The sequence below is a fragment of the Ambystoma mexicanum genome, chromosome 5q (assembly GCF_040938575.1).
Source record: "Ambystoma mexicanum isolate Mex_15411 chromosome 5q, UKY_AmexF1_1, whole genome shotgun sequence".
Taxonomy (NCBI): domain Eukaryota; kingdom Metazoa; phylum Chordata; class Amphibia; order Caudata; family Ambystomatidae; genus Ambystoma; species Ambystoma mexicanum.
The window spans coordinates 1,342,758,794-1,342,902,972 of NC_090933.1; the positions used below are offsets into that span (position 1 = coordinate 1,342,758,794).

General features: G+C 48.5%; 2 protein-coding genes across 2 annotated transcripts; one reads left to right on the forward strand and one right to left on the reverse strand.

Annotated features, from left to right (window-relative positions):
* Window positions 1-751: 751 nt before the first annotated feature.
* Window positions 752-117,445, forward strand: LOC138498115 (uncharacterized). Its single transcript, XM_069621973.1, has 2 exons — window positions 752-827; window positions 114,575-117,445. Exon 2 carries the CDS (start codon window positions 114,585-114,587, stop codon window positions 116,274-116,276), a length of 1,692 nt encoding a protein of 563 aa, XP_069478074.1. The 5' UTR covers window positions 752-827; window positions 114,575-114,584; the 3' UTR covers window positions 116,277-117,445.
* Window positions 24,582-26,164, reverse strand: LOC138498715 (uncharacterized). The gene is made up of 2 exons (XM_069622357.1): window positions 25,792-26,164; window positions 24,582-25,467 (listed from the first exon to the last, which is right to left on the reverse strand). Exons 1-2 carry the CDS (start codon window positions 25,937-25,939, stop codon window positions 24,626-24,628), a joined length of 990 nt encoding a protein of 329 aa, XP_069478458.1. The 5' UTR covers window positions 25,940-26,164; the 3' UTR covers window positions 24,582-24,625.
* Window positions 117,446-144,179: the final 26,734 nt, after the last annotated feature.

The following is a 144,179-nucleotide window of genomic DNA, read 5'->3' on the forward strand; positions in this document are numbered from 1 at the left end:
TGGACACACCCTGGAAGGTCGATGCCAAGACAAGGCTTGACGCCATAAGACCACCCGGCTGGTGCTGGGCTCCCATAACCAACACACTGTGGTCTGGACACACCCTGGAAGGTCAATGCCAAGACAAGGCTTGACGCCATAAGACCACCAGGCTGGTGCTGGGCTCCCATAACCAACACACTGTGGTCTGGACACACCCTGGAAGGTCGATGCCAAGACAAGGCTCGGCGCCATAAGACCACCAGGCTGGTGCTGGGCTCCCATAACCAACACACTGTGGTCTGGACACAGCCTGGAAGGTCGCTAGCAAGACAAGGCTCGACGCCATAAGACCACCAGGCTGGTGCTGGGCTCCCATAACCAACACACTGTGGTCTGGACACACCCTGGAAGCTTGATGCCAAGACAAGGCTCGACGCCATAAGACCACCAGGCTGGTGCTGGGCTCCCATAACCAACACACTGTGGTCTGGACACACCCTGGAAGGTCGCTAGCAAGACAAGGCCTGACGCCATAAGACCACCCGGCTGGTGCTGGGCACCCAAAACCAACTCATGAGGCTGGTGCGACTGCGCAGCTGGCACAGAACACGGCCAGGCCTCGTGGCTTTCGCAACGTGTTTATACAGTGGTCATGGGCTGTGCTGGGCGGTCACCTGAGGTGGGGGGGAGAGGAAGTGGTGCAGGACGTTGCTATCTGATGGCCGTCAAATAGCAGAAGCTGTCTCTGGAGCTTATAAGGAGAAGTGCTGTGTGCTCTCTCACAAGCTGCTCGCAGAGACGGAGGCCCAGGCGCACCTGTAGAGACTCCTGTCCAAGGAACGCAGGTAAATACCTCTAAGGGGTCACTCTGTGAAATGTGGTGCTGCCTACACTGCAGGGAGTGACCTCAGCTTCTGCTCCCATGATGCACCACGCGCTGCTGGTGGGGGCCTGCAATATTTAAGAAATACTGCACAAGTTATTCCTCAAACACTACAGGCCCGAGCTGGAAAGACATTTCCAAACCTGTTTCACGCGCCAAAGAAATGGATCTCCGCCAATCAGCGAAGGTAAAAGTGGGGGGATCCCCTCTGATCTGCCATCCCCTGATCTAGTGGTATTTAGTGTATGGGGGTGCGCGGGGAGGCATGTTTATTATAGCATAGCGTGAAACAATGTGCAAAATCCAGGTGTAAAACAGCTACGCATGTTTTTTTATAGCCCAACACATTTTCATTCATGTATATGGTGGAGGGTGGCGGGGGGCGTGGAACGGAAGTGCCGCTTCCACCACCGGCTTCCTCTACGCCAGCGTCGAAATCCGCCAGCGTCGTATGGAAACCACCAGCCTTTTACTCCAGCTAAAGGCAGGCGGATTCCGCAGGAGTCCATTGTAAATACTGGTGTTTGCCCTGTGTGCATCGCACACAGCCCGAGAGGCCTCTGGGCGCTGCACTGTGCAGGACCCTTCTTATCAGTAATACACTTTGCTCTGCTGTAGGGTGTTGACACTGCTGCGCTCTGCTGTAGGGTGTTGACACTTTGCTATGCTCTACTCTAGGGTGTTGACACTTTGCTATGCTCTGCTGTAGGGTGTTCACACTTTGCTATGCCATACTCTATGGTGTTGACACTTTGCTATGCTCTGCTGTAGGGTGTTGACACTTTGCTATGCTCTACTCTAGAGTGTTGACACTTTGCTATGCTCTGCTGTAGGGTGTTGACACTTTGCTATGCTCTGCTGTAGCGTGTTGACACTTTGCTATGCTCTACTCTAGGGTGTTGACACTTTGCTAAGTTCTGCTGTAGGGTGTTGACACTTTGCTATGCTCTGCTGTAGGGTGTTGACACTTTGCTATGCTCTGCTGTAGCGTGTTGACACTTTGCTATGCTCTACTCTAGGGTGTTGACACTTTGCTATGCTCTGCTGTAGGGTGTTGACACTTTGCTATGCTCTGCTGTAGGGTGTTGACACTTTGCTATGCTCTACTCTAGGGTGTTGACACTTTGCTATTCTCTGCTGTAGGGTTTTGACACTTTGCTATGTTCTACTCTAGGGTGTTGACACTTTGCTATGCTCTGCTGTAGGGTGTTGACACTTTGTTATGCTCTACTCTAGCGTGTTGACACTTTGCTATGCTCTGCTGTAGGGTGTTGACACTTTGCTATGCTCTACTCTAGGGTGTTGACACTTTGCTATGCTCTGCTGTAGGGTGTTGACACTTTGCTATGCTCTGCTGTAGGGTGTTGACACTTTGCTATGCTCTACTCTAGTGTGTTGACACTTTTCTATGCTCTGCTGTAGGGTGTTGACACTTTGCTATGCTCTACTCTACGGTGTTGACACTTTGCTATGCTCTGCTGTAGGGTGTTGACACTTGCTATACCCTACTCTAGGGTGTTGAGGCAAGACAAGAGCCCTCCACAAGATTTCTGCCGCCCTGGTCGGCACACAAGATTTTGGCCGCCAGCCAAAAAGGCTTGCTCTAAAAACCACCAGACACACTGGCCCACCCCCACTGCATCTAGATTGGCAAGTTTAGGCCAGTCTACAATTGTTTAATCACAAACTGCGGGTGCCTTTAAAGGCTCAGGGTTCGCCTACATCGGCAAAGCCGCCAAGGTGGCTCTGCCCCATGGCCTTCTACATAGTGAAAATGAGAGCCCAACGTGAAATAGCCAGAAGCAGGGCTTAAACAACGCGTCAGGGCCCCTGTGGCTCCCATACTGGCGCATTGCCCTTGTTACCGAGGGCCTACTATGGACATCAGCACTCTGGAGGCCCAGTGCCTGTGTGGGGTTGGGGCCTACTATGGACATGAAGTAGGCCCCAGTGCTGCTATGGACACCAGCACTCTGGAGGCCCAGTGCCTGTGGGGGGTTGGGGCCTGCTATGAACATGAAGTAGGCCCCAGTGGTGCTATGGACACCAGCACTCTGGAGGCCCAGTGCCTGTGGGGGGTTGGGGCCTGCTATGAACATCCAGCAGGCCCCAGTGGTGCTATGGACATCAGCACTCTGGAGGCCCAGTGCCTGTGTGGGGTTGGGGCCTACTATGGACATGAAGTAGGCCCCAGTGGTGCTATGGACATCAGCACTCTGGAGGCCCAGTGCCTGTGGGGGGTTGGGGCCTGCTATGAACATGAAGTAGGCCCCAGTGGTGCTATGGACACCAGCACTCTGGAGGCCCAGTGCCTGTGGGGGGTTGGGGCCTGCTATGAACATCCAGCAGGCCCCAGTGGTGCTATGGACATCAGCACTCTGGAGGCCCAGTGCCTGTGTGGGGTTGGGGCCTACTATGGACATGAAGTAGGCCCCAGTGGTGCTATGGACACCAGCACTCTGGAGGCCCAGTGCCTGTGGGGGGTTGGGGCCTGCTATGAACATCCAGCAGGCCCCAGTGGTGCTATGGACATCAGCACTCTGGAGGCCCAGTGCCTGTGTGGGGTTGGGGCCTACTATGGACATGAAGCAGGCCCCAGTGGTGCTATGGACATCAGCACTCTGGAGGCCCAGTGCCTGTGGGGGGTTGGGGCCTGCTATGAACATCCAGCAGGCCCCAGTGGTGCTATGGACATCAGCACTCTGGAGGCCCAGTGCCTGTGTGGGGTTGGGGCCTACTATGGACATGAAGTAGGCCCCAGTGGTGCTATGGACACCAGCACTCTGGAGGCCCAGTGCCTGTGGGGGGTTGGGGCCTGCTATGAACATCCAGCAGGCCCCAGTGGTGCTATGGACATCAGCACTCTGGAGGCCCAGTGCCTGTGTGGGGTTGGGGCCTACAATGGACATGAAGCAGGCCCCAGTGGTGCTATGGACATCAGCACTCTGGAGGCCCAGTGCCTGTGGGGGGTTGGGGCCTGCTATGAACATCCAGCAGGCCCCAGTGGTGCTATGGACATCAGCACTCTGGAGGCCCAGTGCCTGTGTGGGGTTGGGGCCTACTATGGACATGAAGCAGGCCCCAGTGGTGCTATGGACATCAGCACTCTGGAGGCCCAGTGCCTGTGGGGGGTTGGGGCCTACTATGGACATGAAGTAGGCCCCAGTGGTGCTATGGACATCAGCACTCTGGAGGCCCAGTGCCTGTGGGGGGTTGGGGCCTGCTATGAACATCCAGCAGGCCCCATGGTGCTATGGGACACCAGCACCATCTGGAGGGGGCAGAGCGAGCCATGCCCCTGTCCATGTGGTCCTCTGCCACCGTGCTAGCACGAGGGTCCCACGACTTCGGGGCATGCAGGCCTGTGCTTCCACGTATGGGCCTGCAGGCCTCCATAAATGAGACATGGACTCAGTCGTTCCTCTTGGGAGTCTGCAGCAGTTCTGGTGCACGTCTGCAGAGGGTCCTTTTATTGGCTTGGGTCCATGTGAAAAGGGCAAGACACAGGGGAGGGCCTCATTCCCCTTAAAGGAGCAATACATTTGGGAGTGTCACCCACCACAGGCCTCAAATGCGATAGGTTTGGCTACGCCCCTGCTGAACTCAAATCACGGCTGCCCCAGGCCTGCTCCACAACACACTTTCATTGCAACAGAATTCCCCCGTGGACCACTTCCCTGGGAGCCACATGGGCTCCTGAGGGCCACACACCAGAAACAGCGCCGCTGTGGCAGTGGCCTTCAGCTGAAGTCCCTCCGGCGACATAAAAAAACAAGGGATCCTACAGAAGGTTTGGGGACCCATGAACGTAGGGCGCCAGATCCCTGAACATGGCATTCTGCCCCGAAGGATGGCAGGAGAATGCCTTGCCATTCCTGGAGGGAATGTTATCCTGGCCCTGCCCAGCAGGATCCTACTCCCTAAAAGGACACGGTTTGCTATTAGTGGTAGAAACACTGCACATGTCTCTGTTTTACATATGACTCGAAGATAACGGCACACGTGTGATCCCATTATTCAAAAGTGGGAGCCGGTCTGGCCGCCTATTCATGACCTGTGCAGTCTCTAAGGCAGGAAAGCCAGTAGAATGCTTCATACCAAAAAAACATAGTGGGTTGTTCTGGAACTAGTGGATTCTGGGACGTACAGCAGCATGTCTTCTCCAGTGGAGGCAGAGCCTTGGCCATCGCTAAAAAGTGCTCCTGAACTGGGTCATCGACGCCCCCCCCCCACCCCACCCTACTCCTTGATGAGCCAGCTCCCCCAGGCTGCCCTAGGACTCCACAGAACCGCATTGTTAAAGGGCTGCCTGTGAGGGGCGGCACTTCTGCCAAGAATCAAGAGAAGAATAGTGTCCTACGTGTTGGGCACTCCCGTCCCCTGCACACCCAAAACACTGAGATATGCTTTAAGTGTTCAGGGGTGAATATATGTACACCAAGGTTTCTTTGTTTTATTCTGACAAGAAACCTTGGTGTGAATATATTCACGTCTGAACACTTAAAAGGGGACGGGTGTGTCCAACTCTTAGGACACTACTCTTCTCTTGATTCACAGTAGAAATTTTTTGTGCCTGAGCTGCCTTTTCTCCCCTGCACCCATAACTCATCTTTACCTAACAAGTATCAGACCCTCGGGTGTTCATCAATTTCTGTCGCTAAGAGGTGGGCGTAACACTACATTTCGACTTCTGCTAAGAAAGCAGGAAACACGGGAGCACCATAAGTAATATAACAGTGCCTCTGCATCTCATTTTGTTTCCCAATCAGAGGTGCCGACCTGCAGACAGCCCTTTAACTACTCTGCTATGAGGAGTTAAAAAGCTGCCTGAGGGAATTGGTGTCTCTTATGAAGAAACACAAGGAGAGACGAGTACACTGTTGTCATTGCTTTTGGTGTGCCCTCCTCTCCCTTGGTTTATTAATCACAGGGTTCAAACCCTGCATGCAGCCTACCAGTGCGGATTACAGCCTGTGCCGTTGCATAGCACAACATTTGGGGCCACCCTACGAGCCATGCTGAGGTGCTCCCCCCCCCAAGGCTTGCAACTAATCACAGGTTACGCCGCACTCTGGGCCGGCCTATACTACCACGCTTGCACAAAATCCAAAACATGCAAGTCACCAACAGTGCTCAGGAACATTAATGCTTTAATTAATTTAATACTTTGATATTAAAAATGCCATGGCACAATGAAATCATAGTGTATAGGATAAGGCAGGGAACCCTCTTTTTTTTCTAAGGGGGCTTGACTCCAGAGGGTAAGGCAACAATTATGAAAGGAATTGGAGTCAACAGCTACCCTAGTCATTGACGCTTTCAGTAGGATGCTTTTTAAGAGGACACAGTGGAGCTAATTTAGCACATATCGATTAGCTCATAACATAAACACGAAAGGATATATATATCTCTTTTAAACATTGAAAAAATTAGATTTATTAGGTTTACACAAGTAAAAGACCTTTACAAGAGTCGAAAGGTAAAGTATGCCATCCTTGGCACAAGAAAAACAATTTGTATGTACACAATTATGCAGTAATTGTATGCATAGGTGGGTTAGTACAACAATAGTGATTATGATTACATATACTGCTAATGTTATAGCAGTATGAAAAACTTGTCGACACACACAGAGTTCAGGTGTTTCTGGTACGGTGAGTAGATGGAAAAAACCAGCGGATGAAAGGTGTGGGACCTGCTGGTGATTGCACCGGACTGTCTTCAGGACTGGGGGATTTTTGATGAGGTTGGTAAAGTGCCAGGCACCTAGGGTAGTTGAAGCGTCATGGCTAACGTGGTTATTTTCTCTGAGGCCAGAATCTGGGTGAGTCGCTGGCAGGTGGTTTTGTCCAATATTAGGACAGGAGGTCTCTGGTCTGGTTAGCAGATTGAGTCCCAGGTTGTGTAAGATGAGAACGAGTTTCTATCTAAGATGCGGGGTGGCCGCGGTTCCTTCAACGATGACCCCCTCTGTAGAAAAAAAAGAGGGTTCCCTGCCTTATCCTATACACTATGATTTCATTGTGCTATGGCATTTTTAATATCAAAGTATTAAATTAATTAAAGCATTAATGTTCCTGAGCACTGTTGGTGACTTGCATGTTTTGGATTTTGTGCAAGCGTGGTAGTATAGGCCGGCCGGAGAAATCATATCCAACTGGCTAAACAATGTCTTAATGTGGCATGGCATGTTTTATTTTGATAAACATATTACAGTAACACATGCCATGCCACATAAAGACATACACACCCAGACTGGTTGCACCAAAATGCCAGTTGAAGCAAAAACAATTATCATGGTTATGTTATCACATATGCCCAGAAAGATATACAATGCCACAGTAAGAAAAAGCAGTGGGGGCTGGTGAATTTAAGTGGAGGGTGTTAGGGAGAATTCTCTCTTTAGGCTGAATTTCCTAACCTAGTGAGTCCCCCAGCAGCTTTGCTGGATTTCTGGAGTTTGTTATTTCTCCTGCCAAGAGTGAGACTCTTTTTCTCCCACTCTTGGACATGATTGATGGTGTTCCTTTGACTGTTAATGTGTTTTATGGGCTATGGGGTCCTTTACTCCACAGGGTCTCATGTGTTTTTACTATGTGTGTTACACAGCACCCTCCGTGCAGTAACACAAGGGTGTCATAGCGACACCCCACCATAGACTCCATAACCTGGGACTGACTACTGTCTCCCAGGGCATGTAAAGTCACCATTGGCTTTACTAGTCCCAAATTATTAACAGAAACCGGTACAAACCATCATATTGTGGACGTACTGGTCGGGGCAATTCGATTGCCCCGGGGTCTGTTAGTTGAGGGGGCACGTCTCCATCCCTCCTGATCGAGTTTTGGCTGGTGGCAGTGGATACTACTTTTTATATTCGACGGCGAATATATCCCTATGGGATGTTCCCATTGTTCGAGGCTACCAACTTTAATTATTTAATTCTCATAGCCTCGAACATACCGCCTGTTTATTTATTTAATATTAGTTCACCGGTTGGTATTTGTTGCCAGAACTCGATTCTAAAATGGCGTTTGTGTTCTCTTCTGTGACTCCAACCCAAGTCGAGCCCTTTGTTCCACTTTTTGGCGGGCTTCTCCACAGAAGACTCCAAAAGTGGTGCCACTCTGTCAGGGTACCACAGGGGGTGTGGGAGGGGGTTTAGGCACCCTGGACTGAGTTACCTTGGTAACTCAAGTCGCACTCTTGTGTGATTGGCCCAAGTGGTGAGCCGGCCGGCTCACCACTTAGCATGTTTGATTGACAGCTAGGCTGAGTGAATGGGGGTGTGCTGCATAAAAGCAGGGCTTTGGGGACTGCAACTTCAGAAGTCCCCACAGGACCTGGGAATCCGACGAGGGAGAAGCTGAGCCGACCTACCACCACGACACCACCGGTGGAGCCCTGCGGAACCGACTCACCATTTCCCGATGACAGAGAAGATCTCCCGGCTGGAGAGGCTTCTTGCCCTGACTGGTGGGCACAACCAGTTTACCTTCTTTTCCTCGCATCCCAGGACGTCTTGTGGTCGAATTGCCCGTGCCAAGCACCCCGGCAACTGGATAGCCACTTACCACTGGACCGCAAATAAAAGGACCGCTCCTTTTACCTGAGAACTCCGCGGCTGGTTTCTTCCCTGGCAGTGCAACGGACTCCTGTCTTCCTCCCGGACGAGATCCTCTCTTCCCCCGGACGAAGCGCCAACTTGCATCCGCTGCCAGGAACAACTGCCCCCGCTGGAGTATTCTCACCACTTTAAGGTACCGTGTCCGCCAGGCCTCCCTTTCTAAAGATTGCTACAAGGTAATAATAATCCCTTAACCTTCTGGACTGGGCTGGCCGCCTTGACCATCTAACTGGTCCCTTTCTTTTGGTCCAACTCTTTCTGAACCTTTTCAAGACTTTTGTGCACTTCAACCGTGTGACCTTGGACACATTTCGTTCTGATCCTCTTAAAGTGGATCCGGCCTTCTGAACTCTAACTTCACGGTTTTACTTTGCCTTCCTCTCTTGTTGTGTTCTTGTGAAAGTGTTGGGATCTGTTTCAAATTATACTCTGCTTTTCTCTCACTTTTTAAAACAAATTATTAGAGTGCCATCTGCAGTAAGCGCTCACCGCTGTCTGAAAATAAGTGGGGCTTGTCTAATATTCTTTTAAGGGAGTATAAATCTTTTAGTGACCGTGTTTTTGAACTGCTTAACATTAGTGCCTGTGTGTTTTACTAGATGTGGTTTTAAATAAATAATGAGATCTCTTTTACACCAAGCTCTGGTCAGTGTTTACTTGTTCTACTATGTTCTTTTGACCTATTGTGAATACTCTGTATACTGCCTAACTCTTCTTGAGGGAAGTCTGACTGCTCAGCCACAGCTACCAAGTGAATCTGTGTGATCCAGACTGCTACCAAGTTTGTTTACTGCCAAACACCTGTAGTCTTAAATCTTTTGCAGTGGTCCCAGAGGGAACTGCACAGGTTTCTGCCTAACAGAGGGGCATACATATTTTCCCCAAATATGGCATAGCAAGGGAGCCTGAACCAATAAAGGGGGGAGGGAGTCACAAGGGGTCTCCCCCCACACATTAAAAAAAAAAGAAATTGGTTAATATTGTGCATTTTACAGCACACTTTTATTTTCTCCAAAACGTTGGGTAAAAAGGCAAACAGTTTGCTGTTGGTTTTGTAGGGTAACCCATGCAAAGAAATCAAAAAGATGCAAGTTACCAACGTGTACAGGAGCATTTCTTCAACATATTTTTATGATGCCTTTTCTCACAATATGTGCAAGTATATTAACATTTTCACTCTGGCTGTGCCCATACATTTCCATACTAGCTGCACAAATATATGCCAGTATTACCACATAAAAACATACTGATGCTTGCTTTGCACATAATCATACATGCCAACATTCTGTGACCAAAAATCTGTAGGAATCTTAAAGTTTCAAAAATAGTCAGGCGAGGAGGTAATGATAGGAATAGGGCGCGTCAGCAGCCCATTGTCATTGAATGAGCTCGCCGCCGCGGGTGCATTCAATGACAATGAGGCGCCTGCCACGCCTTCTGCCATCACGCCAGCTCGGGGGAGCCCTTGAAAGACTCACCGGAGTTGACGTGGTGGGGGGCTAATGGCGCCTTTTGTGAAAGGCACTCGCGGCGGAGGGGCGCCCTTAGCCCACCGCCGTGGGCGCCTTTTACATCAAAGGCCTGCATGCTGCGCCTTCTCCCGCTACGCCAGCTCGGGGAAGTCCTTGAAAGACTCCCCCGAGCTGGCGTGGTGGGGGGCTAATGGAGCCTTTGGCCAAAAGGCACCCGCGGTGGAGGGGCGCTTTTAGCCCACCGCCGTGGGTGCCTTCGACATTAAAAGCCTGCATGCTGCACCTTCTCCCGCTACGCCAGCTCAGGGAAGTACTTGAAAGACTCCCCCGAGTTGGCGTGGTGGGGGGCTAATGGCGCCTTTTGCCAAAAGCACCCGCGGCGGAGGGGCGCTTTTAGCCCACCGCCGTGGGTGACTTTGACATTAACAGCCTGCATGCCGCGCCTTCTCCCGCTACGCCAGCTCGGGGAAGTCCTTGAAAGACTCCCCCGAGTTGGCGTGGTGGGGGGCTAATGGTGCCTTTTGCCAAAGGCACCCGCGGTGGAGGGGCGCTTTTAGCCCACCGCCGTGGGTGCCTTTGACATTAACAGCCTGCATGCCGCACCTTCTCCCGCTACACCAGCTCGGGGAAGTCCTTGAAAGACTCCCCCGAGTTGGCGTGGTGGGGGGCTAATGGCGCCTTTTGCCAAAGGCACCTGCAGCGGAGGGGCGCTTTTAGCCCACTGCCGTGGGTGCCTTTGACATTAACAGCCTGCATGCCACGCCTTCTCCCGCTACGCCAGCTCGGGGAAGTCCTTGAAAGACTCCACCAAGCTGGCGTGGTGGGGGACTAATGGCGCCTTTTGCCAAAGGCACCCGCGGCGGAGGGGCGCTTTAGCCCACCGCCGTGGGTGCCTATGACATTAAAAGCCTGCATGCCGGGCATTCTCCTGGAACGCCAGCTCGGCGGAGCCCTTGAAAGACTCCGCCGAGCTGGCGTGGGCAAAAAAAAAAAATGTAAAAAAAAAAAAAAATGTTTACCAAAAAAATCGGTATTTGGTGTAAAAAAATCGGTAGGCGGTAGGACTGCTTAAAAAGCGGTATCCTACCGCCTAAATCGGTAGGGTTGGCAAGTATGCATAATACCAGTAATGATAATATAAGAAAATATGTCCACGCTGGATCTGCCAATATATACCAGTACCCCCACAGCATACTCTTGTTGGCTTTATCAAAATGCATGCCACCGTTTGAAAATATAGCCATACTGGCTGCACCAAAATACCAGTCTAACTGCATAGTAACACTTATCATGCTTGCTTTATCAAAGATGCTCAATTCAATGTCATACCACAATAAGAAATGGCTAGACTACCTGCATTAAAATGCCAGTCTAACTACATAATACACGTATCATGTTTGCGTTATGGAAGATGTCAATACAAATGTCATGCTACAGTAAGAAATCGCTAGACCAGCTGCACCAAAATGACATTCCAGCCACATAATAAAACTTATCATGCTTGCTTTATCAAAGTTAGCCAATACAAAATGTCATTCCACAGTAACACATGGCTAGACTGGCTGCACCAAAACGACATTCCAGCCATATAATAACACTTATCATGCTTGCTTTATCAAAGATACCCAATAGAACATGTCATGCAACATTAAGAAATCGCTAGACCAGCTGCACCAAAATGACATTCCAGCCACATAATAAAACTCATCATGCTTGCTTTATCAAAGTTAGCCAATACAAAATGTCATGCCACAGTAACACATGGCTAGACTGGCTGCACCAAAATGACATTCCAGCCACATAATAACACTTATCATGCTTACGTTATCAAAGATTGCCAATAAAAAATGCCCATGCCTGCCCCCTGGGCCCCACAGCACCTAAAACATGCACACAATCAATTTGATTATGTGTGTCTTCGAGGTGCTGGGAGGCCCAGGGGTTAGGCATACCATCCCTTTCGCCTGGGACCCCTTGCACCTAACACAAGCACATAATCAACGTGATTATGTGTGTATGCGAGATGCTGGGGGGCCCAGGGGTTAGGCATGGTATCTTTGTCTAGACATCTATCATAGATGCCCAGTAACAACAACAACAAAAATAACATCCCCTATCCCTTGGGCCCCACAGCATCTGTGGAGCTGATTCAATTGGGGAGGGTGTATTGTGCAACAAAAGCATTTTTAAATTGCCTTTGTTGTAGAGCCCGTCCCCCCCCCACTCACCAAAATCAGCTCCACAGACCAGCACAAACACACACATGCATGCACTCACTCATTCACACGGGCAACCATCATCATACACCCACTCATAACACAAGCATACACATATTTAAACAATAAATAAATGAATACATAAATGGGCCCCATCACCCATTATGGAATTACCCAGTAAAAGGAAAGTCAAGCCACAGTAAGAAGTGACTACACTGATGCACCAAAATGCCACTCTAGCTACTAATAACACATATTATGCCTGCATAGCCTGTACATGGATGACCATTATGATTTAGTGCACAACTCCCGCACCACCCCACCCATTACATGTCGCCTCTCCTTCCCACCATCTACCCCAAAATCAGCTCTTCGGCTCAGAATTACCTCCACGTCCGTCTTCCTCATCCCAGTACTTAGGTTTGTGGCACCTGACCTTGTAGATACATATTCGGACGAGGAAGAGTCAGACTAGGAATTATGAAGATTTCATGTAACTAAGCTAGGCGGTTTATAGTGATAAATTCGAATGACATTATGTCAAAAGTCATAATGTTGAGAAAAAAAAGTAAAAAGAAAAAATGGGTCTATTTTTAATTGCTTTTTGTCCGAAATGGGGGGTTCCCCCTAACCCCCCTTTTAAAATTTTTGTTTTTGTTTTACCCCTTTTTTTTACTCGCGGAACCCAAAAAAAACATGTAAATAAAAAAAATAAAACATTAGTTATGTTTTTTTTCAACATCTTTTTTTTTTACATTATCTTTCGACATAATGTTTTCGACTTTTTCACTGCCTACCAAGCTAGGCATTACCGCCACATCCCTTTACCTCATCCCAGTACGTGTGTGTGTCTCATACACAAGTACTGGACAAGGAAGAGAAGGGCTAGAAGTAATAAAGCTTACCAATAAGTAATCCAGACATTAAACACAAGCACGCACACATTCATACACCATTAACCACACACATGCACACCCATACATTTACATGTGCACTCTTTCACCACACACTTGCACACGTACACTTAGACAGCCATTCATACATCATGCACTCATTCATTCACATACATTACATTATATACAAGTACACACGCACATACACACATTTACACAAAATACCTTTTCATGCCTTTTGAATCCTTGGTGCAGGGAATGAGGTCTCCAGCTCCTTGCAGAAGGAACACTTGTTCCTGTCATGCCAGAGGATCTGGAGGCCTCCATGTCATAGGGTGGGGGGAAATAGTTTCTTTTTGAGGTCACCCAGCCTTCAGGAAAGAAATTATTTCATTTATGGGACCCCTACATGCAATTAATACTACACGTGTCAGTACAATTTCACCTTTGGTACAAGCCTGTACTACACAGTAATGTGGTAGCGATGGCTGAGCAGGCAGACTTATCTCAAGAGTTCAGTGAGCAGTAGAACAAGTTACACAAAGGACCAACTAATACAGTGATTCAAATACACTCAGATTCAAGGTTTCTTGGTAAAAGAATATACATTTATTTACACAGTTGGAAAATATTCCACTAGTAAGAGCAGCTCAATATCACACACTAATACACTACAATAACACCACCAAGATGTTACTGAACAAGTTCAGCTCCCCTAAAGTGGCAGCAAATGGCACTTCAGTTACTTGAAAAGGGGGTAAAAATACAAGCTTATAAGAAAAGCAGACCCAAATACATTCATAGGCAGGGCAAATGATTTCAGTTAACTACAACCAGCAATTCTTCTCAATAGGCCGGGCCCAAAGTCAATGGTTCAGAGTCTTTGTATAGGATAGCACAGTTCTGGTAGATAATGGTTAAGTCTTTGCCACAGATTTTTCAGGCGAAAAGTTTGACAAATGTTTAGGGAAGGACAAGCCTTCGAAGTTGAGCGAAGGTTCCGCAAAATTTCGCGATGGCCGTATAGATTTCCTGACCGCGTTTGCACAGTACCTTTTCAATGAAGAAGAGCTGTAGCTGAGGCAGTTGTTCCTGGCAATTCGAGCAGATCTCGCTGTTCCTGAGCTTCAGTCATGGGGACAAGGAGGAGGATGTCGGGAAATTCCTGCACTGCCCAGGGAAGAGGCCACAAGCTTGGCTCAAACGTCGGTTTAAGGTGTGGGTGCCTTAAAGACCACAAACTGGTATCCTTCCAACTAGCTATCTGGTTTTCCACAGCAATCTGCAGAAAATTCGACCAGGAGGGGACGATTTTCAGGCAGCTTGTGAGTTGGTTGGTCCCACCAAAATCAAGGGAAGAAGTTAACCTTGAAGGGCTTCTCTGTCGATGGAGTTTCAGGCAATTCAGACCTACAGCAGGGCTTCACTGGTCGTACTGGAGTTGCAGCAGTCCTCTTCCTTCAGCTCGTCTTCGGTTCTTTCGTTCCAGTGGTCGACTCTGCTTTACAAGTCCCAGAGACCTGCTTTTAGACCGTTTTCCCCCATTCATTCCAGCCTGGCTGTCACTCACACAGCAGGGTGGCTGTCCTTGTCGGACAGCCAGCCGGCCAATCACGCCAGAGTGCATTCAGGTCTCCTAGGAGACTAAGCACAGGGAGTTTCGGCACCTCACCCACATCCTGTACACCCCAGACACCCTGACGCCAGAGGAGGGCTTCAGCACTGAAGCCCACCAAAGGTCAACGAACAAAGGGACCAAAACTGGTTTGGCGCGCAGAGTTAAACACAAGAAGGTCCTTTCATAAAAGAAATGGTGAAAAAAGTAGACCGTAGTCTGTTTTTACAGATAGCGAGGTAAAGGATAAATTAAAGATCAAGCCTCTGTGCAGCCTTCCTGCATGTGTATAGGTGTAGGGTATATTAGAGTCAAAGCCCCTGCATATGTGATACATTAAAGTCCAAGCCCATGCACATGCTTCCGCAATACAGAGAGGTGGGGGGTATCCCCCACATTCGAGCCAAAGCCACTGCACGAGCTCCCTGCATGCAGAGGGGCAGAGGATACTTTAAAACCCAAGCCTCTTCACATGTTTCCTGCATGCAAAGGTATGAGGGATACATTAAAACGGAAGCCTCTGCACTTGCTTCATGCATACAGAGAGGTGTGGGATACATTAGAGACCAAGTGTGGAATATATTAAAGATCCAACCTCTGCACAGGCTTCCTGCATGCAGACAGGTGTGGAATACATTAGAGACCAAGTGTGGAATATATTAAAGATCCAACCTCTGCACAGGCTTCCTGCATGCAGACAGGTGTGGAATACATTATAAGTCTCTGCACATGCTTCCTGCATGCAGAGAAGTGCAGGATATATTAAAGTCCAAGTCCTTGCACATGCTTCCTGCATGCAGAGAGGTGTGGGATACATCAGAGCCCCCAGGCCTCTGCACATGTATCCTGCATGCAGAGAAGTGTAGGATGCATTAAAGATCAAGCCTCTGTGCAGGCTTCCTGCATGTATATACGTGCAGGATAAATTAGAGTCATAGCCCCTGCATATGCTTCCTGCATGCAGAGAGGTGTGGAATACATTAAAGATCAAGCATCTGCACCTGGTACCTGCATGCAAAGAGGTGTGGGATACATTAGAGCTCAAGCTATGCACAAACCTTCTGCATGCTGAGAGGTGTCAAAAAAGATCAAGCCTCTGGACATGCTTCCTGCATGCAGAGGGTTGGGGGATACATTCGAACCAAAGCCACAGCACAAGCTGCCTGCTTGCAGATTGGTAGAGGATACATTAAAACCCAAACCTCTGAACATGCTACCTGCATGCAAGAGAGGTGTGGGATCCATTAGAGCCCAAGCCTGTGCACATGCTTCCTGCATGCAGACAGGTGTGGGATACATTAAAGTCTAAGCCTCTGAACATGCTACCTGCATGCAGAGAGGTGTTGGATACATTGAAGCCTAAGCCTCTGCACAGGCTTCCTGCATGCAGACAGGTGTGGGATACATTAAAGTCTAAGCCTCTGAACATGCTACCTGCATGCAGAGAGGTGTTGGATACATTAAAGATCAAGCCTCTGCACATGCTTCCTGCAAGCAGACAGGTGTGGAATACATTGGAGCCCACGCCCCTTCACATGCTTCCTGCATGTAGAGAGGTGTGGGCTACATTAAAGATCAAGCCTCTGCACAGGATACCTGCATGCAGACTGGTGTTGGATAGATTAGAGCCCAGGCCTCTGCACAAGCTTCCTGCATGCAGAGAAGTGGGGAATACATTAAGGATCAAACCTCTGCACATGCTACCTGCATGCATAGAGGTGTGGGATACATTAGAGCACAGGCCTCTGCTCAGGCTTCTTCCTGAATGCTGAGTGTTTTGGACACATTAATGCCCACACCTCTGCACATGCTCCCTGCATGCAGAGAGGTGTTGGACATATTAAAGATCAAGCCTCCACACACGCTTCCTGAATGTACATAGGTGTGGGATACATTGGAGCCCACACCCCTTCACATGCTTCCTGCATGCAGAGACGTGTGGGATACATTAAAGCCAAAGCCTGAGCACATGCTACCTGCATGCAGACAAGTGTGGGATACATTAAATCCCAAGCCTCTACACATGCTTCCGGCATGCATACCGGTGTGGAATACATTAAAGATCAAGCCTCTGCACAGGCTTCCTGCATGCAGACAGTTGTGAAATACATTAAAGATCACGCCTCTGCACATGCTTCCTGCATGAAGACAGGTGTGGGATATATTAGAGCCCAGGCCCCTGCACATGCTTCCTGCATGCAGAGAGGTGGGAAACACATTAAAGATCAAGCCTCTGCACATGCTATGGGCAAGTGCAGAGGTGTGGGATACATTAGATCCAAGACTGTGCACATGCTTCCTGCATGCAGAGAAGTGTAGGATGCATTAAGGTCAGGTCTCTGCACATGCTACCTTCATGTAAAAAGGTGTGGGATACATTATAGCCAAGCCTCCTGTACTTGCATCCTGCATACAGAGAGGCGTGGGCTATATTTAATCAAAAGCCTCTGCACATGCTTCCTGCATGCAGAGAAGTGTGGGAAACATTAGAGCCCAAGCCTCTGCACATGCTTCCTGCATGCAGAGAGGGGTGGGATACATTAGAGCCCAAGCCTCTGCACATGCTTCCTGCATGCAGAAAGGGGTGGGATACATTAGAGCCCAAGCCTCTGTACATGATACCTGCATTCAGAGAGGTGTGGGGTACATTAGAGCCCAAGCCTCTGCACAGGCTTCCTGTATGCAGACAGGGGTGGGATACATTAAAGCCCAAGCCTGTCCAATTGCTACCTGCATGTGCATAGGTGCGTGATACCTTAGAGCCCAAGCCTCTTCAAATGCTTCCTGCATGCAGAGAGGTCTGTGCTCCATTAAATATCAAGCTTCTGCTCATGCTTCCGGCATGCAGAGAGTTGTAGGATAAATTGAAGACCAAGCATTTGTGCCTGCTAACTGCATGTTCATAGGTGTGGGATACAGTAGAGCCCAAGCCTCTGCACTTGCTTCCTGAATGCAAAAAGACATGAGATACATTAAAGCATATGCCTCTGCACATGCTACCTGCATGCAGAGAGGGGTGGGATACATTAGAGCCCAAGCCTGTGCACATGCTTCCTGCATGCAGAGAGGGGTGGGCTACATTAGAGCCCAAGTCTCTGTACATGATACCTGCATGCAGAGAGGTGTGGGGTACATTAGAGCCCAAGCCTCTGCACAGGCTTCCTGCATGCAGGCTGGTGTGGGATACATAAAAGTAAAAGCCTGTGCAATTGCTACCTGCGTGTGCATAGGTGTGTAATACCTTAGAGCCCAAGCTTCTTCACATGCTTCCCGCATGCACAGAAGTCTGTGTTACATTAAAGATCCAGCCTCTGCACATGCTTCCTTCATGCAGAGAGATGTCATTAAAGATGAAGCCTTTGCACATGCTTCTTGCATGCAGAGAGGTGGGGAAAACTTTAAAGGTCAAGATTCTTCACATGCTTCCTAGATGCAGACAGTTGTGGGATACATTAGAGGTCAAGCCTCTGCACATGTGTCCTGCCTGCAGAGAGGTGGGGAATACATTAAAGGTCAAGCTCATGCACATGCTTCCTGCATGCAGGCAGTAATACATTAAAGTCAAATGGGGTCATTACGACCCAGGCGGTAAGTACGCCAACTTTACCACCATGGTGTAAACTACGTTTACACCTTGGTGGATGGCGGATTTACCGCCCCATTCCAAGGTGAGTGGGGCGGTAAATCCCCATTTCCCATTTTACCCTTCCCCATTCCCATTTTTGCCCCATAGGGCATAATGGGAGTGGGGGTGGCGTAATTAGCACCAATGCGGTTTAGCGCCATGGATTTTAACGGCTGCTAGAAGCAGCCGTTAAAATCGGAATCAGGTGTTAAGGGTTAACGACGGCGTTAACCCTTAACGCCTGAGTTGTAAAGCCTCTGCACATGCTTCCTGCATGCAGACAGGTGTGGGATACTTTAAAGGTGAAGCCTCTGCACATGCTTCCTGCATGTAGATGAGACGGGTGGGGGATACATTAAGAGTACGTCCCTGCACATGCTTCCTGCATGAAGATAGGTGTGGGATACATTAAAAGCCAAGCCTCTACACATGTTACCTGCATGCAGACATGTGTGGGATACATTAGAGCGCAAGCCTCTCCACAGCCTTCCTGCATGCAGACAGGTGTTAAATACATTAAAGATCAATCCTCTGCACATGCTACCTGCATGCAGAGAAGCAGGGAATACATTAAAGCTCAAGCCTCTGCACAGGCTTCCTGCATGCAGAGGGGTGTCGGATGCATTAGAGCCCAAGCCTCTGCACAGGCTTCCTACATGCCGAGAGGTGTAGGATACATTAAAGATCAAGTCTCTGCCTAATGTTAGACAGAATTACATGCAGTACCCTTTGGGAACTCTACACACAATTAAGACTACAGGTATAAGCACAATCTGTAGCCTGTACTACACAGTTATGTGGTAGCAGAGGCTGAACATCCAGACTTATCTCAAGAGGGATGTGTGCAGTACAAGATGTTACACAAAGGACTAACAATCATAGTAGTTCAAACAAACACTTAATCAAGATTTCTTGGTAAAAGAATATACATTTATTTACACATTTAGTTAGAAAACATTCAACTAGTAATAAGCAGCTTAATATCACACACCAATACACTACAATACTAAACCAATACGTTTCTGAACTAGTTATGCTCCCCTGAAGTGGGAGCAAAATGGCACTCCAGTAACTTTCAAAAGGGGTAGAAAGACAAAGGTTATAAGAATCAAAACACAGTTACTTTCATAGGCAGGGCAAATAGTTTCGGTTCACTACAACGAGCAATTCAATTCAATAGGCCTGGGCCAAAGTCAATGGTTTAGTGTCTTGGATAGGGTAGCACAGTTCTGGTAGTAAACGGTTAAGTCTTTGCCAATGTTCTTGGAAATAGTTTGCACGAAAAAGAGTTATAGGTCGGTTTAGGAGCGAACAAGACTCCAAAGTACCTTATGGATGAAGAAAATCTGTAGCTGAGGCAGTTGTTTCTGGCAGTTCATGCAGATCTCATAGGTCCCAAGCTTCTGTCGTGGGAGCAAGAAGGAGGACGTCGGGAGGTTACTGCACTGCCCAGGAAAGAAGCCACAAGCTTGGCTAAACATCGGTTTTAAGGTGTGAGTGCCTTAAAGTCCACAAACTGGTATCCTTCTCACTGGCTATCTGGTTTTCAACAGCACTCTGATGACAATTTGACCAGTATGGAGACGGTTTCCAGGTGGCTTGCGAGTTGGTTGTTCCCACCAGCTCAAGGGAAGAAGTCCTCCTTGAAGGGCTTCTCTGTCGAGGGAGTTTCAGGCAATTCGGACCTAAAGCAGGGCCACACCGGGAAAACCAACAGTTCAGGAGTTGCAGCTGTCGTCTACTTTCAGCTCGTCTTCTGTTCCTTCGTTCCAGTGGTCGACACCTGCGTTCCAAGTCCCAGAGATCTGCTTTTAAACAGTTTTCCCCCATTCATTCCAACGTAGCTGTTACTCACCCAGCAGGGTGGCTGTCCTTGCTGGACAGTCAGCCAGCCAATCAGGCCAGAGTGCATCTGGGTCTCCTAGGAGACTAAGCACAGGGAATTTTGTTTGGGCACTTACCTCACATCCAGTCCACCCCAGACACTCACGTGCCAGAGGAGAGCTTTAGCACTGAAGCCCACCAAAGGCCAACAAACAACAGGACCAAACCTGGTTTGGCGTGCAGAGGCAAATACTAGAAGGACCTTTCCTAAAAGAAACGGCAACAAAAAGATGTCCGGAGTCTGTTTTCATAAAGGGGTCTTGGGCGCCATATTGAAAAATATTGCTGACCTGATTTTTAGCTACTAGTGTTCGCGGTCTGGAAAAATCATGGTAGTTTGTTCAAAAACCACTTTTACCAGCCATTTCAAGAGGAAAGGGTAACATTTGACAGTTGCGTGAGTGTTTAGACATAGGGGATACTAGGCAACCCCTCCAGCACTCTATAGCAAGATTGTTTGTGCTGGGTCTATGAATTTAAAAAGAATAGCAAAGTCAATTTAACTTTAATGCACTGGGAGACAGTAGTCAGTCCCAGAGAAGGTATTTCAACCTTGGGAAGTCTGAAAGACATCCCTGTTCCACTGCACTGAAGGTGCTGTGTGACACACAAGAAAAAGATTATGCCTATGGAGTTTGTCTAAAAACTCCATATCCAAAGAACACAAAAAGTAAAACACACATCAAAATACATGAAAAAGTGAGAAAAAAGGCTCACACTCTTTCCAGGTGAAAATTAAAGTCCTAGAAATCCAGCAAAGTTGCTGGGGGTCTCAAAAGGTAAGGGAAATTAGCAGATTTCTGTGAATGCTCCCTAACACTCATCCCCCCGCAAGCTGAGGGACAGGAGGATTTAATCCACTCCTGGATGAATCTCCTTACTCCAGTCGGTCTGGAGAGACCATCAGTATTTTGGTGGTGACACCCAGACCTTTGTTCAATGGTAAAATCAAAACCTTGCAGGCTAATTGACCATCTCAATAGTTTAGGGTTTTCACCTTTCATTTGCATCAACCATCTCAAGGGTTGGTGGTCAGTCTGAAGTAGATCCATACTAGTATGGCCTAAACTTCTTCAGTGACCACACAATAGCAGAACATACTCTTTCAATGGTTGCCCACATTGTTTCAGGTTCCTTCAGCTTCCTGATGATGAAGCAAATGGGGTTCTCCTTACCTTTCTCATCCAGCTGACTCAGAACTGTACCTATACCTGTATTGGAAGCATCTGTTTGCACAATGAAGGGTTGGTGGTAGTCAGCAGCTCTTAAGACTAGAGATTGACGAAGGGCTTTCTCAAGACCTTCAAATGCTTGAGTGCACTCCTCATTCCATCTGACCTTTTTGGGAAATTTGGGTAAGGAGATTACATTCAAGGGAGAAGCTATGGTCCCATAGTTCTCTATGAAGTTCCTATAGTAACCAGTGAGGCCTAGGAAGGCTCTCACTTGGATTTGAGTACTAGGGGTGGCCCAGTTTTGTCCAACTTGTACTTTGTTAGGTGATTTCACCCCTCCTACCTCATGTCCAAGGTACCACTTTACTCTGACCAATTTGACACTTACTTGCCTTTATGGTCAGATGGGCCTGCTCCAGAGCCTGCAAAACATATCCTAAGTGGTCAACATTTTCTTTCCAAGTATGGCTGAACACTGCAATGTCATCGGCATCAGTCTTTGTGACTGCATTAAGAGCTCTTTCGTCTACAAATAATCTCAACTCCTTGGATCGTGCCTTTGGCACAAGTACTATTGGACTAGACCATGGACTGGTAGATGGCTCTATTACCCCGAGATAAAGCATCTTGTTGACCTCTTTCTTTATGTAAGTTCTTACATAATCTGACAGTGTCAGATTAGAAGAGAGATTTGGCCTCATTACGACCCTGGCGCTAAGCGAAAAACGATGGCGGTAAATGCTTACCGCCATCGTTTTCCGCCAGGTCCGATCATGACCCGTGACCGTTAACTACGATGCCAATAGCGGCATCGTAGTTAACGCTGCCGCAAACTGCGCTAAGGGTGCGCGCACGCGACCGCCCACACCGTACTTATCGCCATGGCGGAAAGGCACGCAAATGCCGACCCAAGCGGACATGCACCTAACGCCATCATTGAGGCCGCTAAGTACCTTACCGCCATGGTGCAAATAACGCCATCGCGAACCAACCGTAAAGGGCCAATTCAAGTGAATGCAGCTGCCACAGGTGCACAGAAACAGCACAGGTGAAGGCAATACAGACTCAGGGGAGTATAAAAAGAGCACACCCCACCCCTACCCACACCCAGTCACACTCCACAATGATGCCAATACGACTAGCAATGTTGGGGCTGGAGGACCTGATAGCAATGCATGTGCTACTACAACAGCAACAGCAACAACAACAACAACAGGCAGCACAGAGGAGACGCAGGAGGAGAAGGAGGGCAAGGCAGGCCCAGCAAGCCCCACCAGCACAGCCAGTGCCACCACGCAGGCAGCCCCCAATCCCACGCATCAGAGCCAATCCAAACAACCTCACTGCTGAGCAGATCCACACCCTGTACCGTTTGGACAGGGACACCATCACCGCCATCGTAGACATGACACACAACGACATCGTCAGCATGATAGAAAGTCCAACCGCCATCCCCCCCCTACTGAAGGTAGTGGCTGTACTCCACTTCCTGGCCACAGGCACCTACCAGCACACAGTGGGGCACCTGCATGGCATTTCACAACCATTATTCTCACGAACACTCATCCAAGTGCTCGATGCCCTCCTCAAGCACACAGACGACCACATCTCATTACCACGGACTGCCCAGGAGATTGCAAACACCAAAGTGGGTTTCCATGCACTAGCCAGCATACCCGGTTGCATTGGTGCCATCGACTGCACCCATGTGGAATTGGTGGTTCCACGTGCCATGGAGGTACCGTACCGCAACCGGAAACAGTTCCACTCTATCAACGTGCAAATGGTCTGTGACTCCAACAAGATCATCACACATTGTTGTGCCCGATTCCCCGGATCAACCCATGATTCCATGATCCTGAGGAACTCCACAATACCACGCTACATGGAGCGACATGCAGGCCCAAGATCCTGGCTACTCGGTGAGTGCTATGTCATGGAAGTGGGCATGGGAATGACGTACCAGTGCATACTCCACCTGGCAGAAAGGGGGGGGGGGATGATGCATACTCCACCTGGCTGAAAGGGGGGGGGGGATGATGCATACTCCACCTGGCTGAAAGGGGGGGGGGGATGATGCATACTCCACCTGGCTGAAAGGGGGGGGGGGGATGATGCATACTCCACCTGGCTGTGAGTAACACAGAGAACGGATACAGAGGAAGGCCACTCACAATGCACTAAACCCCTCTGCATACATAGGGTGATGGCATGCTAAACAGGCCATGGCAGCAATGGGCATATACTGGTTGCATAGTGTGAATCAATTAGTGCATGTAGAAGTGAGCCAAGGTAACAGTTCCATGCCAGCCATGGTGGGACATCATGTTCCTGGACAGACAACATGACTGACACATACATTCTCGCCTACATACAGGTGATGCAGCCTACCCCCTGAAGAGGTGGCTCCTCACGCCAGTCCGGAACCCGCAGAACCAGCACGAGGAGGACTACAACCGTGCACATACACGTACTCGTGTGGTCATAGAGCAGACATTCGGCCTCCTGAAGGCACGGTTCCGAAGCCTCAGCAGGTCTGGTGGGGCACTCCTGTATGGCCATGAGAAGGTGGCAAAGATCGTCATGGCATGTGTCATGCTGCACAATATGTGCGTCAGACGGAATGTGCCCCTGCCCCCTGACGCAGAACTGCAACCACCTGACGATGAGGATGAGGATGAGGAGGGTGCAGAAGGGGCGCCACCACATGGAGGAGGCGATGCACAGGAGGGGCGTGCCATGCGCCAAAGTATCATCAACCACTGCTTCTAGCACACACGGCTGGTGTTCATCGCATGGAGACAGCACTTGGGGCACTGTGTGACTCTGGGGCATGCACACTGAGGACTGGACACCAATAAAGCACACATACGCAATGAAAATGTCCACACGTTTCCTTTTGTAAAACGAATAAATTGTATTTGAACTATGTACTGTCGTGTCACACCCCCTCCCACCTCCCACCTCCCCCCTGCACACCCCCCCCCCCAAACTCCCCCCTTAACTCCCCAACACACCACCCCGCCACCCCCCTGCACACCCCAACACACCCCCTCCCACCTCCCACCTCCCCCCTGCACACACCCCCCCCAAACTCCCCCCTTAACTCCCCAACACACCACCCCGCCACCCCCCTGCACACCCCAACACACCCACTCCCCCCTCCACCCTCCCCCCCCCCTGGAATCCCAACAAAGGTGTGAGTTGGTCTGTGCAGCAGTGTCAGTAGTAGGATTCCTACACTGTCCGGCCACTATTGGCAGCCCCCTCCACTGGCCCCCGGGGCACCCCTGCCTGTGCTGCGGAGGTTCCTCCCCGATCGGCGGATGGGGCTGCTCGGTGTCGAGCTGGCAACCGAGGAGGATCCTGCCTGCTCATTTGGACGCATGGCCCGTATTGTCTGCACAAGGTCAGTGATGGCGTGCCGCACAGCAGCTAGTTCCGCGCAGATGTCCTTTGTGGACGACTCTATAGCTGCCTTCACAGTCTCAGCACATTTATCCATTGCTGCACTTGACCCCCCACATTCAGCAACATGTTCTTCGAGCAGCGAGGAAAGTTGCTGCTGCCGGGTGGCAATCGCCTCCAGAGAATGGTTGGGATTCTGGGCCATGGCTAATGGCAGTGGCATTCCCATTGGGCTGATCTGCCCCTGCAGCGGGGATGGAGTGGCTGGCCAATCGTCATCCTCTGGCTGACCCTGTGTGGCATCCACATGCGGGCTGCTTAGGGACAGGTAGGGGGAATGAGGGTGGCCTGTGGGGCTCCTGACATCACTCTCCTCAAAGGTCCCTGCTTCACTATCGGAGGAGGCAGCAATGGCAGCAGTCTCCCCAAGTGTGCTGCTTGCAGCAGAGGCTGTGGCTTCTGTGGGCATGATTGGTGTGATGTCTGCTGCTGCTGCTGCTGCTGCTGTACTGCCTGCTGGGGTGGCTGTCTGTGCCCTGTCCTGTTTCCCTTGCATGGATTTTGCCTGCTGTGGTGTTTTCCTCGGGACGACAGAGGTGGAGGGTTGTGGCGTTGGCACAGTTGGCCTGGCCCTCTTGGTGGGTGTGGAGGCTGTGGTGTCCTCTTCCTCAAGGTCGGAATTTGAGCCTGTGGTGGGACAGAGGAGGGAGAGTGTTATTGATGGGTCTGCGGACATTGGCCGGGCATTGTGGCGACTGGCATCTCATCAGTTAGTACATGTGGCACATTTCATGCAGGGGAAAAAAGTTGACTCCCTTTTGTGTGGAAGTAGCATGGAGGTATGTGGGTGCCTGCAGTTAGGGTGTGCATGCTGCATGTGTACAGGGTGCAGATCGGATGTATCTGTGGGCAGTCTCCTGCTGATGTGTTGCATTCACACTATGGGCCAACATTGTACTTCACATGAATGGACTTAGGTGAGATTTGCATGCCTTGATTTGAGCCACCTACCTGCATCGCCCGATGTCGGGGCTCCTCTCTCCATTCCTCCTACTCCTTCAATGCTCTGCATTCCGATTGTGGAGGCACAGATTTCCTCCCATGGCTGCAATTTTATAGGGGACTCCGATCCTCCCCCAGTTGCCATTGCCAGGTTCATGTTGGCTGATAGTATGCTCCTGACTCTGAGCCGGAGATCGTCCCACCGCTTGCGGCACTGTTTGACATTGCGGGGTGTCGTTCCCACGGCACTGACCCGCTGAGCTACCAGTGCCCATATGGCCTTCTTCTTGGTTATGGCCGGTCTTGTCAGTTGGTTGGAGAATACCACTGCAGCGTTCTCCTGTAGGGTCTCCGCTAGAATGGTGAGCTCCTCTCTGGAGAAGCGGTCTTGCCGCTGGTGGTCACAGGCTTTTTTCAAAACTTTAGGCATCTTCCTGCAGGTAGAAGGTTGAAGCCGGTATTGGCGGGGTCTCAGGCTCGGATGTCCAGTGGTTTCGGAGGATGGCAATGGATTGTGTTTTTAAAGATGGCCGCCGTGCTCTTTCCCGTTCCGCCGCGGTGACGCTACTTCCGGTTCCGCTTATCTACGGTCAACGCTAATTGCGGTGACCGCTAACTACGGTCACCGCTATGTACGGCGGTGGCGGTGGTGCACCTTGCGCCGCATACGATGCCGGTAGGTGCCGTTTTGGGGGCATTACCGCCATGGCGCTGTTTACATTACCGCCATGGCGTAATGCTCGTGCGCGATGGGTCGTAATGTGGCGCACTTTACGCCATCGTCCCACGGCGTTAACGTTCATTACGCCATGGCGGTAATGACGGCGGATTACCGCCAGGGTCGTAATGAGGCCCATTGACTCCTTCTATCTTCACATTTAAAGGCTGTCCTCTAAGTAGGTCAGGTAGAGGTTCACTCTCCCCTTCTTGAGCTGACCCTAAAAGCAAAGCTCCTACTTCTGGCCTTGAGACATAAGCTTTTAGACGGTTGGTGTGAAAGACTCTGGAAGCCTCCTTAGTATTGCGTAAGTCCACAAGATAGTTGACCTCTCCAAGTTTACCCACAACCTTGAAGGGTAGTATCCATTTGTCCTGTAAGGCCCTCTGCCTTGTAGGAACCATAACTAAAACTTGCTGGTCTTGAATAAACTTAACCATGTTGGCCTTCTGGTCATGCATATGCTTCACCAGAGCCTGACCTACTTTTAATTTATCTGATACTTCTGCCATCATGTGTGACATTCTCGTCCGTAGACCTATCACATAGTCAGTGACTCACTCACTCACTCGCTCGCTCGCTCGCTCACTCACTCACTCACTCACTCTCACTCTCACAGGGCACTCTCCAACCCCTCCTTAATTCGGGCCAATGGACCTCTAACTGGATGGCCACAGAGAAGCTCAAAGGGACTAAATCCAACTCCCTCCTGAGGGACATCTCTATAAGCAAATGGAAGGCATGGCAGTAGAAGGTCCCACTTTCTTCCAAGAGGTTCTTCTAAAATACCTATCATGCTCTTCATTGCGCGGGTTAAACCTCTCTACCAATCCATTTGTCTGTGGATGGTAGGCAGTTGAGAACTTGTAAGTCACTCCACAGTTCTTCCACATTGCCTGCATGTAGTGGGACATAAAATTGGATCCCCTGTCAGAATTGACGTCCTTAGGAAAGCCTATCCTGGTAAAAAATACCAAGTAGGGCCTTAGCAACAGCCTGAGCTGTAACAGTCCTCATAGGTATTGCTTCAGGATACCTAGTAACATGGTCTACTGCAATCAGGATAAACCTGTTGCCTGAGGGGCTGTAGGGTCTAAGGGACCGACAATGTTGATTCCTACCCTCTCAAAAGGGTCTCTCACCACTGGGAGAGGCACCAATGGTGCCACATTCTTGGCTCCACTCTTGCCAGATGTCTGACAAGTGTGACAGCTCCTATATAATTTATCTACATCAGACCCCAACTCAAGTGACCAGCCAAAGGAATCTCATGGGCTAACTGTTGGAACTGGTGTCTGTTTTCCAGAGGCACTTCAAGTTTTCTGTAGTCTCCTGGAATAGACTCAGTAGGTTCACTGTAGAAGAGGCCATCTTTCCAGTATAACCTATGCTTCCCTGCCTCTTGCCCTTCCAGCTGGGAAACTGCCTGTTGGCGAAGATCGTCAAGAGTAGGACCCTCTCTTTGACCTCTGCTGAAGTCTCCCCTACAGGGACCACCTTCTGCCAGTAAAGACTGCAGCTCAGGATGGTCTGCAGGATCCAGATCTCCAACAGGGACAAGGTCTTCTTCCAGTTCTGATTCCTCAGCAGCTGATTCAACCGTTCCAGGTTGTTCCTCACACTCACCCTCAGCTGGTGGAGGAGTCACAGGTGTGACTTTGATCAGTCTTTTCGTGGATGCCCTTGTAGGTAGCACAGGAGTGCTTGCTGGCTTCTTCCTTGAGGTTTTAGGTTTCCCTTTTTCCTCCTTTTTCTTAGAAATTGCAGTCAGTAAGTCCTGTGGACCGGGGGTTATAGTTTCCTCTATAATTTCCCCTTGAGAGCCTCTTAAGGTACTCTCTCTGGCCTTCCTTGTTTGCTCCTGTTTCCTTTTGCTGGGAGGCCTGGGGTGCTGTCACGGCCACAGGCCCCAGAACACAAAAACCACACCATCTAGTGATGGGGGCAATGTTTCACTTGACTCACTCATGCCCCTTTGGGACTCAAACACAGGGGCCCTGGCTGGATGCAGTCCTGGCACCTTTGGCTCCAGGCTCATATAGTAATGTGAGCAGGAACACTTCATTTCAGTGCAGGAGTGCTTTTATTTTACTTCAATGCACACTTAATTTCAGTTCAGGAGTGCTTTTATTTTACTTGAGTGCAGGAGTGCTTTTATTTTACAAGAACTTTCCAAGTGCTGAAAGTCTTTATTCCAGAGAACATCCCCATGTGCTGACTCATCGGGCGTGGCTCCCTAGGCCTGGTCTTCAGGTGCTGACTCATCTGGTGTGGCAGGCAGGCTGAACCTGGTGGGCGTGGCTTCAGAAGCTCAGCTATATAAGCTGCTCCATCTTTAAGGCCGGTGCTTCGCGTCACTGTGCACTCTCATGAAACGTGACGCTCACCACCGCTTGGACCAGTTTACTTACCTTTGAAACCAGGCTTTTTCCTCCATACTCATCTCCAGGAACCTGGTGCTTCAATGCTTCATCTGCAGACTTATCTCCTGACATCCAGTGATCTTGATCCCGACGGCGCAGCAGTGCGTTCCGCATCCACAAACTCGGACCTTGTGAAGAAGAAGAAACACAAAGTTAGAACATCTGTCCTAGGGCCGCGCCGCATTTGAACCCGTGCGCCCCCTAGTTAACAATTTACCAGCTACTGTACCGCTGCAGCTTTATTCTTCTTTCCCTCTGGCTTCCGCCTCGAGCTCTGCAGCTTCTGCCGGGCCGGCAACATCACCTGCAAGGGCAAATATCAAACGTGGAACGGACAGCACATTTTACAATTCAACAAAAACAGATGAGGAAAGATAAAGGCAAACAGGATCACTTACTTCTTACCTGAAGTATAGTGGTTTAGTCACAGCTGGCCAGGACTACCACGTGCAAGGGACCATTGAAGGAACTTGGTCCAGATCATACAAGCGCCCCTACCAGAAGTAGCAGCATGGAGTGCTCGCCAAAGATAATCAACAGGTGAGATTTCCAGAGGCAGCGCATCCCACGGGTACCACAGTTTGGGAGAAGGGGTCTGGGAGAGGATCAGGCTCACAACCTGGCATACTCACGTCCCCTATTCTCCACGCAGGAGCAGTATCGAGCAGCCTCACCTATTACTGCCAGTCACCACATAAGCGCAGAAGGTGAACTCGGACCCATGCGGCCTCACCGCCGGGAGGGCTGCAACCATGCCCCAATGTCTCTGCAGAGACCAGGTGAGCGTAACAGGTGCTTAATACAACTCCAAGAGTTTTTAAATCATTCCCCAACAGGACTCTCCCAGGTACTTCACTCTGCACACTAACAGGTATCGTGACAGTCATGTCATTGAACTGGATGAGAGCTGGTAACTGGAAGCATTTGGACAGGTCCTCCAGCAAGCTTAGTGAGGTATTTGGGTACCTTAGCAACATCCTCTACCGTGAAAAAAGATTCATCCACAACAGTCATGCTGGCCCCAGTGTCTCTGATGGCAGGGGTCTCCTGACCATTCACAAGAACACTGTCTTTGTAATACTCTTTAGTATTGTCTGGGATGGAATTATAGACATCTAAGTTCTGTTGTTCCCACAGACCAGGGGACACTAAAGAAATACTGGCTGGCACTTTCATGGGTTTCTCAGCCAGTAAGTGAAAGTTTCCACTTGCCATTGGTACTTCTTCCTCCGGGGAGAAGGCTAAGGAGACAGTGTGGATCCATGAAGGTTTACCCTTACATCTGGGATCCCGTTCACATGGTCAGTTGACCCACAAGCATAACATTTTCCAAATGTCTTTATGAATGGGGGTTTGGTCTGACCTCCTTCTGTTTTAGCACCAGGAGGTACACTAGCCTGATTCGGTTTCCCATGTGACTTACCCTTGTTATGTTTGTGACCCTCTTTTGGAGTGGAGGTATTGGAATTCTCTTTGTTATCTTTCTTGTGCTGTTTTCCCTCATCCTTCTTCTGAGTAGCCCAAAAATCCTTGTGAGTAGCCCTGTTGGCAACCCACAAGTCAGCAGCCCTGTGGATCAATTTCCTTAGAGTCATCCAAGTGTTGTCTCAGTTCAGGAGAGCAGGCATCATATATAGACTCCAACATGAACAGATTTCTCATACCTTCATAAGTGTTAACTCTCTAACCCTTAACCCAACCATCCAAGTTTTTCAAACATTCACACAGCCAGGTAGCCCAAGGGGTACCATTGTTAGGCAGAATCACATGCAGTACCCTTTAGTTGGAACACTAAATGCAATTAAGACAAGTGTCAGTACAATGTCACCTTTGATACAAGCCTCGACTACACAGTAATGTGATAGCAGTGGCTGAGCAGCCAGACTTATCTCAAGAGTTGAGTGAGCAGTAGAAAAAGTTACACAAAGGACCAACAAACACAGCGGTGCAAATATACACTTACTCAAGGTTTCTTTCTAAAAGAATCTACACATATTTACACAGTTGGAAAACATTCCACTAGCAAGAACAGCTCAATATCATATACTAATATTCTACAAATACACAACCAATAAGTTAATGAACAAGTTCATTAACTTATTGGTTGTGTAAGTGGGAGCAAAATGACACTTCAGTTCCTTTAAAAAGGGGTATATAGACAAGGTTATAAAATCAATAGTACAAATACTTTCATAGGCAGGGCAAAGGGTTTTGGTTAATTACCACCAGCAATTCTGGGTGTCCAGTTAAAGTACCTAATACAAAAGGATCGAATGCCAAAGGGTCGACTCAATTTGATCTAAAGTGTCAAATTCTTTTTTTTTAATATAGATTTTTTTGTGTTTCCGTTTTTTTAAAAGTGGGTTTACCACAATAAAAGGGGATTTGCGGGGGGAACCCTAAAAAAAAAAAATAAATAAAAAATAAATGAAATTAAAAATTCGACCCTTTGGTTTTAGGTCCTTTTGATTCGACCCTTTTGGCATTCGATCCTATGCATTCGAAACTGTTACCTATAACCACAATTCAGTTCATAGGCCTGGGCCAAAGTCAATGGTTCAGAGTCTTTATATAGGATAGCACAGTTCTGGTAGTAAACGGTTAATTCTTTGCCACGGATCTTAGAAGAATTTGGTCAGACGAAAAGTTAGACGAATGTTTAGGGAAGCACAAGCCTTCAAAGTCGGGAAAGTTTCACAGACTTTCACTATGGCAGAAAATATTTCTGGACCGTGTTTGCACAGTACCTTTAAAGTGAAGAAGAGCTGTAGCTTAGGCAGTTGTTCCTGGCATTTCGAGGAGATCTTGCTGTTCTTGAGCTTCAGTCGTGGGGACTAGAAGGAGGATGTTGGGAGGTTCCTGCACTTCCCAGGGAAGAGGCCACAAACTTGGCAAAATGTCGGTTTAAGGTGTGAGTGCCTTAAAGACCACAAACTGGTATCCTTCCTACTGGCTCTCCGGTTTTCCACAGCACTCTGCAGAAAATTCGACCAGGAGGGGACGGTGTCCAGGCAGTTTACGAGTTAATTGTTCCCACCAAACTCAAGGGAAGAAGTTAACCTTGAAGGGCTTCTCTGTCGATGGAGTTTCAGGAAATTCGGACCTGCAGCAGGGCTTAACCAGTCGTCCAGGAGTTGCAGCAGTCCTCTTCCTTCAGCCCGTCTTCGGTTCTTTCGTTCCAGTGGTCGGCTCTGCTTTCCAAGTCCCAGAGACCTGCTTTTAAACAGTTTTCCCCCCCTTCATTCCAGCCTGGCTGTCACTCACACAGCAGGGTGGCTGTCCTTGCCGGACAGCCAGCCGGCCAATCACGTCAGAGTGCATTCAAGTCTCATAGGAGACTAAGCACAGGGAGTTTCGGGCACCTCCCCCACATCCTGTCCACCCCAGACACTCATGCGCCAGAGGAGGGCTTCTGAACACTGAAGCCCGCCAAAGAGCCAACGAACAAAGCGGACAAACCTGGTTTGGCGTGCAGAGACAAACACAAGAAGGAACTTTGCTAAAAGAAATGCCAAAAAAAAGTTGACCGGGGACTGTTTTTACAGATAGGTCTTGGGCGCCATATTGAAAAACATGGCTGACCCGATTTTTAGCTACTGTTGTTCGCGGTCGGGAAAAATCATGATGGGTTGATCTAAACCACTGCCACCAGCCATTTAAAGTACGAAAGAGTAACATTTGACTGTTACATGAGGGTTTTGACTCGGGAGAAGCTAGGCAACCCCTCCAGCACTCTATCGGAAGATAGTTTGCATTGGGTCTATGAATTTTAAAAAACTAGCAAAGTCAATTTAAATTTACATGCGGAGCTAGAGGCGAGGTAGAGGCAGTCATCGGCAGTCATCGGCAGTCTCTCTACCCTTTCTACAGTGGGAGGACCCACTAAATACCTGTACCAAGAGCAGAGCGGCGAGCGGAGCTAGAGGCGAGGTAGAGGCAGTCATCGGCAGTCTCTCTACCCTTTCTACAGTGGGAGGACCCACTAAATACCTGTTCCAAGAGCGGAGCTCGAGGCGAGGTAGAGGCAGTCATCGGCAGTCTCTCTACCCTTTCTACAGTGGGAGGACCCACTAAATACCTGTTCCAAGAGCGGAGCGGCGAGCGGAGCTGGAGGCGAGGTAGAGGCAGTCATCGGCAGTCTCTCTACCCTTTCTACAGTGGGAGGACCCACTAAATACCTGTTCCAAGAGCGGAGCGGCGAGCGGAGCTAGAGGCGAGGTAGAGGCAGTCATCGGCAGTCTCTCTACCCTTTCTACAGTGGGAGGACCCACTAAATACCTGTTCCAAGAGCGGAGTGGCGAGCGGAGCTAGAGGCGAGGTAGAGGCAGTCATCGGCAGTCTCTCTACCCTTTCTACAGTGGGAGGACCCACTAAATACCTGTTCCAAGAGCGGAGCGGCGAGCGGAGCTAGAGGCGAGGTAGAGGCAGTCATCGGCAGTCTCTCTACCCTTTCTACAGTGGGAGGACCCACTAAATACCTGTTCCAAGAGCGGAGCGGCGAGCGGAGCTAGAGGCGAGGTAGAGGCAGTCATCGGCAGTCCGCGGCATGTCCGCGCCCCGCGACCTTTCGAAAATGAAGCCTCGCGTTACACGTGAAGCCCCTTCACAGGTAAGCTTAACGATCTCTACATGTCCACAAGAAGACTGCTCAGTGGAGCAAAGACTTCTAAGAAGTAACTTTAAATGTGTCGATGGTTCGTCAATGAAACATCCGGCTACAAAACCGAAGGCCTCAAGGATCATCGCTCTGACACCTTCGGTCAGTGAATTTTCTGGTAGTACCCTGTCATCCCCGAAAACTTGTTTTGATTTCGAAAATCCTTTCAGTGGGGGTCACCGTTCTCCTCATGTATCATGCCAGACGCCAATGGAGCTGTTATCAAGTGCTGCAAAACATACAGAATCTATAGAAGCGGAGGCAGCTCACTCCCCGCATCCTTCAATTAACCAACACGTGCCTCCTTCGGACTCTTTCGTTTCTTCAGTTGGGAGGGGACGCTGTGTTGGTGACCTTTCGGTTTCACCGTGCTTCCAGGGCGTGGCGCTTTCCTCAACTCCTCCGCCGTCTGCCTTGCGGATGTCTCCGCCCTCCTCCCCTTCCTGTACCGGGGTCCATCCTGCCCAGCCTTTCCGCCAGGTTCCAACGATGGCGAGAGGTGTGGACGATTCGGCGGTCGGAGGACCGCCGGCGTCTACCCCTGTGCTCGCAGCCTGGGCAGACGGTCTTGAGGGGGAGAGGCCACAGGATGATGGAGGCATTGGATGAGCCTGCAACTGATTTACCAGAGCCCATCAGCAATCACGAAAAAACTCCGCAGGTACCGGTCAGAATCCTGGCCCAAATTCATGCAACCAACGAACATTTACTTTCAATAAGTCCACAAAGGGAAAAAAACCCCGGAAACCATTCAAGTCCCAAAAATCTTTCTAAGCCTAGAACAACTAAACCCTCCAACGTCAATACATCGAATGAACATATTGAGGAAATTGTTGAAGAACCGGCTTCAGAATCTGCCACAGCCCAAATAGCCGCTAAGAACCTAAAGCGAGAGGTTCAATACAAAACAAAACACAAAACCCTAAAAAGAAATATAAGAAAAAAGACACAGAGAAAAAAATTCTACCCTGCCCATTGCTATCATCAGCGTTAAAAGATTTCTTTAAAAAACAATGCAAAAGAAAACTAGATGAGGCCAATGAACTCTCGGATGCAGAAATCCTGGAAGCAATTCAGGTCCTCTCCCCTGTCAACAAGGCAAGAAAAACAACCCTGCATGCCAAAAAGTAATGGATTCTCCAAGTGCCAACAAAAATGATTCTAATTTAAACAATGTCCAGAATAGGGAAAATTCTATTATGAAAATCCAAGCGGAAAAAACCAAACAGAATCTAAAAGAACCCATCCTAGACTCTATGTCCGATACCCTGAAACCAGTGCAATCGCCAACACCGAACATGACTAGTTCGGGTATAACGGAGGCTGCAAACAACATAATACCTTTCACACCTCCAAAAGGGAAACGGCGAACTGGCGTACTGCTACCCCTAATCGCTGAACTTCCACTAAAAAATAAACCAGTCAGCGAAAATGCTCATTTGTCTCCTTTAGTTCCAAATAACCAGCAATCTCTGGTGACACAACTAGAGCTGCAATTGTCGTTGGAACAACAAATGCAAAAACCAAAAAAACATGACCAGCTTACCCAAAAAGATGAAAATCTACTCTCTCTAGAGCTATTGCCACACTCTTCACCACGTCCACGTTCGCCGCCAAGGAACAGGAGACTTAGTGAAATAACCCCCCCAAATTCAAAAGACTCCCCTTTAAAAAAAATGACTTAGCAGCCATCATGTCAGCTATTAGAATATCCTTAGCTCCTTTTGGGAAGCTTTATGAAAATATTAACGACTCATTAAAGGACAGCATCACAGTTTCAGCAATGATGCATACAAAGCTGATATTTGTAGAAGGATTTATCACTGCCTTGGAGCAAACTAATAAGAAACAAAGAGAAACCTGGGACCAGAAATTATCGATTTTGGAAGAAAAACTAAGACTGTTACAAACTACAAATCCGGAAAAAAGCTCCCTGGATGAGAAAGAACCCCAGATTTCACCACAAACACAACCCACGAAAATAGCACCGCTTTTTCTCAACGAAAAAGTAAATTACCCCCACAGAAAAACGGCGCCACCGAAAATGGGACCTACAAAGGCCAATTCCAAAAAAATATTACCCTCAACGTCAAATCAACCACTTTTGAAGTTAACAAAAAGTCCTCAACTAGATTCGTCTAAGAGATATAATGAACCCACAATAGAGCCACCATCTTCTCTCAAGGTAATCTCTAAAGGGAGCAGAACTTACTCTACAGATGAAGTGACGGCATACGAAAATGGTTCACCCGGCACCTACCATCCCATCCAATCGCCTCGATCTGCCGAGGACTTCATCTGCCAAAGTTCACTGATAGATGTATCTCAATATGAGGACCCAGCAGAAATTATTGATCTTGATACTGTGACGGGAGACAGCGACAGAAATCCTCATGAAACGCAATCGCCCCTACAAAAAGAAGGAATAAACAAATTTGCACCAACCCACGTCGGCAAAGGTGAGACAGATCCTAACCAGGCGGGTGACTTGAGCATCGACCAACTGTATGAAAAATTACAATCCACTAAATCTACCATCTCAAGTAAATTGTCTCCTTATAAGGAAAAAGTGGCAAAAAACCAAATACCAACATGAATCCTCAGTAAGAACCAATGGCAAGATCCGTGATTCAGTGCGCCTTTTCAAGATCGAACAAAAATCGGCAGAAGACCACTACATGATCTTGAATAGAAGAACTGTTCTCAAAATTCTCAAACAGGTTGACATACTTAACACACTAAAATCTGACGACTTCACGCTCATAGAGCCGTATCATAGAAATAAGCAAGCGAGAGCATATCTCCATATTAAGAATTCAGCGCTTCAAGCAATCCCCCAAGAAGCCTATGCAAAAGTGGCCCAAGAGGGCTTCACCCTGACTGAGATCTCGTCTCAAAAAACCACCAAGATCCAGACGGAAAGCAATAAATCCCCGGCACTAAGAAAATATAGATATAAATCACAGACTGAAGATTTGTATAGATCAAGAAGACGAGGAAGAACTCCGCCACGTTGGGATAAACCAGTCTATCATGGAACTAGAACGTCGGGGATAGTCCCATCTAGAACTGCTCATTTGAGACACTGCCGCTATGCTAATGAAAGAAAGGAAGACAGGAATGATTCAAGAAATCGGAAAGATCATAGAAGATCAGCTTCGCCATCGCATACATTGCCAGCGCGCCGAATCGAACAAAGACCACCATCTCCAGCACATTATCTACGACCTAAACAAGACGTAGACCAGTCCACGACATACCGACATCCTACATCAACAAAGGATACGTGGTCCTGGCTCCGAAATGCCTTTACCTCGGGTCTAAAGAAATAGCAGCAAACAAGGGGAGCCAATTCACCACGCCGGCGACCCGAATTCAGAAATGAAGTCCAAATGAACGCTACTTTATCCATAGCATCATGGAATACTAGAGGCCACATGCATCTAACTGAAATTGGCAGCTATAACCTGGGAATCCATGACATTATATGCCTCCAAGAAACGTGGCTATTGAATAAACCGGCACTTGATGGATATAACATCGTGATCTCGCAGGCGCTAAAGGGGCCTTTTGGCAGACCATCTTCTGGCCTCCTGATAGCCATCCGGACTGGGTCTAATCTACAAATCATCAAAACAATCGTTGCCACCTACGCTTTCTTGGTAGTGCTTGTAAGAACGAACAGCGAAAATGACTCCGAAATCTGGGCAATAATTAATACCTACTGGAATCCTCAAAGAATGTCATCCGCTAAATTTTGTGATGAAGCTGCCAGCACCATCGACGAAATAATGATTGAATACGAAACCTCTAATATTCTTGTCTGTGGAGATTTGAACTGCAATTGCCTAAAAGCGACTGATTCAACGCCAGCATCAGAAAGAGGAACTCTGTGGCTTTCGCTAATGAACTCAAAAACCTTCGCAATGCCGCAAATGTCAATAATCAACCCACTATTCCGACATGGGAGCGAGAACAATCTATAGCAACTCTCGATTACATCTTCGTTGCAGAAAATCTTTACTCAAGCATTGCGTCTTTTGAAGTAATCAGAAAGGAAAGCAGTGACCACAACCTGTTAAACCTCATATGCAGAACCAGGAGATATGACCAGCAATTCTATAATGTCCCGGTTGAAGTGAACATGCAGCTCTCTCGTTTACACATGAATGCCAACGACATCAAACGCTTGAGTGACGATTATGAAGCTCTCATCATGGATACTAAAGCCAACGATGTAACATACAGGAGTAGCTACATCCCTCTGCTCCTACAGTATAAAAAACTTCGGAAAAGGTTAGACAACCGAAGTGAGAACTTTACCCACATTTACAACCGGACTTTAGTGATCAAACGCCGCCACCTAAGAAAACTAAAAAAAAGTTGCAACTATGATGAACTCCCCTAGCACATGGGAATCTTACCATCTCGAGCTCAGAGAATATAAACAGTGGCTAAGAAACAACAGATCACTACTCTACCAAGCTGATGCTGAAAGCATGATCACGATCATAGCAAACAAGAAAACCCGAGAATTTTGGAAACTGATCAACGAAACAAAACCTCATCCAAACTTGCCAATGATAAATGCTGTGCCGGAAGAATGCTGGTTTAACCATTTCTCTAAACTGTTTGATCATCCTCCCTCTGACTCTGAGAGGGCATATCCACCAACTAAATCCGACTGGGTCGACCTATCCGATACAGAAGATATAAAGTCAATTATCATGAAACTGAAATCCTTGCGCGCAACTGGACCAGACGGTCTAGCTAACACTGATCTGAAGCAGCACCCAGAGGCGTGGTCAGCAGCCCTGAGCCTGATATTCAAACACTGTAAGGAACGAAGGATAATTCCGAGCTCTTGGACTCAAGCAATTATCGTCCCAATATTCAAAAAGGGCACGAGAGAAGACCCCTCCAATTATCGCCCAATTGCTCTGTTGGATGTTATCGGAAAAGTTTTTGCCACCTACCTCTTGACCCACTTTCGGACCTGGATAACAACATCGCCAGCTATGGACCCTCTCCAAACCGGTTTCCAAAAAAATGCTAGCACAGCAGCTAACTTAATGATCCTAAGCATCTTAAAAGAAAAAGTCCTACTTGGAGCACCGAGAATCTTCCTTGCCTTTGTGGACTTGTCTCAGGCTTTTGACAGAGTAGATAGAGCCAAACTGTGGGCCAAGCTGAAAAACTGGAATTGCCCTGGCCAGATTCTTGACCCAATCATCGCTTTACACACGGATACTCATATATCAGTCAGGCTAAACAACAGTGGAATAATCTCCAACCCTATACCGTCCTATCGAGGAGTCAAACAAGGCTGTCCTTTGGCTCCAGCTCTTTTTATCTCTTTTCTCGGTGATTTCCAAACTTCACAAGAACCAATCAGATCGTTTCCTCCGAAAATAGGATCCACAATGGTTGCTAGACTCCTATATGCAGACGATCTCATCATTTTAGACCACACCCAGGTGGGTCTCCAACGACAACTGGACAATCTGCAAAAGTACACAAAGGAGAACAATCTGGAGATTAACAACTCAAAAACAAAAATATTGATCTTCCAAAAGCAAGGTCGTAAGAAATCATTGAAGTGGTTTTTGAACCAATCAAAAATCGAGATAGTACCCTCATTCAAATATTTGGGAGTAACCATCGATAGTTCGAAAAAATCTCTCAGCATGCAGAAAATCCTGTGGTGTAAAACCAAAAACTTAACAGCACAACTACGCGCAGTGGACAGAAAATATGGTAAATTTAGTCTTCTTTCTGTAATTCAATTCTATAAAAAATAATTCCAGCCTTGACATACGGCATGGACGCAAATCTCTCCATTCTTCCGACCCTATGGGCAAAGCTAGAAGGTTTCATCTGGAGAACAACTCTAGGCTTACCTAAATCGACAGCAGTGGCTCCTATAAGGCGCGAACTCGGCCTGCTCTCCCTAGAGGCGGTAGTTGCGCAGAGCTCGATTCAGCTCTACAAGAAACTGCGGAACAAAGACAGCTTGGAAATATATAAAATGATCTCTGAAGAAATATCGAAGGGAACCAACAAATCCCTTACCATCTGGGCTGAGAAACAAAAGCTTACGCTGCAATAAATAGCCTGCTCAGAAGAGGAATTAATTCAGAATCCCATGAGAATAAAATCTAAAATGGAATGGTTGGATTGGATAAAAACTAACGACAATTCAACTGCGAACAAGCTACTGATCCACCTGCCACCCATTTATAACAAATTAAAGCAACCAATGGAGTACTGTCTGAAATATCCGTCTAAGCACCTCATGAGAACTCTACTCAAAGCCCATTTAAATCTTCTACCGACTCAAGAGGTTCTGGCAATTCGGGCCGCGTCGAAAGATAAATCCTGCAGACTATGTGGAGATTCCCAATCCACAGAAACAATCAAACATCTTTTGATGACTTGTCCTTCAATTGACCACGAAAGAGAGGCCTTTCTCGGCCCTATGTTAAAATCTTCATATTTCATCGACTACAATGTCTGGTGGAATCGTTTGATCACGGGAGCTAAAACTAGATGGCTAATAGCGGCTTCTAAGCTAATAGACATTTCTTTGGAGAAAATCCTGCAAAAAAAAAATTCAGCAATCGAAACCCTCAATCAATCAGCGGTATGAGCAAGCCAGTGCACACAGGAAACGGTAGACTTCCTTTTTTTTTTCTCTTCAGTTAACAACAAAGAAAGACTTTTCTTCTCCTTTTGTAAAAATCTAATTTTGATTAAATACAAATAAAAAAAAAATTACATGCACTGGGAGACAGTAGTCAGTCTCAGAGAAGGTATTTAAACCTTTGGAAATCTGAAAGATATCCCTGTGCCACTGCACTGAAGGTGCTGTGTGACACACAAGAAAAAGATGATGCCTATGGAGATGTTTTAAAACTCCATAACCAAAGACCACAAAAGTAAAACACACGTCAAAATACATGGAAGAGTGGGAAAAAAGATCACACTCTTCCCAGGTAAAAAAAATGAAATCCTACAAATCCAGCAAAGTTGCTGGGGGTCTCAAAAGGTAAGGGCAATTAGCACATTTCTGAGTATTCCCCCTAACAGGAAGCATGTGTAAGGGCTTGATCTTTAATGTATCCCACACCTCTCTGCATGCAGGAGGCGTGCGCAGAGGCTTGGGCTCTAATGTATCCCACACCTCTCTGCATGCAGGAAGCATGTGCAGAGGCTTGGGCTCTAATGTATCCCATACCTATGCAAAATTAAATCCCTCCATTAGCGCCCAGTTGATGCTAGGATTACATTTATAACCCTCTGCATTGTCCACAAGGCTTTCTGGGGCCTGGGTCTAAAATACCTTCAGCTATCCCTCCACAAATATCTCCCATCTCGAGCTCTTCACTCCTCTACCTCTAACTCCCTCAGGGTCAGTCGTTTCTCAAAGAAACGAGCTGGGGGTAGATCTCTATCTTCGGCTGGGGCCTCCCTCTGGAACAGCCTCCCTGCCACTCTAAAACTTGAGGAGAACCATCTCTGGTTCCGGAAGCACCTCAAGACCTTCCTCTTTACATCTGCTTTTGCTCCTCTTCTCCCTTGCTGATCTGCTCTCTCTTGGCACTATGCACCTGGCCACCCTCTGTCCCCTTGGCCCAGGTACCTGCTCACCCTGCCACCCATCTGCACTGCATCCTGGCCACCCCTTGCACTGGGGACTGTATCTGTACCCATATAGTTCCCCACACCCCTCATTTTCTTCTTTTTATGCATTTATCAGACTTTCCCAGTTCTGCGGCCATAAACACAACACTTGCCGCTTCCTGGCTGCACTACCCCTGCTTATTGTTCCACTATCTATTTTATTTTGTATTTATTATTATTTATCTGTCTATCCTCTGTTCCACAATTTCCACTCACCCCCTTCCATGCACTTTTTCCCTTTCTCTTCCCATGCACTTGCACTTTCTCAGTGTCACTGGGCCTAGTAAGATCGTTGTTTTATTCTCCCCTGTTCCCCTCCTTTGCCTTGTCGCGCTCTGAAACACTTGTGTACAAGCGCGATACAAATAAAATATCATATAATATCATATCATGCAGGTAGCTTGTGCAGAGGCTTGGGCTTTAATGTATCCCACAGTTGTATGCATGCAGGAAGCCTGTGCAGAGGCTTGGGCTCTAATGTATCCCACATCTCCCTGCATGCAGGTAGCATGTGCAGAGGCATGGGCTTTAATGTATCCCACATCTATCTGAATGCAGGAAGCATGTGCACAGGCTTGGGCTCTAATGTATCCCACACCTCTCTGCATGCAGGAAGCATGTGCAGAGGCATGGGCTTTAATGTATCCCACACCTGTCTGCATGCAGGAAGCCTGTTCAGAGGTTTGTGCTCTAATGTATCCCCCTTGCCCCTCTGCATGCAGGTAGCATGTGCAGAGGCATGGGCTCAAATGTATCCCCCACCTCTCTGAATGCAGGAGGGATGTGCAGAGGCTTGATCTTCAATGTATCCCACACCTCCATGCATGCAGGAGACATGTGCATAGCTTGGGCTCTAATGTATCCCATACCTCTCTGCACAAAGAAAGCATATGCAGATGCTATGACTGTAATATATCCTACACCTATATACATGCAGGAAGCATGTGCATAGGCTTGGATCTAATGTATCCCACATCTATGCACTTCCACGTAGCGTGTGCAGAGGCTTGGGCTCTTATGTATTCCCCACCTCTATGCATGCAAGAAGCATGTGCAGAGGATTGATCTTTAATGTATTCGACGCCTGTCTGCATGCAGGAAGCCTGTGCAGAGGCTTGATCTTTAATGTAGCCCACACCTCTCTGCATGCAGGAAGCATGTGAAGGGGTTTGGGCTCTAAGGTATCCCACACCTCTCTGCATGAAGGTAGCATGTGCAGAGGTGTGGACTTTAATGTATCCCACACCTGTCTGCATGCAGGAAGCCTGTGCAGGGGCCTGGGCTCTAATGTATCCACCACCTGTCTGCATGCAGGTAACATGTGCAGAGTCTTGGCTTTTAATGTATCCCATACCTCTCTGCATGCATGTAGCATGTGCAGAGGCTTGGCCTTTAATGTATCCTACACCTCTCTGCATGCATGAAACCTGTGTTCTTTGGATATGGAGTTTTAAAAGCTCCATAGGCATCATCTTTTTCTTGTGTGTCACACAGCACCTTCAGTGCAGTGACACAGGGGTGTCCTTGTCTTATTAAATTCTTAGACCCAGCATACCCTATCTTCCTATAGAGTGCTCGAGGGGCTGTCTAGCATCCCCTGTGTCTAAACACTCATGTAACAGTCAAAAGTTACCCTTTCCTCTTGAAATGGCTAGTGGCAGTAGTTTTGTGAACAAACTACCATGATTTTTCTCGACCACGAACACTGGTAGCTAAAAATCGGGTCAGCCATGATTTCCAATATGGTGCCCCAGACCTATCTCTAAAAATAGACTTGTGTCAACATTTTTCGCTGTTTCTTTTAGGAAAGTTCCTTCTAGTGTTTGTCTCTGCGTGCCAAAGCAGGTTTGGTCCCTTTGTTTGTTGGTGGGATTCAGTGCTGAAACCCTCCTCTGGCGCCTGAGTTTCTGGGGTGGACAGGATGTGAGGGAGGTGCCCGAAACTCCCTGTGCTTCGTCTTCTAGGAGACCTGAATGCACTCTGGCGTGATAGGCTTGCTGACTGTCCGGCAAGGACACCCACCCTGCTGGGTGAGTGACAGCTAGACTGGAATGAATGGGAGAAAACTGTTTAAAAGCGGTCTCTGGGACTTGGAAAGCAGAGTCTACCACTGGAACAAAAGGACCGAAGACGAGCTGATGGAAGATGATTGCTGCAACTCCTGGTCCACCGATGAACCCCTGCTACAGGTACGAATTGCCTGAAACTCCCTTCGACAGAGAAGCCTTTTGTAGTATCTGAGCCAGAGATGAAAGGGAGCAGGGACCAGGCTGACTCAGGTAAGTACCAGAAAGGAAGATGCTTTATTTACTCCTTTGTTTCATAGATACAGTTTAGAAGAATGAGAGAGAAGGCTACATGCATCTGTCCTGGTCCTTTGCCCAGCTCCCAGTCCCTAACCGTCAACCTTGGAATGCCCAAACACGCCACAGTGCACCAAACATTCCAACAGTGCCTGGCTACTCGCACAGACACATCTCATACAAGATACTACACCCTTCAAGGACAAATTCTTCCCTTGAGCTGGTGGGAACAACCAACTCGCAAGCCACCTGGACTCTGTCTCTATACTGGTCAAATTCTCTTCAGAGTGCTGTTGGAAACTGGATAGCGGAGTAGGTGCTGAGTAGCTGCAGTCCTGCAGTCTACTCTGGAGCAGTCTGCCTACAGTCTCTACTGTGGGATTAGTAAAGTGGAGCAAAGTGAACAGTGACCAGTTACAAACTCCATTTTCAAGTGGAGCAGAGCGGAGTAGGTGCTGAGTAGGTGCAGTCCTGCAGTCTACTCTGGAGCAGTCTGCCTACAGCCTCTACTGTAGGAGGAGTAAAGTGGAGCAAAGTGAACAGTGACCAGTTAAAAACTCCATTTTCAAGCGGAGCGGAGCGGAGTAGGTGCTGAGTAGGTGCAGTCATGCCTGGCAGGCATGAAGGAATGATCCCCACACTTTTTGTGCCCGAGGAAGAAGAGGAAGAAGATGATACCAGAAGGTTGCGAAGTTTGGCCGTGGACGCTGTGACTATTAAGCCAGTGTCTGGCAAAAAAGGTGAGCGATCGAAATTCCCCCACAAAACTGTACTTATGTCAACCATTCAAAGCACAATTCCTTCACAATTAACTCTACCATCCGTACAAAGTGCTAAACAATTGCAGCCCCCTGCAGGCTCACCCCTGCCCAATCAACAAAACCCTGCACCGTCCCTCCCCAGTCCGGCTGGTGACCCAAAACCTCCTCCTTCAGCGACTCCTACCTTGGTGGTGGCGGCGAGGGAGGGGGGGGTGGAGAGGCTTGGAGCAGAGGGGGAAACAGTGGAGACTGAGAGGGGGGGAGTGGAGGGGCTCCTCTCCTCGACTCCGCATCTCCGGGAGGGCGCTGCCGGAGAGCCGCTTGAGGCACGGGGAGGGGACGGAGGTTCCCCGGCGGCAGCTTTGGTTTCGAGAGCAGAGGAGGAAATCGGAGGGGGGCTGCCTCCTGGGGACCCGCCCCCAAACACGGGCCTGGAAGAAGGGGAGGAGCGCCTTCCTGGGGCCCCGCCTGCTGACTCAGATCAGGACTTTGCAGGCCAAAGAGTTCTCGTTAAGGCAATGATCCATTTTCCCCAGGCCCTCAGTGAGGCCACGCCTAGCCAGGTGAGTTTGATAGAGAGCGGGCAGGAGCCTGGACTCTCAGACTCCCAGGCTGCTGAAAGAAATAAATGCCTAAAAAGAAAAAGGCAACAGTCCGTGACAGAGGGCACGGGAAAAATTAGCAGAAAGCGAGACACCAGGACTCCTTTGACTAATAGCAAAGTTGTGCTTAATAGAAACATAAAAGGAAAAGCACCAAAACTAGTGATTTCATTTGGGGCTTGTACAAACAAAAGCATGATTGAAGATCAAAGTGGAGACCGAAATGAGGGAAACAACCTAAAAAACTATTTCCAACCTTGCCATAAACCTCATAGACCCCTGATAGAGGAACTCTCAGACGCAGAAATTCTAAAGGCTGTCAAGGATTGTTGGCCTCTTTCTAAACACTGTAGAATTGCTGAATCAGAACCTCAACCTGAAAGTACTCCCCGGGGAGACATTTTAGACAAACCAAGCGGAGAAGAGAACAGGGGCCTCCAAGGACTAAAGGAAAGTACTGAGACACCAAGTAAGAACGGGGCACTAGCGCCGAGAACTTCCTCAGCAATCTTAAACGATAATTCAGTTTTGCCAAAAGGGGCTGCTATAGCCCATACTAAGCTAGGCCTAGCGCCTCTAGAGGAAGAGCCTATCAAGATCGCGTCATCAAAAGACATATGCCTTTCAGTGAGACATAAAGATCTTCTAACCCCGGCACCAAAAGATAAATCTCTTGTGGCGCTTTTCACTGAAGATTGAACCTGTGAAGAAAATAGGACTACAGACCTAAACACAGTATCTGGGAGAAGGTCAGAGGCTGACGAGGTGACACTAACCCCAGTGAGACAAAAAGAACTCTCAATCTTAGAAATCTCTCAACATAGATTCCTAAAAAGCGGCAAAGAGAACTCAAATTTATCACTAATAGGCTCATTAAACAGCAATGAAAATTCACGACCGCAAGAACCCTAGTAGACACCCACTTGGGGCAGTGGTGAGCCATGGTAACCATCAACCCATAAGACAGTCCCGGATTCAGGAACTCTAAGAGAAGGCGAGACCTATTAGCGCATAAAACCTGTCAGCCCCAGACACTCCATCGAAGAAAGGCGACATGCTCTTGATAATGTCAGCGATCACAATAGCTCTGAATCCATTCTTGAAGCTATATGAAACAATCAGCGAAAGTCTTAAAGACCACACCAACATCCAAGCCACAATGAACAACAAATTAACTTATCTGGAGGCCCACATCATGGCACGAGAGCAACTGGAGGTTGCGCTACTCTCGGGGAAGAGGGTCTCACCCTCCTCTGATAAATCCACGCAATCTGATCTAATGTACCCGGAAAAGAAAATATCTACTACCACCCGAACAGATATAAAGATTGACCTGATCGAGGAGAACAACACCTCAGGGTCAAAAATCACAAGTTGTCGGGGCCCATGCAGTAGCAACATGAAGGATTGCATTGCAGCTGAGCCTATAAACAACAAAACGGGGGTAACAAGACCAAACAAAGTAGCTCTGGGAAATTGTGATCTAAACACCCGAGCAAAAATAACAAAAAACAGCCATGAAAGCAAAGATGAGTTTGACCCAGCTGGCCCCAGTTTTCAAAAAAGCATCTACTACAAAGGCCACTTTATCTAATACTAATAAAGGTGAGCCCATACTGATCTTGGGTGAGAAGGAAGGGAACGAACTACAAACAGTAAGACCCGGGGTCACCCAGAAAACTGCAGGCTCCCCAAGGTCGACAGAAGATTTCTTAGCAGATAAGGAATCGATGAACTTAAGCCAGCATATAGTGGAAGAAAATAGAGGAGAGACCACTTCATCACCTACCTCTGTGTACTCCCCACAGATGGAGGAGTCTAGAGAAAAAGTTATAGTCGATGACTTTTTAACATTGGAGGAGCGATGCAAGAGGACAAATAAGAAAGGACGTTGGACACAAGAGTCATCTAAAGATCGTAATTGTACAGAAGAAAAATCAGCGTGAGCGCAACTAGGAGGAAGAACTGGGAGCCACACCAAAAGGGGAAAAAGTACAAGCCCAGTAGCGACAAGTGATCACAACATGAATAAAACATCAGTTGGAAGAAGGAGGCAAGGGAAGAAATGGGGAAATGATTTGCCTCAAAGAAATAAGGTGAACGACAAAAGAAAGGAGACTGACCCTGAGAAAAAGAGATGGGTCCTTAAACTAGAACAGATCCCAGGGAATGAAGACACCGTGATCCTAAACCGGGGTTCTGTCCTAAGACTTTTTGCCTATAGCCCAAAGCTGGGATCTATTAAATCGGATGACTTATTGATCGTCGACCCTAGTCAGGCACATCGAAAGGCAATATGCCACTTATACCTCTCCTCCAAAAGGGTCCGTGACCTATTAAAAGAAGAAACCAAGTCTCTGCTACGAATGGGCTACGACATCACTGATTCATCAAGGTCGATAGGCTTGAGGCGAAAGTTGGGGAGCGAAGAGGAACCTAAAACAAGAGCAAGAAACTTGAATACAGAACAGCGAACATTTCAACGTGATAGTAGGTCACCCATCAAACATGACAAGCAAGATAAAGAGATCCAGTACCACAAAGACAGAAATGGAGCTGTAGACTGGGGACAAACGAAGGATCGTCAGTTTGTACATTTTACAGAAGAAAAAGAAGAGTAAGAACAACAATAAGCCTGAGACTCAGGAGAACACAAGAGACAACAAATCGAGTGACAAAACCAAAGTCACCATGATAACAAGAACCATAAAGAAACTAGTAGACAATGATAACAACAGGCCTGACCTAGAGCAAAAATCGTTTCATAGCATTTGGTCATGGCTGTCAAAAGCTCTCCAAAGAGAAACTAACAGATAGCAATGCGTCGACCAGCATCCAAAGAGAGACATCAACGATCAAGAAGCGACACTCAGGCCATTTTTTCGCCTAGGATCATGGAACACTAGAGGCCACACTCATTTGACAGCAGAGGGAACTATAAAACGAGCAGATTACAACCTACTGTGTCTTCAAGAAACTTGTTTAACGCAAGCACCAACACTAGACGTATACGAAATAGCGTTCTCGCCGGCTAAGAAAGGGCCAAGGGGGCGACCGTCTTCGGGGCTCTTGATCGCCTGTAGGCAGGGCTGTGGATGCACCCTGGAAAAAACTCTTATCAGCAACAACTATTTGCTTTTGGTTAAGGCCTCATGGTTTGAGGACACCTTGAAAGAAGACTTGAAAAAGTAATCAGTAATTATAATAGCAAACACCTATTGGAACCCAGCAACGCTGGAAAGTGCAATCGATGAAGCAATAGGTGTCCACTTGGCACCTTATCTTCTGGGTTGCGGTGATCTTAATGCCACGTGTATACAAGCCCTAAACAAATCAGCACCCTACAACCCTGCAAGTGCAACAGCTAAAAGAGGAGTGGCTTGACTCAAACTGATGAAATCTAGAGGATTGCACAACTTAGATAGCGTATTTCCAGACTCTTCTCGCCTACCAACCTGGAAACGAGAAGCTACAAGAGCTACAATAGACTATATATTCGTATCTACAACTTTATTATTAGTTGTGACAGAATTTGAAGTAGTTGAAACGTCAGCCAGTGACCACAATCTCCTCTGTGCAACATGGCCTAGAAAAAGGGCGGAAAAACCAAAGGGGGACTTGCCATTCTGCACCAACAACCAGCGCACAAGACTGAAGTTATCAGCAGCAGCGATACATGGCCTCAGGTCAAAGTATAATACACAGTCAGACCTGGCTCCCGAAAAACAGATCGACTATCTTCCATTGCTATCAGCATACAGCCATAAAACTGGAAAAAAGGGCCTTATAAAGTCACATATTCATAAGGATGACCTAAAAGTGGCGACTAAAAAGAAGGAAATGCAGAAACTGAAGCAACCAGCTACTAAATTAGGAACGACATCTGCAATTAAGGCAGCAAATGAAAGTCAACAGGAATACAAATCTTGGGTCCATAATTATCGTGTGGCCTTATACCAACAAGATGCAGAGAACATCATAACTGCAATAACAGCAAACAACAGTAGAGAGTTTTGGTCGCTCCTAAAAATGGCCACCTCTCCAGCAGAGCCAGCGTTTATATCAAACATTGGAGAGGGTGCGTGGATAAAGTTCTTCCAGTCTCTATTTGAGAAGACACAAACAAGCCCAAGATCATCAAATGAGGTCAATCAAATAGCCTGGAGATCGCTGGATGATGAAAATGAAATAACAAGACAAATAAAGAAACTGAAAAACTCGAGTGCGCCCGGCCCAGACGGCACTACCAACATAGACCTTAAGGCATATCCGTCAGAGTGGGCAAGACTCCTGAGCGAAATATTCAAGAGATGTGCAACATTAAAATCCATCCCGCCATCATGGAAATCCTCAATAGTTGTACCTATTTACAAAAAAGGGAACAAAGCCGACCCGGCAAATTACAGGCCAATAGCCTTACTGGACTGCATAGGGAAGGTTCTTGGCTCCCTGCTTCTCAAAGAATTCAACCTTTGGGCAAAAACAGTGCCATGTAGAGACTATTCCCAAACAGGCTTAAAAAAAACCTGGGGACCTTGGGCAACATTCTGTTATTGAGTACTCTAAAAGCAGAGTCTTGGAAGGTGGCCCAAAGCTCTTTATAATTTTCATCGACCTTACCGAGGCCTTCGATCGAGTAGATCGCGCCCTTTTGTGGAAAACACTGGAAGCCTGGGCATGTCCACAAGACATCTTGGACCCAATAAAAACCTTATATACAGACACCAGTACGAAGGTGAAGCTAACTGAGCAAGGCCTTCTTTCTAAAGCTATTCTGACGGCCAGAGGAGTTAAGCAGGGGTGTCCTCTGGCGCCAGCACTCTTCTTGGCATTTCTGGGTGACTTACAAGAAGTGAACCTATCGGTCCGATGTTTTCCACCAAAAATAGGGAGCGCCCACATAAACAGATTGTTATATGCAGACGATCTAATATTACTGGACCATACACCTATTGGACTGCAGCATCAGCTGAGCAGCCTTGAGGAATACATGAGGGCAAACAACCTGGAGATAAACGAAAAGAAAACCAAATTCATGATTATCTCGCACAGCTCCAAAAAATCTGAAAAAATATCATAACATCTGACAAACGAATTAATTGAAAAGGTGCCGGTATTCAGATATCTGGGAGTGATCCCAGACAACTCAAAACATGAAAAGGCAATGCAAGAGCATTTAAAATTGAAGATAAAGGAACTGATCGGACAAGGAAAAGCCATAAATAGGGAATGTGGCCGATTTTCGTTGCTACCAGTACTTGAGTTCTATAAAAAAAAAGTTGTTCCATCATTAACCTATGGGGCGGACGCTATGCCAACTTTACCTATAACACTCTGGATAAAACTTGAGGCCCAATTTTGGAGAGCAATATTAGCCTTGCCGAGTTCTACCTCCATGGCAGTGATAAAACAGGAATTAAGCTTGATGTCCCTGGAAGGCACAGTTAGAATCAACTCCCTGATGCTATTTCGCAAATACAGAATGTCAGAAGACCAGACGATATACAATTCGATATCGAGAGAAATTAAAAGTGGCTCCAATAAAATGTTAAAGGCCTGGTCCATCCAGAACTATGACACCTTAGCATCAGTGGAAAGTGATGAAGAAACTCTGTTTGTGAATCCAACAAAAAATCAGAAGAAACTGAAAGAACTAGATTGGATCATAACCAAAGAAACAGCTGCCCAAAACAAATGAACTCAGCACCTTCCACCAAATACAAGGAGATTAAATGAAATTCAGCACTATATAAAAAAAATTCCATCAAGACCAGCGTGAGATATGCTTATGAGAGCGAGATTAAACCTCATACTAATGAATGAAATTCTATCTATTAGAGGTCTATCTCCGAAAAAAGACTGCCGCTTTTGTACTGATCAATCAGCAACGGAATCAATTTGTCATCTGATCCTTGAATGTGCTAGCACTGGAGGCTTAAGAGAATCATATTTGCCGGACATTTTAAGCGAGTTCGCACTCAGTGATCAAGACAATTGTTGGGCGAAACTAATAGGGGGGGATAGAACACGATGGCAACTGGCAACCTTTAACATCTTAAAAAATGTAAACTCTGCTCTACTTTTACAAAAATCCCCCTCGTTAGTTACATAACCAACAAAAGAACTTTCAAGATTTTTCTTGGACAGAGAACTCATGCTGACGAAATTGTTTTTTGCACAACTGTTTTGTAAAAAATCTTAATGATTAAATACAAATAATAAAAAAAATAAAATCGAGAAACTGGATAGCCAGCGAGAAGGAACCAGTTTGTGGATTTAAGGCACTTGCACCTTAAACCAATGTTTTGCCTAGCCTGTGGCCTCTTCCCTGGGCAGTGCATTAACCTCCCGGCGTTCTCCTTCTTGTTCCCACGACTGAAGCTCAGGAACAGCGATATCTGCAGGAACTGCCAGGAACAACTGCCTCAGCTACAGCTTTTTCTTCATTCTAAAGTACTGTGCAAGTGCGATAAAGAGATCCTTTCTGTCACAGTGAAAGTTTGTAAAACTTTCCCAACTTTGGAGGCTTGTTCTCCCCTAGAGCGACATATAACATTTCTTCTGGCAAACTACTTCTAAGAATATTGGCAAAGACTTAACCGTTTACTACCAGAACTGTGCTATCCTATCCAAGACACTGAACCATTGACATTGGCCCAGGCCTATTGAATTGAATTGCTGGTTGTAGTGAACTGAAACTATTTGCCCTGCCTATGAAAGTAATTGTGCGTTAATAAATAAAAAAATAATTTGGCAGTTATATAGCGCTACGAACCCTCAGGTATCTGAGCGCTGCTTATTATTACCTTCGGTGTGTGGTGCTCATTTATCGACCTCGGAAGGATGAAAAGCTGAGGTTGGCCCTGCCGGGATTCGAACCTGCGTTAGCAGGATCGCAGGATCTGCACGAATGTCAAAGCAAGCGCTCTACTCGCTGTGCCACTTGACCGATTGATTCTTATAACCTTTGTCTTTCTACCCCTTTTGAAAGTTACTGTAGTGCCATTTTGCTCCCACTTCAGGGGAGCCTAACTTGTTCAGAAACTTATTGGTTTAGTATTGTAGTGTATTATTGTGTGATATTGGGCTGCTTCTTACTAGTGGAATGTTTTCCAAATGACTGTGTAAATAAATGTATATTCTTTTACCAAGAAACCTTGAGTAAGTGTGTGTTTGAACCACTCTGATTGCAAGTTCTTTGTGTAACTTCTTCTACTGCTCACTTTACTCTTGAGATACGTCTCGCTGTTCAGCCACTGCTACCACAAAACTGTGTAGTACAGGCTTGTAGCAAAGGTGAAATTGTACTTACACCTGTAGTCTTAATTGTGTGTAGTGTTCCCAAGGGGTACTGCATGTGATTCTGCCTAACACTTCCTGCATGCAGAGAAGTGTAGTATACATTAGAGCCCAAGCCCCTGCACATGCTTCCTGCATGTACATAGGTTTGGGATACATTAGATCCGAGCCTCTGCACATGAATCCTGCATGCAGAGAAGTGTAGGATGAATTAAAGTTCAAGCCTCGGTGCAGGCTTCCTGCATTTATATAGGTGTAGGATACATAAGAGTCATAGCCCCTGCATATGCCTCCTGTGTGCAGTGAGGTATGGGATACATTAGAGCCCAAGCTATGCACATGCCTCCTTCATGCAGAGAGGTGTGCGATACATTAGAGCCCAGGCTTCTGCACATGCTTCCTGCATGCAGAGGGGTGTCATTAAAGATCAAGCCTTTGCACATGCTTCCTGCATGCAGAGAGGTGTCATTAAAGATCAAGCCTTTGCACATGCTTCCTGCATGCAGAGAGGTGTCATTAAAGATCAAGCCTTTGCACTTGCTTCCTGCATGCAGAGCGGTGTAGGATAAATTAAAGATCAAGCCTCTGTGCAGGCTTCCTGCATGTGTATAGGTGTAGGACATATTAGAATCTCTGTGTGCAGACAGGTATGGGATACATTAGAGCCCAAGCTATGCACATGCTTCCTGCATGCAGAGAGGTGTGGGACACAGAGCCCAAGCCTCTGCACAGGCTTCCTGCATGCTGAAAGGTGTGGGACACATTAAAGCCCATGTTCTGCACATGCTACCTGCATGCATAGAGGTGTGGGATACATTAGAGCCTAAGCTTCTGCACTGGCCTCCTGCATGCAGATAAGTGTTGGATACATTAAAGATCAAGCCTCTGCACATGCTTCCTGAATGTAAATAGGTGTGGGATACATTGGAGGCCATGCCCCTACACATGCTTCCTTTATGCAGAGAGGTGTGGATCCATTAAAGATCAAGCCTCTGCCCATACTTCCTGAATGTGCACAGGTATGGGATACATTGGAGCCCAAACCCCTGCACATGTTTCTGCATGCAGAGAGGTGTGGGCTACATTAAAGCCCAAGTCTGAGCACCTGCTACCTGCATGTGAATAGGTGTGTGATACCATAGAGCCCAAGCCTCTTCACATGCTTCCTGCATGTAGACTGGTGTGGAATACATTAAAGATCAAGCCTCTGCACATGCTTCCTGCATACAAACAGGTGTGGGATATTAGAGCCCAGGCCTCTGCACATGCTTCCTGTATGGAGAGAGGTGGGGAATGCATTAAAGATCAAATCTCTACACAGGCTATGTTCAAGTGCATAGGTGTGGGATACATTAGATCCAAGCCTCTGCACATTCCTCCTGCATTCAGAGAAGTGTAGGATGCATTAAATATCAAGTCTCTGCACATGCTACCTGCATGTAAATAGGTGTGGGATACATTACAGCCCAAGCCCCTGCACTTGCATACTGCATGCAGAGTAGCATGAGATATATTAATTCACAAGCCTCTACAGATGCTACCTGCATGTACATAGATGTTGGATACATTAGAGCCCAAGCCTCTGCACAGGCTTCCTGCGTGCAGAGAGGTGGGGAATATATGAAAGGTGAAGCCTCTGCCCAATCAAGTTTCAGACCGTTAGATGGTACAGAAACTGCTTTGATAGATCTCAAAATGCAAACCGATCAACTTAAAGATTATAGGCAATGTGCTCTACTACTCCTTCTAGACCTACCAGCCACTTTTGATCTAGTGGATCTCAAAGTGATATGTAAACACCTGTCCACTGCTGCTCACTTTTCCCAAGAAGCCACAGCATGGATTTAATCCTTTCCTAATAATAGGTCAATGAGAGTCTTCTCTCCCTCTGCAGACCCCACACCTATTACATGTGGAGTACTGCAAGGTTCTTGTGTATCACCCATGATGTACAATATATTCACAAAGCCTCTGCTTGATGATCCGGACCGTCTAGGTGTCACCTACATTAACTATGCTGATGACACCCAACTACTCCTACCCCTATCTGGCGACTACGATACAGACTTGGCCCTAGTGAACAAAAGGTATCTCATCATTCAGGTCTGGATGGCAGCCCATGGCCTGTGCCTGAATGATGAAAAGAGGGAGATCTTGATTCTAGGAGCGCCGGTTAACCTCAATAAACTTAGTGACAAATACACATCTTTCAATATTGTCATCAAAGTTGCCAAGGATGTAAAAACCTTAGGGGGGTAATTCATGGAATAAATGTGCGCCGAAATTTGTGGTGCAAGCTAGCGCAAGTGTAAAAAAGCTAGCGCACGCGTGCAAATTGCATGCGTCCGATTCATGGAAGGCCCTGTGCGTGTTTTTCCCGGGATGTGCACCAAATCTGTGCTTACCTTACACGTCACAACGATGGGGGCGGAACACGGGGAATGGGGAACAACGCGTGAAAATGTAGGCGTAATGTGGGAAGTACCGCTGGGAAACACACGCAATGCCCACATGCTAGTGAACAACACATATTCATCGAATCGGATAGGGAAAACCCACGCACGTCAAAACACATGCACACGCATAAATGCGTCCACCACATGAAAGCAGGCAGAAGCGCCCCCGTGCAGCATAAAAGTGTGCGCAAACAACAAAAAAGCATATACAGCTACGATGAATGTCCCATTCCTCACAGCAGTGATCGTGGGACACCGCAGGAGGAGGAGAATAGCCAGGCCCCACATTTTTTTGGCCAGGACCAGCCTTTTTGGGATGCCTGATAAACAGGTCTATGGCAAGTATAGGTTTCCACTTCATATCATCCTAGAGCTGATCAGGGAGTGGGAGGATGAACTCACATCACCCACCCTGTGCTCCCAAGCTTTGAGCCCCTTGGAGAAGGTGCTCAATATACTGCATTTTTTAGCCGCTGGGTCATTTCAGCGGACAACTGCCATAGTGGCGGCGTCTCACAGTTCACGCAGTCACGTTGCCTACACCAGGTGTTGGCAATCATCACTGCGCGCCCCTCAGTCCACAGGCACATATACATGCCCAGAACACCAGCAGAAAGGCAGACCGTGGTCCAGGACTTTTACAGGGTGGCGCACTTCCCTAAAGTGCTTGGTGCCATAGATTGCACCCATGTGGCCCTACGTCCACCTAGGGCCACTGAAAACATCTACCACAACTGCAAGCACTGGCATTCCATCAACGTGCAGGTTGTTTGCGATGCACAGGGCATCATCACCTCTGTCTATGAAAACTATCCTGGGTCCACCCATGACAGTTTCATATTCAGAATGTCCGCCCTGGGCTGGGCCCTGGAAGCTGGGAAGCATGGCGACACATGGCTCATAGGTGAGTACAAATGTGCATGTCACACACAGACAAATACACAAGCCCAACTAATGACAACCATTATCATCTTAACAGGGGACAGTGCCTACCCTCTGAGCACCTACATGATGACACCAATACAGAACCCCACCACACCACTCCAGGTAAGATACAACGCAGCCCATATTGCAATCAGGGGCATAGTGGAGCGCACATTCGGAGTGCTCAAGTCACGCTTCCGCTCCCTTGACTGCTCTGGCGGACAGCTACTATATGCATCCCCAGTAGTGTGCAGGATCATTGTGGCAGCATGTGTCCTGCACAATGTTGCAACACGGCATGGCGTATCGGTGGACATGGTGGTGCCCCCACATCCCCAACCACACACACGGCCGCTGCGCATGGGATGGGAAAGGGCATGTGGCGAGGCAGCCCGTACCCAGCTTGAGGCCACATTTTTCACCTAAACTCCAACCCCTGCGGGGTGCACACAGGCCTGGCACATACCAGGTGACAATCGATGATGACAAAGGGACAGTTAACAGTCACAACCTTACCACCCTGAGAATGTGTCCAATGAAGTGCCACATTGTGTGCATCCCTAGCTACTTAAACACAACCAATTCCATGTGACCAAAGGGAACACATGCACGGTGCATATTCACCCCCTTGCAAAACACGGCATGAAAGTACTGGTATGCCACCCAAACCCTCCCAACCCCCATGACGCCCGTCTGCCACACCATACCATGGTATGCAATGGCAAAACATCAAACCATATGCACAACACATGACACAATAGTCATGAAGTGCCACGTGAGAAATGTAAATAGGCACCAGACAATTACACCTGACATGGAACCTGAAGAAATGACTGACCAAAACCTAACACCCAGAAAACTGTGGCACTAATGCATGCCATCAGTGGTGCAAGCAACAAAGGTCAGAATACCTGTAGGCATGCACATTGGACAATAGAAAATTGGCATTTCAACCACTGTGTGCTGTGTGTGTTCCCTGCAACACACCACTCACCGGACAGCACAGTGAGTGTGCATTGCGTTGGGGAAACCCCTTGAGCATCATGAAAAAAGTGCACTCAACCAAATAGTACCCTGTCATGCATGTACACGATCAATGATTCAGAAGTGAACATGGATTGTCGGGACACAGAATGCCTGAGAAGGCAATCTGGGTGCACGTGTGTGCATGGTGTCGACGTAGTTGGTGTGGGGGTGCGTTTGTGTCAGTAGGGACATGCATCGAATACATGAATGTGAAATGAAGTGTGCCACAGTGTCCTGTACACAGCACGTGTGAACATTGCACTCAAGGACCCCCCTGTGTGTTAATCCACACCCAACCCCTGACACCTCAAAATAAAACCCAACATAGGATCAGCCATTGATCAGCAGAACATATCATGTACAGAGTACCCCACATCGACAATGGCAGACAGTGAGCAATCACTGATTCATTAAAAATCCCTATAAGGCCTACATACAAAGTTCATCAAAGTGCCTCAAGGAAGGAGGGAACAAGGGAGAATAACAGTACATTCCTACAAGTCCTTCAAACAGTCCAGAATGTGAATATGAACTATCAAATCAAAGTACATAGTACAAGTGCTTGGAACAATAAGAGAGAGTCTAAGGAGGGAATGTGGGAAAACAAAACTAGCATCAACATTGCTATGCCTGACGGCAATAGCTGCCGTGCAGGAGTCACATAAGGAGGGGGTGAGGGAAGAGGAGGGAAGAGGTGAGGAGGGTAACAAAACAAGTGACAAACTGTGCAAGGTCGTCGAAGAATCAAGATAGTGCTGGGGAGGGGGAGAAGAAACACAGAAGGGAAAGGGGGAACAGATGACCTGTAATCAGTGGTGGAGGGACCGATGATAAAAGTAAGTGCCAAATAAAACTCAAAAAGGTGAAGCTGGGGGGCGGATGGATGGAGGCAGACTGGCAAGTGTCTGCAAAGAACAAGCGGCTACGTATCACCATGCCTGATGGCAATTGGGGTAGTGCCGGAGAAAGACAGGCAGAGGACAGTGAGGAGGGGAAAGGTTGATGGAGAGGGAGAGGGAGGAGCAAAGGGAGGAGGGGGCCAATGTCTAAATGCATGAACGGGGAGAGGGGGAAAGAAAGCACACACAGGTGGCAGAGGTAAAGAAGACGGTGCAGAAGGGGAGGGGGTGTGATGGTGAAGGGGGAAGACAGAGGGAGACTGGTGGGGGCAGGGGAGACAGGGGGACAACCAAGGGACCCAGAAGGGTCGTGGACAGGGCTAGACAGGGCCTCCATTGTGGGCCTTTCGTAGTCGTGGCAGGCTCCAGCCTCCTGGTTGGCCAGATTGTCACAAGGGCCAAGTACAACCAATGGGAGGGAGGAGCAGGTCCAGGCCACTAACATGACAGTCAAGTCAAAAGCAATGCAGCCATACTTCAAATGGCACAACAAAACACCAGACATGGCTGCAAGATGGCCAAAGCAGGGCAAGCAAGGATTGGGGGGTCATTGAAATGCGTGGTGACATGGATAACTCAGCGTGCAGCCTTCATGTGGCATATCAAAATCACTGTAGGGCAAGTGTCCCAATGCACCATTGTCAGCACACGGACCCCTCCCACCATCGGTGTGTGTTACACAGCCAAAGGGTGCATGGTACCACCTATAGCAGGAACATAGACAGTCAATTCATAAAAATATCATAAGCAACATGATGAAATGCACAGTCAACAGAATACTCACCAAAGTGAAGTGCAGACATGCATTGGAGAAGGCATCCGGAATACCCACTGGGGGTGTACACACAAGTAGGACTGCAGGCTGGCCACAGATATGACGAAAGCCCAATGCCCCTGTGTGAGATGCTGTCACACCGAGTCATTCTTGCGAGCCCATCTAAAGGGGAACAGGAGTAGCATATGTGTCAGGACCCCAAGCAAAACACATACACAAGACAAGCCTGAATTGGGCCCAGCTGGAACACAGAGTGGATGCCTTCAAATGCCACAAAGCACCACACTGTCACATGAATGCACAATAGACAAAAAAATGCAATTAATAAAAAATCAGCAGAAATAAAAAATGTTATAAAATAATTATTTGCAGAACAAAATAATAACAATTATTAGTAAATAAAAAAAGTATTTGTCAAAAATAAAAAATAATGAAAAATAATGTTTTTTAAAAAATCATTAAAAAAAATCATTAAAAAATATATTTGCAGGAAAAAAATTAAAATTCCCAAAATATTTGCAGAAAAAAAGAAAAATGTAAAAAATATATGTAGAAAAAAAAGTATTTGCAGAAAAAAAAATTACAAAAACTGCAGGAAATAAAACAAAAATCAATAAAATATGGCAATATATGACCCAGGGGTTTGGGGGGCACCCAGGAGGGGGGAGGTACATGGTGCACCTCAACACCCACATGTGTAGATGTTGAGATTTTTGTTAAAAAAGTCACTGGGCTCAGCGCCTGCACGGCCGAACCTATGAGGTTGTCGTCATCACCCTCTGGATGGAAATCAGAAGGTGGATGTGGCTCATTTGCCTCATCACACCTAGCTGTGCCTTGCCCCTCAACGACAGCAAGCTTGCAGGTCTGGTAAACCAGGTCCTGCATGGCAATGACACGTAGGTCAGCATGCATTAACTCACATGTCACATGTGCTTCCTCCTGACTGACGTGTAAGACGGAGTTCTGCCTGCATGGCCTCACATGACAAACGGTGCAACTCCCGGCTTGCATGGAGTTGAGCTGAGATGGTTCTTTCAAGCTGCACCATCCTGTCTTCTGCCCGCCTACTCTCGTTCATCTAGAACGGACCCAGAGTAGATCGGAGGGATTGGTGTTCCACCCTCTTAGGAAGAATCCTGTGCAGTGCCCTTAGGGACCACTACACACAATTAAGACTACAAGTGGTAATACAAGTTCACCTTTGGTACAAGCCTGTACTACACTGTTAAAGTGGTAGCAGTAGCGGAGCAGCCAGACTTATCTCAAGAGCAAATGGGAAGTAGTAGAGATTACACAAAGGACTACAATTACTGTGACTCATCCAAACACTGACCCAAGGTTTTTGGTTAAAAAGTAAGAGTACATTTATTTTAAACCATCTGTTCACAAAACACTTCACTTCTATTAATATTAAAACTACACTTCAAATACACTACATGCAACCAATTCCCCTTGTACAGAACAATTCAAGGTAAGTAGCTGTAAATTTGACAGAGCAGTGTTGAGAAACAAAGATGTTACCGGGGATACATATGTGATCACTTTTTGACAGTAATGACAATTTGGTCTTACTAAAGATAAGCGTATCCGCGGGAAGAAATGTTACCAGAGTTAAAACACACTTAGCACATGAATCAACACAAGAGATTTGGGGATAGAAATCATAGGCAATACGTTTGTCAAGGCAGATAGAATCAGAGGACACTTTCCTACAAGTGAATAAAAGTCAATAGGCCTGTGCCAGTGTCAAGTGGAACAGGGTTCCTGTTGCTGAGGATCGCACGGTTAGTGCAGTTCACGATTTGAGATTGCCAGGAGTACTTGGATATTGTCAAAAGAGGAAGCAAAAGTTATAAGAGGGAAGGAAGACAAGGGCAAGCCTTGGGTGAGGAAAAAGGGTTCACCCCAATTCCTCGAAGCTGGACATGTACCTTATTCGACTGAAGAAGAGCTGGTGCTATGGCAATTGTTTCTGGTAGTTCCTGCAGACTCACGGTTCCTGGAGCTTCAGTCGTGGGCACAAGAAGGAGACGTCTGGAGCGATCTGCACTACCCAGGGATGAAGCCATCAGCAGCAACAGCAGCAGTGAATAAAAGGTGCACTCCTTTAAAACAGGAGAGGCTCTTCAGATGGCTATCCGGATCACTATAGCAGTGTGCAGCGATTTCCCCCACGAAGAGGATCCTCTGCCTGTGGAAGGTGAGCTGGTTGATACCACCAGGCTCAAGGGAAGAAGACTCTGGACTGGATCTTCTCTTGTGGTCGAAGGGTAGACAGCTCAGGACTGCAGCAGGGCATCACCAGGACTCGGGGGTTGCAGCAGCCGTCTTCTTGTCCGCTTCCCTTCGGTTCCTTGCAGTTCCAGTGGCGATTCTCACTTCCAGCCCAAGAGTCCTGCCTTTTATGCGAAAAGCCCCCATTCACACAGCCTGGCTGTCATTCACACAGCAGGGGGGTTGTCCAGCCCCGACAACCCCTCCAGCCAATGGACGCAAAGTGCGACTTGGGTTTCCTAGGAGACCCTGTGCAGGGGGTGACTACACCCCTCCCTCACATTCAGCCCACCTAGACACCGAGGCACCAAAAGGAGGGCTTCTTCAGAGAAGCCCGCCAAAAGGCGGTGAACAAAGAAGGCAAATCTCAGCCGGCGGGCAGGAGGACCCAGGAGTGTCTTCTGTTTGGCAGCGGTTGGGCTGGCAAATAGATGCGGAGAGGGCATGGCTCACAATGGTCAGGGCAGAGAACTCCATGCACCGGGTGTTGAGGTGGGCTCAGTGTCTCGAGGCAACTCGCAGGGAGTTTGAGGAGGCCATGGCTGCATCCCTGCGAGACCTCTGGGCCAGGGAAGAAGCCCACCTCCGGGACATTGAAGTGGAAGCGATGATGCCCTGGCCCAGGACATCAATGAGTGAGCCGTCGGACTAGCCCACCACCTTTGTAAATAGTTAGGTAGGTGTAGGTTTCCTTTTTTTTTTCTTTGGGGTGCATGGACTATGCCCCACCTTTTTGTAAATAGTTATTTATTAGGTAGGTTTTTGATTAGGTTTCACTTGGATTGTTGGGCTCATCGACCCTTGAATATTCATTTGTATATAGTTATGGACCTGGATTTTCTATATTTTTGGAGCCATGGAGGAAAGCTTTGTTTTTTTTGGAACTTTGGATTTTTTTGAGTATAGCCTTCATTTTTGTTGCTCAATTTTGGACATCTGGACTTGGATTTATTTTTTTTCTTCTTGTGTGCTTTTTTTTTATTCATTCAGTTTTGTATTTAATACAGTTTTTTTCTCTACTTTACTTGTGTGGTCTTCTCTCATTCGTTTTGTGCATGTCACAATGTGGGTTTTCCCAGTCACGTGTCGCCATTGTGTGTGTCTGAGGGAGATGTATTCATGGGCATGCTGGTTATTTGGTTTCTATCATGAAATGAGGAATTCAATGTGGAATGGATGGAATGCTTGGTTGGGTGTTTGGACTGGGCTGGCGTGGGGTGGGATTTGGGTGGCCATAAGGGCCATGGGTCTGGATTGTGATGACGTGTTGGGTGGGGGGGACATGTGTCGGGGCCTGCTGTCAGGTTGCCGTCCCTGGGGGTGGGGTGAGGGGGACATGTGTCGGGGCCTGGCAGGTTGCCGTCAATGGGGGTGGGGTGGGGGGGGACATGTGTCTGGGCCTGCTGGCAGGTTGCCATTGTCACGAATGGCACTCTAATAAGAGTGGCACAAGACACCCAGAAGAGTTTGGGTGCTGAAAATAAGTGGACAGATAGGAACACACACAGCGGAAAGGAAAGGGAGTGAAGAGTAGGGAAGAGTAGCAAGGGAAAAGGTACAGAGTGAATACCCTCTTGGGGTGTATGCAGAATAGGAAAAGAGTATTCCACGAACCTTGGAAATACTCTAGCCTTCTGCACAGTTTGCTATAACAGAGTCCCACGCTGTTTGCTCATAACTTGGAACAGCAGCTATGGGTGTCTGTGATATAGAAACGAGACAAGGGAAGGGGCAGAGGTTGACTGATGGGAACCAGCAGACAAGCTCTGTACAAAGGGTCTACAAACAGTACAAGAGAAGATACAACAGACAAATCCAGGAAAGGAGATGATAGCAAACTAGCAGAAGGATAGGAAGGGAAAGTCGAGTAACAGGATATGATAACAGAGGACAGAAAGGTAGATGGAGAGCTCAGAGGAGCAGGAAGGCAATGAGTAAGCCCACAAGAGTGGGACGGTAAGGTAGAAATATCAGAGGAAAAGGGCTTAGGGCAACAGAGTAAAGCAGACTGCACGGCAAGGATCCCAGAAGGGCCGGGCAGTAAGGAGTGAACCCTGAGGGGCAGGGCCACCGAATGTAGAAGGTTGCAGAGGGCTGTAGAGGGCTGCTAGGCCGAGGACCCAGCGGGGAAAAAGGTAGAGGGTAGGCAGCGGAGCGTGATAAGCTGCAAGTAGGAAGCCCAGAGGACAAGGGCTGTTGGCAGCCGGAGAAAGGTAGGCTGTAGAGCAGGGAGCCCAGAGGACAAGGGCAAAGGCAGCCGGAGTGAGGAAGGCTGCAGAGCAGGGAGCCCAGAGGACAAGGGCAAAGGCAGCCAGAGAGAGGCAGGCTGCAGAGCAGGGAGCCCAGAGGACAAGGGCAAAGGCAGCCGGAGAGAGGCAGGCTGCAGAGCAGGGAGCCCTGAGGACAAGGGCTAAGGCAGCCGGTGTAAGATAGGCTGCAAAGCAGGGAGCCCTGAGGACAAGGGCTAAGGCAGCCGGTGTGAGATAGGCTGCAAAGCAGGGAGCCCAGAGGACAAGGGCAACGGCAGCCGGAGAGAGGCAGGCTGCAGAGCAGGGAGCCCTGAGGACAAGGGCTAAAGCTGGAAAGCAGCAGAGCGTGATACGCTGCAATGTGGAGAGCCCGGCAGGGCAAGGGCGGAGACTGGAAGGCAGCAGAGCGTGATCCGCTGCAATGTGGAGAGCCCAGCAGGGCAAGGGCGGAGACTGGAAGGCAGCAGAGCGTGATCCGCTGCAATGTGGAGAGACCGGCAGGGCAAGGGCGGAGACTGGAAGGCAGCAGAGCGTGATCAGCTGCAGTGTGGAGAGCCCAGAGGAGCAGGGCTGAGAGGCAGGGAGCCTGGAAGGCTATGACTGGAGGCAGCAGGGTGGAGCAAGCAACAAGGCAGGGAGCCCAAAAGGCTAGGGCTGTAGGCAGCAGGGTGTAACAAGCTGCAAGGCAGGGTCCAAGCAGGAGTGAGGGTAAACCGCATACAAGGATCCGAAGACACTCGCGAAAGGTGGAGGAAGGACTCTCAATGCAAGAGGCTGAGCCACTGCAGACAGCAGCCTTATATACTGCCTAGCCCAGCACAGAGGCAGGCCAATTGGTTTCACCTGGCGAATCACACCTGCAGGCAATCGGCCACCTCCCTTTCTGTTCCTGGGCTGGTGGAAGCAGGACCAGACTCTAAGGCTTCTGGGGGGTGTAGTTCCATAGAAATCCAATAGGAATGGCCAGAAAACAATGCTTGCGGCCAGGTGCATTATGGTATGCGTAGTTAGTTTACAATAATCATTAAGTAGCAAAGTCCAAATGGAGCAAAAATGGATGTGCCCATGGCGCAGGCATGACAGCCATCACTGGGGTGGGGTGGGGCGGACATGTGTTGGTGCCCGCTGGCAGGTTGCCGTCAATGGGGGTGGGGGACCATGTGTCAGGGCCTGCTGGTAGGTTGCCGTCACTGGGGTTGGGGTGGGGGGGCATGTGTCGGGGCCTGCTGGCAGGTTGCCGTCACTGGGGCTGGGGTGGGGGGTCATGAGTTGGGGCCTGCTGGCAGGTTGCCATCACTGGGGGTGGGGTGTGGGGGGACATGTGTCAGGGCCTGCTGGCAGGTTCCCGCCCCCGGGGGTGGGGTGGTGGGAATATGTGTTGGGGCATGCTGGCAGTTTGCCGTCACTGGGGGTGGGGTGGGGGGACACGTGTGGGAGCCTGCTGTTAGGTTGCCGTCACTGGGGGTGGGGTGGGGGGACATGTGTCGGGGCCTGCTGGCAGGTTGCCGTCACTGGGGGTGGGGGGATATGTCTTGGGGCCTGTAGGCAGGTTTCTATCACTGGGGGTGTGGTGGAGATGTGTTGGGGCTCCCAAGTGCATGGTGCCATATGGCCTGCCTGCGGGTCATGGTCTGGGGTGATGGGCTGCCTGCGGGTCATGGTCAGGGGTGATGGGATGCCAGCGGGGCATGCCCTGGGTTGTGGGGTGGTCCCTTGTGGTGTGGGCTGCCTGCGGGTCATGGTCAGGGGTGATGTTAGGGCGAGGTTTGCCTTCTTTGTTCGCCGACCTTTGGCAGGCTTCTACGAAGAAGCCCTCCTTTTGCGTCTGGGTGTCTAGGTGGGCTGAATGTGAAGGAAGGGTTTAGTAACGCCCTGCACAGGGTCTCCTTGGAGACCCAAGTCGGACTTTGTGTCCATTGGCTGGAGGGTTTGTCCGGGCTGGACAACAACCCTGCTGTGTGATTGACAGCCAGGCTGTGTGAATGGGGGATTTTCGAATAAAAAGCAGGACTCATGGGCTGTAAGTCAGAGTCGCCACTGGAACTACAAGAACCGAAGAGAAGCGGAGAAGAAGACGGCTGCTGCAATCCCAGAGTCCTGGTGAAGCCCTGCTGCAGTCCGGAGCTATCTACCCTTCTTCTTCCCTTGAGCCTGGTGGGATCAACCAGCTCACCTTTCTACAGCCAGAGAATCCTCTCCTCGGTCGAAATCGCTGCACAAAGCTGTAGTGGTCCGGATAGCCATCAGAAGAGCCCTCTCCTGATTTAAAGGAGCGCACCTTTTATTCACTGTTGCTTTAGCTGCTGCTGGCCTCATCCCTGGGTAGTGCAGGTCGCTCCAGACGTCCTCCTTCTTGTCCCTACGACTGAAGCTTCAGGAACCGTGAGTCTGCAGGAACTACCAGGAACAACTGCCGTGGCACCAGCTTTCTTCATTCGGATAAGGTACTGTGCACATTTGGTCGTTCTCTACGTCTGACCTGGAGGAATCGGGGTGAACCCCTTTTTCTTACCAAAGGCTTGTCCTTTCTTCTTTCCCTCTTATAACTTTTGCCTCAACGTGTGAAAATGTACTCGTGCACCACCTTGAATACGCATACCCCGCTCACCGCAGCCAAAATACGTGAAAATGTACTCGCGCAGCCCCTTGAATACGGGTAATCCGCTCGCGGCAGCCAAAACGCGCAAAAATCTCCCCGCACACACCCTTTGATACGTGTGCCCCGCTAGTTGCAGGCAAAACGTATGAAAATCAACTCATGCACCCCCTTGAATACGCATACTCCGCCTGCGCCACACAAATTGCATGGAAAATGTCCCCACTGTGGTGGGGCTGCCTGCGGGTCATGGTATGGGGTGATGGGCTGCCTGCGGGGCATGGCCAGAAGTGATGTGCTGCCACGGGTCATGGTCAGGGGTGATGGGCTGCTTGCGGGGCATGCCCAGGGTTGTTGGGTGATCCCTTGTGGTGTGGGCTGCTTGTGGGTCATGGTCAGGGGTGATGGCCTGCCTGCGGGTCATGGTCTGGGGTGATGGGCTGCCTGCGGGACATGCACCGGGTGTATGGCTGCCTGCGGGCATGCCCAGGGTTGTAGGGTGGTCCCCTGGGCTGCCTGTGGTCATGGTCAGGGGTGATGAGCTGCCTGTGGGTCATGGTCTGGGGTGATGGGCTGCGAGTGGGGCATGCCCAGGGTGGATGGGCTGCCTGCGGGTCATGGTTGGGGTGGATGGCCTGCCTGCGGGGCATGGGGAGGGTGGGTGGTCTGCCTGCATATATTCCGGGTGTGTGCGGGGAGTTTCACAAGTGATTGACCTGGTGTGAGCAGGGTATGCATATTCGTGGGGTGCGTGGGTAGGTTCACATGCTATTGGCTTGGCACGAGCGGGGTACACATATTCGGGGGGTGCGTGGGGAGTTTCACACGATTGGGCTGGCGTAAGTGGGGTACACATATTCGGGGTTGCGCGGGGAGTCTCACACGCGATTGGCATGGCGCGAGCGGGGTACATATATTCAGGGGGTGCGTGGGGAGTTTCACACGTGATTAGCCTGGCGCGAGCGGGGTACGCATATTTGGGGGGTTCGCGGGGAGTTTCACAAGCGAATGGGCTGGCGCGAGCGTGGTATGCATATTCGGGGGATGCATGGGGAGTTTCACAAACTAATGGGCTGGCACGAGCGGGTTACGCATATTCGGGGGGTGCATGGGGAGTCTCACACGCGATTGGCCTGGCGCGAGTGGGGTACGCCTATTGTGGGGGTGCGCGGGGAGTTGCACACGCGATTGGCCTGGCGTGAGTGGGGTACATGTATTCAGGGGGGGAGTTTCACACGGGATTGGACTGGCTAGCTATCAAGGACAGGATTCAGTTCAAAACAGTTTCCATCACTCATAAATGTCTAAACAAATGCAGCTCCGCAGTACCTAAGGGAAAGAGATTGTCAAAAAAATCATCAACACGTCCTTCGAGGACTGCTAACTCCTGCTGTATCCTAGTTCCCAGATTCAAGCATTGGAACGCCCTCCCCTCTCATCTGCGTACTGACTAGACCTTCCATTGCTTCAGGAAAAATACCAAAAGCTGGCTAGTTTCGAATGACATATGACTTACGCTAGAACATCTATTACGTTTGATACTATTGCTGCCTGATTGTTGGAATGTACCCCCCTTTTGTGTTATACTTTATGACATTCTCTGTGTTATTCTGTATAATGTTTGTAATTATTCTATGTGTAACTGTAACCTCAAAATGTCTTGCAACGTGCCCTGATACCTACGGGTTTGGTGCACTATATAAATTAATAAACACACAAACAAACAAACAAACAAACAAATCCCAAGCATCTGCACATGCTTCCTGCATGCAGAGAGGTGTCATTAAAGATCAAGCCTTTGCACATGCTTCCTGCATGCAGAGAGGTGTCATTAACGATCAAGCCTTTGCACATGCTTCCTGCATGCAGAGAGGTGTGGGATACATTAACGATCAATCCTCTGCACATGCTATATGCATGCAGAGAGGTGGGGAATACATTAAAGTCCAAGCCTCTGCACCTGGTACCTGCATGAAGACATGTGTGGGATACATTAGAGTCCAAGCTATGCACATGCTTCCTGCATGCAGAGAGGTGTCATTAAAGATCAAGCTTTGCACATGCTTCCTGCATGCAGAGAGGTGTCATTAAAGATCAAGCTTTGAACATGCTTCCTGCATGCAGAGAGGTGTCATTAAAGATCAAGCCTTTGCACATGCTTCCTGCATGCAGAGAGGTGTCATTAAAGATCAAGCCTTTGCACATGCTTCCTGCATGCAGAGGTGTGGGATACATCAAAGTCCAAGCCTCTGCACATGTTTAGTTTAGTTAATTTATTTGTAGGGCGCCCCAAACCCTTAGGTAACTGGGCGCACAACATGACAAGAATACTTAAAGCTTTGTTACAGATACATGCAGGCAAAGTTACAATTGTTGACAGGTACAGGTAGGAGGCAAAACGCGAAGACATGCAACAGTAGTCATTAGTCTAATGGTCGTTGAGATTTAGCCAGGCATGGGTGTTACGTCTCAAACTGTAATAAGACTGATCCCTTCTGTGCTCAACTGGTAGTGAGCTCCATTGCTGGGCTGCATTTACAGGGAAGCTGTTGCCTCCTGTTTTTTTGTTGGAATCTGGGTATTTGGAGGCAGTAGGAGTTGGATGTCCTAGTTGGTCGTGCAGAAGATTTTCTGATTATTCTTTCCTTTGGGTATGGGGGGGCTGCGTTGTTGAGGCATATGAAGGTTAATGAAACAGTTTTAAAGAGGATCTTATCGCTAATGTTCATCCAATTTTGGTTTCTCCTGGTATTAGATATGTGCTCTATGCATGCAGACAGGTGTGGTATACAATAGAGCTCAAGCTATGCACATGCATCCTGCATGCAGAGAAGTGTGGGATACATTAAAGATCAAGCCTCTGCACATGCTTCCTGCATGCATAGCGGTGTGGGATACATTAAAGGCCAAGACTCTGCACATGTTACCTGCATGTAGACAGGTGGTGGATACATTAGAGCCCAAGCCCCTGCACAGGCTTCCTGCATGCAGAGAGGTGTGGGATACATTAAAGCCAAGCCTCTGCACATGCTACCTGCATTTACACAGGTGTGCCATACTTTAGAGCCTAAGCCTCTGCACATGCTTCCTGCATGCAGAGTTGTGTGGGATACATTAAAACCCAAGCTTCTGCACATGCTTCCTGCATGCAGAGAGGTGTGGGATATATTAGAGCCAAAGCGTCTGCGCTTGCTTCCTGCATTCAGAGGGCTAGGGGATACATTAAAACCCAGGCCTCTGCACATGCTTCCTGCATGCAGAGAGATGACGATACATTAAAGTGTATGCCCCTGCACTTGTTTCCTCCATGCAGCGAGGTGTAGCATATATTAAAGATCAAGCCTCTGTGCAGGCTTCCTGCATGTGTATAGGTGTAGGATACATTAGAGTCAAGGCCCCTGCATATGCTTCCTGTGTGCAGAGAGGTATGGGATACATTATAGCCCAAGCTATGCAAATGCCTCCTGCATGCAGAGAGGCGTTGGATACATTAAAGATCAAGCCTCTGCACATGCTTCCTGCATGTACACAGGTGTGGGATACATTGGAGCCCAAGCTATGCATATGCATCCTGCATGCAGAGAGGTATGGGATACATTAAAGATCAAGCCTCTGCACATGCTATCTGCATGCAGAGAGGTGGGGAATACTTTAAAGCCTAAGCCTCTGCACATGCTACCTGCATGTACACAGGTGTGGGATACATTAGAGCCCAGGCCTCTTCACATGCATCCTGCATGCAGAGAGGTGTGGGATACATTAAAGTCCAAGCCTCTGCACATGCTACCTACATGTACATATGTGTGGAATACTTTAGAGTCCAAGCCTCTGCACATGCTTCCTGCATGCAGAAAGGTGTGGGATACATTAAAACCTAAGCCTCTCCACATGCTTCCGGCATGCAGAGAGTTGTGGGATACATTAAAGCTCAAGCCTCTGCACATGTACCTGCATGTAGACAAGTGTGGGATACTTACGAGCCCAAGCCTCTGCACATGCTTCCTGCATGCAGAGAGGTGGGGATACATTAGAGCCCACGCCTCTGCACATGCTTCCAGCATGCAGAGATGTTATGCTATGTTACTTGGCATTTATATAAAACTCTATATATCATTGGTATGACCTCAAAGATCTGGTTGGTTGAACGCCCTCTGGAACCGTAGTTCAGGTCAGTAGAGATGGATGGTGTCATAGGGTGCAAGGGTGCACCAGTTATGTTTGCTTGTTTGTTTGTTTATTCACTTTTTATGCGCACCAGACCCGTGGGTAGCAGGGCGCAGCAGTAAAAAGATACAAGGCTTACATGGTTACATAATAAAACAGAATACAATATACAATAAACATATATAGATCTCGCATAGATACAAATATACAATGTACAGAGTACGATTTACCAGCTCATGCGCTAAGTAATTACAAGAGGTGGTGGGCGACTAGGGGTCAGTGGAGATGAGATGTTGAATTACATTTTTTCTGAAGTGTAGGTGGGGTTGGTCTACTCTCAGGTCTTGTGGCAGTAGGTTCCAGATTTTGGCAGCCTTTACTGGGAAGCAATTTCCACCAATTGTGGGAAGCCTGTATCTGGGTATTGCCAGGCAATTAGCATTGCCAGCTCTAGTGGGTCGGAGGGAAATTTTCCTGTGAAGTTTGTCTATCAGGTAACTAGGGGCAGAATTGTTGAGAGCTTAGGGGGTCAGGGATAGCGTCTTTAGCTGTATTTTACTATCAGTAGACAGCCATTTGTGTTGGCGTCTGATGGAGGAGATGTGGGTTCTTTTAATGATGCCAAGTGCTTCTCGCAGGGCTTTATTTTGTAGTGTTTGTAGTCTCTGAATGGTTGTTTTATTAGCTCCAATGTATAGTGCATTGCAGTAGTCAATTCTGGAGAGTATTAAAGCTCTGGCCAGGATCATACAACTGTCATTGGAGAGGAGTGGCTTACCAGCTCCTATCAGTTTGCAAGTATAGGTCGTGGCGGAGGCCAGGGTTTCTACCTGTTTATCAAGTGACAAAGTGGAATCCAGGTAGAAACCAAGGGTTTTTACGTCCTTGGAAACTTGGATGATATTCCCATCAATGTTAAAGGAGGAAAATTCCTGGCCTCGTTTTTTAATGTTAGTGTGGGTGCCCAGAATTAACAACTCAGTTTTAGCATCATTTAGGCAGAGGCCATGAGTGGCCATCAATGCATGGATGATAAGATATACCCTATTCACCAATTGCGTGTCCTTACTGTGATCCCCGGAAAGCGGGAGGAGGATCTCTGTATCATCCGCATAGTTGGTGTAGGTGATACCCAGATGGTCCAGATCATCGAAGAGGGGCTTGGTGAAGATGTTATATAGAGTTGGGAAGACACATGAGCCTTGGGAAACACTGCACGAGATGGGGATAGGATCTGCGGCTGCTGAGGGAGAAAAGACTCTCATGGTTCTCTCGCTCAGGAATGACTCAATCCATCTGATGGCCTCATGGGAGAAATGAGCGGCAGAGTCCAGGTGTCTACAGAGGACTTTGTGATTCACTAAATCAAAGGCCGTTGAGAGATCAGGAAGTAGCAGAAGTACTGTCCTCCCTTTGCCTCTCAGCTCGTCAATTTGGGATTTTAAGTCAATTAGGGCAGTATCCATTCCATGTAGAGGGGGGAAGCCAGATTGTCTATCTCCTAAGAGTTTATGCAGTTCTAGGTGTTTTTGAATCTGGTTGTAAGCAGCTTTGTCCAGTATTTTGAGTAGAAAAGGTACTGTGGTGATGGGACGGTAGTTGGTAGGGATGAGAGGATCTAAAGTCTGCTTCTTGAGCAAAGGGAGCACGCAAGACTGTTTAAGGTTAGCAGGGACGGTGCCTGAGGCAAAAGAGGCATTAATCACTTTAGAAATGAAGGGAGACAGTTCTCTAGCAGGATCTTTTATTAGTTGTGCAGGACAAATGTCACCTTTGGAAGGTTTAAGCGAAAGGATAATTTTTCCTATTTCCAGGGTAGACATTTAGGTGAAGTGAAAAGTTTTGTTATGTGTCACAGTAGGATTGCTAGGCAGAGGGGTTTTAGACAATTCCTGAAGTTTCATGTTTCTTTTTTTTGCTCTATTTTATTTTTGAGCGTGTTCATTTTGTTAGCTACACCATGTTGGATATCTGTGCACCAGGACTTCTCCTTAGTGCAGATATCTGGTATGGCTATTGGTGACTCAAGTTCTTTTATTATAGAAAAGAGCTCTTTCATACTGGAGTTAGATTTGCCTATGCGTTCGCCATCAGAGTTACGTTTTTCCAGGCAGACTTCATTCTTATAAAGCGAAGAGAGAGAGGTTAATTTAGCCTTATTGTCAATAGAAGGACAGAGCCTCCAAGTAGTTTCACTTTTTCTTTTCAGGATACGTAGGTCTCTCAGCTGTGGCGTAAACCATTTGTTTAGTTGGGCTTTGGGTTTACTCGATCTAAGTTTGAGAAGGGCCAATTTGTCAAGTGTGTTGAGCATGATATAGTTGAATTGTTGCACTAGGATGCTGGGATCTAGATTTTCTGACAGTGCATTAAGAGTGGGTAGGATAGCAGGGATAACTTCATACCTAGGTGCTGCCCCATTGCATTTGCATTTAAGTCTAATGCTTCTACCCTGAACCAAGTTGTTGCCCCATTGGATTTGAGTCAACTGTCTCTGTTCACATTAGCACTAAGTATTTAGGTGACTCCTACTACTAAATTGCTCCTACATGCATTGTGCCTTGTACTTTTTGCCAACGGCTCCCACTGACTACTAACGTGGTACTCTAGATAGGCCTCCTTTATATAAATATGTATCTACCAGCTATTTACACAGTCCTACTGAGGACCATCCTACATCTACTCGTCATGCTAGATGTTAACCTACCTACCATCCTGCCTCCTTTGACATTGGTAATACATATGAACTGCAACTTTCCTGATAACTCTCCTGGCCAACTCCTATATCCTAGTTATGGATCCCCCGAGACAGCCACTTCTGTATCACTTCCATGTGATACACTTAGTAGAAACCTTAGACTCCATGCCAGACTAACTAAACTGTATGAACCTCCCCGTAGGTCTCTTCCCCCTTTCAACATCAAAACCAACTTCCAGCAGATCTGTAGTCCTCGATATATTGGACCACCTCCTCTACCCAACTTCAATACCTGCCCAACTCAGAACAATAAGCCCAATACACCTAATACACCCACCACTCCATCCCCCAAAGCCATAGATGTATCTAAGACCCCAACTATCGTTGGAGCACTCCTGAATGTGAGATCGCTTGTTGCCCATGCCCTAGACATTGCCGACTTAATCGCAGAAGGCAACCTTGACTTTCTCGCTATTACAGAGACGTGGCTACACAAAGCAGCAGAACCCTCGCTCATGCTAGCCATCCCGGACGGCTATACGATAATCAGAAATGATCGAGTAGGTGCAAGAGGTGGCGGCATCGCCATAATCTCCAAAACGAGCCTCTCACTCAGACTAGTACCCACCCAATCGATCCAATCTTGCGAGACCTTATCTGCTAAACTCCAGATAAATAATAATCAAACTCTACCAATCCACCTCTTATATAGACCCCCAGGCCTCCTAGGCACCTTTGAAGAGGATCTCCACAACCTTCTCACTAATAACCTCAAACCTTGTTCTCAACTAATCCTCCTTGGGGACTTTAATTTAGGTTTCCATGACACCACGGATACTAATGCTACATTGGTAGCCAACACTATCCACGCACTAGGCCTAACTCAAAGAGTTGACAAGCCTACGCACCTGAAGGGAAGAACGTTAGATTGGATAGCTGACTGCAATTGCTCAGCCACTATTTTATCCATAAAACCCCTACCTTGGACAGACCATTCTTTAGTGTCCTTTAATTTAGCTACTTCCAGACCTAACCCCACGGTCCTTCCAATAGCACCGCCTTGCTTAACCAGAAATAAAAAGTGCATTACGGTAGAGAAAGTGATCCCAGTTATATTACCGACCCTCAATGCATTATCAGCTAACCTAAACCCCAGCACCCTAGTACAAGAATTCAATAATATCATGCTCGTCACTCTAGATAAACTGGCACCTCTCAAACTCAGATCAAGCAAACCAAAAGCTCACCTAAACAAATGGTTTACTCCACAGCTAAGAGACTTACGCATCCTGAAAAGAAAAAGTGAAACTACCAGGACGCTCTGCCCCTCAGTCAATAACAAAGCCAAACTAACTTCTCTCTCCTCACTCTACAAAAAAGAAGTTTGCCAGGCAAAACGTAACTCGTATGATGATCGCATAGCCAACTCCAACTCCAGTATGAAAGAGCTTTTTTCTATTCTAAAGGAACTTGAGTCTCCTATCGCCACACCGGACGCCTACACCTTGGTGCACAGATATCCAGCAAGCCCTAACAAATAAAATTATCACTCTTCAAATTAAATCCAGCAAAAAAAAGAAGTACTTAAAATTCAGGATTCGCCTAAAATGCCCAACACCAATAATTTATTGGCGCACAGTAATTCCTTCCACTTCCTTAAAATGACCAGCTTGGAAGTAGAAAAAATTATCCTGTCGCTTAAACCATCTAATTGTAAAGGTGACCTCTGCCCAGCACAGTTAATAAAAGACGCTGCCAGAGAATTATCGCCTTTTATCACTAAACTGACTAACGCCTCCTTTGCCTCAGCTACCATTCCTGCCAACCTTAAACAGTCTTGGGTACTCCCCCTCCTTAAAAAGCAGACATTAGACCCTCTCATCCCTACTAATTACCGCCCCATTACTACGGTACCGTTTCTTCTCAAGATTCTGGACAAAGCCGCTTATAACCAATTTCAAAAGCATCTAGAACTACACAACCTCCTAGGAGAGAGACAATCGGACTTCCGTCCCTTACATGGAACCGAAACTGCCCTTATTGACTTGAAATCCCAAATCGACGAGCTGAGAGACAAAGGGAGAACAGTACTCTTGCTACTCTTGGACCTCTCAGCCGCCTTTGATTTGGTGGATCATAAAGTCCTCTGTAGTTACCTGGATTCTGCCGCCCATTTCTCCCCGGAAGCCATCAGATGGATTGAGTCATTTCTGAGTGAAAGAACAATGAGAGTCTTCTCCCCTTCGGCAGCGGCAGATCCCACCCCTATCTCATGCGGAGTCCCCCAGGGCTCTTGCGTCTCCCCAACTCTATACAATATCTATTTGGACCATCTCGGTATCACCTACACTAACTATGCAGATGATACACAGATCCTCCTCCCGCTTTCTGGGGATCATGCCAAAGACACGGAATTGGTGAACAAGGTATATCTTATCATCCAGGCATGGATGGCCACTCATGGCCTCTGCCTGAACGATGATAAGACAGAGTTGATTATAGAGTAGGACTGCCCAGGCTCTTTTCTGCTGCTGCTGCTTCTGAGACATTTGGAAGTCTGTTTTCCATTTCCACTACTGCTTCCAGGAGGAAGTAGCTTAAAACCCTCAGCACACGCGGAGCTCGCGGTGTGCGCAGTGTGTTTTGGTGAGCCTGAGACTGCCCAGGCTCTTTTCTGCTGCTGCTGCTTCTGAGACATTTGGAAGTCTGTTTTCCATTTCCACTACTGCTTCCAGGAGGAAGTAGCTTAAAACCCCCAGCACACGCGGAGCGCGCGGTGTGCGCAGTGTGTTTTGGTGAGCCTGAGACTGCCCAGGCTCTTTTCTGCTGCTGCTGCTTCTGAGACATTTGGAAGTCTGTTTTCCATTTCCACTACTGCTTCCAGGAGGAAGTAGCTTAAAACCCCCAGCACACGTGGAGCGGGCGGTGTGCGCAGTGTGTTTTGGTGTTCTGGTGTTCGGGCGAGGGTGTGGGCCTACAGGCCTGTCGTAATGGATGGATTATCATGCAAACGCGGGAAAATAGGAGACCGCTTGCCCTCCCCACCCCATACAAGGCTGCAACTGCGACGTTGGAACTCCGCCTCCGCATCCACATCTAATCTGACTGATGCGAGTATTGGCCAACGAGTAAGTACAAAACTGATTAGACATAATGACATCGTAAGTGAGTGTACCGGAACTTTTGTGGGAGAACCTGAAGATGTGGTATCATCATTGATGTGTTCGAAGAATAAAAACGCAAGGAGAAATGCAGTATGTACCGCTATTCCAATGATAGATTCTTTACCCTCCACACTCTCTATACCGCCAATAGCCCCCAATACACTGCAAGTGGATTTGTCAAATACTGACAATAGCAACAATCCCCTAGCCGGGCCCGTCTCACCCCTCGTTCCCCCTTACCTGTCTCCCCCCGTGTTACATAAACTGGCCATTGACGCGAGCAAGTGCACACCGAGTGTGATGTCACTATGCTCGGCAAGTGATGGGACAGCTGAGCGGGGTGAGAGGGAATGTGCGCCTGGTGGCCGTGGGGGTGGCATCATGGATGACCGCGTGGGGCTGGGGACCCCCCCCCACCTGGGAATTGTTGGGCCAATTCTGGGGGAGGTCGGGGCCTCTTCGCCTGCGGGCGATCCCTGGGGCGGACTCTCCCACCCCGAGCCTTCGATTGCCTCGTCTGTCAGATTGATGGCGCCTGATCCAACTGTCAGCTCCGAGTGCTCTGAGAGAGAGGTAAGACGCGGAGAGGACTTTCGTGTGCCCGTCGTCATGCTTGATGTGCCGACCAAGGTGGACGCCTGTAACACAGAGTCTGAGGTTGCAGCAACTCCGTGCCCAAGCTATTTGAACGCTGCGCTCCTCCCTGACGCCCACTCTATAATCTCTTCTACAAATAAATTACCTAAATTGATGGTGTTGGCGTGGCGCGCCCATACTATGAGAGGATGCACAAATAATGGCAACTGTGATGACAGTCCAGATCCAATCTGGAAAGAGGCCCCGCCGTCAAATTTGCGCACCCCATCACTCCCGCCCTCCAAGAAACCATACGGCCACTCTATACACGGATCGGATGTATCGGACCCCGACAAGTCAAACACTGTGCTAGAAGACGAAGTATTTTGCATCCTCGACAAGCACTTATCTGTCCCAAACAAGAGACGCGCTTCTCCAGCACTCCCTAAAAATAGAAGAGTCTCGCCTGAAGCTGGAAACAAAACTTTGCAAGAGCTCTCTGAAATAAATAAAACCTTGCAAGATTTTTCCCAAATAAACAAAACCTGCAATTTTACATCAAGAGGAGAGCATAGCATAATTAATTGGCAAAACCAGCGGACGCCTATGGCGCCCAACCATGAGACTCAGCCAGGGGCAGACTGGGCTATCACAAACTCTGATGCTCTGCGTAATTGGAAAATTGCTCTGCAAAATGATAAAGATGTTGTTTGCCCGGCTTCACCTCGCATAGCCTGTTCTCAGGCTCGTGCCCCTCAAAGACAGGAAATTGCGACAACACGCCCAACTGACTTCAGAAGTGCTAAACAAAATCCTGCATACATCACTCATGAGCGTGACTCTCTCGCTTCCACCTCATCCTCTTCTGAGATTTGTTCAACTGCTTCTTCTATCATAGAACGCGACTTTCCAAAAGTCAGGAGATCCAAAACTCAATCACATAAAAAAGATCGCAACTCAGAAGTCAGGCTTGACGCGAACTTTACCAAAGACCTACAATCGGTCTTAATGTCAGCTACTGGAATTTCGCTTGCTCCATTTTTAAAGCTCTATGAGCAGTTAAATGATAATGTGAAGGACCTGACAACTTTAGTGGCGCTTATGAACTCAAAGATAATCAATATAGAAAAAGAAGACTGTACGGAATGGATAAATAAAGGGTTGATTTTGGCAATGAAACAAATCCTACGGGTCTGGAAGTCTAGGAAGAAACCGAGCGTGGATGGGTGGTTATCAAATATGCAGGTCTTGTCGAACTTTGATAAAATTCTGCTCGTCGGACAAGGCAGAGAAGGTCGTTACTCTCGACTTTGGGGGCCCTTTAATGACTTATTTGGCTGAAGGTTGGGTTCCAGATCTAGGGGGGACATTCCCTGCCTTGGGTTGGGGATGCTTAGATACTTCTGGAGTTGGGGAGCTGTTCTGTTTGGGTGTTAGTTGTGTGTTTTGGTTTCTTGTTGTTTTGTCTTCATGGTTGTATGTCAGGAATTTTTGTTCAAATTGTATTTGTTTTTGCAACTGTTATCCATGTCCATGTATTCAGTATCGTTTTGTTTAATTCTAAAGTTACTTTTGGATTTGTAATCTGAACGCGATGCAATGTACTGGAGATTGTTTTTCTTGGTTTGTTGTTGAAACCTTTAAATAAAGTGATTAAAAAAAAAAAAAAATATATAGAAAAAGAATTGCGCGCTGAAAGAAAAGACAATGGAACAATAAAAACAAACTTGACCGCTGCCTTGCAAACTCTAACAGAACAGAAAGAAAACAACAAATTGGATAAAAAGCTCCTTGCAGAGGTAGCGAAAGAAGCTCTAAGCGTGCTAAAGTATTGTCACATGACGACACAGGATTCAAATTGGCAACCTAGTCGGGAGCACCCAGCGGGTCAACAAACCGACAAGGGGCAAATTCCTATGGAATCTCCGTCCTACACCTCAATGGGAAATTCCGACACAGACACTGGCACACTGGTGCTCCACCCTACCATAGGGGCACTGGACACTTTCAATAACTCCAGAGAAACCATAGAAGCACTAAAAACTGCACCAACAACTCAGAATTGTCGGAAGGCTAACAACCCGAGTAGCGAAAAAAAACTCGCTGCTTCCCTTAGTGCTTGATACTCAGGACAGCCAAGGCTCAAAACCAGTGCCTGAAAATCCCACGAATGAGAGCTTGGGCCCCAGTCATGAAAGAACAAGAACCAAAGCACCTCTTCAAATGAACTTTGCTAGTGTCCTGGAAAGTAGTAAGGGCTCTAAAAATCTGGTGACACTGGTTCCTCAAAAACCCTCCTCTTTGGCAACCTCGATCGACAAGGGAGCCCCCCGTTCTCCTGAGGTGATACTAATTCCAGAAACAACAGAGCCTAAAATTCAAATATTTGACATTTTCATGGGAACTGTACCCCTGAAAGTAGATCACAAGAGGCCCAATCCAGGACCGTTGAAAAAAACTAAAAATCAAAGACCTAAAAATCAAAGAATAGGTAACAACTCAAGAAAATTCCTTCGGAATCTTAAAACTGTCAATGTAACCGTTAATAACACTCGAACAGACGACAGAGTCCCAACAAAGAAAAATGACCTTACCACTGCAAACTCTTCTACAAAGCCTGTAGAATTTGTCCCTCTCCCTGAACCTACCGAGGATCAATCCATCGACTTAATGAACCTGTCTGTGTATGAAGACTTGGAATCAGAGGAGAAGGTTTCTGGGACGGGAGCTGAGGACACTTCACTTGTGGATGCACAGCCGGCAGTTCCAAGTGACGGAAATGACTCTGCGCTTATCAAGATACCGGCTGGCGCTGCAAGAACATGTACTCTCTTCGAAAAGAAGCCTAAACAAGACGAGCCTCACAAAATTCCCTTAAGTCCCATATTCAAAACTTTGGAAGAAAGGCGAAAAGCCCTCGCTCAATCTCAGACGCTGTCTAAACCATCGTTAGACAGGAAGCATGTTCTTAAAGAGGGTCTGTGGACTCATAACAAACCAAAAGACACATTTTTGGATCACCTTGGTTATAACAAAGACGACGTTAACAGAGTAGGACTGGCCAGAAACGAGATCTTCGAAATACAGCTTGGCCGTGAGAGAATGGAATGGCGCAAAACGAACAGGACGGATAAAAGCGCTGGCGACAAAAGTCAATCCTTTTACAAGGCGAGGCTAGAACGTATAGAAAATGGAGAGAAACTCATTTTAAATCGCACAAACGTTCTATGCCTCTTTCAATACGTGCCTTCGCTCAGAACGATACGATCTGAGGACATCAAGACTGTGGAATTCACAAATGAGGAACAAGATGATAAAATCATCCTTCACTTCAGATCCAGAATTGTCCTAAACATTGTACTGGATGTGGGCCCCGCTCTTATGTCTATGGGCTTTGACATCTCAGAAGTGTCTGAGCAAGCTGAATTCAATCACAGAGCAGATTCTCAAAAAACTAAACGCGACTCGTTCTACCAGGAACCACTGTTTTCCAATAAAACCGCGGAAACTGAGCGTCCCCGAAACGTGGAATCGTTGCTAGAACGTGATATGCCCCTTGTTTCGGGAAGCATGAAAAAGACAATGGCCAATCTCTTCCCTGAGTCTGTACCAGAGAAACTCCCCACAGAGGACACCATCAAAATCACCATTAAAGGAGCTGTCACGACGGAGCCGAGTCGTGGTGACTCGCAAAGCCCACAAGCCCAAAGCGGAACACAAAAGGATTGGTCCTGGCTGGCTGAAGCGTTAGGCAGATCCTCAAAACGATAACGCCAAGTGATAGAGGAGCCCTGGGAATTTAAGATCGGATCCTGGAACACCAGGGGCTTCTCCCACCTGTTTGTAGAACCCTGGCTTGACGCGCTAGATGTGGTCTGCCTTCAAGAGACGTGGATGATGAATTGCCCAACCATGGACGCCTATGAAGTGGCCTTCAATTCAGCCTTTAAAAAAACTAGAGGAAGACCAATGGCAGGTCTGTTGACAATTGTAAAAAAGAGCTCGGGTTGTCGTATTATTAACTCTCTAAACCTATCACCCTTTATACTTCTGTCAACGATAGCATTAGATGGGTCTCGAGCTGACAACCCGATCCTTTTTCATTTATTTAATATATACTGGAATCACATTCAGGCCGGGTCAACTTCCTTCATAGATTTAGTTTCATCTAAAATCGACGATCTCTTACTTGAGAATGAGTCAATAAACATCATAATTTGTGGAGACTTGAATATCAACTGTCTGACAACAAGAATGAAAAACAACGAAGAAGTGTACGTACCTAACAACGTGGCTTCAAAATGGATGGGGGAAATGGAAGCTAGAAATTTAGCAATGCTCAATGGAAACTCTGTCGGCGATATACCAGCAAAACCGACGTGGCGACGAGCAGATCAGAATTCCGTCTTGGACTACTTCTTCGCCTCAGAAAAGATCCAACAATCCGTCAAGTCGCTTGAGGTAATACCGATGACTCAAAGCGACCATGACATTGTAATTCTCACCTTGTCAGCCGTAAATCAACTGCCACAAGAACGATGGGAACATCGGATATTGGCTGAGCCAAACAGAGTGAGACTAACACTACTCTCTGCTGAAGTCTCCACAATCTCAGAAACTTTCATCAAACTGGATTGTGGAGTCGAATACGCACATTTATTACATCTGTTTGTGGAAAAAAAACAGGGACTGAGAAACCATGGCTTTGTTAACAAACATAAATTTGATGTTGAGATCATGAGAAGAAAGAGAGAACTACGCGCCTCTATTAGACTCCTGAGATTCAGAGACTCTATTGACGCAGCGCGAGAAAAACGCGTCGCAAAACAGAAATACAAAAATTGGATAAAATCCCACAAAGCCATTATGCTCCAAAACGATGCAGAATTAATGATGCAAAAAATGAACAATAAAAATTCAGCAGAGTTCAGTTCTGGAGACTTCTAAACAACGAAGAGGCTCCTCAACCCGCATTGATGTCAAATATGGTACCAGCAGCAAGGTGGTCATCACACTTCAAAAACTTGTACAGTAAAAAAGGTACCTGTCAGGCCCCTATAACACCAAATTTAACCAAATGGGACCTGACTTTCTCTAAAGCTGACATACTACAGATAATTAAGAACGCCAGTGCCTCAAGGGCTCCTGGACCTGATGGTCTGACTAACTTTACCCTAAAACAAAATCCAGAGCTATGGGCAGACTTTTGTAAAGAACTCTTCACTCGAATATGTAGAAGACGAGAATCCCCAAAGTCTTGGAAGAAAGCAATAATTGTGCCCATCTTCAAAAAAGGAAATCGGCTCGAGCCAAAAAACTATCGACCAATAGCACTTTTGGATGTATTGGGCAAAGTGTATGCAACCATGCTGCAACAAAAACTCTCACAATGGATTGTTGAAAGTGGTCACCTTGATGAAAGACAAACAGGCTTCGTAAAGGGGGTCGGCTGTGGCCTTAACCTTCTGCTGATAAATCTGTTGAAAATGGAAGCCATTAGAGCTGGGAGAAAAGTCTATCTTGCTTTGATAGACTTTTCCCATGCGTTTGACTCCATCGATCGCGAGTTACTTTGGACAAAAATGTATAACTGGGGGTGCCCTGATAGTCTGTTAGCCGCCATCAAAGAAATCCACTCTGCCACCACCATCAGAGTACGCCTTGACCAAGGTGGATTGCTCACAGATGAAATTAACACTTTCTGTGGTGTCAAGCAAGGTTGCCCTTTGGCGGCGATCATCTTCAACCTTTTTCTCTCGGATATTGGCTCCGCAATCAACGAGCCACGATCCTTCTCCCCCACGCTACACGGCTCTGCATTAGGCTGGCTGCTGTATGCCGACGATTTGATCTTGTTGGACTCTACCCCAATCGGCCTTCAGCGCAAAATAAATGCAGTTGAACGTTACGTGGAAAATAACGGACTGCTCATCAACAACATAAAAAGCGAAATATTAACACTACAGAATTTACATACGGGATGCCACCGGAAAAATAACAAATTCAGATGGCACTTGGGAAAGGAAACACTTACTACGGTGGAAAGCACTAGATATCTTGGGATGCACATTAACACAAACATAAATGATAGCCCCTGGATGGAGATCACGAAGACTAAATGTCGACAACTAGCTTCCCAAGCATCTATACTAAACAAAAAATATGGAAAGTTTTCACTCAAACCAGTGATAGCATTCTATCAGCAGAAGGTTGTTCCAGTCTTGATATACGGCGCAGAGAATGCCTTTGGATGCTCGGCTGAACTATGGTCAACCCTAGAACACATTTTTTGGGTAAAAATCCTACATCTTCCGAACAGCACACCCACATCCAGCATACGCTACGAGTTAGGTCTGATCTCGCTCGAAGCTAGGATCCTGTGGAATACCTTGGCCCTATTTAGGAAAACTGTGATGCCTGCAACAATACCTCAATTTAAAATATTAAGCAATCCTGGCAATGCCAACCCAGACTGTCTCCTAGCATTGTGGTACAAAACATGCCAAGAACTGTTAACCATTTATGGAACGAATATCAAAACTCTTCAGGCCAACCCAGACCAGGTGAAGAAAAAGATCTGGGAAGCAGACTGGATTCAAACTAGTGAAGACAGAAGAAGGTCTAAAGCATTGAAGGATGCTCCACCTGAGGCACGAGCTTTTAACAAACTACAAAATTACGTAGCCTTGTTCCCGGACAACGCAAAAAGGGCCACATACATGAGATTTCGCCTAAACCTATTCAGAACTAAAGACAGGACAAAGAACTGGATAGGTAAAGTTGACTCGAACACCGTATGCAGGTATTGCAAAATCTGCGAGGAATCACTCAAGCACCTTGTCTTATTCTGCCCATTCTTTAAACCACAAAGAATTAAACATCTGGGACAAATAATCTCTGAACACGCAACAAGGAATGTAGAAGAATGGTGGCAGTTGATGTATTCTGGCTCCAATACAAAACTAACTAGGGTGCTAACCGTGTTTTTGCAAGAAATTGAAGCGAGCCTTGATTCGGTGAATACCGAAGAGGAAGGTTGACGGTACAGGCTCACATGGCTTGTCACCAATACAGCTCACTCGGAGTTACATGTCAAGGTTCCCGTGGCCCTGGCTGTGGCCTCCTGTTTTCTTATGCCTGCATCTTGAAACGTGATCTCATGTATATTTCTGAACGTGGAAATGGATGACTTGTGTCATTTTGTTTTTTTTAAAGGTTTTGTATAAACCAATAAAATAAAAAAAAAAAAAAAAAAAGAGTTGATTATCCTGGGCACCCAAGCTAATATCAAAAAACTAGGTCAGGCATTTTCCTCATTTAACATAGACGGGAATATCATCCAAGTGTCCAAGGACGTAAAAACCCTGGGATTCTACCTTGATTCTACCCTATCCCTTGATAAACAGCTAAAGTCCCTTGCCTCCTCCGTGGCTTACACGTGCAAACTGATAAGAGCCGGTAAACTGTTCCTTTCCAATAAGAGCTGCTTAATCCTGGCTAGAGCCTTAATACTCTCTAGAATTGCCTACTGCAATGCTCTTTACTCTGGAGCGAATGAAACTATAACTCAAAGACTGCAAATATTACAAAATAATGCCCTGAGAGCAGCACTAGGCATAAACAAAAGATCCCATATCTCTGCCTCCAGACGCTATCACAACTGGTTGACCACTGAGAACAAAATAACACTCAAGATGTTATCCCTGACCCACAAAGCCCTTAATAATTCTGCCCCCAGATATCTGATTGACAAATTCCACAGGAGAACATCCCTCAGACCGACCAGAGCTGTCAATTCTAATTGCCTGACAATACCGAACTTTAGACTCAAAACGATCAGAGGAAATAGCTTTCCGGTAAAGGCCGCAAAAATCTGGAACTCACTACCACAAGACATGAGAGTGGACCTGCCCTACCCCCGCTTTAGAAAAAATGTCATCCAATTCTTCACCTGGACTGACCTCAGCTAACCTTAGTTGAACTATGTCACCTACAACCATGATTGTCCTCACTTTGAACTCTGTATATTTTGTAATTATCTGTGTTCCATGACCTTACGGTTTTTTCTACTGTACATTTTGCCATGATGTAACCTGTAAGTTGATTGACCTTTCTTGAATTTTGTATATTTTGAAATTATCTGTGTTCCAGGGACCTTATTGTACTTTATACTGTATGTTATGCTATGATGTAACCTGTAAGCTTTGCATTCTCTTGCCACTGCGCCCTGCTACCCTTGGGTCTGGCGCGCATAAAAAATGAATAAACAAACAAACAAACAAACAACTTTCTCTGCTGTGATACTCTTTTTGTTTCTGGTTAGGCATGGTGGCGCTAGTGGAGGGGCCATGGGTATAGGTCTAGTGGTGGATAATTTAAAGGACACCAATGAATGGTCTGTTCACGGTAGAGGCATGATAGAAGAGATAGTAGCTGTGCAGTTATAGTCTACTGTCCAGTCTAACGTTCTACCCTTCAAATGAGTGGGTTTGTTAACTCTTTGAGTCAGGCCTAGCGCACTGATCAAATTAGCTAAAACTGAGGCATTTTTGTCCATAGGGTCATGAAAGCCTATGTTGAAATCTCCTAGTAGGAGTAGTTGGGAGGATAGTTTGAGGTTTTTGGTGAGTAAGTTATGGAGATCCTCCTCAAAGGTGCCTAGAGGACCAGGAGGTCTGTATATTAAATGGATGGTGAGTGATTGTGAATTGTTTATCTGGAGTTTGGCACATAGGGTTTCACATGATTGTAGCGATTGGGTAGGAGCTAGTCTGAGGGAGAGGCTCATTTTGGAGATGATGGCAATAACGCCTCCTCTAGTGCCATGTCGGTCTTGTCTAACTATTGTGTAGCCATCCGGGATGGCTAACATAAGCGATGGTCCTGCCGCATTGTGTAGCCACGTTTCCGTAATCGCGAGGAAGTCAAGATTACCTTCTGTGATTAGGTTGGCTATGTCAAGGGCGTGGGCGACGAGCGATCTCGCGTTAAGGAGTGCTCCTTTGAGGGAAGGGGTCTTGATTACAGCTTTAGCTTGGAGGGGCTTAGCTGTGATGGTATCAGATAACTTGAGCTTGTGATAATTTGTAAGGAAGGGATCTGTATTGGATGTGGAGGGTGGTAGTGACAGCTTACTATGACTGGGTTTCATATTATGCTGATAGTTTGTTTTAAGGTTGGTGGGCGGTAGAGATCTTCGGAGAGGTTCATGCAATTTTGTTAATCTAACGCCGAGTCTAAGGTTTCTGTTGGATGTAGCACATGGTAGAGATACAGGGGTAACTGTATTGGAGGTGGCCTCATTCATAGCTAGCTTGGTCAGTTTGAGCAGGCTAAGGTCTAGTGTAGGTACTGTTGGGAGCTCGGACAGATGAACCTGGCTTCTTGTGCCTATGGGTAGGGAGGCCGCCATTATGTAGAACGCAGTTATAAGGCTTAGCATTTTTCCAGTAAAGCAGTAAAAGTATGGTGGTACATGTAAGGAGACCTAGGCCAGACAGTTGAGCAGTTAGTTAGGGGGGCAGTGCATATGAGGCGATATGAAACGATTTACAGTGTTGCAATAATAATGGGCAATGCAAGTAAGGCGCCTGGGCTCGAACTCAATAGCATTCAGAACTCAATAGCACTCAGTAACAGAACGTCTTGCTAGCAATGACATGTCAATGGCACACCAGCATGAGACAACGCGAATGAGGCAGTTAGGCACCTGTGCCTCTACGCAGCAGGATTGAGCAGCACAAACAAAGAGGTGCATGTAAGGAAACAATACAGATCAGACAGCAGTAGGTAAGGCAGTGCATGAAGCGCTGTGTGGTATAAGGAGTACCAATGTAGCATGTATACCAGCCTATAATGTGTCGCGGCTAAGAGTGGAGTACACAGGATCAGATATAAGGGTGCATGAATGAGGCACAATACAGTACAGTAGTTATGGAGGCAGGGTATATGCGTCGCTGCGGGTAACAATGAGTTCAGGTGTCAGGGGCGAAAAGGGTTGTCAACGGTAGTAGTAAATGGCAGGTCATGTTTACAGGGGTGCCTGTCGCTCAGGCAGGCTAGGAGAAAGTGTACCGCATTCGTTAACGGACGTACGCGCGTAGGCAGGATAAATGACTGACTCGTAGTATTAGTACATTAGGGAAGGGGGCATGAACAGTATAGCCAAGGGTTCGAAGCCACTGGGGCTATAATGTTACCGTGATGACACGCGAGGCATGGGTCTGCTCATGCAGGGGTTCTGGCCGACGGTGTGACGGCTAGTGACAGGCTCGGACAGGCACCAGCCTTGCTGATGTGGTCCTTCCTGGAGGTGGGCCGGCTCACGCCTCCGGTCGTGGGTTGGAGGACAAGAAGGTAGCCTCAGCCAATGGGAAGGAGGTAGGTGCAGCATCAGGCTGTGGCTGCGGGTAGAAAACGAGGATCCGCCATCTTGGAGCGGTTAAAGCCACGTGTTGGCTGATGGTGAAATGCTGATTGCGGGCACATTTGCTAGTGGCTAGGGGAGATAAGGGCATCAAGTACACTGTTCTGTGAGACGCCGCAGGTACACTGGTGATGGGGGTGATTACCGCGCAATAAGCGCTAAGAATAATCAAAGAAGCAAATGTGCGCAGCTGGTGTAGTTGTCGGATGGTAGCTGCATCCTAGCGTTAGGTGTGGTGTTGAAGATAATAGTTGGATGAGTTTGCAGTCTGGTGGTTGGTCATCCAGACTGGGTGTGGCTGTGTTAGGCCTGAAAGGACGCTTATGTGAGCAGCTAGGCCAGAGTGTCATGGGAAAGCTGGGTTTTATTAGGGTAATGAGGTGTTCGTGGGGTAGAGTTTGTATGTGAACAGCTAGGCCGAATTAATCATAGGTATAGCTGTGTTCTAGTGGAGTGATGATGTATAGGAGTAGTGATGTGATAAGAATGGTGGTTCATCTATAAAGCCATGGAGGCCAGGCACGTGAACAGGGTGGCAGGGTACGCGACGAGACATGGAGACAGTGACAGTGGGTTCTTCTTACGGATACAGATATGTAACAGCGTGGGGGATTAATAAGCACAGTACAATCAGTGACACATGGCCACGGTGGGCACACATGGTGACGACAGGGCTGGGTGATACATTGGGATACATAGTGACATGACTGGAACAGGGAGGCTAGGAGCGCAGCCATGTGTGGATACATTAAAACCCAAGCCTCTGCACATGCTTCCTGCCCGCACAGAGATGTGGGATACATTAGACCCCAAGCCGGTGCACTTGCTTCCTGCACGCACAGAGATGTGGGATACATTAGACCCCAAGCCTGTGCAATTGCTTCCTGCATGCAGAGGGGCAAGGGATACATTAAAGAGTAAACATCTCCACCTGCTCCCTGTATTCCCATACGTGTGGGATACATTAGAGCCCAGGCCTAGACACATACTTCCTGCATGCAGTGAGAAGTGGGACACATTAAAGCCTAAGCCCTCGCACTTGCTTCCTGCACGCACAGAGATGTGGGATACATTAGAGCCCAAGCCTAGACACATGCTTCCTGCATGCAGAGAGAAGGGGGACACATTAAAGCCTAAGCCCTCGCACTTGCTTCCTGCACGCACAGAGATGTGGGATACATTAGACCCCAAGCCGGTGCACTTGCTTCCTGCACGCACAGAGATGTGGGATACATTAGACCCCAAGCCTGTGCAATTGCTTCCTGCATGCAGAGGGGCAAGGGATACATTAAAGAGTAAACATCTCCACCTGCTCCCTGCATTCCCATACGTGTGGGATACATTAGAGCCCAAGCCTAGACACATACTTCCTGCATGCAGTGAGAAGTGGGACACATTAAAGCCTAAGCCCTCGCACTTGCTTCCTGCACGCACAGAGATGTGGGATACATTAGACCCCAAGCCGGTGCACTTGCTTCCTGCACGCACAGAGATGTGGGATACATTAGAGCCCAAGCCTAGACACATGCTTCCTGCATGCAGAGAGAAGGGGGACACATTAAAGCCTAAGCCCTCGCACTTGCTTCCTGCACGCACAGAGATGTGGGATACATTAGACCCCAAGCCGGTGCACTTGCTTCCTGCACGCACAGAGATGTGGGATACATTAGACCCCAAGCCGGTGCACTTGCTTCCTGCACGCACAGAGATGTGGGATACATTAGAGCCCAAGCCTAGACACATGCTTCCTGCATGCAGAGAGAAGGGGGACACATTAAAGCCTAAGCCCTCGCACTTGCTTCCTGCATGCACAGAGATGTGGGATACATTAGACCCCAAGCCGGTGCACTTGCTTCCTGCACGCACAGAGATGTGGGATACATTAGACCCCAAGCCTAGACACATGCTTCCTGCATGCAGAGAGAAGGGGGACACATTAAAGCCTAAGCCCTCGCACTTGCTTCCTGCATGCAGATAGGCGGGGATACATTAGAGCCAAAACCTCTGCACAGGCATCTTGCATGCCGTGGGGGCAGAGAATACATTAAAACCCAAGCCACCGCATATGCTTCCTGCATGCGGAGCGGATTGGGATACATTAACGGTCGAGTCCCTGCACTTGGTTCCTGCATGCAGAGAGATGTGGGATATATTAAAGGGCAAGCCCCTGCACTTGTCTGCATGCATCCTGCATGCGGACAGGTGTTGGATACATTAAAACCCACACACCCGCACTTGCTTCCTGCATGCAGAGAGGTGTGGGATACGTTAAATCCCAAGCCTCTGCACATGCTTCCTGCATGCAGAGAGGTGTGGAATACATTAAAGGTCAAGCCTCTGCACATGCTGCATGCATGCAGAGAGGTGTGGGATGCATTTGGGCCCAAGCCTATGCTTTCTGCATGCACACGGGAGTTGGATACATTAAATCCCTGGACTCTGCTCAGGCTTTCTCCATGCATAAATGTGTAGAATAATTAAAGCCTAAGCCTTTTAAAAATGCTTCCTGCATGCACAAAAGTGTGAGATGCATGAAAGTCGAAGCTGCTATGAACAGGGGATAGGGGTGTCAGGAGTGGAGCTCACCTGTATCTCGGTGTCTGATTCACTGGAGGATAATTCCGATCCAGGTAGTTCTGTTGTTTCTTCGGAATATCCTTTTTTTGAGAAGAGATAGGGTCTGTTTCGGGAATGCGCCACAATGGTTGCCTTAAGAAACAGACTGCAAAAATTATGGCACCCTCCCTCTACAGCCCAATATGGGGGAAAAAGCCAGTGGCATAAAAAACCCCAGTTGTATTCAATTCCGAAACTGAAGGAGGAGGAGTGTCTGAAGTCAAGGTTTTGAGATTCCAGCAGTACATAAACAAAGGCAGAGCCGAAGATCTCCGTGGACGTTCTGAAGTAGAGGCTAGCAGGAGAATTTCAAGTATGTAGTCTGTAGAAACAGGAGCTGAAGATTTCACAAACCACCTGGGATTCAGATGGAAGGCAAGCCAGTGACAAGGAAGCCAAAGGAAGGAGGGCTTCAGGAGGGCGAATAAGTGGAACACAAGTAAACAAAGATGGAGGAAAGAAATGAAAGAAGAAAAACGTACCCAGAGAAAGGATACTACCAATCTTATGAAATGAAACGAAACTCACCGAGCCGTTATGAAACCGGAGCCTTAGAGGTAAGTGTGAATAACGAAAATCGTGAAACACTTAAGCAAAGGAGAAAGAGCAGGGGGAAAAGAAACGGGGACGGTAAAGGCGGTAAAGATGGTAGAGAATTGCCGGTAGCAAAGAAAAGTATAGAGATAGACCAAACGCAAGTCTGAAATAAAAACGAAAGATCACACAGGGAAATAGTAAGACCGAAAGGAACTGGAGTCAGGAGGACAAGGTAGGAAGAAAAAATACAGGAGGGGGGGACGATTCCGAGGCTGGAAAAACGCTAGGAGGACTGAAGTACGAGGCTTCAGTGGAGCGAGGAAACGAAGATTGTTGCAACGCACTGAGGGGGCGTGGCTAACCTCGTTATGAATGCTCCCGAAACGTAACGACTAGAACGGCGCAGGAGATGCCGTAATGTGTAAGTTAATGGTGCTTCCATCGGGACCATAGCTTCCAGCCCCCCGCCCTCATGACAGTATGCCTCCTTCTTGGGGTACCGACCCCAGGCTTACCCGGATAGAGGGTGTGAAACTGTTGTATACATCTGGGAGCTGAGAGATTATTCACAGGTTCCCAAGAGTCCTCGGCTTGAGAGTAACCTTTCCATCTCACTAAGTACTGGAGTCGACCTCTGTAATATCTTGAATCCATTATCCTCTCCACTTCATATTCGTCTGCTTGGGGATTAGTGTCTTTTAAGTGAAAGGTTCTTCTTTTCCTGTGGTGTGGGTCTGGGATGAACTTTTTCAACAGAGAGGAGTGAAAGACCGGATGTATCCTGCTGAGCTGAGAAGAGAGTTTCAATCGGAAAGCCACACAATTAATGCGAGCAGTGATGGTATAAGGGCCCAGATATTTGGGAGAGAATTTAGAGGGATGTGTCCAACGAGGTAAGTATCTGGTTGAGAGCCAGACTCTATCACCAACTTGCCAATCAGGATTCTGGATCCGATGTGTATCAGCTTGATGTTTATATCGAGCTCTACTCTCCTGGAGGCTGATAAGGGAGTTCTTCTGTGTTCTGGTAATGTTTTCCAAGAGAGAGTCTATCATGGGTAAACATGAAGCCTGAATATCACCCAGGGGAAAAGAACGGGGATGATGACCAAACACACAAAAAAAAGGTGTCATTTTAATAGCCGAGTGAAGGGTATTATTATAAGAAAATTCGGCCATTGGAAGAAGAGAGACCCAGTTATCTTGTTGTTCGTTAACAAAACAGCGAAGATACTGCTCCATAGTGGCGTTGAGACGTTCCGTCTGTCCATTAGACTGAGGATGGTATCCTGAAGTGAGGGCCCGTTCTATTCCCAGTAGATCACATAAGGTTTTCCAAAAGGTTGAAGTGAACTGAGAACCTCTGTCCGAAAGAATCGTTTCTGGGATACCATGGAGTCGGACGATGTCCTTTAGAAATACCTGCGCCATCTCAGGTGCAGACGGCACTCCTTTCAGCGGTGAGAAATGGCCCATCTTACTGAAACTGTCTATGGTTACCATGATTGCTGAGTATCCTTGAGACTTGGGGAGATCTACCACAAAGTCGGTAGAGACATGTACCCACGGAGTTGTTGGAAGTTTTGGTTGGTGCAATAACCCAGCAGGTTTTGAAGTCAGACCTTTGCTTCGGGCGCAGATAGGACAAGAACCTACATATAGATTAATGTCAGACAGCATGTTAGGCCACCAGAACATTCGTCTAACCAGGTCGGAAGTGGCAGCTAAGCCCTTGTGACCAGCAATCCGTGATTCATGACCCCAATGAAGGACTCGTGACTGTAGCTTTGAGTTGGGAATGAAAAGCTTTTCTTTGTAGAACCACAGTCCTTCTTTCTTGATTAATTGCTCCTGAACCGGCTTGGAAAGAGGTAGTATAGCAACCGGAGTCGCTTCCTTGACGTCCTGTAGAAACCTTGAGATTGTATGGACGATTCGGACCTCAGGTAACAAAAGTTCCCCCTTAAAGGGTGGATTAACCCAACTGGAAGGGCTACGAGATAGGCTATCCGCTAGGATATTCTTGCTGCCCGGGAGGTATGTAATAAAGAAATCATATTGGGCAAAAAAGTAAGCCCATCGGGCTTGTCGAGTATTCTTACACTCCATTTGTTGTAGCACTTTAAGGTTGCTATGATCAGTGCGGATCTCAAATGGATGTCTTGACCCTTGGAGGAGATGTCTCCATTCTGAACATGCCTGCTTAATGGCCAGTAGCTCCTTCTCTATAACAGAGTAGTTGTTTTCGCTAGGCGTAAGCGTGCGAGAAAGGTAGGCTATTGGGTGTTCCTTACCATCGTGTTCTTGTTTGAGAACAGCCCCTATTGCCCCTGAAGATGCATCAGTTTCAACCACAAAGGGCCTTCGTTGGTCTGGCTGTTTGAGAATAGGAGCCGAACAAAATGCCTTTTTTAATCCTAGGAACGCTTGTTCTGCCTTGTGATTCCAAATAAAGGGAATATCTTTTTTGAGAAGTGCTGTTATTGGAAGAACTTGCTCAGAAAAGTTAACGATAAATCGTCTGTAGAAATTTGAAAGACCCAAAAAGGCCTGTACCTCCCTTACCGAAGAGGGGGCTGGCCAGGAGAGAATAGCTGAGACTTTCTTTTGATCCATCTCGATACCATGTTCCGATAGGATAAAACCTAGATAGGGTACCGAAGGTACTGCAATCACACATTTTTCCGGTTTAGCCAAGAGTTGATGGTGTCTCAAACGTTCCATGACTTCAGTGAGATGGCCCTGATGTTGAATAGGGTTACTCGAAAAGACCAAGATGTCATCTAGGTATACTATGACTGAGACAAATAAGAGATCAGCAAAAAGATGATCCATAAACCTCTGAAAAGCGGCTGGGGCATTGACTAATCCAAATGGCATTACTCGATATTCATACAGCCCAAAGGGTGTACGAAACGCCGTCTTCCATTCGTCCCCCGCCTTGACCCTTAAGAGATGATAAGCACCCCTAAGGTCTAGCTTGCTGAATATACATGATCCTTCAACCGCCTCCAAGATATCTTTTATCAAAGGCATTGGGTAACGATCTCTCACTGTGATCTTGTTTAAGCCCCTATAGTCTATACATGGGCGTAGTTCACTTGTGTCTTTCTTGGCTATGAAGAATAACGAAGCTCCTGCTGGAGGCTTGGAAGGACGAATCAATCCGTTTTGGAGATTTTGATCTAAGTATGTCCTCAAAGCTTGTTTTTCTGATAAGGTTAAAGAGAACATGCGTCCAAAGGGTACAGTAGTACCTGGAACGAGATCGATAGCACAATCTTCGGACCGATGAGGAGGCAAGTCTTTGGGTATTCTATCTTCAAACACATCAGCAAACTCATGAAAAATGGGGTGAATGTTAAGAACCCGAAGGGAACCAGAAGTTCCGGATGGGCTAGAGATCACGGTTGCTTCCGTCTGTTTAGAAGAGCAGCAGTGTTGGAAACAGAACTCAGAGTCGAATTTTATAGTGTTAAGGGACCAGTTAATAACAGGATTGTGTTGACGAAGCCAAGGGATTCCCAATATTATGGGAAAATGTGCTGCTCTTATCACATCAAAGGTGAGGGTTTCCTGATGAAGAGAGATGCATATCTTGATGTCGACCGCAGCTTGTACAATAGGTCCTGAACTTAAGGGACGGCCATCCACCCCTTCCACCTTTTGTTCCTCTGTCTTATCTACCAGAGGAATACCTTCTTGTTTAGCCCAATTGATGTCTAAGAAATTACCAGCCGCCCCACTGTCAATGAGGGCTAATGCATTCTTTTTTGGACAGTTCTTGCACTGGAGTGACACTTGAAGGACCATCAGTCGGGCGTCTTCTCCTGACATCTGAGCACAATGTGAGCCTTCCACTGAACCCCGGTAAGTGGCTCCTTCTAAGACCGGGGTCCGTCGTTTCCCCGACGTCTCGGGGGAACCTCCGGGCAATCCCTGAGGAGGTGTGCATCTGATGCGCAGTACATACATAAACCCTTTTCCTTCCGTCGGTTTCGTTCTGTGGTTGAAAGAGGACCCCTGGTCGTACCAATCTGCATGGGTTCTTCGCTGGAGCGATGTGACCCTTGGGTGGAAGTAAGTGACGGTCCAGGGATCGAAAATGTCTGAGTTCGGGTCTTTCTTTTCTCAGATCGTCTTTCCATGAGTCGGTAATCTATCTGCAGGACTAAAGTGTACAAGTCGGTTAACGTCGCCGGTCTAGGAACTCGGGCCAATTCGTCTTTTAGGTCGTCATGGAGACCTCTTCTGAACGCCGTGTATTGCACTGTGTCTGGCCAGCCCACTTCCGCCGCCAGCTTCTTAAAGGTAGAAATATAAGACATTAAGTCCATCGAACCTTGTTTAATATCAAACAAGGTTTCTCCAGCAGAAAATCCAATCTCTTGTCTTTCAAAGGTTTGGCGTAGCAGGGTTGTGAAAGCATTATAATCTTGTAAAACGGGATTGTTGGATGTGACCAACGGAGTTGCCCAGGCAAGGGCATTACCGATCATGTTGGATATGAGGAATCCTACACGAGTGCGATCTAGAGTATAAGTAGAAGGTCTGAAGGTAAAGTATATCATGCACGCATCCAGGAACTCCTTAACCTTTTTGGGTGAGCCATCAAACTTTCCTGCTGCCAAAGACAATGGGGGTAAATCCGTCTGGTGGGCTTCTCTGGCGACTGCCATTTGACGGAGAACAGCGTTTTCTGCCTTAACTCCCTGCAGTTCGAGGGAAAAGTTCTGAACAGCGTTTATTAGCTCCTGGACTTGTTCTGCCGTAGCCATTTTTAGGCGTTGCAATCTGTCAGGAGTGGAGCTCACCTGTATCTCGGTGTCTGATTCACTGGAGGATAATTCCGATCCAGGTAGTTCTGTTGTTTCTTCGGAATATCCTTTTTTTGAGAAGAGATAGGGTCTGTTTCGGGAATGCGCCACAATGGTTGCCTTAAGAAACAGACTGCAAAAATTATGGCACCCTCCCTCTACAGCCCAATATGGGGGAAAAAGCCAGTGGCATAAAAAACCCCAGTTGTATTCAATTCCGAAACTGAAGGAGGAGGAGTGTCTGAAGTCAAGGTTTTGAGATTCCAGCAGTACATAAACAAAGGCAGAGCCGAAGATCTCCGTGGACGTTCTGAAGTAGAGGCTAGCAGGAGAATTCCAAGTATGTAGTCTGTAGAAACAGGAGCTGAAGATTTCACAAACCACCTGGGATTCAGATGGAAGGCAAGCCAGTGACAAGGAAGCCAAAGGAAGGAGGGCTTCAGGGGGGCGAATAAGTGGAACACAAGTAAACAAAGATGGAGGAAAGAAATGAAAGAAGAAAAACGTACCCAGAGAAAGGATACTACCAATCTTATGAAATGAAACGAAACTCACCGAGCCGTTATGAAACCGGAGCCTTAGAGGTAAGTGTGAATAACGAAAATCGTGAAACACTTAAGCAAAGGAGAAAGAGCAGGGGGAAAAGAAACGGGGACGGTAAAGGCGGTAAAGATGGTAGAGAATTGCCGGTAGCAAAGAAAAGTATAGAGATAGACCAAACGCAAGTCTGAAATAAAAACGAAAGATCACACAGCGAAATAGTAAGACCGAAAGGAACTGGAGTCAGGAGGACAAGGTAGGAAGAAAAAATACAGGAGGGGGGGACGATTCCGAGGCTGGAAAAACGCTAGGAGGACTGAAGTACGAGGCTTCAGTGGAGCGAGGAAACGAAGATTGTTGCAACGCACTGAGGGGGCGTGGCTAACCTCGTTATGAATGCTCCCGAAACGTAACGACTAGAACGGCGCAGGAGATGCCGTAATGTGTAAGTTAATGGTGCTTCCATCGGGACCATAGCTTCCAGCCCCCCGCCCTCATGACAAGGGGTGGCATTAAAGCCCGGCTCCCTACATATGCTTCCTGCATGTTCATAGGCGTGGGATACATTATAGCCGAGTCCATGTACAATCTACACTTAAGCTCAAGCCGCTGCCCTCAAAGGCTCCAGCCTTTGCCAATACCACTGGCGTCTGCGAACAGCACAGCGTTGATAACAATCGAAGACTCAAGCCTCGAGGACACTCGAGCAGGCAGGAGGCACCCAGGGGGGTATGCACGACAGGGTGTGTTTAGTAGGGTGGCATTTTAGGGCCTTGGAGGCCAGTGTGGAAGTTCCTGGGTATATGCCAGGCAAATGCCATGGAGGGCCTGGGCTTTTGGCATCGTAACCAGATATATGTTGAGAGTTGTTGGGCATACGTGGGCGAAACCTGAAACGTGGTGTAATTAGCTGAGCAAATGAGGGTAAAACCCGGAGAAAGGATGGCAAGAGTGGGCAAAGTGGTTGAGTAACGGGGTCTTTCATGTCAAGACCAGTGGGTACAGAAATACATTGAATATCTGCGGATATAAATGCAATACATGGCATATGGTGTGGAGGCACTGCCTCGGGGCCAGGGGCCACAGGGCAGGACGTAGCCTGGAGGGACACTGCCCTCAGGCTGGCCACAGGCCACAGCATGGCACAGTGACAGCGAGGAGTGGGGTCAGAACACCCTGCATGGACTCTGCCTCGGGGCCCGGGGCCACAGGGCAGGACACAGCCTGGAGGGACACTGCCCTTAGGCTGGCCACAGGCCACACCATGGCACAGTGACAGTGAGGAGGGGGATCAGGACACCCTGAAAAGACTCTGCCTCGGGGCCCAGGGCCACAGGTCAGGACACAGCCTGGAGGGACACCGCCCTTAGGCTGGCCACAGGCCGCAGCATGGCACAGGGACAGCGAGGAGTGGGATCAGGACACTCTGCATGGACTCTGCCTCGGGGCCCAGGGCCACAGGGCAGGACACAGCCTGGAGGGACACTGCCCTTAGGCTGGCCACAGGACGCAGCATGGCACAGTGACAGCGAGGAGTGGGATCAGGACACTCTGCATGGACTCTGCCTCGGGCCGGGGCCACAGGGCAGGACACAGCCTGGAGGGACACTGCCCTCAGGCTGGCCACAGGCCGCAGCATGGCACAGTGACAGCGAGGAGTGGGGTCAGAACACCCTGCATGGACTCTGCCTTGGGGCCCGGGGCCACAGGGCAGGACACAGCCTGGAGGGACACTGTCACGTTGACGTCTCAATGACGATGAGGGGGGGGGGAGAGGAAGGGGAAACGGAAGTGACGTGAGGGGGGCGGGATCGGGGAGTTATCTGTATGCAGGGAAATAAAGAAGACGTTTATCCATGAGCTCCGTGTCCGCCTCTGTTTGCAGCGCCACACGCAGGCCTGCTGCGCACCAGCTAGGACACTGGCGACGAAGGTGGGATCCAGGGCACCGCAGCGCACACAGAAGCAGCTGTAACCCGCCCACGGCCCCCACAAGCAGACGCGCTCGCGAGCGCGAGAAGGCCCAGAGAACGCTGGATTCTCACGCAGCCCGGGCCGTGGCAGTGACCGCCCACGTGGGAACAGGGCAACGGGAGAAGCCGACACCGGCACACGCGGTCCCTGGAACGAGCAGACCTTGCGCTGCAGCCGGCGGGTAAGCACACCATCCACGTGCTTTCCGGCCGCAGCAAGGGGTGCCGGTAGCGCAGGCCCACGTGCGGAGAAACAGCCTGAAACGCACGTGCGCCGTTCCTCCCGGCGAGGAAAAGCGTGCAGCACACGTGCTCTGCAGGGCACGGGAAACCCTACAGCTGTGCAGCCCAGAGAGTGAAGGACACACAAAGACCCCCAGCAGTAGAGGGCACTGAAACTCCAGGAAGGGGAAGGACAAATTGATGATGCTCGTGCCAAATTGGCGGCCATCCCCCACTGACAAGTGGAGACATCACTCCTAGGAGGAGGAAGGAAACCGCCACAAGGGGTTTTCGAGTGGAACACCGCCAGCAACCACCACGCCAGACATCATGTCAGGCCAAGACGACGGACAAGGAGTGCAACCGCAGGCAAATGCACCCCCAGCTCCAGGCGTGCCAGCGCCAGACCATGTGCCATACCAGCTACCGGACACGCTGGCCGCCCAGATGCCGGGAGCATTTGAGGTGACAGACACCAGCAACATGGATCCCAGATGGGCCAAATGGATCAGAGACTTTGACCTCTATATGGGAGCCACAGGACCAGTCGCCGACGTAAGACAGGTATGCTTACTCAAACTAGCTGTAGGATCTGCCACCCGAGGCATAATCAATGAAATGCCCCAAGACTCTATTGACTCAATTCAAGACCTCAAAGATGCGCTTGCCGCATACTTCGCACCAAATACCAATGTAGATTATGAAAGGCACCTGTTCCATAGCACCAAACAGGCTAAAGGGGAAACCATGGACGCATATGTGATGCACCTGCGCATCAAACCAAAACATTGTGACTTTGCAAATTATTCAAACACAGAGGCATTAAGGTCACAGATCATCTCAGGGTGTGAAACCCAGGCTTTCCGCCAGAAGCTACTGCAAAAATCGCGCACACTGGAGGAAATCCTAGCGCCGGCAAGGGTCGAGAGAGCCATAGACTCCCAGGTGGAGAGTTTTGGAAACACAAACACTGGAGAAAATGTGAACAGGCTACAGCTAGAGAAGAAGACGGAAGAACTCTTCTGTTAAAAATGTGGGTTTGAGTACCCACACGAAGGAACCTGCCCTGTGATAGGACAACGATGCACATCCTGTGGTGAAGAAGGACACTTCAAAGCAGTGTGTAGGCTTTTCCGTGACCGAGGGAGAGACCGACCCAGGGATGGCACGGCTCGCCCGAGAAGCCGATACGTCATCCAACAGCAATCCAGCCCCCAACACCTCAGCCGCCCCAAACCAACCCATGGGCGACCAGCGAGAACGTGACTCGGGAGAAGATTGGCAGATATGGAGGGAAAGAAGGAGATTCGTAATGCGTGCAAAACCAGAGCGCAGGTCCCGGCGCCATGTGCGATACCTGGTGGAACAATCCCCCACAGACTCTGATCCCAGCTCATCCGGGAGCGATCAAAAGAAGAAGGCCTACGTGTATGCTCTGGGCAACCCCACAGCGACAGCGCACAGCCCAGTGCTCATAATCAAGCTACAAGAAAGGCAGACGGAGTTCCTTATAGACACAGGAGCCACGTTCAACGTGGTGAGCAAAAAGGTTTACACAGACCTCCTGCAAAAACCCAAGCTGCTCCCAGCGACGGTGGACATATACGCATATGGAGCCAAAACACCGCTCAAATGTCTGGGACAATTCAGCGGTCTGTGCCGCTACAAAGAACGTGAAATGAGGATACCAATACATGTTCTGGCCACGGAAACAAACAGTGGCTACGTCCTCAGCTTCAAAGCGGCTGCCGACATGGGCCTGATACACATTCTTTACAACATAATGGTCCACAAATACATAGATCCAGTTGAAATGATAAACAATTTATACCCCAAAGTTTTCAAAGGCATTGGATGACTTCGGAATAGACAAATAAATCTCCACGTGGACAACTCAATTCGTCCGGTAGCCCAGCCTTACCGTGGGATCCCGGTAAACATCCAAAAGAAAGTTGAAGATGAGCTTCAGAAGTTGCTAGAACAAGACATCATCGAGAAAGCCACCGGCCCCACCACGTGGGTATCTCCGATCGTCCCGGTCCCCAAAAAGGGCTCTGAGGCCATCAGACTTTGGGCCTCATTACACGGTAGGCGGTAAGGGTTTACCGGTACCGGATTGTACCGGTACCAGTAAACCCTTACCGCCTTACTACGAGGTCCCTTTGCGGGTTGGGGAATTTAACGCCTGCTTTTTGCAGTGTATTTGCGGTACCGTAATTAGCGCCTTCCCCATTCCCATAGAGCCCTATGGGGCAGAAATGGGAATGGGGAAGTTCAATGGGGGAAGGGGGAATTACCGCCCCACCAACCTTGGAATGGGGCGGTAAATCCCCTTTCCACCAAGGCGGTGCCGGTATTTTACCGGCATGAAGCAAGGTGCTAATAGCACCTTGGTCCACCGCCATCCGTGTAATGAGGCCCTTTGTGTTGACATGCGATGCCCGAATCAGGCCATCAAAAGAGAGAGGCACCCTGCGCGACGAATCGCAGACATGATACACCTGTTAAACGGGGCAAAAGCCTTTTCGAAGCTTGACCTGCAGAAAGGCTACCACCAGCTCGTCCTACATCCCGAGAGCTGAAACATCACGACCTTCGTTACGCACGTTGGTCTTTTCTGGTACAAAAGACTAAGCTTCGGGGTATCCTCGGCAGCGGAGACGTTCCAAGCCGAGGTACACAACATCATAAAGCACATTCCCAATTGCCTCAACTACTCGGACGACATACTAGTGTTTGGGACTGATGTCAACAAGCACGATGAAACTCTACTGAAAGTGTGTAAGGCCCTACATGACGCCAACCTCACCCTCAACAGGGACGAGTGCGAGTTTCGGAAAAATACACTGAAATTCTTCGGCCATGTCTTCTCAGAGTCAGGCATGACACCAGACCCGGACAAAGTGGCAGTGCTGAACGACACCGCTGCCCCATCCAACGTATCGGAGCTCCGGTCCTTCCTAGGCTTAGCCAGCTACTGTAACCGATACATACGGGACTTCGCGTCAGTCAGCGAACCATTACGACAACTGACCACCAGGACGTCAAGTTCGAATGGACCAGTGAATGCCAGAAATCATTCGAAGTGATCAGGGAATGAGTCGCAAAGGCAGAGAACATGTCCTACTATGACCCCAACAGGAAGACTGAGCTCACAGTTGACGCCAGCCCGGTAGGCCTAGGGGCCATCCTGGCGCAGCTCGACCTGAAGGACCCATCACAGAAACACATTGTGGCGTACGCCAGTCGCAGTTTATCCACCACGGAACAAGCATACTCGTAAGCGGAAAAGGAAGGGCTTGCGGTAGTATGGGCGTGCAAGCACTTCCACCTGTTTCTGTATGGAAAACCATTCCAGGTTGTCACGGACCATCAGGCCACTTGTTCCTCTATGGCAACCCTCAGGCCAAAATGCCCCCGCGTATTGCACGATGGGGTCTGAGGCTCCAAGACTATGCATTCGAAATCATTCACAGGCCAGGGAAGGGTGAAAACCCGGCTGACTTTCTGTCTAGGAGACCACGAGAAGAGAGTGCTCCAGAACCATCAGTAGCCGACAGGTACCTAAGGTACCTCATACATCAGTCCGCGCCAGAAGGAATCAACATGGAGGCACTCGCCAGAGAAACGGAAAATGACGCAGCGTGCAGCATCATTCGTGAAGGACTGGAGTCGGGGTTGTGGCGAAGGGCAAAAGAAAGGGGGAGGGCCGCAGGGGGCACGGTGCAAGAGGAGGTGGAGAGACTACTGCAAGTAAAGGAGGAACTTGCAGTGTCGGATGATAATCTGCTCATCAAAGACTGCAAGCTCGTAATTCCCCAATCCATGAGAGCCAGAGTCATAGAATTGGCTCACGAGACTCACCGAGGCATGGTATCAACAAAACGCATGCTTCGCCAAAAGGTATGGTTCCCTCACATGGACACTCTGGTTGAAGCCGCACTAAAGGCGTGCCCTACCTGCTGCCTGATCACACCAAATCGTCACCCGGAACCACTACTCATGTCGGAACTACCACAGAGAATATGGGAGGCGGTGGCGGCCGACTTCTTCGGGCCCATCGAAGGGGGAAAATACGTCCTGGCCGTAATGGACGAGTACTCATGATACCCTGATGTGCGGCTGGTATCGTCAACTGCTGCCCACCATGTCATCCCCGCCTTAGACCACATGTTCTCAGCCTATGGTGTGCCGAAGGTATTGAAGACAGACAATGGGGCCCCGTTCTGTGGACATCAGTTTGCACAATTTGCTGATTACCTAGGATTCCACCATAGAAATGTCACTCCCCTGTGACCTCAAGCCAATGGAATGATCGAACGATTTATGGCCAACCTAAAGCGAGCTCTACAGATAGCCAGGTTAACAGGCCAGCCCTATGAACAAGTCCTAAATCAACTGATGAGAGATTACTGAGGGACCCCTCATAGCACCACAGGGTAGACCCCGGCAGAACTGATGTTCGGACGAAATACGCAAATGCGCATTCCACAGACCAACGACATCGCTGCACCACCGATGCTGGATCAAGCAGTACGAGAGCAAGATGGGGCAGCGAAAGCTCGCATGAAGGAGAATGCAGACACCCGCAGGAAGGCGCAGCCCTCCCACATAGAGGTGGGCGATGTTGTGGCAGTACGCCAGCCTTTAAGGCACAAGTACACGTCGGTATTTCATGAAGAACCTTTACTAGTCACCCAGAAGAAGGGTTCCATGGTGACCGCTCAAGGCGCAGAGGGATCTGTCACAAGGAACTCTTCACACTTCAAAGAGCTTCCACCGACCGGAGCTCGGCGTTTGAGTGGACGAGTACAGACCCACCTCACCTATGAATCGGATGATCCCTATCAAGCTGATCATTGGGACTCGGAGGAATCAGGACAGGACGAGGTGAATGCAGTGGATGGGAGTGGACCCTCCCCAGGGTGAAGTCAAGTACGACCACAAAGGGCTCAGAACAGACCTCATCGATGGATAGAGGAAATGGACGAGAAGCCCACCAGACCGCCGCCCGTTGCGAGGAATCTGGTAACTGTTTAAAAAGAGGGGAGATGTCACGCTGACGTCTCCGTGACGATGGGGGGCGGGACGAGGAAGGGGAAAGGGAAGTGACGTGAGGGGGGCGGGATCGGGGAGCTATCTGTATGCAGGGAAATAAAGAAGACGTTTATCCATGAGCTCCGTGTCTGCTCTGTTTGCAGCGCCACACGCAGGCCTGCTGCGCGCTAGCTAGGACAGACACTGGCCCTCATTACGACCCTGGCGGAAAGTGACTGACCGGACCGCCACAGCGTAAATAGCGTTTCCGCCATTGCACGATGGAGCAAAGTGCGGCCCATTCCGACCCATCGGGCATGAGCACCACGGCATGGCGGAAGTGCAAAGTCCGCGATGGCGGAAATGACCCCAAAACGGCCCACACCGCCGCCGTACGGCGCCCTAGGTGCAATACCGCCACCCATCACAGCGGACACCGCAGTGTGCGCCTACCGGAAAGTACGGTGACCGGAAATATACGGAAACGGAAGTTAAAACATGGGCCCGGAACGGGAAACATCCCGCCGTACACCTATAAAACCACTAAAACCACACAACCACTAAAAACACTACCCAGAGACACACCCCAACCCGTCATCCACCCTAGCGAAACCAAGAAAAATGGGAAAAGTAGCGAAGAAAGCGTGCGACCGCAAGCGGCAGGTCCACTACTCCCGTGAGGAACTCACCGTGCTAACAGAGACCCTCCAGGAGAATGCTGCCGTCGTCTTCTCCACGCAAATGACCAGGATGGCACTTGCAAACAAGAAGGCCATATGGGCTCTGGTGGCACAGCGGGTAAGTGCGGTGGGGACCGCACCCCGCACCCCACAGCAATGCCGAAAGCGATGGGACGACCTGCGGATACGCGTCCGCAGCATACTCTCTGCCAACCGCAACATTCCCACAGCCACCGGGGGAGGTCCTGAATCACCCATCAAGTTGACCCCCTGGGAAGAAATCTGTGCCTCCACCATCGGAATGGAGAGCATAGAGGGAGTCGGAGGGATGGAGAAAGGAGTGCAGACATCCGAAGATTCAGGTAGGTGGGCCAAATAAAACAATGCCAAATCCACAATGTCCAATCATGTGAGGTACCATGTGTCCACATAGTGCAACAGAAACACATGTCCAGGAGAACGTCCACACACATCGGCCTGATAGCGCACGTTAAAACCCACAATAAATACATAAATAATTAAAAAACCCTAAAAAACGCACTACACGTGCAGCAGGCACACCCTAACTGCAGGCTGCCAAACAACTGCACCCTCACTCCACACACAAATGAAACCACCTCCAAGGCCCCGACCCAAATCACCTTCAGGTACCACCCCAATGCATGTGATACATTGCCATTCCAATTTCAACAGACCCATTAATAACGCTCGCCCTCCTTTACTCCACCACAGGGTCCGATTCAAACGACGAGCTCCAGGACACCCCTACCAGCACACCTGCAAAGAGGGCCAAGACCAACGGCCAAAGACCCTCCACCTCAGCTGCACGCATCAAGACACGGCAGCAGCACAAATCAAGTGGCAGCACACAGGAGGGAACTTCAACAGGCACCCCAGCAGCCAGCATGCCCACACCACCACCACCACAGGTCCCCCCAACGGATGCCACAGAAGGCACTGCCTCTGGTGGCAGCAGCACCATAGGTGACACCCCATTGATGGCAGCATGCTCCGACACAGAAAACGGGGATGTCGAAGTCAGATCCATCCATGACCTGTCCCAATCCCCCTGTCTGTCCCATCCCGTACAACATGAGGATACCACGCAGGGGCACCCACAAGACGACGACTGGCCATCCCCCACAAGCCCTGTGGCAAGGCAACATGAGGACAACAGCCCCTCTGTGACACCCCCGCAAATGGCCATGGCCCAGCAGAGGCAACAGTCCCTCGACCAGTTAATCGTGCAACAGCAGCAACTGGCCACGCTCCTCAAGGACCATGCCGATGAATGTGGGGGCACTAAGGCAGACATAGAAACATCAACTGAAACACTTAGGGCAGAAATGGAGAGAAGTACAGAGACACTAAGGGCACAAATGGAGAGTAGCACCCAGAGCCTGAGGGGGGAACTGCATGCGACGTCCAAAGACGTATGTGCCGAACTTGCCGCAGTGCGCCGTGTGCTCACTGAGCTCTCGCAAACCCTTAGGGACATGCATGGACGTGAGCAGGCAGAGACATCATCCGTTGCAAGTTCCGTCCAGGGCAGCCCCCAACGTAGATCTGGGAGGAACCTGCGCTCCACAGGCAGGGGTGCCCCTGATACCCGCAGAGGGGGCTTGCAATAGCGACTGCCCACTGACAATGAGCATCTTTGGACACTGGTGTTCGGGGGGGAGGTAGGAGGGTGGAGGGGGTGTGTTGGGCTCACTTGGGTGGCGGGTCGATAGGGTGTTCAATATGATATCACATATGCCATAAACAGTGCACGATCAACCAATGAGATGTGTGGACATTGATCTTTGTGTACTAGGCCATCATAGGCGTACAGTCCATATTGTGCATGTCCCAGACACACACAGTGCCACGAGTCCCGTGTCCATGTATCAGCCACCAGGCGTGAGTGCTAGAAGCATGCATCAATGAGATGCTGACGAATGTCACGGCCCTCCGGTGCCTCGCAGACTCCTTGAGGTGCTGCCACATCCCCACCCTCATCATGACCATCATCAGGTGCTTGCAGTTCTGCGTCAGGGGGCATGGGCACATTTCTACGTACGCACATGTTGTGGAGCATGACACATGCCATCACCATCTTTGCAACCTTCTCATGGCGGTACAGGAGTGCTCCGCCAGACCTGCTGAGGCAGCGGAAACGACCCTTCAGTAGGCCGAATGCCTGTTCGATGACTACACGGGTACGTGAGTGGGCATGGTTGTAGTCCTCCTCATGCTGGTCCCGTGGGTTCCGGACTGGTGTGAGGAGCCATCTCTTCAGTGGATATCCAGCATCACCTGTATGTGGACGATAAACGTATGATGTGGAATGCCATTGCTACGTACGCACACCTCCCCCCCCCTTCCTGCCAGGTCATTGCCGAATCACATACCCCACATTATCATGCATGTGATGTGACTCACCGAGTAGCCAGGATCTGTTCCCTGCGTGTCGCTCCATGTAGCGTGGTATTGTAGAGTTCCTCAAGACCATAGAATCATGGGTTGATCCAGGGAATCTGGGACAACAATGTGTAATGATCCTGTTGGAGTCACACACCATTTGTACATTCAGAGAATGAAATTGTTTTCGGTTGCGGTACTGGGCCTCCATGGCATGTGGGACGACCAATTCCACATGGGTGCAGTCGATGGCACCAATGCAACCCGGTATGCCGGCAAGTGCATGGAATCCCACTTTTGTGTTGGTAATTTCCTGCTCCGAGCGTGGTAGGGAGATGTAGTCGTCTGCGTGCTGCAGGAGGGCATCGAGCACTTGCAATAGTGTCCGTGAGAACAGTGGCTGAGAAATGCCATGCAACTGTCCGACTGTGTGCTGGTAGGTGCCTGTGGCCAGGAAGTGGAGTACAGACACCACCTTCAGTAGGGGTGGGATGGCGGTTGGGCTATCTATCATGCTGACAAGGTCAGCCTGTGTCATGTCCACAATGGCGGCTATGGTGTCCCGGTCCAGACGATAGAGGGTGTGGATCTGCTCATCAGTGAGGTTGAACGGATGTGCTCGGAGGCGTGGGATTGCGGGCTGCCTGCGTGGTGGTAGTGGCTGTGCTGGCGGCCCTTGCTGGCCCTGCCTTGCCCTCCTCCTCCTCCTGCGTCTCCTCCGTGCGGCCGGTTGTAGTTGGTGTTCGTCTTCCTCTTGGAGTTGGAGTACTTGCAGTGCTATCATGTCCCCCAGGGCCAACATCGCGAGTCCTGCCGGTAGCATTTCGGTGTGGTTGTGGGAGGAGACTGGGTGTGCAATTTATGTGTTTTCAGGCTGTATGGCCTCCACCTGTGGTGATTCATTCCACCTGGGCAAACTGCTCTCCCCTTTGGCCGAGCACGTCCCGCACACAACGCTGCAATTCGAGGAATGGCATCTTGCTATTGCAATCATGTATTTGTACCCGATGGCCGTGTAACATTTGTTGATATGTACATTCGGCTATGGTCCCATTGTTTCACATACTATCTGTGCAGTCGCGAACAGACTTATGAAGGGTCAGTGGAACGTAGTACTCGAGTAACGGTGGGCCCTCATGCATCACTGTACCGAGTTGCAACGACGGGCGGGGCGTCCCATTTGTGGGTGAAGGCAGTTGCCATTTTCACACACAGCCGCACTCGATGGATTAATTAGTGATTCCAACCGGCCACAGATGCCTCTTCGACGTGATGTTGCAAATGAGGAATTCGAAGGGCGGCGCTTTCGGTTTTCAGCTAGCGGCGAGGAAATGCCCACAGGTCTGACTGCAAATATAACGTTCTATTGTTCAATGTCCTTGAGACAGGGGCCATGGCGAGGAAGCAATGATTGATATGAATAGTTTGGGATGCGCAATAGCGACGTGGGCGATGAGGCCGGACGTTCCCAAATACATGTTACTTCACAACACTGGAATTACGGGCTGGGGCACTGTGGATTTTGCAGGCTGCATAACGCACAGACTCAATGGATATTTCTAATGTTATGTGAGTAAATATTCAGGCGTTTTAATCCCGGGATGAGGGAATGATGAATGGATGCATGGGCAGGTGATTTGATACAGAGTTTGCCATGTACAGGGCTTCTTGGGATCTATCCGCCTCCCCTGCGCTATGTGATGCAGGGCTGCCATAGTGGGACCATCGTCTATCTGGCCTTGTTGAGCCCTCCCTGTCTCGACGCGCCCTCAGACACTTGTGTCCATGCACGTTACCAATCCCATCTGATGGATTCTGTTTTGACAGACGCATGCACAGGTACACTCGTTTGTGATGGTGTTTACACCTCGATATAGATAGTTATGAGTCGCAAGTGGTTTTTGGGTGGTGATGAACCTTTGGAGTGGGCTAGCATGCATATGGCTGTGGATTTAGTGTGATCATTGAAGTGAGTTGTTGGAATGTAGTTCTGATGGCCATTCTGTTCTTTTTCTTTTCTTTTGGTTGACAGGTATCTCCTCCCCTTTTGCCACTGCCATCTGTATGCCACTCCTGCAGATGGGTTTTACTCCCGACACCTGCTGCTTCGTGTTAATCAGTGGAGCAGCATTACGATCTTATGGGACGATCGCCAATGGGCCACAAGCCCTTACGCAGTACTGGTGGCTCGGAGCAACATTTCGGCCTTTCAGCTGGACTAGTGCCTCCCCATTGGGACAGCCCTGCGGTTCTGTGCGCTTCCATGTTGCCTTTTCGTACGTGAATGTGGCTCTGTGTACCATGATGGAACAGGGCGTCACACAAGTAGTGGCTGGTCATTTCTTGCGGATGCAGCCCACAATGGTGGAATGTGTTTTGGAGTTCATGGCCTAATGGCTGTATGGGCTTGGTGATTTTGTTGTGCATTAAATTTCTATTCTGATTTGGCCCGTGTAGCGTTCTTCTTTGCAAGTGATGTGGCATATTCCTATTTGGGGAGCGATGTATTGTGAGGAGATCTGCATTGGGTTCCAGCTTCGGAGTTTAGTTGCGTGGTACTGTACTGGGCGCGTTTGCCTACGAAGCCCGTGAGGTCAGGGATGGGGGCTGCCAATATGACTGTTTGAATGTTGTCATGCTCAGGGGCGGGGGATTGGGTTTTGTGTAACAGATGCCGGTCAGCCAGGTGGACTGGTGGAATGATGTGATTTTCGGAATATTGCTGGTCACAGGTGCCTGTGTTTGCGTGCGTTTCTTGGTGGGGGACTGTGGTCATGTCCATTGGGATGGCTTCTGTATTCGTGCCATCTGTGCCCTGCAGCTCCCATTGGCCCCTCTTGTGTTTCATTTGTTCGTTGGCATGCATGGGTGACTTGTACATTTCACTGGTTGCATTGTGACTTCATTGCACCTACGGGGAGTTGTACTTTGTGGGCAGGGAGCGGTGTACAGGCACTCAGTGGGGCCGTTTACGGTTGATTCGCGATGCCGTACTTCTCACCATGGCGGAATGGTACATTCCGCCATGCTTGATGGCGTTAGGTACATGTCCGCTAGGGTCGGAATTGGCGTACCCTTGCGCCATGGTGGTGTTTACGGTTTGGCATGGCGCGCGCGTGCTTGGTGCAGTTAGCGTTGGCGTTCACTACGGTGTCGCTAATGGCTTCGTACTTTGCGGTGACGGGTCATAGTCGCACCGAGCGCTATTCGATGGCGGTATTGCATTTCCGCCATCGTTTTTCGATTTCCGCCAGGGTCGTAATGAGGGCCACTGCCCTTAGGCTGGCCACAGGCCGCAGCATGGCACAGTGACAGCGAGGAGTGGGGTCAGAACACCCTGCATAGACTCTGCCTCGGGGCACAGGGCCACAGGGCAGGACACTCCTTGGAGGGACACTGCCCTAAGCTGGCCACAGGCCGCAGCATGGCACAGCGACTGCGAGGAGTGGGATCAGGACACTCTGCACCAAGGGGCACTGGGCATGAGGACAGGACACAGCCTGGAGGGACACTACCCTTAGGCTGGCCACAGGCCGCAGCATGGCACAGTGACAGCGAGGAGTGGGGTCAGAATACCTTGCATGGACTCTGCCTCAGGGCCTGGGGCCACAGGGCAGGACACAGCCTAGAGGGACACTGCCCTTAGGCTGGCCACAGGCCGCAGCATGGCACAGTGACAGCGAAGAGTGGGGTCAGAACACCCTGCATGGACTCTGCCTCGGGGCCTCGGGCCACAGGGCAGGACACAGCCTGGAGGGACACTGCCCTTAGGCTGGCCACAGGCCGCAGCATGGCACAGTGACACAGAGGAGTGGGGTCAGAACACCCTGCATGGACTCTGCCTCCGGGCGGGGCCACAGGGCAGGACACAGCAGCCGAGAGGGACACTGCCCTTAGGCTGGCCACAGGCCGCAGCATGGCACAGTGACAGCGAGGAGTGGAGTCAGAACACCCTGCATGGACTCTGCCTCGGGGCCTGGGGCCACACAGCAGGACACAGCCTGGAGGGACACTGCCCTTAGGCTGGCCACAGGCCACAGCATGGCACAGTGACAGTGAGGAGTGGGATCAGGACACTCTGCATTGACTCTGCCTCAGGCTCGGGGGCCACAGGGCAGGACACAGCCTGGAGGGACACTGCCCTTATGCTGGCCACAGGCCGCAGCATGGCACAGCGACAGCGAGGAGTGGGGTCAGAACACCCTGCATGGACTCTGCCTCAGGGCCCGGGGCCACAGGGCAGGACACAGCCTGGAGGGACACTGCCCTTAGGCTGGCCACAGGCCGCAGCATGACACAGTGACAGCGAGGAGTGGGATCAGGACACCCTGCATGGACTCTGCCTCGGGCCCGGGGCCACAGGTCAGGACACAGCCTGGAGGGACACTGCCCTTAGGCTGACCACAGGCCATAGCATGGCACAGTGACAGTGAGGAGTGGGATCAGGACACTCTGCATGGATTCTGCCTCAGGCTCGGGGGCCACAGGGCAGGACACAGCCTGGAGGGACACTGGCCTTAGGCTGGCCACAGGCCGCAGCATGGCACAGTGACAGTGAGGAGTGGGGTCAGGACACTCTGCAAGGACTCTGCCTTGGGGCCCAGGGCCACAGGGCAGGACACAGCCTGGAGGGACACTGCCCTTAGGCTGGCCACAGGCCGCAGCATGGCACAGTGACAGTGAGGAGTGGGATCAGGACACTCTGCATGGACTCTGCCTCGGGGCCTGGGGCCACAGGGCAGGACACAGCCTGGAGGCACACTGCCCTTAGGATGGCCACAGGCCGCAGCATGGCACAGTGACAGTGAGGAGTGGGATCAGGACACTCTGCATTGACTCTGCCTCGGGGCCCAGGGCCACAGGTCAGGACACAGCCTGGAGGGACACTGCCCTTAGGCTGGCCACAGGCCGCAGCATGGCACAGCGACAGCGAGGAGTGGGATCAGGGCACTCTGCATGGACTCTGCCTCGGGGCCCAGGGCCACAGGGCAGGACACACCCTGGAGGGACACTGCCCTTAGGCTGGCCACAGGCCGCAGCATGGCACAGCGACAGCGAGGAGTGGGATCAGGACACTCTGCATGGACTCTGCCTCGGGCCGGGGCCACAGGGCAGGACACAACCTGGAGGGACACTGCCCTTAGGCTGGCCACAGGCCGCAGCATGGCACAGCGACAGCGAGGAGTGGGGTCAGAACACCCTGCATGGATTCTGCCTCGGGGCCCGGGGCCACAGGACAGCACACAGCCTGGAGGGACACGGCCCTTAGGCTGGCCACAGGCCACAGCATGGCACAGTGACAGCGAGGAGTAGGGTCAGAACACCCTGCATGGACTCTGCCTCGGGCCCGGGGCCACAGGGCAGGACACAGCCTGGAGGGACACTGCCCTTAGGCTGGCCACAGGCCGCAGCATGGCACAGCGACAGTGAGGAGTGGGGTCAGAACACTCTGCAAGGACTCTGCCTCGGGGCCCGGGGCCACAGGGCAGGACACAGCCTGGAGGGACACTGCCCTTAGGCTGGCCATAGGCCGCAGTATGGCACAGTGACAGTGAGGAGTGGGATCAGGACACCCTGCATGGACTCTGCCTCGGGCCCGGGGCCACAGGGCAGGACACAGCCTGGAGGGACACTGCCCTTAGGCTGGCCACAGGCCGCATCATGGCACAGCGACAGCAAGGAGTGGGATCAGGACAATCTGCATGGACTCTGCCTCGGGGCCCAGGGCCACAGGGCAGGACACACCCTGGAGGGACACTGCCCTTAGGCTGGCCACAGGCCACAGCATAGCACAGTGACAGTGAGGAGGGGGATCAGGACACCCTGAAAGGACTCTGCCTCGGGGCCCAGGGCCACAGGGCAGGACACAGTCTGGAGGGACACTGCCCTTAGGCTGGCCACAGGCCACACCATGGCACAGTGATAGTGAGGAGTGGGATCAGGACACCCTGCAAGGACTCTGCCTCGGGGCCCAGGGCCACAGGGCAGGACACAGCCTGGAGGGACACTGCCCTTAGGCTGGCCACAGGCCACAGCATGGCACAGTGACAGCAAGGAGTGTGATCAGAATACTCTGCATGGACTCCGCCTCGGGCCCGGGGCCAAAGGGCAGGACACAGCCTGGAGGGAGACTGCCCTTAGGCTGGCCACAGACCACAGCATGGCACAGTGACAGTGAGGAGTGGGATCAGGACACTCTGCATGGACTCTGCACCAAGGGGCACTGGGAATGAGGGCAGGTCTTGGGTGCAGTGCCAGTGCAGGGTCACACATTCACTCAAAGTACCGTTCATTAGGAGAGGTAGGTGGTAACCTACAATAACAGATACATATACACATTCTGAAAAATCACCTTTTGAGAGAATGTTATGTTACAATGACAAATCTAAAAAAATAACAGTAATTCTCCAGTTATGGTTATCAATGGAGCCATAATTTGCCCTCTGGCCTCATTACAAGTTTGGTGGTAATTTGGTGGTAAATCTGCTGAATCACTGGCAAACTCAATTACCGCCAAACTCAATTACCGCCACTTTACCCCATGTGTTTACCACAGGATTACGAGTGGTGGTGGGGTCCCTTTTGTGGAGTCCAGAGGTCTCCATGGTGATTTCGTCAGAATTACGCCGGCAGTAATTCCACCACTTTTTGGCAGTACGGTGGAAGAATTACTGGAAGTAAAGCTTCTGCAATACCACGGAATGCATATTATGGTGGTGCGGTGATGTTAGGGAGATTTCTCACCCAACTGCTAAATTCCCTCTACCTTAGAGCCCTCCAGCTCTTTTGCTATATTTTGGAGCTTTGAACTTTTCCTTTTCAGTGTGTTTTACTTTTTGTGTTCATAGACTATGGAGCTTCACCTACTCCATAGGCATCATCTTTTTACTGTGTGTCACACAGGACCTTTAGTGCAGTGACACAGGGTTGTCTTTTTCAGACTTCCCACTTTTTCCATTTTCTGGGACTGACTACTGTCTCCCAGAACATGTGAAGTTGCCATTCACTTAACTAGTCTCTTTAAATTCACAGAGCCAGTACAAACTATCTTACAATAGAGTACTGGAAGGGTTAATAGTTATCCCTTTTTGTCCGTTTCTCATGGAACATTATTTTGTTCCCCTTTCTCTAAGATTTGGCTGTTGGCAGTGGTATCTACCATTTATTTCCTACCGCAGACTATGAAAATAGCCTTAGTACTGTTAGAGGCTATGGTGGTAGCCTCGAAGCGTAATCCACTGGACCCCTTTTATTTTATTTTGATTTTGGTTGGGTTTATTCACCATTTCTTAGAAGAAAGGTCTTTCTCGTGTTTTACTCTGCGCGCCAAACCAGCTGTGGTTCCTTTGTTCGCCGTCCTTTGACGGGCGTCTGCGCAGAAGCCCTCCTTAGGCGCCTGAATGTCTGGCTGGACAGGATGTGAGGGAGGGGTTTGAGGCCCCTTGCACAGGGTCTCCTTGGAGACCCACAACGCACTCTAGTCTGATTGGCTAGGTGGCTGCCCTGCCAGGACTGCCACCCTGCTTTGTGATTGTCAGCCAGGCTGTGTGAATGATGGAAAACGAAGCAGGTCTCTGGGACTTGGAAGGCAGAGTTGCCACTGGATCGAGAGAACCGAAGAGAAGCTGAAGGAAGAGGACAACTGCATCTACTGAACCTCTCGGTGAAGCCCTGCTGCGGGTCCGGATCAACAAACTTCAACGACAGAGGAGATCTGAAAGGAATCTTCTTCCCCTGTGCTGGTGGGACCAACCAGTTCACCAAACACCAAGCAAGGCCTCCCGCTCCTGTTTGAATTTTCTCTGCATCGCTGCAGTAAACCGGATAGCCAGGAGGACCGGACCCTTTTTGGGTTTTAAGGAGCGCACCTCGTATTCGTCGCTTTGCTCTGCTGCTCCAGTCTTCCTCCTTCTTGTCAGTCCGACAGTCGCTTCAGGAACCGTGAGCCTGCAGGACCTGCCAGGAACATCCGCCTCAGCTACAGCATTCTTCTTCTTATAAGTTCCTGTTCAAATCCAGTCGTTCGTTCCGTCCGACCACGGTGAAAGTGTTTGAAATCTTTTGCCAATCTAAGGACTTGTCCTTCTCTACTCTTTTAAGTAACTTTCGACCAACTTCATTTTGAACTCTTGGCAAAGACTTAACCGGGAACTACTGTAAACTGTGTGATCCTCTGCAAAGACTCTGAACCATTAACATTGGCCCATGCATATTGATTTGAATCCTAGTTATAGTAAGCCTTATCTATATTGCCCTGCCTATTATGTGTTGGAGCTGCTTGATTTTTAATAACCTTGTCTTTCCCTCCCTTTTAAATTGCTGAAGTGCCATTTTGCTCACACTTCATTTTGAGCCTAACTTGTCCAGAATTGTATGGGTGTTGTGTAGTGTATTAAGATTGTTATTTTCTGCTGCTTTATATAAGTGAACTGTTTTATAACTGATGGTGCAAATAAATGTATATTCTTTTACTCAGAAACCTTGAGCCAGTGTTTGCTTGAACCATAGTAATTACTGTCCTTTGTGTAACTTGCGATACTGCTCAGTTTACCCTTGAGATAAGTCTGGCTGCTCGACCACTGCTACCAAATTTCTGTGTAGTACAGGCTTGTACCAAAGGTGAATTTGTACTTGCACTTGTGTGTAGTGTTCCCAAAGGGTACTGCATATGATTCTGCCTAACAGGTAATGCGGTGGTAAAGTGACGGTGACAGAATTGCCTTCTTTTACCTGCATCAACGTACTTGCAATGAGGCCCACTGTGATCACAGGAATTCTTAGTCCTTTGTGGAATCTTGAGAGAGTTTCTGCACCCTCCACGTGCACCAGCAATCCTGCTCCTGTGCTTGGAGTGTAGGGTTGCATCTGTGGACAGCTGCATGCAATGAAGGTCATTCACAGCTCGACACTCCTGAATTAAATCTGTGGCTCTTGACTTTGCATATTAAGCACACGGCATGCAGTGGTGCATGGACATTGCATATTAAGCACACGGCATGCAGTGGTGCATTGACTTTGCATAATAAGCACACGGCATGCAGTGGTGCATGGACATTGCATATTAAGCACACGGCATGCAGTGGTGCATTGACTTTGCATAATAAGCACACGGCATGCAGTGGTGCATTGACTTTGCATAATAAGCACACGGCATGCAGTGGTGCATGGACTTTGCATATTAAGCACACAGCATGCAGTGCTGCGCTCTCCCATTGGTGTTTATGTGTTGTCAGGAATGCTGTTGACTGTCACCATGTCTTTCTAAGACCTCTTTCCGTTTCTGTGTTTCAGGACCTACAGGATGGGGCGCTATTTAAATGCTGCAGTGGTTCTATCGTGGTCCGCAATTCTTTGCCTCAATCTGCAAAAAGCGCAAGTGCAAGGTGTCGACTTTGATTATTTTGCCTCAAGAAATGACCTACTGTGCCAAGGCTGCAGCCATGGTAAAGGCACTGACTACTACTGGTGCTACACCCGTGAAGGCTGGGATTACTGCTCACCTTCTCCAAATAGAGATTATTATGGCAAGCAATGCAAAGCAGACCACCCCTGTGGCTACCATGGCAAGTCCTATTGCTGGTGCTACACAGTAGATGGAAGCTGGGGGTACTGCGGGCTAGTTCGGCCAAAGGTTGTTTCCTACATTACTTCCAAAAAACGCACACTCTGTCAAGATGAGTGCGGCAGAGCTGGCGACACATCTTACTTCTGGTGCAACACCTTAGACGGCTGGGATTACTGCTCACCCCTGTCTGGTATGACCTACCGGAATGCACTCTGCAACGCAAACCACCCTTGTGGCTTGTACGGCAAAGACTATTACTGGTGCTACTCTGGTTATTATTCCTGGGACTACTGCGGGATAGTCAGGGATAATGATTGTCGTGTAATATCTGCGGGCCTGCAATTGGCCGTAAATCAACCCATTGAATTGCCTTTAGATCTGCCCAATGAATTGGCTGCTGATCAACCCAATGAATTGGCTGTAAATCCACCCAATGAATTACCTTTAGATCTGCCCAATGAATTGGCTGCAGATCCACCCAATGAATTGTCTGTAATTTCACCCAATGAATTACCTTTAGATCTGCCCAATGAATTGGCTGTAGATCCACCCAATGAATTGGTCTGTGAGAAAATTGACAGAGGCAACAAGGTTACAACTCGGTTTCATGCACAACCCACCACCGATTTGGCAGATGGAGGTTCTTATTATGATGAAGCAGCCTATCAGGTGATCAGACGTTGGAACAATGGCTTCCTGAGGAACCAGCCTACATCCAATATTATACATACAGATCACCTGCGTCTGGATCTTCAGGGTTTCACTACCTCAGGAGGGATCCGCAATTACAACTATCAGATCCAGATCAATGGGCCACGCAGACCGGGACAACCCTCCTCAATCACACAGGTTCTATTCCCAGTGGAAGAGTGTCTCCCAGAAAGATACATCCGTCGAGCCTTCATGGAGAGTCTGGTGCGCAGAGCCAGGATCACAGTGACAGTCTCCGGATCTTCCCGCACCCAAGGAGAGTATGGCAGCCATGTCAAGTGCAGAATGCATGAAGCACTTAGTCATGAAGAAATCAATCCAGAAATTAGTAATGCCCAGGGTATCTATGAGGTCCACTCCAAAAAGATCCACCTCAATGAGCCCCATTCCAATGAGCCTAAGCCCAATAACATCTACTCCAAAGGGATATACTCAAATGAGATCCATTTCAGTGGGATCCACTCTAATGAAATCCACTCCAATGAACCACATTCCAAGGAGCCTAAGCCCAATAACATCTTCTACAAAGGGATACACTCAAATGAGATCCATGTCAGTGGGATCCACTCTAATGAAATCCACTCCAATGAACCACATTCCAAGGAGCCTAAGCCCAATAACATCTTCTACAAAGGGATACACTCAAATGAGATCCATGTCAGTGGGATCCACTCCAATGAGCCCCATTCCAATGAGCCTAAACCCAATAAGATCTAATACAAAGAGATACACTCAAATGAGTTCCATTTCAGTGGGATCCACTCTAATGAAATCCACTCCAATGAGCCCCATTCCAATGAGCCCAAATTCAATAACACCTAATACAAAGGGAAAGACTCAAATGAGATCCATGTCAGTGGGATCCACTCTAATGAAATCCACTCCAATGAGCCCCATTCCAATGAGTTCAAGCCCAATAACATCTAATACAAAGGGAAAGACTCAAATGAGATCCATGTCAGTGGGATCCACTCTAATGAAATCCACTCCAATGAGCCCCATTCCAATGAGCCCAAGCCCAATAACATCTACTACAAAGGGATGCACTCAAATGAGATCCATTTCAGTGGGATCCACTCCAATGAGGTCCACTCCAATGAGGTCCACTATGATTATAGCCACTATGATGAGATCTACTTCAATGAGCTCCACCCCATTGTGACCCATGACAATGAGACCAAACACAGTGAGATCCTCTCCAAAGACACTCTCAAATGAGGCCAACTCCACTGGCATCCTTCCAATTACACCCGCTTCAATGAGACCCAAACCAATGAAATCAAATCAAGTAACATCTACTCCAAAGTGATCCACTCCAATGAGGCCCACTCCAGAGAGACATGCTCCAAAGCGATACACTCAACTGCGACTCACTCCAATGGAAACTACTTCAACGTCACCCAATCCAATGGAACTCCTCCAATGAGAGCCATTGCTGTGAGACCAACTTCAACGAGATCCACTTCAATGAGACCCAGTCCAGTGGGACCCACTTTAAAAGATCTACTCCTATAAGACTCATTCCAGAGAGACACACTCCAGTGAGGAGAACTCCAGGGTGACGGTCTGTAAAATAAGGAAATACTCCTTTATGGAACATCTCCTCTATCAATAACGGAAGCCTCATTAAAGGAAGCATGTTACGAAGCCGCAAGTAAGGTTGCAGCGGTTGCCTTTGCTGCTGGTTGCTCTATTCGTACACTCCCTCCCAACAATGTGCCCCCTACCACCGGGACTCAGCGACAGTGGCAATGTTCTCATGAAAACCAGAACATGGTGGGATTTCTTCTTCATATTTGCAACTTTATAGACTTGCTTGATAATCTTTTCAGATTCATTTCTGCACTTGCCACATATACTGCAATAAACTGCGCTTGCTAATGGTGTAGGCGGCCATCTTTTTTTGGGAAGGTTGTTGGGCAGTGATATAAAAGTAAGGCTGTTTTTGAGCCCTTTCTTGCCCCTCTGTTACTGTTCATGCCTTCGATGCCCTCGTGTCCTCGATGCGCCTTTGCTCCCCCGTTTAGTTGGGGTTTAGAAGCGTTGCTAAGGTAAGAATGTGCATTACCCCCATCCGCCCTTTCCCCCAACTTGCACAGCAGTCCTCCACATTTCTCCAGCATAATTCCTTTGGACTCTCCTTGTTGAAGGAGCTCCCCCTCCCTCTCCCCTCTATAGCAGGGGTCTGCAACCTTTGGCCATTCAGGTTTTTTTGGACTACAATTCCCAAGACTCAAGAAGAACGGCATGACCAGCAATCACTGTAATGCACAGATGCAGGCGCTGCTGCGCCTGTGTGGTATATTTCGATGTGGCACCTAATGTGGTATCCCAGATGTAGCGCTTTGAAGCAGCACCGCTCTGCAGCCAGGAGCACCCATGTGGCACTTATAAGGCAGCACTAGGATTTGGAGAGCCCCACTCACTGCAGGGAGCAGAATGCAGCGCTCCAGTGGTAACAGTGGAATTGCGCTGTGAGGGCGAACAGCCTTTCCTGAATGCAGAGCCCGTGGGGGCACCCTAAAATGCCAAAAATAACATACACCGAAGAGGCCCCTCCAAACCCCCCAGAAGGATGAAACGCGAACTACCTGTGACCCCTAGCCAGAGCTTGAAGGAATGAAAACACACCCAGTGAATACATGCAGGCTTAGTCTGCTAACAGTGACTATGGTACAGTGCAAAACCAGGAGATATGCCTTGCAGGTGGGCTTACGCCCACCCCTAATGCATTGTGGGGGGCATCTGATCCACAGCCCCTCAACTATCCTGTTTTACTGCTACCGAACCTGCCCTCCACATGTAGGACTGTCCAGTCATTCACTCAGCTGCCTGATCCCAGAAGTTCACCCCATGTGTCCCTGCACGTGAGAGGCGAGCAGGACAATTCAGAATGCTGACTGCATTGCATGTAAGGGGCTTCCTTCCCCATTGTGATGTGTCCTTCGGGCCATGGAGCGGGCCGGAGGAGTGGCGCTGCGCGGCCCTGGCTCGCAGCGCGGATTGAGACCACAGGACACACTGCTCGGGTACCTGGAGCGGGAACTGCCTGCTTGGCGGGCTCCTCCTCCCTTTATTGTCTTGTCCACGTGACTGCTGTCACGTGGACATCACATCCCTTTTCACTTTCAGATAAACAAAACAACACATAAACTTGGATAACTGAATGTAATGTTCTTTTCTGGCGCTGGTAACCTTCGGTGGTCTACCGCCGGCTGGTGAGGTTCGTCTTGCTTCTCAGTCTCTTTCGCCGGTAGATCCCGTTCAGTACATAGCCTTGTAGTTGAGTTTATGGCACGAGTTGTTTCCGGAGCGAGTAGTTATCCCCTCGCTCCTGGTGTGGTGTGGAGGGTCTGGTTGTGTTCTTCTCTCCTTGTTGGTCCACATTTCTTTGTGGCGTGTCCTCACTTGGCCTCTCTTTCTCTCTCGGGCTCGTGGGACTGCCTCTCTGAGGAGTCGTTTCTCTTGGGGGGTTTGTTTCCATGGTGACTTCATCCCACTGCGTTGGTGGGATTTTCTGGAAGTGTAAGACATTCCTGGTCACTGTCTCTTGTCCTCGGGTGGCGGAGGCAATGCCATGTTCTCGGTGCGATATCGTCCATGGTGCAATTCATTGGGAAGGGACATCTTTCCTTTTTGGGTTCTGTTTTTCACAAGCACTGTGTCTCCTATCTGGATCTCGCTGGGGGTGGCTCTTCTAACTGTGTCTTCTTTGGCGTTGTGCCTGCGCCTTTTGGTCTCGACCACTTCTAGGTCAACCTGTGGCGGCTTCCAGGAGTGGTTCAGGGTTAGGCTTCCTTGGATGGGAACACCAAACATCATGGCTGCTGGGCTGGCTTGTTTAATCAAGTGGGGGGGTCAGTCGATAGGCACGGAGGAACCTGTAGAGCTCTGGGAGCCATGGCCGACCTTTGCTTTGGCGATTCTTACTGTCTTGTTGATTGAAGCCATGAATCTTTCGGTGACCCCGTTGGCTTGTGGCCAGTATGGGGTGATGTGGTGATGGCGTATTCCTAGATCATCTATGAAGGTTCTGAACCCTTTACTCGTGAAGGGGGGTCCATTATTACTACGGATCGAGGATGGGATGCCATGTGTCGTAAACATCTTCTCCAGAGTCGTGGTCACGGATGTGGCGTCTGTGGAAGCGACTGGCTGACTTCTGGGTATCTGGTGTGTTCGTCGTTTGCAACCAGTAGGTATGTTTAGTTTGCAATTGTGCAGAGTCGACGCTTATGGCGTCCCACCGGTTGTCGCTTTGTGGGGGGCACTTCACGGGTTCCGGCGGTCCTGGCTGGCGTGTGGACAATCAGGCTGTGCAGGCTTCTACTAGCGGTATGACTTTGTACTGAATGTGTGGTAGCCATACACAGGACTTAAGGAATGCTTGCGTTTTCACTATCCCTTGGTGCCCTTCATGTGCCAGTCTGAGGGCTCTCTCATGGAGGGATGAGGGTAGCACGATCCTATGCCCTTTCAGAATTAGACCATAGTGATACAGATAGATCCTGGCATATCCCAAACAGGGCTTGTAGTAGCTCTTGGGCTGGGGCTGTCTTCCGTGTGACTGCTGTCAGGAATGTTTTCTATTCTCCCGACAGAATTGCTGCCTTTGCGTGTTGTAGGCACAGGTCTTTGTTTCAACTTGGATTGCTTAAATTTTCATGGTCTTGGATCTGCCGCAGGAGACAATTTGGCATCCGTGTTCATCTGTCACTCTCGCAGCTTCACGTTCGGTGGTAGTGGGTGGGCGCGGGTGTCGTGACAGAAAGTCTGCTGGGTTGTCGGGATCCGCTCGGTATTGGACGTTCAGGTCAAATTGTTGGAGTTGCAACAGTCAGCGCTCGATTCTGGCCGGGGGGTGTGGTGCAGATCCTCCAGAGATGGGGATGAGTGGCTTGTGGTCTGTCAACACTTTCACTGGGTACCCTAGGATGTACATGTGGAAGTGTTTGCACCCCCAGATGATCGCTAGCACCTCTTTATCAATGTGGGCGTAGTTCCTTTCTGTTGGTGTGAGCGCCCTGCTTGCAAAAGTTATGGTGAAGACAGTACCTTCTTTGTCGATCTGTGTTAGAACCTCTGCGAGCCCTACCGGACTAGCATCGACCAATAGTTCTGTCGTGGGGGAGATGTCAAAAAATGCCATGGTGGCATTGCTGGAGAGGGAGTCCTTGATCTTTCTGAATGCTTGTTCTTGTTCATTTTCCAAATCTCAGGGGTCCTTGGCTTTTGTGAGTTCACGCAGTGGGGCGGCGGACGTGGCTAGGTCTGAAATGAAACGGCTGCAGTACCTGGCCATGTCTAGAAAGCTGCGGACCTCTGTCGCTGTGGTTGGAGCTTGCGCATTCTTGATGCCATTGACTTTGCTGGGGTCAGGTGCCACTCCGTGCTCATTGAAGATGTAGCCGAAGAAGCTTAGCGATCGTTTTCTGAATTTGCACTTTTCCTCGTGGAGCGTGAGGCCTGAGTCCTCTAGTTGTTGGAGGATGGCTGTAAGCTGCTTGGTGTGCTCGGCTTCCGTTTTGCCATAGAGTAGGATGTCATCGCTGACGTTAGTCACTCCTGGTAGGTCTTGTAGTACTTTTTGTATCTCATGTTGAAATACTTCTGCCGCTGAGGAGATGCCGTAGTTGAGGCGTCGGTAGCGTCAGAGACCTAGGTGTGAGGAGAACGTGCTGATGTACCATGAGTCTTTTGCGAGGCGGATCTGGTGGTAGCCTGATCTAAGGTCAAGCTTACGAAAATGGTTGCCCCTGTCAGATCAACGATCAGTTCATCCATTGTTGGCGTGATGTGCCTCTCCTGCCCAATTGCTGCATTGGGGAGTCGCATATCTATGCATATGCAGACTGCATTAGGTTGTTTTGGTTTGGCTGTGACCACCATTGGAGAGACCCACCGTGTGGGCCCTGAAGTTTTTTCAATGTTTCTTAGATCTTCGAGCTTCTTGAGCTCTGCTTCCATTGCGGCTCTCATGTGGAACTGTACTCTCCTTGGGCACACTGCCCGTGGTTCGATGGTGGGGTCGATGTGAAGTTTCACAGACCTGCCCTTGAGACAGCCGATTCCTGTGAAGAGATATTTGTGTTTTGCCAGCAAATGTTCTATGTCAATGGATTGTACTGCGTGGTTGAACTGGATGACTTTGAGGTGTTCTGCATTTGCGCAGCTGACGAGTGTTTCAATGCCGGCGTAGACGACATGGATGCAGGCAGGGGCGTTTTGCTGCCGTATGCGTAGAGTAGGACTGATCACCGTTGAAGCGTGGGTTTTGCGTCAAGTTTGTTGAATTTGGATGATGCCATGACATTTACTGTGGCTCCAGTATCGATCATCATTGTTACTGGAGCTCCATCCACTAATATGGTGCATCGTCGTGACCGGGTCTTGCTTGACTGGTTCTCGTGTCTGGGTTTTACTGACGAGATCATGTGCACCTTCTCTCTTCTATGGCTGCGGTGTTTGTCCACATGGTTTGGGGACATTTCTCTGCTGGACTTCTCCTCATCGTGGTGCCGTATGCTGGGCATGGGTCGCTCCTGCTGTGCTGTCCACTGCACCATATGCAGTCCTTCGGCCGTGTGGCGGGTTGACTTTGTCAGGGTCTCTGTTGTCTTAGGGCATTGACTGCCTCAGTGTTGCACTTAGACAGCTCTGTATCTAGTGGTAGGCGACTTATAATTTTCTCCATCTCCATTGCATGTTCGTCTCTTTGTTCTCGTAGTCGCCCCATGGACAGGATTGTTTCTAGTGGAAGATCTGATTCTGCCAGAATGGTGCATCTCAGTTTGTCTGAAGATAGACCGTGGATGACTTGCTGTCTTACTGAGAATTCCTGATTTGGGAAGTCTCAGGCCAGCGCCATTTCTCTCACGCGGCTGTGGAAGTCATCTTTGCTTTCTTGCGGGCGTTGTCTGGCTTGGCTCATCTTAAATCTTTCAAAGTCAGCACTGACTTTGGGCTTGAATTTTTTTGTGAGTACGTCTTTCGCAGTCTCATAGTCGTCTGATGTGCCTCAGTTTGGTAGGGCGTTGAATATGCGGAGTGCCATCGTGCCTAGGTTGAGCATGAGAAATGCTCTTTTCAATTCTTCGATGTCAACTTTCCGTGTGAGGTGGCTGAGCTCAAATTATTGCATCCACAGTTCCCATCTGAGGCCAGTGCGTGGTCCAAAGCGTTGGAAGGGCTACATGAACGTCCCTTGTGTGGTGTCTAGCTATGTGCTGGTGTCTGGATTGCGAGCTTGTAGCCACTGCGGGGTTGTGATGTCGTCCTTCATGTTGTGACATTGTTAGCATGTTCTCGTGTCCTTGTGCATCCTCTGCGCTGGGTGCTTGGTGTGTGTGGAACCCTTCTTTCTCTTTGCTGGTGTGGGCGTCTGTGGTGCCGTCTTCGGCTTGCTCCTGTCTCCTTTTGGGGTACTTCATGTCTCTGCCTGTATCAGGATGAGCACCCGTGTGAAATCTGTGGTCAGGCCCTTTTGTTTGTGGATGTCCTGGTGCACTCAGTCAGACTTGTGTGCACCTTCTCAGTGGTGGCCTTCTTAGCGTGGGGCTGTGGCCTGGGGCCTGTGGTGCTTGCGTGGGTGGGCTTGGTACCTTGTGCACCAATCCCTGGATTGGGCCACGTGGTAGGCCCTTGATGCAGTGTCTTTGCTTGTGCACGTGGACCGCTTCCTTGAAGTGCCTGTGGCCACGTGGTTGGGGGCTTCTGTGCTCCTGGTAGCGAGCCAGCACATGTGCTGATGGCTGCTTTGGGTGTGTTGATCGCGTGTGGGGCAGCTTGAGGAGACGTTGCTCCTCCCGCCCCCCAGGCGCAGTGCACTTACTTCTGTGCCGTCCGTGTTTTTGTTCTTTTTATCTTTTCTGCTTCTCCTGGGCTTCCCCTCTGGATGGTGCGAGTAGCTCAGCAGGAGGCGCGGTCGTCGGGTCGTGTTAGGCGGTCCTGGCATCCCGCCACATCGCCAATGTGATGTGTCCTTCGGGCCATGGAGCGCGCCGGAGGAGTGGTGTTGCGCATCCCTGGCTCGCAGCGTGGAATGAGACCACAGGACACACTGCTCGGTTACCTGGAGCGGGATCTTCCTGTTTGGCGGGCTCCTCCTCCCTTTATTGTCTTGTCCACGTGACCTCTGTCACGTGGACATCACACCCATCTAGAGGGAGAGCCAAGGAAAACCCTTCAGTCCTGGGAAACATTCTGTTGCACTTTACCAGAAACCATCTGTACACTTCAGGCTCCAATCACACACTCTCCTCATGGACCCAGCTCTCAGTGTCAACTGGCAAGTCCTGTCAGTTTCAATCTTGCAATTGGCTCCTAATCCTGTCGCTCACTTTGGGCCCTCCCTTATTAGACATTTGCAAAGTCACTAGACTACCCCCTGTGGTCCTGGCCAGCCACTGCAGTCAGGCAGGCTGTCAGGGTTCACGGAATCAGGGACATTCTGTATTAGGCACACAGTGTTCTGACATGTATTGCTAGAAAGAGGTATTGCTTCTGAGTACTGAGATAAACCCTGGAGTAAAAGAACACAAATTCCCTCTTTTTTAACCGCCGTTAGGTTATATGGATTTTGAGGCAAAATGTTTGGGGAATTGGGTTGTGCAGCTCACCCGGAGAAGGCCCCTTCTGTTGCCTGTGCAGTGGGGGCTGGACTTTCCAGGGCTGCTTTGGGTTGCCTTTTTCGCTAAAGACCCAGTACAACCCTCTGCTCATTTCAGGGGCCACCCACAATATGATTTAAAGGAACCACTTTATCTCTTCCATTTGGTCGCTGGATAATTCTGTATGCATGGGGCAGGGGGGACAACCCTTATGGCTATTTGATATACTGTGCCCCATTGGAAAATAGTCATTTTAAAGTTCTTTCGTAAGAGATAACACACGTTTTAAATATTGTGCCGGCCCATGAAAAGGAAGCAGCAGAAAATGCATAGACATGCTTTTTCTTGGCTGGATTTGAAGGGTGTTGCTATTAGGTTGGTGTTTGCTGCCCCAACCAGGCAGCGGACTGGCTCAAATGTGCAAGAGTTATGCTAAGTATGCCATCTTTTCGGAGTGACCGCTCATGCCAAAAATGAACAGGGCTTCACTGTGGCAGGCAGTTACTTAGCCAGAGCAGAAGCCCCAGACCTTGTTCCTATCTCCCACACACCAACGTAACCTTTTTTGACTGCTTTCAATTGTAACTGTAACCAAATCTAATTTATGCGCCCGTATGCCCCTGGGCCTGGCTGCGCTTTACAAATAAAATAAATACAAAAAAAAAATACAAATACCACAACAGAAGCCTCACACCATCCAGGCCATGACAGTCTCCCACCCAAACAAGCCACTTGCCTGGGCATGTCACACTCCTCGAGGCGGCAGTGTGCGATGTGGTCGAGGTAGGATGGTCGTACAGCGGTATGGAGTGGATGAGCCCATTGGTGCCGATGGGTGTGTGTGTGCACAGATGTACCTTTAATCACCTTAAACCAAAGCAGGCCTACCACTTAAGAAGCAAGTGCATGTTTGTACGTAAAGCAAGTTTATTGTACAATCGGCCGGGAGGAGCTAGATGATTCTATAGAGTCAAACTAACCTGAGTCTCCCTGAACCACACAAGTTCACACATTATGTATATTTCTGCAACAGCTGAAACACTGCAATATATTTTATTACAAACCACCACCCACACATGATTGTTCAAAACCTAGACAAAAGAAATCCAATCTTTCTCCAATTCCCCCGTTTTCATTGGTCACAATTATTTTGACTTCCATCTTCAGCTCATGTGTACAGCACACCCCCTTTTAGGATTTGTTTGTGGTAGGTCATATGGTAATGGTAATGGTAATGTTTATTTGTATAGCGCCTATATGCAAGACAAGTGTTTCAAAGTGCTCAAGGAGGGTGGGGAGCAGGAGGAGAAAAAAATAAAACAACAGTCAATCAGAGCCTTTGAACATCTGAATGATACAAGTCTGCCTGCAAGGCAGAGTAAGTGCATAAATACATTTAAGCCACAGATCACGCACGTTCCAATACCTCAGCGTCAGATCAAAGAGGAAAAGCTTGGGTAAAACTGATGACATTGCGTGAGCTGCACAACATAGGTGAGGTGTTACCCAATGAAAATACTTTACCAACATGGGAACGGGGAGCATCTAAAGCAACGATTGACTACATCTTCATTTCAGACTACCTAGGGCAAACAATTACATAATTTGAGGTGGTCCGTACTGCTTCAAGTGACCATAATTTATTGCGTATCACCTGGCCAATAAAACAAACCACGACCATGAAGTCTATCGCACACTTGGAGACAAATACTCAAGGCTAAAAATTTCAGTTGCAACAATAAACGATTTAAAGCTTAAATATCTAGCTCAAGACCACCTCGCAGCCGCTAGTCAGGTCGACTACTTACCACTACTTGAGATCTATAAAACAAAACGGGGTAAATGAAACAGCGTTGGGCCTAGTAAGCATGTGCTCGATAAAATTTTGGTTGAAAAGAGAAAAGAGCTAAGAAAAGTGAAGAGGAAAGCTAACTCCCTTGGCCCCATAAAGACAAATCAGTCAGTGATAGAGGCCACTCAGAGATACAAATCATTGCTTGAAAACCATCGGTCGATGCTATACCAGCAAGACGCAGAGTCCATCCAGATAGCCATACGGGGACACCAAAGCCGTGAATTTTGGTCTCTACTAAATTCAACTGGCCCAAAAGAAGAAATATCTATACTTAACAACATAGGTGAAGCTTCATGGGTGAATTTTTTCAGAACCTTGTTCTTACCGCCTAAAACAAACTTGATTGCTAACCAGAGCATGGATTTGGCAGATTGGGCCCTCCTGGATGACTGTGAAGAAATAACTCGGCAGATCAAGTCCCGTAAGGACTCTAGAGCGCCTGGGCCAGATGGTATTACAAACATGGACTTAAAGGCACATCCAGAAGAATGTGCAGCTCTTCTGAGTGAAATATTTCGAAGATGTGCAGAATTAAAATCAGTCCCGCCATCGTGGAAGTCAGCGACGGTGGTGCCAATTTACAAAAAAGGGAAAAAGAGCGATCCGGCAAATTACCGCCCGATCACTCTGCTGGACTGTATTGGAAAGGTTTTTGGGTCTCTGCTTCTAAATGAATTCAAAGTATGGGCAAAGACGGCACCATGAGAGGACTTTCTGCATGGAAAAATTTTGGAACATCAGCCAACATCTTGACAATAAACATCTTGAAGCATAAAGTCTTAGAAGAGGGACCCCGGATATTTATTGTCTTTGTGGACCTCACCCAGCATTTGACCGTGTGGGTAGGTCACTCCTTTGGGAGAAGTTATCTGCTTGGAATTGCCTGCCCTCACTTTTGGCACCCATCTAAGCGTTGTACTCAGACACAAATATGAGAGTGCGATTAGACCAACAAGGTCTTCTCTCTGACCAAATACAGACGCAAAGAGGGGTTAAACAGGGATGCCCATTGGCCCCGGCCCTGTTTCTTGCATTCCTAGGAGATATCAAAAACTAAGAAACGGAATTCCGAAGCTTCCCCCCTAAAATGGGTAGAACTCAAATAAATAGACTTTTGTATGCAGACGATTTGATACTCCTAGACTATACGTCGATAGGGCTGCAACGGCAACTCAGCAATCTACAGACATACATGGAAAAAAACTTGGAGATCAATGAAAACAAAACCAAATTCATGACCGTGTCTATAGGTATAAAAAAAAAGCAAAAAATAAAACGAGCCTTGGATGGAAGACGGATTGATAATGTTGTGGAGTTCAGATACTTGGGAGTGATTTTAGACAACTCCAAGGAAAAGACAGGTATGCAAAAATGTCCGAAACAAAAAACAAAAATAACAAAAAACGGCTCACGGCTGTGCAATTGATAGGAAATTTGGCCGATTTTCTCTGATTTCTGTGATAAACTTTTACAAGATGAAGGCCGTTGCAACATTAATTTATGGTGCACACGCAATGCAAAACATCCCAACATCTCTATGGCCTACTCTGGAGGCAAGATTTTGGAGAAAAGTCCTAGGACTTCCAAACTGTGTCTCAATAGCTTGCATTAGAAAATAACTTTCTCTTGCGGCCTCAGTCAGATGCAATTCTTTATGCTTTATCGCAAATGTCAGCTGGTGGAAAAACCTTCACTTTACAACCTCATCTTACAAGAAAAAATTGACTCTAGTTGTAAGATGTTAACCAGGTGGTCACAACGGAACCTAGAAACTTTTCAAGAGGTTGCTTCAGATGAAGAGTCACTTAAAACCAACCCAGTGAAGGTCTTGGGTAAAGTAAAAGAGCTAGACTGGGTCAGGACTGGTGAAAAAGCTGCTTCCAACAAATTGATGTGTCACCTTCCCCAGAATCCTAGAAAATTAAATGAGTCACAACCATTCATAAAACAGTTTCCTTCAAAACAGGCAAGGAACCTGTTATTGAGAGTGAGATTGAACCTGTTATGTACCAATTAAACGTTGTCCATACGTGGGTTGGCCATAATCAACGGCTGCAGATTCTGTGGTTTACCTGAAGTGGTGGAGTCCATCCGACATCTACTCCTCTCTTGTTCAGGTACTTCGAGGATAAGAGCACTCTATTTTAGGCACTTAGTCTCGGACTTTGCGTTATGTGACAAAGACCTCTGCTGGTCAAGAATGATGATGGGGGATAAGACCTCGTGGCTGTTGGCAACATATAACATCTTACAACATACCCAAAAATCTTTTCCCACGACAAAAGTACCGGCGGATGACTGATACCGGTGTGATGATGGTTTGCCTTAGACAGAGTGCTTTACAAATCAGTGCTTTTTTGTTTTTGACTCTTCAGCTACTTTTTGTAAAAATCTAAATGATTAAAATACAAATAAATAATTAAAAAATACATTTAGCAGGGTAGATAAAAGCAAATAGGTCTGATGATTCTGCAGTTTTTCCAAGAGCATAGGGCACGACCATGCAGGGGGGGACACGGGAGAAATTATAGGCGATCTTCAGGCATGGTACGATCAGATTGTGTAAGTGCACATATCATCATCACACAGTTACACATCCACATACAAGCATAATACATTATGAGTCCCAGCTGGCCTGAGACCTCCTAACCCTGGACATAATTGCACATGATCTGTAAGAGTACTTAAAAAAATATGGGGAGGGGAAGAATAAACAGGCTCCCTTTTAACTGGCAATAACCATCTCGTCCATCCCGACTTGCTGGCATCCTCAGAAAACCCTAATCTAAACAACTAGCAATTCAACATGCATGGCCTCCGGTCAGATCCTGAGAAAACAATCGAAACCCATGAAGTATCTCTGGCCTCAGACGTCCCTTCACCCCAGGTTTATTGTTGGTCAAAAGCAAATGGCCGGATACCCCTAAACAATAAATAAAAAGCATCCATGCACTTAAAAGAGTGCATCTGCTTTCTGTGATACTGCCAAGCCATAAAACCCCCAGGGGGCCTGTTGGCTGCCTATCTGTTTAATGTCATGGCTACTGGTTACATTTTCTTTGGCCTCCAAACCCTGCAAAACCAGTTTTTCCCAGTCACTCAGAATCCACCTTGCAAACCCTGACTTGCAGAGTTTAACCAATTTATGAAAAGAGCACATTGCATATAGATTTGTAAATTCCCCATTTATGTTTATCAGTGCATGCATGTTTAAATTGACAGTGTCTTCTACACAGTGGGTTCTTCGTGACAAATCCCCTACCTCGCATGCGCATTATGAAGCTCCTCGTTACCCAGCTTCTAGCTGCTTCGTGGCACACCATACCCAGATTGTATTTATATTTCGTTGGTGATTTTGACATTTATTTTACTGCACATGTGCACATCTTAAATGTATCAACTTAAACACAAAGTAACACATATCCCATTCCCATTAAATTTATTTTATTTATTTATTGATTTGTAATGCACCGGTAGGTCACGAGCTCCGGAGTGCAGAGACATGAACTCAGCAAGAGAACATGGGAAACATCAAAGGCACGAGACAAGAGATACGCTAAATACACTAGATACATATAAAATTGCAACATCATGCCAACTTCGCCTCTCCCCAATCACAAATATGGTGCACGTAAGGTGAACCCCCTTTCTCATTGGGACCTCTCCTGACCACCCCAACATTCCCCTCTTTAGTTAATACTTCAACTATTGAACCAAATTCTTGTTCTTTAAAACCATCTTCTCTGGCGAAAGCCCTACAATCATCTCTCACATTGGTCCCAATTTGAACATGCTGTGACAAGTCAACTTCAGGAATACCAGTGGTCCTGGGATGAATATCGGTTTCTAAACCATCAATCAGCCCCACACCTCTAGTACACCAAAGCGATCTGAACAGATTGGAAACACAAATAAATTATAAACCTCCTTGTACAATTTTGGTAACGTGGACGGAATGGCAGGCTTATCTCCGTAAGTTGTGAACCGTTGGTAAGTTGCCACACAGCAAAAATACACTTATTACCCAATGATAAAAGGAATTGTCCAGTCAAGGTTGTAAAAAAATATCTAGTTCATTATTATTACAACAGACAGTTCTAGCACACTACAAAATACAGCACACCCTGTAAAGGAATACAGAGGACAGACAGTTTCACAAAGGGAAGGGATACTGACAGAAGGGTAGTCGGTAAAGCAATCAGTCATAACTGTTCAAGGTTATTTGGTTTCAGCACCAAGGGAGCAAGGGGTCGTAAATGTCACCAGGGGCCTTCAGAGAAGGACCAGGGGGACAGAACCACAATGTACCTCGTGCCTGAGATGATCTTGATGCTTGACAGCGTCAAGTCGGTTCCAGGATGCTTTGCTGGCAGAACCCAGCAGGGCATGCTATATGCTGGCTGTGTACTGGTTCTGGAGCTGCTGGACAGGTCCTCTGTGTCCAGCATCTCCCTCTGTTTCCTGGGAGATGTTTAGAGGAGAGATCTTGCTTCAAACTTGGAAATCCTGGCCTTCCTTCACTGGCTGAAGCTGTAAAGCAGACTGTGCCTTCAGCCAGGGTCCAAATTAATCCTTCTTCTTACTACTTTCGAAGTTGTTGGATGATCTGCCAAAAAAGGGGCTCATCCCTCTTTTAATGCCAAATGGGCCCTAGTGATTGTTGCAGGCTAATCCTACCTTATTGAACCAATCCTGGGTCCCCACCAACAATCTTCTGTTATGCGTGAGGTCATAACCAGAGTGCTTTGCAACAGGAAAGGTAAGGGGTGACAACATGTACTACTAAGTTTCACCCATCTTCCTGTCTGTTGTGGATCAAAGTGTCTCCCTGGTTAATTGAGCTCTATGTGACTCGTGATGAAAGCGCAGGTATCCCTTGAAGTATGTCTCCATCAAATCACATACTTCTTCTCTCTGCAAGGGGGTCGCCCTGCAGGGGTTGCTGACTTTAAACAGTTGTCCCAGACATGGCATTCACTGCCCTTCATACAGAGGGATGGGAGCTAGCTTTAAGCTGACACATTGACTATCAAAAAGGTGTTGGTGTTTCCTGTTCTGTGAACAGGCCTCTTTGCAGGCCTGCTTCAATTAACTCTCATCAATATGCGCTGCTACCACACAGAACTTAACTATAGGCAGGGCGGATCCATGGAGCTTTTGATATTTTAATTAGGCTGACCATGGCTGGAGGAAGGTGTTGCCTTCCCCCTTCCTGAGATGCTTTGATGTACCCATGGCTGTCACATTCCAGCTAAATGTGACAGGGGTGACTGCACCTGTAGGCTTTGTCCCCTCAGAGTACACTTGACTATGTGTTTGTTGTGCGGCGAGCATAGGATAATGTGTGCAGATTAGCCCCACACATTTTCTGAGGTTGATCTCCGATCATTATATTTCTTACAAAAAATGTTTTAAAAAGCCCATGCGAGCGCACACTCCTAGTGCAGATGGTCAAATTCCTCACATGCCTCCCAGCCTCAACATGTGAACCACCACCCTCCTGTGGGTCTGGTTCATCATCAAGGCGAAAGTACCGGCTGAGGCCATCTGTATTTCCATGCTGTGAGCCTGGCTTGTGCTGGATGCCCATATTTAATCCTTGTAGGGCTATAGCCCAACGCAAAAGCTTAGTGTTCTCCCCTTGCATGGCCATTAACCATCTCAGAGTCCAGAGGTCTGTCTGGATCGTAAAGTGAGACCCAAAGATGTAGGGTACCAGCTTATTTGTGGCCCACACAACCGTATATGTCTCTTTTTCTACAACAGCCCAGCTCCTTTCCTTTTTTGTCAACCGCCTGCTAACGGAGGCAACAGATTGTTCTACCCCTTCAGAGTTCAGCTACGCTAACACTGCTCCAATCCCAAAATCACATGCATTTGTCTGGATAATACACTCCTGACCATAGTCTGGCACTTTCAGAACTGGGGCCCTGTACAATCCATCCAAGTTACCCTCTTCTGCATTTTCTTGGGGGTTACATCATTCAGGGGCATGGCAATGGTCCCATACTCTCTGATGCAACTGGTAGAACCCGGTGAGAGGTTCTACCAGTTGGCCGAGGTTTTTTCTTACCTCCATCGACCAGGAGGCCTAGGTAAGTCACTGCGCCCTGCGCTATCTGGCACTTCGTGGCCTTGATAGTCAGACCTGCATTCTGGAGCCCCTGAAGCACTTGTTTCAGGTGGGATAAGTGATTTCCCAGGTGTGGCTGAAGACAGCAATGTTGTCTAAAGTTTTCCAGAACCGAAAAAACCTGGATAACCATCCACTGAAAAGTGGCATGGGCATTCTTCGATGCCCTGCCGTGAGGTCAAAGGTACTCATGTACTTGGCTGCGCTGAGCTTGTCAATGAGATCATCTGCCCCTGTAGTCCACACAAAAGCAAACTTCAGTCTTACCACCACTGGTCTTTTTAGGGACCAGTACCACTGGGCTAGCCAGGGGCTATGGGATGGCTCTATAACTCCAAGGGACAGCATCTTGGAAACCTCCTCCTTGATGGTGTCCCTGACCTTGTTGGACATCCAGTGAATCCAACTCTTCACCGGCTTACTGTCTCCAGTGTCCACATCATGGGTGCACCAATCTGCACGTCCGGGAATCCGAGAAAACAGACCAGCAAACTGTCCCAGTAAACTGCGTCAGTCTCTCAGTTGCTGTTCTGACAGTTCCATTACAAGGTTGACATCTTCAACTGACCCTTCTGTGGCTTCAGTGTACAGGAGGTTTGGGAGGGGATCGGTCTCCTCCTCAGTCTCTCCGTCAGTCACTAAAGCCATGACTAAGTCAACCTGGCTATAATGGGGTTTTAGCCTGTTGACGTGAAACACCCTGCACATCTGTTTAGGTCCTTTCACATCAATGAGATAATTCACCTCACTGACTTTTTCTAACATGCATTAAGGCCTCTAGCACACAGTAAGGCCCAGTCCACTTGTCCTGAAGGGCACTGGGTTTTTACAGGCTCCATAATCCACACCCACTGGCATGGAGAATAGAGTGTCACTGTGGCCTTTTGGTCGTGCCAGTGCTTCATCAGCACTTGACTGGCCTTTAGGTTCTTTATCTACTGCTCCATGTACTTTGCCATTCTAGACCGAAGGCTGAGTACATAGTCCACCACATCTTGTGAAGTAGATGAGGGTTTGCTTTCCCATCCCTCTTTCACTAGACTCAGGGGACCTCGTACAGGGTGTCCAAACAGAAGTTCAAAGGGGCTAAACCCTACTCCTTTCTGTGGGACCTCCCTGTAGGTGAACTGAAGGTATGGCATGGGAATATTCCATTTTCTCCTCAGGTGCTCTTCCAAGCCACCAATCATGACTTTTAGGGTCTTGTTCAACTGCTCAACAAACCCATGTGTTTGTGGATAGAAGGATGTAGAGAACCTTTTGGTGACTCCACACTCTTCCCACATGGCCTTCACTTACGCTGATATGAAGTTTGATCCCCTGTCAGAAACGACTACCTTAGGGAATCCAACACGGGAGAATATCCCAATCAGAGCATTCGAATCCATGAGGGCTTTGATGTTCCTCAGAGGGACAGCCTCTACCACCATCAAGATATATCTGTTCATTGAGCTGGTTTGAGGAGCCAAAGGACCCACAATATCCATGCCTATTCTCTTCAAAGGCCGCCCAACAATGGGTAGTGGAATTAAGGAGGCCTTTGTGGCACCACCTGACTGGCCAGAAGCTTGACAAGTTGGGCAGGATTGACAAATTCTTAACCTTTACGCTGAACTGTTGCCAGTAAAAGTGCACAGACAACTGTTCTGATGTCTTAATCACTCCCAAGTGACCTGCTGAAGGAATTTGGTGAGCCAAATCCAAAAGGAACTTTCTGTGGCATTGGGGAATCACCAAACTCCTGGTGCCCTCACCCTCAGAGTCTTTTGGCTCACTGTACAGGAGTCCATTCTCCCAGTACACTTTGATCATGCCAGTGACCTCGACCCTAGCCTGCTCCTCTGCCTGCTTCCACAGACGCCCCAGAGTTGGACACTCTTTTTGGGTTGTGAAGAAGTCAATCTGAGCCGGGCCTCCAGCTGATGCCAACTCATCCAGCTTGGGGTGGCCTTTCAGATCTGTGTCCACCTGGCCCTCCACCTCAGGTTCCTGCGCTGTGCCAGGCTACCTTGAAGGCACCGAGTCACCTGCTACCAAAGTAGGTTCCTCAGTGACTACTAGCCCCTCTCCTGCAAGAGTAGACGACTCAGTGGTCTGTGGAACTGAACTAGGGGCTACTGGCCACGCCGATCATTCCAACAAACCCCTTGGAAGCATTCCAAGCCCAAAGGCTCTGGGAGTGTTCAATCTGGCCCTCGATCGGGAAGCCGATCTGACTATTTATCCTTCCCCACTTCATAAACCTGCACTATATTTTTGGGGATGTAGCGACTGGGCTTATCCTGGCCACTCTGGTTTGAGCCACTACTGCTGCTTTCGCTAGAGGTGGATTTGTTGGCCTCCTTCTTCTCTTCAAGCACCAGCTTGCGCAGATCTATGGCAGTCATGTCCCGCTCTATGGTGACCATGTCCCGCTGGTTCTGTTCCTCTAACGCTAGGCTCCTCTTCTCGAGCAGGAGCTTTCCAGCCTCTACCTCATTAACAGCCAGAACAATTACTGGACCACTTAGAGATTTTGCTGAGACCTGGGACCTGCGGGATGCCGCACTAACCCCTCTACTCACTGACACTCTCTAGTGTTGAGAAACGACACTTGCCCCCGGCGGGATGATTGGTGAGAAACACTGCTCCTCATTTTTCCCTCTGGAAGGTCTTGTCTGTTAGGGTACACAGGGCCTAGCGTGTCCCCTGGGATCTTCTCCCCAACTGCACTCACTTCTACCCAAGCTTGGAGGCTGGTCAGCAACTCAGGTTTATTAACCTTAGTTAATAAAAAATAACCTCAAGGTTATTTGGTTTCAGCACCAAGGGAGCAAGGAGTCGTACATGTCAATAGGGGTCTTCGTAGAAGGACCAGAGGGACAGGACCATAATGTACCTAGTGCTTGAGATGATCTTGATGCTCGACAGTGTAGAGTCGGTTCCAGGACACTTTTCAGCTCCTGCGACAGAGTTGAAGATGGGAGACAGCTGTGGGTATCAGGCGGCAGGCAGTTCGGCAAGCGAGGCTTGATTGACGGCTGCAGGCTGGCCTACATGGTGGCTCGGGGTCAAGAATCGTTGTCTCTGTGCTGGTTGGCAGATCTGGAACACTGGTCGAGGCGTCTCGGGTGGCTTTAGTGACTGCAGCATAACAGCAGTCAGTGGTGTATCCAGTCGCTGTTCGAGGGCTCAACTGCCTCGTAAATGTCCTTAAAAGATGGACACTGGTTGATGCTTGTTGTGGCACGCCTCCTAGCTTCTTCGCAGGGCTTGTGTCATCCTTTAAGGCGGACGGCCCAAAGCTGAGGAGAGTGTTTGCAGGCAACAGCCTTGTCCTTTGTTCACAGACTCTCTGGCACGTCCCACCTAGGAAGCTTGCTGGCAAAACCTAGTAGGGCACACTTTGTGCTGGCTGGGTACCGGTTCTGGAGCTGCTGGACGGGTCCTCTGATACCAGTATATCCCCCTGTTCTGTGGGAGATGTTTAGGAGAGGAGTCTTGCTTCCCTCTTCGAAATCCTGGCCTTCCTTCACTGGCGGAAGCTGTAAAGGCAGACTGTACCTTCAGCCAGGGTCCAAAAGAGTCCTTCTTCTTACTCCTTTCAAAGTCATCCAAGGATCTGCCAAAAGACAGGATCAACCCTCTTTTAAAGCCAAATGGGCCCCAGTGATTGGTGCAGACTAAGCCTACCTTATTGAACCAATCCTGGTTCTCCACCAACAATCTTCTGCTATGCGTGAGGTCATAACCAGAGTACTTTGCAACAGGAAAGGTAAGGGATGAGAGCATGTACTACTAAGTCCCACCCATCTTCCTGTCTGTTGTGGATCAAAGTGTCTCTCTGGTTAATTGAGCTCTATGTGATCCTGCTCAAAGCTCAGGTCTCCCTTGAGGTTTGTGGTGAGAAGAGACATTCTGTCTCCATCAAATCACAAACTTCTTGCCTCTGAAAGTGGGTCGCCCTGCAGGGGTTGCCTACTGTAAACAGTTGTCCCAGACATGACATTCACTGCCCTTCATACATAGGGGTGGGAGGTAGCGTCTAGCTAACACATTGCATATCAAAAACATGTTGGGGTTTCCTGCCCTTTGTGAGTTCTGTGAACAGGCCTCTTTGCAGGTCTGCTTCAATTAACTCTCATCAGTGTGTGTTGCCACCACACAGAACTTAACAATAGGCAGGGCGGATCCATGGAGTTTTTAATATTTTTATTAGGCTGGCCATGGTCGGAGGAAGATGTTGCCTTCCCTCTTCCTGAGATGCTTTGATGTACCCATGGCTGTCACATTACAGTTAAATATGACAGGGAGAACTTCGCCTGTTGGCTGTGTCCACCCGGAGTACACTTGACTATGTGTTTGTTGTACAGCAAGCATAGGAAAATGTGTGTCGATTAGCTGCACACATTTTCTGAGGTTGATCTCCCATCGTTCTATTTTTTACCCAATTTTAAAAAAGCCCAGGTGAGCGCACACTCCTAGTGCAGATGGTCGAATTCACACATACTCCTCCACTAAACAACACCAACTTGTCCCTCCACCATTTTTACAATCTGCCGCTGCTCCACTCAATCATCCCAACGTGGTGGATGACACAAGACAGCTTCAGTCTGAGTACCCATGTGATACGAGATGGTAGTGGTTCTAGCCTTGGACAGGGTCACATTCATCATGGCAGCTGCTTTCGGTACCTAGGCAGAACAGCATCATTGGAGCATTTGGCAAGAACAAAAGATAAGAAGGAAAAAGACACAAATGTGCATGAAAACTTTGATGGCTAACTCAAGGCAGCACCCAAGAAAAAAGAGAGCCAAACCAAGGGTCATTTTTGATTCCTGCCTCGTTCTCCATGACCACCCAAAGCTTGTAAAAAGTGGCAATAGTATGAGTCAGGGTCCCATTATCTAAATCATTAGGAGGTACAAATGTGCAACAAGTGCTCCCTATCTTCTGACAGACCCCTCCCTCCTTAGCTGTTAGGAGGTCAAGGCTATACCTATTCTGCAAGGCTATGAGCGTCAGGGGCCACAGTTCTTCCTGGATGGCACTGCAAGCTGATCCAGAGGAATTCACAAATAACAGGAGTTCGTACCGAGTCACCTGGGGCCACGTTGCATTTGCTGCAGCTTGGACGGCAGGTGCCAGGAGGGAAGAAAAGAATTTTCTGTACTACAAAACAAACAATACTGTTCTGGGATGCCCATCAAAGCTTTTGAAGATGCTGCCTAAAGGTAGTTTGACCACTTAGTCCGTCACAATAGTCCCTCCTTTTCATGATCAAACAGAGTCATTGGGGAGTCCATGTGTGATGATACAAGGGGTGCAAGGGCACAGGGGACAAAGGGTGTACGGATGTGGCTTTGAACATCGGCGGGCAAGGATTAAAGGTTCCTCAAGAAGAACAAGGTCAGGTATATGTAATGCATTGAAACTGTACACATCCCTCTAAGCTGGAGGCAACCGTCTGTAGGTGTACCGTCCACAAGTCCAACCATTTTTTAAAAGCGCAGCTGTACCTCCAGCCAGATCAGTCAAGCAAAGCGTGCAGCTTCAGTTCTCATTTGTGTCAACAGGCACTGTGCCATCACCCTAAACACAGAGAAAAATGGGTAAGTGTCTGTATCTTAACATGTTGTTCTGGCACCTTGAGCCATGTGAGATACTTTAAATATTTCTGCCACACATTTCCACATTCTTGGTTTACACATGCCACCCCTTCTTCTGAGAATTCCCTCATCCCTCCAGCTCTGCAACTCTTCACCCCTCGCTCCCATTGGTTATTGATGATAATAACACCTTTTAAACTCAACTGGACTCTTTGTGTATACCGAACATTTTTCTGCTCTTCATGATCTGTAGCTGAACATTCTTTGTCAACAGGTAAAATAGATGATGTGAGTGATTGGCCTTGAAACTGCCCTGGGATGCTGCACAAAGCTAGGTGCACCAGACACTGTGCCTCTGCTAGATCTGTTTCATCTGTGATAAACACCCTAGGGACACCAGAAGCCTAGTGGATGAAAGAGCAGATTCAGCAGAACCTTACAGATTTCTCTCTCCCAACCCTCCTCAAATGGCTATACCATACATTATCTGCTGCAAATCCATGTGGATCTACTGTCGGGTCTAAATTTACATTGTCTTCACAGCCCAGGAAATCAGCGTTAACATTCCTTTGTGACCTCAATAATATGTCATAAAATTCTATGAAACTAGATGCATTTAAACCATTTGCATACATACTGTTTGCCATCTTTGAACATGGTGACAAGAGAAACAACAAAGACATGTGAACAATCATTCTAATATGCATTGTAAATCCAAAGGTTTCTTCTTCTTCTTGAAAAATAACAATTCCTGGTTTTCATTCACTCCCACCTTTTCCACTGGAATTAACTGCAAATCCCAAGGGCATACTTAACTTTGAGCCTGCTCCTGTGCCAGTGTAGGGGCACTGGTATCCCTTCATATGTCGCTGATATGGTCCCAGCTCTTGCTGCCCTCCACCTTCACGGGAGTTGGAGCTGAGAAAATCATGCGGTGCGGCCCATGGAAACGTAGCTCATTCCAGCATTGAACAAAGGAGCGGATGAAGATCAGGTCTAAGGGGATTAATGGTTGCTTGTGCAGATCATCTGATTCTTTGCTACTTCCTCCTGTAGGTTGTTGGTGAGAAGACACAACCAGTGCAGATATACTTCTGACAATTTTGGTTAAGGCCCTAAGGTACTCCCTAAAATCTTCACCCAGGACCTCTGCTGACTTATGTTCATCTGATGATATGTGTGCAGGTGAGAGCAGTGTGTGTAACCTACGCCCCATAACAATCTTGATGGTGATCTTTCCCTGGCTGATTGCTCAAATAAAACAAAACCAGTGGCAAACAATATAATCAACTTTTACATAAATCACTACACATTTTGTTCAATTGAACCTTAATAACTCATTTTAACCTCTCCATGAATCCGCTGGCCTGTGGGTGGTACACTGAACACAACCTGTGCTTGATCCCCAAGAGCGAAGTGATTTCTGAGAACAAGGCATTAAAAAGTGGGTTCCATTGTCAGACCTCACAAATTCCCCACCGTGGAAATACCTCCCTCACCAAATATTTTGCTGCAGACCTAGCACCAGGGTGTAATCAGGAAAATGGGTAAACTACAAATATAAGGTAACAGTAATTATTACATCTTACAATCATATGAACAAAATCAGTAAGGAGTTCTTGAAATGGCCCAGAGGGCCTCGGCAGAACTCCCCTTACTGACCGTATTGTTTTTCACAGATTTAATTCCCTACAAACTATGCCGTTTTCTACAAATTTACTTACCTGTTCCTGGAGGTTTGGCATAAACCATTCCACCTGGAGCTCTGCTGCAATTGTTGCTGAGAGGTGTGCATCGGGTATAGTTGCTCTAGAGCCACAAGAAGCAGTTCTGCAGGCATTACTACCTTGCAGTAAGCTCCTGTCTACACAGCAAATCCGTGGGCATGAGGGCACATCATCTCTTTGCCCAAAGCTTCTGTTCCTCCTGAGGTTCCTTTCCCTGTATTTCCACAATCTGAAGCAAAGGGACTGCAGTGTATGGAGTTGGCAACTGTACCTGCTGGCACATGGTTTCCATTTTCTGGGGATCTGAAAATGGCAAATATGTAACTTCTTTCGCCGCCCTGTCTACAGCTTAATTTCCAAGTGTTATTGAGTTAGTACGATTAGTATGCGCAGTGCACTTAACGATTCCCCTAGATGTGTGGACAGGGTTAGTGCATAGATTAATCTGATAGCAGTGCAGCAGGCTGGACCTGTCAGATTTCCTAATCCCTCTTCTCTGCCACCCTGATAAACCTGACTACACATTGGAGGTTACATATGCAGAGTCAGAACAATTAGTGACCACCTTCCCCTTACTAATTTCTAGCACCTCAATAAGTGCCACTAGTTCTGCCACTTGCGTGGAGTAATGCAAAGGCAACTTTTTCTTTAGTTTGCCCTGGTATTCCCCATCCACAACGCCCACAATGGCTGTACCTGTATGCCTCTCATCAGTGTCCTGATTGATTGTCGAGGACCCATCAACAAAAAGTACCTCACATCCCTCCAAAGCATCCTCCTTAACACTCATCCTCTCTTCTTCTTCTCCCTCATATGCTGCACAATCGTGGACAATATTATCAGGTTTCACTGGCACGGCTACAAATGTCACAGGATTGACTAGGTAACACCATATGGAATGTATGGATGCAATCGATAGAATAACCTCATACCCCGAAACGCTGGGTTGTCAAAGTTGACTTGGATTTTTCCAAAATTGCAAAGACTGCATGCTCCATGTACAATGTCACCGGGCAACCGATCGTAATGGTTGAAGATTTTTGAATTGCCAAAACTGTTGCTGCTAAAGCTTGCTCAAAAGGGAACTGTCCCTGCATCACTGGGTCTAAGAGTCCACTATAGTATGCTAAAGGTTTATGGACTATTGATGCTTTCTGGGCCAGGACCGGAGCATTGCTGATCGCAGCCTTGCGTTTCCAAAAGCAAATCACCATTTCTTCAGACCATTCTATCGGACGCTTCACCTTCTGTGCTTCCCCAAGTCCCTGCAGTAAGGGCCTCACATAACTAGAATTGTCAAAGATCCAAGATCTACAATAGTTACAGAGTCCCAAGAACTTCTGCATTTGTCTCACCGTGACTGGTTGAGGTGTATTTCGAATTGCGGTGGCTCTCTAAGGGGAGGGGAAGAATAAACAGGTTCCCTTTGAACTATCTATAACCATCTCGCCCAGCCCGTCTTGCTGGCATCCTCGGAGCACTCTAATCTAAACAACTACCAATTCAACATGCATGGCCTCCGGTCACATTCTGAGAAAACAATGGAAACCCATGAAGTATTGGTTAACTCTTGTCTTAGGCGTCCATTCACCCCAGGTTTATTTCTGGTCAAAAGCAAACAGCCGGATTCCTCTGAACAATAAATGAAAAGCATTCATGCACTTAAAAGATTGCATCTTCTTTCCATGAAACTGGGAAGCCATAAAACGCCCAGGTTGGCCTGTTGGCTGACCATCTGCATAATGTCACGGTTACTCATTACCTCCGCTTTGGCCTTCAAACCCTGCAAAACCAGTTTTTTCCAGTCACTCAGAATTCACCTCGCAAACCCTGACTGCAGAGTTTAACCAAGTTATGAAAAGAGCACACTGCATATAATGTGTAAATTCCCCATGTACGTATATCATTGCATGCATGTTCAAAGCAACAGTTTTCTTCAGATTGGGTTCTTCGTGACAAATCCCCTTCCTCGCATGTGCATAATTAAGCTCCTCATTGCCCATCTGCTAGGCGCTTCGTGGCACACCATACCCAGATTGTATTTATATTTAATTGGTGATTTTGACATTTATCTTGCTGCACACGTGCACATCTTAAATGTATCAATTTAAACACTGAGTAACACTTAAAGTAACACATATCCCATTCCCATCAACTACGCTGGATGCATATAAAATTGCAACATCGTGCCAACTTCGCCACTCCCCCAGTCACAAATATGTTGTGTGCAACGTGAAACCCTCTTTCTCATTGGGACCTTTCCTGACCACCCCAACACATGTGTGTCAGTGAGAAAGCAGAAAGCAGAGGAGCCAGCGTGGGGGCACCTACTCACCCCCAATGCTTTGGGAGAATGTACTTCCAGGCAGCACCAGTCAAACGTCTTCATGACGTTGGTACCAAGGCATCAGCCACACCTGCCTACCCTCTGGGATTAGCCCAGAGGCTCTGGGTTTTAACTCTCTTCTCTGTGGTCTAGGTAAGAGCGTGAAGCCTCCGGGGTTGCCAAGTAATAACTGCACAGTTGACAACTGGCTTGACACGCAGGGGATACACACAATGTAAAGACAATTTAGAGTGATTCACGCCAGCTTTGAAGGATGCTTTGAAACCTGGGAAGCAGGGCCCCTCCTTGATTGGGAATGGTCCTCTGCTATTGTTCCAGATGAAGACCTCGCTTTGCCGGATTGTTTCATAAATTAAGAAGGCAAGAGCTTGCAGCAGCCCTGCTTGGCAGATCACTCAAGTGCATGTGAAAATCTGCAGATATAAAGAGGAATGATGGAGGCATGGAATCAATCACTAACAAACATTTAAATAGATAAGACATAAAAGGAAATGTCATTTGGATTTCTCAATATTCCCTCCTCTCTGTTGAATTGGGGCTTTTTAAAAAGCCCTTGATAAATTAAGTATTAACATAGTGTGGGAAAGGTCTAGCATTCACTTTCAAAGCTTCCACATTGAAATTCAAAATGGATTGTACCAATGTCCAAACCTCAGGGTTTTCTATTTTCAAATGTAAGGAGGTTTGGCGCCAGCACAGAGGTTCACTCCCCTTCTGTCCTCTGCTGGCTTTAACCATAGAAAGGCAGCCAGCATAGCAGCCCAGGCCCACACCTGCCACCTGGTGGGGCAGGGGCACAAGATTGTATAGAGGAGACAGGTGCCCCTCTGGCCATACCATAGAGATGCCACTGCTTGTGCTGAATAAGGACAGGTCTGTGCTGTGGCAGGCACTCAGGGGGCAGCTGAGTGGGTCAGAGCAAATATGCAAGAGTTGGGGTAAATAAAACATCGGATCCAGCACAATAACTCCTGCTGAAATAGTAAAAGGCTGCACTGCGGCAGGCGGTTGCTCTGGGTGGCAGTGGGGTGGTTCTAGTTGCTTATTAACTTGAAGTCACTGATTTAATTGGTCCAGAATTTAGGCAATAGATGTATCCATCACATTATAGGTGCTGCCATAATGCCAGTGGCACCATTGCCTTCGAGAATACATAGCACCTTTGCCACCCCACAATAAGAAACTGCTTCCAGCATATATAGCACCATAGAGATTCCAGAAACCACAATTGCACCCAGCATGTAAAGCCCAAATAGCCATCCTGCTCCCCACAACTCCCTCCTAGCATGGGAAGCCTGTGAGGCAGTCAAGTAACCACAATATTGCACCCAGCATGTAATGCACCCCAGTCATCCTGCTCACCACACCTGCCTCCAAGCATGGCAAGCATGCAAGCAATCAAGAAACCAAAATGGCACCCAGCATGTAATGCACCCCAGTCATCCTGCTCACCACGGTTGTATATTAATTGACCTTTTCACAATTGACCTTGGGAGAATTGACCTTGGGAGAATTGACCTAATTTGGAAGGTCAATTAGGACATATATGCGGGGGGATACCCCCCGCAACCCGCCAGCCAATCCAAAAACCCCTGCAACTCCCCCACCCAATCCCCATATATTATTTATAATCCAAAACCAACCCAATATATATATAAAATAACTAAAATAATATAAAGGTCAATTGTGCAAAAGGTCAATTGTAAAAGGTCAATTTGGGTAATACCCTCACCACACCTGCCTCCAACAATGGGAAGCATGCAAGGCAGTCAAGTAACCACAATTGCACCCAGCATGCAATGTACCAAAGTCATCCTGCTCACCACACCTGCCTCCAAACATGGGAAGCATGCAATGCAGTCAAGTAACCACAATTGCACCCAGCAGGTAAGGCACCCTAGCCATCCTGCTCACCCCATCTGCCTCCAAGCATGGGAAGCATGGTAGGCAGTCATGCAACCACAATTGCACCCAGCATGTAACACACCCTAGCCATCCTGCTCACCACATCTGCCTCCAAGCATGGGAAGCATGCAAGGCAGTCAAGTAACCACAATATTGCACCCAGCATGTAATGCACCCCAGTCATCCTGTTCACCACACCTGCCTCCAAGCATGGCAAGCATGCAAGCAGTCAAGTAACCAAAATGGCACCCAGACTGTAAGGCACCCCAGCCATCCTGCTCACCACACCTGCCTCCAAGCACGGGAAGCATGCAAGGCAGTCAAGTAACCACAATTGCACCCAGCATGTAATGCACCCCAGTCATCCTGCTCACCACACCTGCCTCCAAGAATGGGAAGCATGCAAGGCAGTCAAGTAACCACAATGGTACCCAGCATGCAATGTACCAAAGTCCT

Coding starts and splice junctions, on each gene's coding strand:
- LOC138498715 (XM_069622357.1), bottom strand. CDS start 25,939: ATGAACCTGGCAATGGCAACTGGGGGAGGATCGGAGTCCCCTATAAAA. Junction 25,468..25,791: donor CCCGACATCGGGCGATGCAG/GTAGGTGGCTCA, acceptor GTCCCACCACAG/GCTCAAATTCCGACCTTGAG.
- LOC138498115 (XM_069621973.1), top strand. CDS start 114,585: ATGGGGCGCTATTTAAATGCTGCAGTGGTTCTATCGTGGTCCGCAATT.